The 144,179-nt window shown below is 34.8% G+C and overlaps 12 protein-coding genes across 19 annotated transcripts; 8 read left to right on the forward strand and 4 right to left on the reverse strand.

Moving 5' to 3' along the window:
• The first annotated feature begins 4,899 nt into the window (after positions 1 to 4,899).
• LOC25488848 (NAP1-related protein 1) lies at positions 4,900 to 9,668 on the forward strand. The gene is made up of 10 exons (XM_013604001.3): positions 4,900 to 5,116; positions 5,760 to 5,882; positions 6,017 to 6,067; positions 6,944 to 7,015; positions 7,143 to 7,256; positions 7,370 to 7,431; positions 7,853 to 7,913; positions 8,056 to 8,112; positions 8,238 to 8,285; positions 9,304 to 9,668. The coding sequence occupies exons 1-10, from the start codon at positions 4,994 to 4,996 to the stop codon at positions 9,373 to 9,375; spliced, it is 783 nt and encodes a 260-aa protein (XP_013459455.1). The 5' UTR covers positions 4,900 to 4,993; the 3' UTR covers positions 9,376 to 9,668.
• Positions 9,669 to 12,907: 3,239 nt separating this feature from the next.
• Positions 12,908 to 17,200, forward strand: LOC25488852 (flavonol synthase/flavanone 3-hydroxylase). Its single transcript, XM_024779144.2, has 3 exons — positions 12,908 to 13,350; positions 15,374 to 15,695; positions 16,747 to 17,200. Exons 1-3 carry the CDS (start codon positions 12,995 to 12,997, stop codon positions 17,014 to 17,016), a joined length of 948 nt encoding a protein of 315 aa, XP_024634912.2. The 5' UTR covers positions 12,908 to 12,994; the 3' UTR covers positions 17,017 to 17,200.
• A 460-nt stretch (positions 17,201 to 17,660) lies between these two features.
• LOC25488850 (uncharacterized) lies at positions 17,661 to 18,349 on the forward strand. The gene is made up of 2 exons (XM_013604003.3): positions 17,661 to 17,873; positions 18,010 to 18,349. Exons 1-2 carry the CDS (start codon positions 17,706 to 17,708, stop codon positions 18,163 to 18,165), a joined length of 324 nt encoding a protein of 107 aa, XP_013459457.1. The 5' UTR covers positions 17,661 to 17,705; the 3' UTR covers positions 18,166 to 18,349.
• Positions 18,350 to 21,336: 2,987 nt separating this feature from the next.
• On the forward strand, positions 21,337 to 24,841 carry LOC25488849 (flavonol synthase/flavanone 3-hydroxylase). The gene is made up of 3 exons (XM_013604002.3): positions 21,337 to 21,778; positions 23,354 to 23,675; positions 24,494 to 24,841. Exons 1-3 carry the CDS (start codon positions 21,423 to 21,425, stop codon positions 24,761 to 24,763), a joined length of 948 nt encoding a protein of 315 aa, XP_013459456.2. The 5' UTR covers positions 21,337 to 21,422; the 3' UTR covers positions 24,764 to 24,841.
• Positions 24,842 to 30,160: 5,319 nt separating this feature from the next.
• LOC25479881 (uncharacterized) lies at positions 30,161 to 39,110 on the forward strand. Of its 3 annotated transcripts, XM_039832291.1 has the most exons (10): positions 30,162 to 30,359; positions 30,909 to 31,075; positions 31,155 to 31,219; positions 35,652 to 35,692; positions 35,839 to 35,927; positions 36,009 to 36,122; positions 36,889 to 36,966; positions 37,190 to 37,255; positions 37,817 to 37,897; positions 38,682 to 39,110. In XM_039832291.1, exons 1-10 carry the CDS (start codon positions 30,215 to 30,217, stop codon positions 38,787 to 38,789), a joined length of 954 nt encoding a protein of 317 aa, XP_039688225.1. In that variant the 5' UTR covers positions 30,162 to 30,214; the 3' UTR covers positions 38,790 to 39,110. The 3 variants fall into 3 exon arrangements, with proteins under 3 accessions (XP_039688226.1, XP_039688225.1, XP_039688224.1); XM_039832292.1 differs by having other exon boundaries at positions 30,161 to 30,359; positions 35,839 to 35,906; positions 37,817 to 39,110; XM_039832290.1 differs by having other exon boundaries at positions 37,817 to 39,110.
• Positions 39,111 to 44,426: 5,316 nt separating this feature from the next.
• On the forward strand, positions 44,427 to 46,272 carry LOC120579662 (uncharacterized). Its single transcript, XM_039832298.1, has 3 exons — positions 44,427 to 44,926; positions 45,251 to 45,691; positions 45,779 to 46,272. The coding sequence occupies exons 2-3, from the start codon at positions 45,339 to 45,341 to the stop codon at positions 45,954 to 45,956; spliced, it is 531 nt and encodes a 176-aa protein (XP_039688232.1). The 5' UTR covers positions 44,427 to 44,926; positions 45,251 to 45,338; the 3' UTR covers positions 45,957 to 46,272.
• A 1,473-nt stretch (positions 46,273 to 47,745) lies between these two features.
• Positions 47,746 to 56,277, reverse strand: LOC25479876 (heat shock 22 kDa protein, mitochondrial). 5 transcript variants are annotated; one of them, XM_039832297.1, is made up of 5 exons: positions 55,900 to 56,277; positions 55,590 to 55,731; positions 53,394 to 53,994; positions 53,160 to 53,300; positions 52,453 to 52,618 (listed from the first exon to the last, which is right to left on the reverse strand). In XM_039832297.1, exons 3-5 carry the CDS (start codon positions 53,491 to 53,493, stop codon positions 52,521 to 52,523), a joined length of 339 nt encoding a protein of 112 aa, XP_039688231.1. In that variant the 5' UTR covers positions 53,494 to 53,994; positions 55,590 to 55,731; positions 55,900 to 56,277; the 3' UTR covers positions 52,453 to 52,520. The 5 variants fall into 5 exon arrangements, with proteins under 5 accessions (XP_039688229.1, XP_039688227.1, XP_039688228.1 ...); XM_039832295.1 differs by lacking the exons at positions 52,453 to 52,618; positions 53,160 to 53,300; positions 53,394 to 53,994 and adding exons at positions 47,746 to 51,220; positions 51,660 to 51,867 and having other exon boundaries at positions 55,590 to 55,728; XM_039832293.1 differs by lacking the exons at positions 52,453 to 52,618; positions 53,160 to 53,300; positions 53,394 to 53,994 and adding exons at positions 47,746 to 51,220; positions 51,660 to 51,867.
• On the reverse strand, positions 50,850 to 52,036 carry LOC25479879 (uncharacterized). Its single transcript, XM_039831911.1, has 5 exons — positions 52,011 to 52,036; positions 51,660 to 51,867; positions 51,338 to 51,401; positions 51,006 to 51,220; positions 50,850 to 50,867 (listed from the first exon to the last, which is right to left on the reverse strand). Exons 1-5 carry the CDS (start codon positions 52,034 to 52,036, stop codon positions 50,850 to 50,852), a joined length of 531 nt encoding a protein of 176 aa, XP_039687845.1.
• A 3,251-nt stretch (positions 56,278 to 59,528) lies between the features above and the next one.
• On the reverse strand, positions 59,529 to 62,716 carry LOC25479874 (7-deoxyloganetin glucosyltransferase). The gene is made up of 2 exons (XM_013587695.3): positions 62,127 to 62,716; positions 59,529 to 60,679 (listed from the first exon to the last, which is right to left on the reverse strand). The coding sequence occupies exons 1-2, from the start codon at positions 62,641 to 62,643 to the stop codon at positions 59,757 to 59,759; spliced, it is 1,440 nt and encodes a 479-aa protein (XP_013443149.1). The 5' UTR covers positions 62,644 to 62,716; the 3' UTR covers positions 59,529 to 59,756.
• Positions 62,717 to 66,146: 3,430 nt separating this feature from the next.
• LOC25479873 (microtubule-associated protein RP/EB family member 1B) lies at positions 66,147 to 71,271 on the reverse strand. Of its 2 annotated transcripts, none has more exons than XM_013587694.3 (8): positions 70,839 to 71,271; positions 69,694 to 69,762; positions 69,514 to 69,600; positions 68,140 to 68,246; positions 67,764 to 67,900; positions 67,608 to 67,684; positions 67,147 to 67,260; positions 66,147 to 66,517 (listed from the first exon to the last, which is right to left on the reverse strand). In XM_013587694.3, the coding sequence occupies exons 1-8, from the start codon at positions 70,944 to 70,946 to the stop codon at positions 66,392 to 66,394; spliced, it is 825 nt and encodes a 274-aa protein (XP_013443148.1). In that variant the 5' UTR covers positions 70,947 to 71,271; the 3' UTR covers positions 66,147 to 66,391. The 2 variants fall into 2 exon arrangements, with proteins under 2 accessions (XP_013443148.1, XP_024630449.1); XM_024774681.2 differs by lacking the exon at positions 70,839 to 71,271 and adding an exon at positions 70,601 to 70,706.
• A 14,277-nt stretch (positions 71,272 to 85,548) lies between these two features.
• LOC25479871 (NAC domain-containing protein 53) lies at positions 85,549 to 90,333 on the forward strand. Its single transcript, XM_013587692.3, has 4 exons — positions 85,549 to 85,816; positions 86,596 to 86,870; positions 88,402 to 88,683; positions 89,064 to 90,333. The coding sequence occupies exons 1-4, from the start codon at positions 85,660 to 85,662 to the stop codon at positions 89,967 to 89,969; spliced, it is 1,620 nt and encodes a 539-aa protein (XP_013443146.1). The 5' UTR covers positions 85,549 to 85,659; the 3' UTR covers positions 89,970 to 90,333.
• A 4,267-nt stretch (positions 90,334 to 94,600) lies between these two features.
• Positions 94,601 to 95,482, forward strand: LOC25479870 (pectinesterase 3). The gene has a single exon (XM_013587691.3). The coding sequence runs from the start codon at positions 94,655 to 94,657 to the stop codon at positions 95,342 to 95,344; it is 690 nt and encodes a 229-aa protein (XP_013443145.1). The 5' UTR covers positions 94,601 to 94,654; the 3' UTR covers positions 95,345 to 95,482.
• The last annotated feature ends 48,697 nt before the right edge of the window (positions 95,483 to 144,179 follow it).

Here is a 144,179-nt window from a genome sequence, read left to right on the forward strand (position 1 = left end):
TCCAAATTGAATACTATTGAGTAAATGAATTCACATAAAATTTGCAAACAGGCAAACATTTTCACTGTCTGAATAGATGACATCCAGAATGAAAAAAGAATAAATACTGAGATTGTTATAATTTTATTGATAATAATTGGAGGCTATTATAAACTAAGTGGTAAGAGGTTTTTTTAGCCCTCTTCAAAAAAAGTGGTAAGAGATTTATTTAAAGGGCAAAAATTCACTGAAATTGTTAAACGTTTGTCGGTTTGTCCCCAATGTTAGTCAATATAACGTGGTTGTTGGTTGTCTATGTGGCACGCAAATTATTGAGTTTCATATGATTTTCCCTTCTCCAATATTAAAAAATCTAGTCAAATAATTGTTTTTTATTCTATTTTTCAATATAAATCAAATCTAAATAAAGATTATTAAATTTTGAATGAAAAATAATAAAATAATGTAAATAAAATAAAGAAAAATCGGTAGTCTAGAATTCGGTTGGATATTGATAGGGTATGCAAAATTCATTCAAAATTTAAATTTATTTTAAAAAAAATTAATAAAAAAAATTGAGATAACATTGAATGATTGAAAAATAATAGGTATATGCATATCCAACCAAACTCCAATATACTAATGTGTTTACACGAGTTTAAGATAGGTATTCACCAGTTACTCCCTTGCTTTGATCTCTATATATAAAAGATTTTGCTTTGATCAAAGAATGTTACAGACCTAGAACACATACATACATTATTCTGCACTGTTTATTTCTTGTCTATATTATACCTTGTCTCATGAACATTCAAAAGAAATAAAAGAGATACACTAAGTGTACTATACTTAAATTTGTTTACTACTAAATACAATTAGTTTTGATCAATATCTAGTTTCTAATTTGAGATTTAAAAATCCTTTAGGGTAAGGTAAGAAAATTTAAGACTAGGTTGTGTTAGTGTTATTGTTGTAATCAAGTTTGATTATAGTAAAAAAAAAACTTTTGAAAATGCAAGGCAACTGGACGAAAATCCAATTTGTGAGGTGAACCAGGACAAACCTCGTCATTCTTCTTTCCCTTAACTCTTTATTATCCGCACTTTACTTTGAGTCTCAAAAGAGTTAATTGTTGCTAGGAAAAGTAAACACAATTCAACCCCTTTCTTTTGTTTTCTCACATTCAAATAATTGTGATGTTATGTAACTTTCTTACACCACTTTTGATTGTTTTCATTAGTTGTGGAAATTTACTTTGAACCCATAGTGCACTATCTTTAAACTTTATATAAAATGAAATGGAAATGCTAACAAGTACTTAAAACATTACTTCCACTCACAACCGTATTATCTTTTCCCCTCGAATCCAAAAACCACCATCCACCATGTAGATCTAGATGTGTCGTGGTGTGACGAGATTCTTCCACAGATTCTCCGCATCGCCGCCATACTGTGCAAATTTGCCGACGGCGGTTGCTCAGTGGTCATTTTTTCAGATCTTCGTATTTTGGTGCTGGTTGCTGACAGTGTTCACATGGTGGTTCTTATATATTATGTGACTTTCCTCTTGTTTGGTCCCTAATCTTGTGGAGTTGTTGTTGTGAGTATTTGTTGGTGTTGTTCACGGTCTCTTTTCTTTTGATCTTGGGGTTTGTTTTTTATTTACTTTTTTAATGTTGTTGCTGCAATTTCCATGGCCTAGTTGTTGTTTCGGAGACCTTCTTTGTAGACTTTGGGTTAGTGTGGGTTGTTCTCCTTGTATTTCTTAGGTGGTGTGTTTTCCCTCAATCATATATTTGCTTGGTTCCTGCCATTCAAACCTTTAGTCTTTCATGGGGTCATCTTGAGTTTACAATGCGCAGCTATTGGTGTTGGCACCATAAGAGGTGGTTGTTGTGGTTTTGATGGTGTACGGGTGGTGTGAGGCCTGCTGTGGTGGTGGATCTGTCACGGGATCCGTTTGGAGGTCTCTTATGAGGTGGTGGTGGTGGAGACATGGTGGTGGTGGGTGGTGGTCCGATTTCGCTACTGTTTTTCTGTTTTGTGTGGTGGTGTCGTGATGGTGATGGTGGTGGTGGTTCCAACAAGTGTGATTCGATTCATGCGGCTGCAAGTGTGGTGGTATCTCTTCCATTCACGATTAATCATACTTCAACGAGATCCCGGATCGTTTGTCGTCGTAAGGATCGTGGTGGTTGTGTTTGTTCGTGTTGGTGGTTGTGGTGCTTTGGATTTTGCTTGTTTGTGGACGGGAGCTATATAAAGGGGTGGTTGGTTTTGTTTAGGTGAGGAGACGGGTGTTTTGTGGGAGGTGATTCATTTGGGAGGTTGCCTTTGTTACTCGGGTCCTTATTCGTCGTCACTAGCTCTTGTTCGCGATTTTTGGGGTTGTTAAGGTGTTTAGGGTTTTTGGAGGAAGCGAGTCCCGTTGAGTTGTGCCTTTTCCTTTTGATTCGTTTCTTGTTTACACCACCGTATATCAAGTCGTTTGTCATTCTTTTTTGTGTGCTAGTTTCTGATGCGCCGACTACTTTTGCTTCGATATCGGGAGTCGGTGTCTAGCTACAATTCTGCTTGGCGTGATTTGGTGTGTTCTTTGGTGTACCGGGAGTGAGGGGTGCCCTTCTGATTTGGTCCTAAAGTCTGGCGGACCGATCACTTTTGATTCGAGATTGGGAGTCGGTTCTTTGGCTCAAGTTTTTGGTTTTGGGCTTTTTATGGTTTCTTTCGGAGGTCGAGAGGTGTGGAAGCTGAATTGTCTTTCGGTTAGGAGCTTTTCGGACGTGGCTCAGTTTTGGTTCTCAGGAAGTGGGGGTTATTTTTTAAGGGTGTTTTTATTTTGGGGTGAGTAGTGACGATGGATGGTTGGATATCGTTATTCAGTGGCGATTTCGTGATGGAGTCTGTTTTAGGTGGTGACGTGTATTTTGGTGGGTGTGGTCCTCATGAGTGTTTTTAGGATGTTTATTTTCGGATGTTCCGCCTATATAAGGCACCTTTTGTTTGTGTTCTCAGTTTCACTGGTCTCTGATCGAACAAGGATTAGGTTATTTAATAAAATTTGCTGATTCAAAAAAAAAAAAAAAAGTACTTAAAACATTCTTTAAGAACTTTCCTTAAACAATAAGTTTTTATGAAAATTGAAAAATTGATGTGTTTGATTTTTTTTTTTAAGAATTCTTAAAGAGTTTGTTCTTTCTTTTTAAAATAATTGTCTCTTTATTATTTGTCATTATTATACCTTTATTAATTGAATTTCATCCAACTTAATTACTCCACTAACACAATTCATAAAAGTATTTTAGTAAATGGTACTAATTTTATCATTGAAATCAACACAATTGATCATTTCTTTAAAAATCGTGCACAAACCTTAAACGACTGTTATTTTAAGATAAAGATACTCCAGCATTTGATTTTGTTAAAAGGTAAAATGTTGTTTATAATTGAGATCGGTTAAAAGGTTAAAAAAATGTCATGCTAACTTGGACTGATATAACAATAAATAAGTATATTGAAGGACTAAGTACTTATAGGGACTGATACGACAATAACTAAGTATATTAAATGACTGATATGACAATATTAATGAAGTATTTTAATATCAGAGACTATATTGACTTAAGAAGTGCATAATAATGGACTATTTTGAAATTTTGATACATTAAAGGACTATTGTGGCTACTAGGCACACATTCGGGATCAAAATGACTATTACCCCGGGAATAATTATAGATTAACCACCCTTTTTTGTACCTCTCATGTACGACCGCATATGGCAGAAGTATTTTAGTAATTTCGCAGCACATCATCACCTTTTTTCTTTAAATCAGTTTCATGTTTGCCATCAGTGGCGGAGTCAGACAAAAAAGTTTGGGGTGACTGCCATCAAAATAAACTAAAATATATAAATCATATTGCATACAACTCATTTAAGTTGTAATAAACTAAAAATCAATCATTTAAAATTTAAACTACATAATATATAAAGTCGATTTTTAAATACATAAATTGACACTTTACGCTTTAAAATGGCCTGAAATCATCAATAATTGACTCGGAACTAATACATGCACTAATTTTTCTTTAAATATAAACTAACATGTTATTTGCGAAAAATCCAGGTCCCATCTTAATTCTCAATTTAACAATGAGTCATGCTAATTTGTGCCCTTAAGGGCATATGTTAAGCAACCCATAAGTAGAATTTTTTTCATAAATTTCGTGCATTTAATTAATTAAGGCAAATGCTAACATGTTGGGGCATATGCTAAGGAATTTAAAATAGAAATAATTGTCTTAAAAGTTGTGCATTCAACTTTTTAAAGTCAAAATTTTGTTTTTTCTATAAAAAACTATAATTTTGGATTCCTTAATTTATGCTCTCAGGACACTAGATAACAAGACCCATTAATTAAAAACTAAAAATTAAATTCAAATGCATTAACTACAACGAAATTATTCTTCTTTTGACTCATTAAATTGTACTCTTAGCATTTCCCTTTAACAATATGTAATGAACATGAATGGTTGAAATTGACAAATAAAGCAAAGTTAAGTAAGTGAGTTTATGTGTCAAAAAAAAAAAAGTAAGTGAGTTTATTAAGGTATCATTTACAATTCTGCCAAATTAATTCTTCAAGGGTATAATATTTTTATTTTTAATTTGAAGATAGGGTGATCGTGGCTCCCCCTTGCCACTCTCTGGTTCCGTCACCATTTGCCATATGTCACATTTGTGTGTAAGTGTCAAAGTATATATTATATGCCACCTAAAGTCGTCCATGTATAAGGGCTCATTACACTTAAGTATAGATGAGACAGATGTCATGAGCTAATTAGTTTACTCTGTACACCCGCACGCGCGCACTGTTGTTAGACACACTCGCAGACTCGCTCACTCTTTTCCAATATAAACCCCCAAAACCCTAACACTTCCCTCATTCACGCTCGAAGAAAAGAACACCAATCTCTCCACTAGGGTTTGAACCCAACACCTTTTGTTTCTTCAACCATGGTGGCCGACAAGTCTAAGAAGTTGAAAGTTTCTGAAAAGGGTGAGAACGCTGAAGAGATCGACGGAGAACTTGTTCTCTCCATTGAAAAGTTGCAGGAAATTCAAGATGAGATTGAAAAGGTATCCAATTTTTCATTTTTTTTCCTTCTCAATTTTGTAATTTTTTAAGTTTTTTCTTGATTCCTCTGTTGTAGAATTCGATTTATCTCATTCGGTTTTATTAGTTAATTATATTTTATTAATTTGTATAAGCTTTTAAAATGTAATTAAACTTAGTGGAATCAAATTCTGTGATTGATGTTTAAACACCCAAAAAAAAAAAAAATTCTGGGATTGATGTTTAAACGTTTTCAGTGGATACTATGTGACATTGTTTATTTTGTCATTTACCCCAATTTTGGGTGAACCCTAGAAATAACATTGTTTAAAAGTTTTTAATTAAGTAAATTTTAGTTAAGTAAATGGTCATATGAACATCAGCATTTCGTTTAGTCTTACAAAAAAAAAAAATAGCACTTTTCGTATTTTCCGCCAGCACTTTTGGTATGTAAAATTTTTTTCTTCAACAGTTTTTAGCATTTTTTTTTTATATCAGCATTTTTGGTCTCAAGAAAATGTTATCGGAACTAATAAGTGGATTTTTTTTTGTCAACGGGAAAGGAAAGTTTGGATTTTTATAGGAATCATTTACTTAATCTGAATGAGTGTTTGCTTGTTACTTTATTAATGCAATTTAATTTGATTTTGGTGATTATGGTATCAGATCAATGAGGAGGCTAGCGATAAAGTTCTTGAAATAGAGCAGAAGTACAATGAAGTAAGGAAACCTGTGTATGACAAGCGCAATGATGTGATCAAGTCCATTCCCGATTTCTGGCTAACTGCGGTAAGCTATATGTTTTTTATTGTTGAAGTTTATGTTTTTATTTTGCTTTTGTTTTTTCATTGGTCATTAGTTATTGAGTTGTTAAATTGTTGCTGTGAATGATTTGTTTACTATATTTTACTATTCTTGTGCAGTTTTTGAGCCATCCTGTTCTTGGTGATCTCTTAAACGAAGAGGATCAGAAGGTTCGGTTTCTTTAGTTGCATTAAGTGTCATAACTTTACCATAGCTATTCAAGTGTTATTCCGTTTGCTTTACCATAACTTCATATGAATAAGAACTTGAGTTGTTTATTAGTGTCATAACTTCTCGCTTTTGGTTCTGTTTATTTGCCATTACTTAGAATATTGTTTGAAAGTGTACTCTCTTAATGTTATTCAGATATGTTTATCATGATCTTACAATACATGCATGCTGTTTCTCTTTCAATTTAAAAGTGAAATTTATCAATTCCCTATGTGTATCTATTTTGGATGTTACTCTCTATGGTCCTATTTATAAGATTTATAAGAATCAATTGACACTTTAGATTCATTGAAGAGTTGATGTATCTGGTATATATTACAGACTGGATACATCAATCAAGCAATGAATCTAAAAAGTCAATTGTTTCTTAAAATTAGGACTGGAGGGAGTATCATGATCTTCCGATACATGCATGTTGTATCTCTTTTCAGTTTAGAAGTGAACTTTATCAATTCCTATGTGTATCTATTTTGGACTTTAATCCTGATTTATTATGATGAATCTTGATTCGTTTTGAAGTATCTTGGTTTATTTCAATGATCAAAGTATGAACATAGTGTACCCAACAACTTTTCTTCTCATTTGATTTATGACTTCAGTTTATTTATATTTTTACTACTTGTTTTTACTTTGATAAATTTCATGATTGTGTGTCTTACAATTCATAACAAAATTCAATTCACAATTCGAAAATGACTCTTCCAATTTAAGATTTTAATCTTGATTTGCTAATCATGTTGTTCAATGTTGTTGTTCTTTAGTCACAGATATATGATGATTAATTCAATTATACTAATGACCATTTATTTTTTTAGATATTTAAGCATTTAATCTCTCTTGAGGTGGAAGATCATAAAGATGTTAAATCAGGCTATTCGATCACATTTGTGAGTTGCTTCTATTTCCCTTCAGTGCATAATTCATTAGTGTTTTGCAAATCTCGATTAGGTTTTGAGAATTTGTATTTTGCTTAAATTAATGGAATAATAACTTTTGAAAACATTTTGTGTCCAGAACTTCAACTCCAATCCCTATTTTGAGGATTCAAAACTTGTCAAGACTTTTACCTTCCTTGAAGAAGGAACCACAAAGCTTACCGCCACACCCATAAAATGGAAAGAGGGCAAGGTAAGACTTGGTATTTTTAGTTTGTTCCTCATCTATCCACTTTTTCTCTTTTTCATTTTTTTTATTTCTTAAAACGTGACCGTAAAAGTAGAACATTATCTTTAAACATGAAGGGCATTCCCAATGGAGTTAGTCATGAGAAGAAAGGGAACAAGCGAGCTGCTTCTGATATCAGGTTGGTGTTAAAAGTGTTTCTATGGAAGACATTGAAAAACAAAGGAAATTATTTTTGAACTTCTAGTGTTTAAATAGCAAGTAAAAGTAAAACAATTATAAATTGCACCTTTACTAGTCTTATATGTTAGATCACTTGTTGTTCATGTATAAGTTGGGTGAATTTCCAAAGTTTTGCATGGTTCGAACTATATTTGTGTCCCAAACAAACATGGTATGGTTAACATAATTTCTGGTTATTTATTTCACGAGTAAGGCTGTAATCAAGCTTATCAATCAGTGTATGATGAATGAGCTCATGATTAGTGATACCTAGTTGGGTTATTGAAATACATTTCTCTATTTTATTCAAATTATTGTCAAATCTTCTTGAAAATGCCAAATGGAACAAATAATTAATTATAATGTGCTAATGAATGCAGTTTCTTTACCTGGTTTTGTGACACTGAACAGAAAGATGAAATGGGTGACATTCATGATGAGGTATATATATATTTTCAAGTTTTTGTTAAATTTGTAAGAGTTTGCATTTGTTACATCTATTGATTACAACAATCGTTGATGTGCCTTAATTTGTTTTCTGTTGCATGAATTTTGTGTGTAATTTTTTCATTCCAAATTGTAGATTGCTGAAATGATCAAGGATGATTTATGGCCGAATCCACTTAATTATTTCAACAGTGTAAGTTGACTTTTGATTTAATAGTAACGTTTATTATTTTATTTTTCAAACAACTCATTTTACGCTCCAATACCTACCATTCTCTATACTTCTTTCTCTAATGGTAGTTGATTACAATGTAACAGGAGGACCCTGATGAAGCAGAGGAGGATGATGATGAAGCTGGTGATGCGGTAATTAATGTTCCATTAATTTTTTTCCTTTTTTTGAAAAACTTGTGATTAGCAAATGCCGTGGAGTATTACCTGCATATTTAGCCCATCAATTTTTTGTTGCATGTTGGTTATGCGTTCTAGAAAGTTCAGTTACTATGTAAGTTGTGTTTGCGCTTGATTTGGGTAAAATTTTGGGCAAGGTGGGTATTCAAAGAGGAAGAAAAATGGGGAAAAACTTAATGCTTTAGTAAAATAGTTTATTTGGGGTTGGCTAAATGACTTATGTCATTTGATTCTAAGATCTGGCATCAACTAGGTATATTATCAAAAGTAACTCTTATGAAGAATTGGGCAGTCCTAGTACCAGTGTTTTCAAATAGTCGTGCTATAGCTTAGTGTAATTTGAACAAACTGCTAATGTTCTGCGATATGCTATTTGGTACAAAGTGTTGTCGAACAGAGGCTATTGTTGTGCTACAGCAGAGCGGAATTTGAACATACAACTGTTTTCTATACAATTGACTATACTGCCTAATCCCTTAAACTTACTTTTTAGCTAAATTTATGACCATTCTATTCATAACTCTAACATAATATTATAAGCTATCTTTGACTTGATATAAAGCCCACCTGCATATCTAGTTTTATAAACTGTCTTAGATCCATTAATGTCTAAATATATGGTTGACATACTCCTTGATGTAAATGTTTGGGTTATGCTAGCTCTTGTGTGATTATTTAGACCCTATTCTCAATTCTATTAGACTTTATAAATTACAATGTAACTTAGTTTAGAATTTACTTCTCTTTACTCATCATCTAGGAGTTGGACTATGTCTGTTGAATCAGGAATATGAAGTGAGATCTAAATTTCATTTAATTATTCTACTTTATAGACACCAGAGCTATGTATTTGCTTCACTAAGAACCAATCTGTTTATTGAACTTTTGTGCCTTGCATTTATAATTAAATATACATGTATATATATTATGGTTCTATTTTGAAATAACAAGTTCCAACTGTTCTCATTGGCAGGGAAAGGATGATGATGACTCTGAAGATGATGATGATCAAGAGGATGATGACGATGACGAGGAAGAAGAATAGTGTAAAATGCTTTAAAATAGCAATACTTGGTTTTAATTTATTTATTTTAAGGTTATTATAGGAGTATCTTAGTGGTCTTTAGGGGACGATGAAAGACCAAGGTTGGCTATTGGTTTTCCCCCTTTGGGCGTAAACCTTATTTATTGTCCTTTGGAAGGTGATTTCTGGTTTTATCTTTAGTGCACTTCTTCAAAGATACCAATGATACATCGGATTTTATCTTGGTCCTATATTGAACCATATAGTAGTTAAAAATGCAGTATATTTAGTGTATAGCTGCGTAATCAATATCATTTTATTGCTATCACAATAGATGCCAATGCCGAAGAGTCAAATAAGAGTGAGAATTAGAACAAAGAGAAAGGTGGCTGGATTGAATCAATCTATCACTCCAGCTTTGGTGACTAGGTCATGAATAGCCAGACGTTTGAACCGTGTCCTGTATAGCTGCGTAATCAATATCATTTTATTGCTATCACAATCTATAATGCATACACAACTTTACAGTGCCAACTGGATGAAACTACATGCTATGCTGAAATCAGTTGTACGTTTGTACCTTTTAACGTTGATAAGATTGCGGGTTTCATGCATAATTTGGCCTCCTCAAATGTTCTTAAGACTGAGCTCTAGAGCCTTGTTTCAACTCTCAGGATTGTTTGGCAGCAAGGCTATAAGAAGTTTTGGTTTGGTGGAGTGTGATTCTCAAGTGGTAGTGCGTCTATTCTCAAGAGAAATGCTACCATCAAACCCACTCTTTTTAATTGGGCCACCTCATCCACGTTTTGAACAATTTACTTGGCTACCGGTTCATTATGACAAATGCAATTTTTTTTTTTTTTTTTTTTAACTTAAGGTTTTACTTTTTTCTTTCGTGCTGAAATCTTTGGGTTCTCATTCCACCGCCATCCATTGTTCTTCCTAATTAAAACCACCGTTAACACCAATTCAGATGAACCCACCTCTTTGTATAAAACAAACCACCATGTTCAACGCAACGCTTAGAGCCTGTTTGAAATAGTTTTTGTTTTCAGTTTTTGAAATATAAGTCCTCTTTTCACAATAGTTATTCTTTTACATGTTTTAGTTTGGCAAAATTACACTTTTAGTGCAACTTAATTTCAGGTAACAGTTTCGTCCTTTATCTTTTTTTCATTTCAATTTGGTCCTTTTTGTCCATTTTCATATACATTTTCAAGCTTCAAATCTAATATTTTTATGTAAACATAGACGATGATCATAGATTTGAAGACTGAAGGACCATAAGAAAATAAAATCATGAATTTTAAGCTTAAAAATTCATATGAAAATGGACAAAAAGGACTAAATTAAAATGAAAAAAAGATAAAGGATCAAACTGTTATCTGAAATTAAGTTAAGGGACTAAAAGTGTAATTTTGCCTTTTAGTTTTAGTCTCCAAAACTAAAAAATTTAAAACAGTTTCAAAAACTGTAATTTTAAAAAATAGTGTAGCAAAAGAATTTTTAATTTTTTAATTTTTAAAAACTAAAAAAATGTTTTTGAAAAGTGTTTCAAACCGGCTCTTAATCACTGTGACCCCACAACATAAAGGTAGCCGTTGAATCGATGAAGGAATCACAAAGAACAAACACTGCACTGTCATGGAGACCAATAATAATCATAATTAATATAAAATAAAATAGAGAAACAAAAAAAAAAAAGGTGACTGGTTACAACAGATTGGCTACGTGGCATTGCTATAGGAGCGTTTGTAATTTACTCTTGAATCTATACCGTTTGTAAGAGCATATGTTAATATCTTGGAACAATGAGCCAAGTTTTTTTTATATCAATAATATATACTTTTATACATACATTGTATCACCACAAATATCACTAGTGTAACATTTTGCTACACAAGCTTTAGTGAATTATGAGATTCTCCTGTTTTAAAAAAGAAATGGAATATATTAGAAGGGAAATAAACACAAATAATTTAAATGATATATTAGATTTTTTTTTATGATGATAATAATTTTGCAAAAAACAATTCTTAGTTGTATTTATCTCTCTGTCCTCTTTGAAAATAAAGGGAATCTGGGTTAGTTAGACCGACATTGGTCTTCACAAAGCATGTACATTGTACATAAACAACATTGAATGTTTGAACCTAGGCGTAACATTGATGGAGATAGATTTTACCTTCTTCGTTTCTATCTTTGATTCTTATATATTTATCTGTTATCCTACTTATATACAACCGATATGTGAAATTGAATTTCATCCTCGTTCCTAACAGATTTGAGTATTCCAGCCACATCCTTGTATTTGTAGTGAATCATTTTTTTTAATTAAAATAAATAAATTCAGTCTCGAGCACAATGTTGTAATACTTTATTCAACAATATGTTTATTTTAACATTTCCCTGACTGAATGATTTTGTTGCTCCTTTAAACATCAATGACATTTTTATAACATGACAATTCCAAATAACATAGTATATCAACATATAGCCAAAATATCAATGTTCTAAATTAACAAATAATCCAAATTATCAAAATAACATAACCTAGTCCAAATTACATCATTGTTTAATTGCTAAAACAAGTAGCTACATAAACGTTGTCTTATTTCTTTCTCTAAATGCTACCGATGTCTTCGGCTTCACTCTTCAAATCCAGCAACAACACAAGTCAATTGGCTATGGTGAGAGAGAAGAGAGAGACCAAGAGTGTGAGATGTGGAAAGAAAAGAGAGAAAACTCGAGTGATTGTCGATTGATAAACACGGATTACGTGAGTGAAATTGTTTAGGGTTTGAGTTTCTTTTTATATAAAAGGAGGAACAAAGGGGTAATAAATTAATTTTTAACAATCAAGGGTGTGTTTGAGTATGGGTTCAAGTGGGTACATATATTATATCACTGTCACCCGTCCCGTTCTCGGGTTTTGAAATCGGAAAAAATTCAAACTCATATCTAAACATAGTCAAAGCCGGAAAATTCCTTAATTGGGATTCCAACGGATACCCAATGATACAGGTATTGCTGTCATGCCTGTTTGAAACCCCACTAGTTCAAGAATACTTTTAAACTCTACGATTTTTTGCGCTTAAAAATGTGAACTTTGATATCCAGTGATTTTTTTTCTCTGTAGATTCAAATGGAGGCAATAAATCACATATTTTGTGCAACAAAAATAACCATTTTTAGGACTTAAAATAAGGGTTACGATCTATGAAGCACGGATGCGGACACAGACACGACACGGACACTGACACGTCGACACAACTAATAATTTTAAAATATCATATAATTCAGTGTAATTACAAGTGTCCGTGTCGTGTTAGTGTCGGACACGACACGTGTACGACACTGGGACACACCTAATCCGAGAAGTGTCCGTGCTTCATACGGACGAAGATATGTAAAAATAGAGGGACTAAAAAATCAATTTATTAAAAGATAACTATTTTTGAGAGATTGATAAAATAGAGGGACCAAAAGTACTATTAAGCCTAATAATTTTAAAAAATAATAATAAGAAGAAGGGGTGATCCAATGTGATTGTTTACCAACTTACCATACCATTCTTGTCTTCAATCTAAATCATACTATAGCAAAAGTTGACTTTGAGAAGCAATTAGAGAAGCAAGAGATGGTTGAGCCTATTATTCCCACAATTGATCTCTCTCCTTTCCTCAAAGAAAACAAGGATGACAATAAAAAGAAAGCCATGGAAACAATCACAAAAGCATGTTCTGAATATGGTTTCTTCCAAATTGTGAACCATGGTATTTCTTTAGATTTGATGAAACAAGCCATGGAGTTATCCAAAACATTTTTCAATTACTCAGATGAAGAAAAGAATAAGAGCAGTCCTTCTTCTAATGCTCCACTTCCTGCTGGCTATAGTAGACAGCCATCACACTCACCAGACAAAAATGAATACTTGCTTGTTTTTCCTCCAAGATCTAACTTCAATGTTTACCCTGAAAATCCTCCTCAGTTAAGGTAAATTCTATCACTCAATTTATCCATGATTTATTATCTATAAAGCACAGAAACTCCTCAGATTAGGCGTGTCCCATGTCGGACACGTGTCGGTGTCGGACACCGACACGACACTTATGAATACACTAAATTATATCGTTTTCTCAAATTATTATCTGTGTCGGCGTGTCGGTGTCTGTGTCGTGTCCGTGTCTGTGTTCGTGCTTCATAGTTTATTATTGTCATTTTTTTCTTTTCACATGTTAAATGAGTTTTTGATCCCTAACAAAAACACAAATTTCATTTTTTAGTCATTCTAAAAATTTTCAACAAATTTTGATCCTCAAATGTTTTCATCATAATTTTTTGTCCATGTTTTTTATTCAGAGATATTTAGAATATTATAACAATCTTTTAGACAAAAATTTATTTTCTTTTAAAACAAAATATGAAATTTTAAGCACTAAAAATTTAGAAATTCATTTTTAATTCATCCATTGTTAATAAAATTTAAACCTTTGCAAGAGAGATTTATATAATCTACTAAACATGACTGGAAAAAAATTCAAAATTTTGAAGAATATAGGAGTTTTTATGAAGGTAAATTAACCAAAAGTTGCGACAGAAAACATATGTTGAACCAAAACTTGCTGAAAATTTATAAAGGAACCAAAAACAAAATTTGATATTTTTATTTGGACAATAAACTTATTTAAATGTGGTTTTGAGCGTCAATTGTTTGAATTTGTAAAAGAATTTATAAAGAGATGTCTTTCACACTCTACAAGTTGGTTTTGTAGTCGATATAAAATTTATTAGAGCTATTATAAAATCTAGATTGTTATAAAATAACTATTAATGTTGTGTTAGTTAGTAAAGAAAATTCTCTGTAATTTAGGTCATGTTTGGTTTTCCCCCCTGTAAAATATTTTTTTTTGAATTTCATCCTTGTAATATGAAATTTTTTTGGTTTTGGACCTTCATGAAAAATTTCACCCCCTGTAATTTGAGAAAATTTAGGTTTACCCCCTTGTAATTTGAGCAAATTTCGATTTACCCCCTGTTAATTTTAGCAAATTTCAGTTTACCCCCTGCTATATCTTCGATTTTGTACAGTCAAAATTTATGAAGGTCCAAAACCAAAAATATTAAAATTACAAGGTCGACATCGAAAAAAAATATTTTACAGTAAATAAAACCGAAAATGACCTATATTACAGAGGGTAAAATACTATTAACCCTTTGTTTTAAAAACACTGCCACAGAAATAGAATAAATCCAAATATGAACTTTGAAGAGCCATGTATATGAAGAACCATGTGCGTGGGAAGACACATCCTGACATCATTTTTTTTTTCTGTGTCAAACCTAACATCATAGTTTATTACAAATATTAGCTATATTATATAATTTAGGCTTCATTAGATAAAATAATAGCTATTGAAAAACATAGTCTCACTTAGACTAAGTGGTGAGAAGTGAGGAATTGCGGGTTTAAACTCACGTCTGAATGTATCTTTACAGATTTTTATCATATGAGTTGTAGTTACAGAACAAATATCTTCAATTTAATGTTGTTAGTATAGGGTAATGTTGAACATAAAGAAAAACCATTTCACGATGATATCACGAACACATGTTTCAACGATGTTTTTGAAAAGTGTTTAAAAATTCAATCTACTACTTCCATGAATTTCGTCCATTCCCATGATTTAATTAGTTGACTGAAATTTCGTGAATTATTCGCGAAGACATTTGTCGTTATAAATAACATTACTAAATAGTATTTTCCTTACACAGGAATGTTGAACCTCGTGAAAAATCATTTTAGGATGATGTCACAAACACATGTTCCAACTACATTTTTTAAAAGTGTTTAATGATTTAATTGGTTAATTGAAATTTCGTGAATCATTCAGAAAGACATTTGTCGCTATAAATAATCCTACTATAGTTACTAATTAATCAACCATTCATTGAATATTAAAAATCTGTCACTAATAATACTCAAGTGCACATAAAATGTGTGCCTATTATGTGATAGGGAAGTAGTTGAAGAACTATTTGCACAAACGAGCAAGATTGGAGTGGTGATAGAGAACATTATAAATGAGTGTTTAGGCCTCCCTCCCAATTTCCTCAAAGAATTCAACAATGACAGAAGCTGGGATATCATGGTGGCATTTCGTTACATTCCAGCTTCAAACAACGAAAATGTCGGACTCAGGGAGCATCAAGATGTCAACTGTGTTACCTTAGTTCTTCAAGATGAAGTAGGAGGTTTGGAAGTCCTTAGCAATGAAGAATGGGTTCCTGTTGTTCCTGCAGAAGGCACCATAGTGGTTAATGTTGGTGATGTTATTCAGGTAATCCTATGTTTTTTTTTTGTTAAATATTTTTTTGAGGCAATGTTTGTGTTAATTTTGTCTTATCAAAATGGAAAAGCTTCTTTGAAATAAATTTGTTTCTAAAGTGAGCAAGTGATGGTTTATTTATATAAAGTAATTAACTTTAGAGGATTTGAACTTTTAATTGAAAAATCAATAGATTTTCATGTAATTAGATCACAATTCATTTTAGAGCAATGTTATTTGTCTAGAGGAATTTTTTTCCGAGCGTATCCGGATAAATCATTCAGCCAATACAGTTGTTTCTTGACCGGCAAAAAGGGGGGCGTGGGTGTAATTTAGGGCAGATATTTACTAAAATCAAGGTTTGTGAAATCCTCCTGATATTACCTTTCGCTGTAACCAACAATTTCCTTCATTTTAAATTAGACTAAATAGTCCTTTTGAAATTTAAGTATGTGATGTGCTCTCACAATAGTCTCGAAAAGTACCAAACCTAATGCATCCATAAATGCGTCTTTTGCTAGTCACTATGGTCTTCAAGTGTGTCTTTTTATTGTTAGTTTAGTGGTCAAAGTGTCTTTTAATAATCAATTTGGTCCCGATATTACTAACAAAAGACACACTTATAAATATTTTTCTGATTTTGATACATTCAAAAACTAATAAAATAAAACAGCCTTTTAACTCTTTATTTTATTTTTATGGAATGAAGACCGTTTTACTCTTTAAATTATTTCAAACTTTCAATATGAGTTAATTTAGCCTATGTTTGATATTATGGTGGGTATCGTCACGGTGATCGACCGTGATTTTTGAAAAACTACACTTTATAGCTTCAGTAAAATCATGGTGGATCACCATGATTCTGATATAGCCACCGTAATACCGAACACACACTTAATCACCTTAGAAACAAGTTCACTTTTAAATAGCAATTTCTTGTTAGATGGTGTAACTACATATGGAATGTTGGCATGCCCCTATTCAATTGTTTGTGTTAGATGTCCCCAAATACTTGGATGTATTTTTGTATCACACTCTCATTAGTGGTGTTGTCATTTTGAAGGTCTTGAGTAACAAAAAGTTCAAGAGTGCATCTCATAGAGTTGTAAGAAAAGGAGAAAAAAGCCGGTACTCATTTGCGTTCTTCCATAACTTAAATGGAGAGAAATGGGTTGAACCATTACCACAATTCACCAAAGAGATTGGGGAATCACCAAAGTATAGAGGATTCCTTTATAAGGAGTATCAAGAGCTAAGAATGAGGAACAAGACACATCCACCTTCTAGGCCAGAGGATATAATCAACCTTACTCATTATGCAATTGATGACTAGATTCTTGTCTCTAGACACTTGTGTTTTGTGTGGATTCAACTTAAAAATAAAGATGATATACTTCCACTGTTTCATTTCATGATTGTTTGTGATGTTTCAATTGTTTCTCAAATGGCACAAAAGACATGTAAGCTATGTTGAGTAATACAATCTTATCTAAAATTATAGTCTTTTTTTTGGTATAGCTGCGTAATCAATATCATTTTATTGCTATCACAATCTATAATGCGTACACAACTTTACAGTACCAACTGGATGAAACTACATGCTATGTACGTTTGTACCTTTTCATGTTAAATTTTAGGCTTAATTGTCCCTTAATTTATTTTCTGTTTTCAATTTGGTCCCCTAACTATCAAACGTTTTAAATTGGTCCTTTATCTTCCTTCCATCATTCAATTTGATTCTATTTTATTTATTTTAACACCAAAAAAAAAAAAGAAAAAAAAAAAGACCGTTGAATAAATGAAGTTTATTAGATATAACTGTCTATCACCAACACCCGATTTATTTTACATTTTTCATCTTCTTTTCTCATCTTCATACAACTTTAATCAATCTTCATCATCTTCAACTTTTTTTTCTTTTGAAAATTCATCATAAGAGATTGTTATTTTCATTTTTGCTCTTTTTTATAACGATGGTGGGTGATAAAACAAAATCTTTAAAAGCTTAATGTTCGGTCTCAAATGGCAGCTACAACGACAACACAATTGATCAATCTCACACGCTTTCCACGCTTCAATCTTCGCCACTTCTCAGTAAACAATGTTCACATTCTTCATCACCAACCCTTTCCTTCCAAACTCTACTACAACCATCGTTCAAATCTCAAAACCATCAATTGCAATAGCAAGGTATATAATTTTCACCTTCATCTTATTGTTTCAGCAAAAGGGTCACTCAAAATTTTGTTTTTAGAAAAAGGGTAACTCAAAATTTGTTGTTGATTTTTTTATTTTTTTATTTTACTCTTGTTTGTGATTTTTGTAGCTGAATAACTCAAGTGGGGGAGAACCATATGAGATTGATGAAGGTGTTTTTGGAGGATATAATGGGATTGAAGAGGAGAGTGATGAGGATCACGTAGAGAGTAGTGTTGATTTGTTGATAAAATTCTTGAATGGGTATGAAGGGTGTGAGAATTAAAGTTACGGGTTTGGATCCAATTGAAGAACTTGAGGGAAATAACCGTGTGGTTTTTAAGTTTTAAGAGGATGTGCTGGATTTTGAATGGGGCAAGAGTTTCTGATAAAAGAGTGAGTTTTTTCATTGAGAGTGGATTAAGTGATTGTGAAAAATGTTAATGAAATCTTGGTCTTGTCAATTTTGATTTTGGTGACAGAGAAGGGTAAGGTTATCTGATGGATTTAGATTTCAATTTTTTTATTTTTGAATTTTTGGGTTTAGATTATGAGGGTGTGATGAAGAAGAAAAAGGAAGAAGATGAAGAAATGAAAAAAAAAATTACTTGTTGATGGTTCACTTGATTATGTGATTTTTATTGAAGTTGAAATGATAAATTTTTTAAAGAACAAAAAAGTTGAAGATGATGAAGATTGATGAAGGTTGTATGAACATGAAGATGATGGAAGATGATGAAGAAAAGTAAAATAAATTAGATATTGGTGATACACAGTTAGATCTGATAGACCTCATTTATCCAACGTCTCATTTTTATGGATGTTAAAATGAATAAAATAGGACCAAATTGAATGATGGAAAGAAGATAAATGACCAATTTAAAACGTTTAATAGTTAGAGGACCAAATTAAAAACAGAAAATAAATTAAGGGACCAAATAATGTATTAAGCCTAAATTTCATATCCAGCCGTCTAAGATTGTGGGTTTCATGCATAATTTGGCCTCCTCAAATGTTCTTATGACTGAGCTCTAGAGCCTTTCAACTCTCAGGATTGTTTGGCAGCTAGGCTATAAGAAGGTTTTGGTTTGGTGGAGTGTGATTCTCAAGTGGTAGTGCGTCTATTCTCAAGAGAAATGCTACCATCAAACTCTCAAACACACTGTTTTTAATTGGGCCATAATCCACGTTTTGAACAATTTACTTGGCTACCGGTTCATTATGACAATGACAACTTGTGGGACAATCAAAATATACAAAGAAATGTAGGTCCGCACAAAAATCAAAGCAATAGAGAGAGAAAATGAAGACATAATGTGAGTATGAGAGAGAAAGTTGTCACAAAAGTTGTTACAAAATCGTTGTTCAAATATCATTTCTCAAAATAAAATAGAGAAAAAAAATAAGGTGACTGATTACATCGGTAATTAAATGATATTTGTACAACCACTTTGTGATAACCTTTTGACAACTTTCTCTCTCATACTCACATTATACTCTTATTCTCTCTCTTCTTTCATCTCTCTCCATTGTTTTTGACCAATAAAAAGAGAGAAAAAAGAAGTTGTCTAAGATGAGTTGATCAAATATCAATACTCTAACAGATTGGCTACGTGGCATTGCTATAAGAGCGTTTGTAATTTCCTCTTGAATCTATACCGTTGAATCAATGATGATCGGCGTAAGAGTTGAAGTTGACGTGGATCTTTACCGGCACAACATATGTTAATATCTTGGAACAATGAGCCAAGTTTTTTTTATATCAATAGTATATACTTTTATACATACATTGTATCACCACAAATATCACTAGTGTAACATTTTGCTACACAAGCTTTAGTGAATTATGAGATTCTCCTGTTTTAAAAAAGAAATGGAATATATTAGAAGGGAAATAAACACAAATAATTTAAATGATATATTAGATTTTTTTTTATGATGATAATAATTTTGCAAATAACAATTCTTAGTTGTATTTATCTCTCTGTCATCTTTCAAAATAGAAGGAATTTGGGTTAGTTAGACCGACATTGGTCTTCACAAAACATGTACATTGTACATAAACAACATTGAATGTTTGAACCTAGTCGTGACATTGGTGGAGACAGGTTTTACCTTCGTCGTTCCTACCTTTTATACTTATATATTTATCTGTTATAATACTCATATACAACTGATATGAGAAATTGAATTCATCCTCGTTTCTAACAGATTTGAGTATTCCAGCCACATCCTTGTATTCATAGTGAATCATTTTTTTTAAGTAAAATAAATAAATTCAGCCTCGAACACAATGTTGTAATGCTTTATTCAACAATATTTTCATTTTAACATTTCCTTGACTGAATGATTTTGTTGCTCCTTTAAATATCAATGACATTTTTATAACATGACAATTATCAAACCAAATAACATAGTATATCAACATATAGCCAAAATATCAATGTTCTAAATTAACAAATAATCCAAATTTTCAAAATAACATAACCAAGTCCAAACTACATTTAATTGCTAAAACAAGTAGCCACATAAACGTTGTCTTATTTCTTTCTCTAAATGCTACCGATGTTTTCAGCTTCACTCTTCAAGTCAATTGACTATGGTGAGGGAGAAGAGAGACCAAGAGTGTGAGATGTGGAAAGGAGAAGAGAGAAAACTCGAGTGATTGTCGTTCGATAAACACGGACTACGTGAGTGAAATTGTTTAAGGTTTGAGTTTCTTTTTATATAAAAGGAGCAACAAAGGGGTAATAAAGTAATTTTTAACAATCAAGGACGTGTTTGAGTATGGGTTCAAGTGGATACATATATTATATCACTGTCACCCGTCCCATTCTCGTGTTTTGAAATTGAAAAAAAATTCAAACTCATATCTAAACATAGTCAAAGCTGGGAAATTCCTTAATTGGGGTTCGGACGGATATCCAATGATACAGGTAGTGCTGTGATGCCTGTTTGAAACCCCACTAGTTCAAGAATACTTTTAAACTCTACGATTTTTTACGCTTAAAAATGTGAACTTCGATATCAAGTGATTTTTTTCCCTGTAGATTCAAATGGAGGCAATAAATCACATTTTTTGTGCAACAAAATAACCATTTTTAAGACTTAAAATAAGGGTTAGGACCTCTGAAGCACGGATGCGGACACAGACACGACACGCCGACACAACTAATAATTTTAAAAAATCACATAATTCAGTGTAATTACAAGTGTCAGTGTCGTGTCGGTGTCGGACACGACACGTGTACGACATCGGGATACACCTAATCCAAGAAGTGTCCGTGCTTCATAGGTTAGGATCAAGATATGTAAAACTAGAGGGACTAAAAAATCAATTTATTAAAAGATAACTATTTTTGAGAGATTGATAAAATAGAGGGATCAAAAGTACTATTAAACCTGATAATTTTAAAAAATAATAATAAGAAGAAGGGGTGATCCAATGTGATTGTTTACCAACTTACCATACCATTCTTGTCTTCAATCTAAATCATACTATAGCAAAAGTTTACATTTGAGAAGCAATTAGAGAAGTAAGAGATGGTTGAGCCTATTATTCCCACAATTGATCTCTTTCCTTTCCTCAAAGAAAACAAGGATGGCAACAAAAAGAAAGCCATGGAAACAATCACAAAAGCATGTTCTGAATATGGTTTCTTCCAAATTGTGAACCATGGTGTTTCTTTAGATTTGATGAAACAAGCCATGGAGTTATCCAAAACATTTTTCAATTACTCAGATGAAGAAAAGAACAAGAGCAGTCCTTCTTCTAATGCTCCACTTCCTGCTGGCTATAGTAGACAGCCATCACACTCACCAGACAAAAATGAATACTTGCTTGTTTTTCCTCCAAGATCTAACTTCAATGTTTACCCTCAAAATCCTCCTAAGTTAAGGTAAATTCTATCACTCATCTCATCAATATATTTATCTTATCTATTATTGTTATTTTTTACTTTTCATGGGGAAAAGATATTCGGCCTCTAGATGAGTTAAATGAGTTTTTGATCCTTTAAGAAAAACACAAATTTCATTTTTTAGTCATTCTAAAAATTTTCAACAAATTTTGATCCTCAAATGTTTTCATCATAATTTTTTGTCCATGTTTTTTTTTTCAGAGACATTTAGAATATTATAACAATTTAAACAAAATATGAATTTAAATGATATTATAACAATTAATTTTTTTTTAACTAAATATGAATTTTTAAGCGCTACAAACTTAGAAATTCATTTTTAATTCATCCATTGCTAACACAATTTAAACCTTTGCAGGAGAGATTTATATAATCTACTCAACATGACCGGAAAAAATTCAAAATTTTGAAGGATATATGAGTTTTCATGAAGGTAAATTAACCAAAAGTTGCGACAGAAAACATTTGTTGAATCAAAACTTGCTGAAAATTTATAAAGGAACCAAAAACAAAATTTGATATTTTTATTCGGACAATAAACTTATTTAAATGTGGTTTTGAGCGTCAATTGTCTGAATTTGTAAAAGAATTTGTAAAAGAATTTATAAAGAGATGTCGTTCACACTCTACAAGTTGGTTTTATAGTCGATATAAAATTTATTAGAGCTATTATAAAATCTAGATTGTTATAAAATAATTATTAATGTTGTGTTAGTTAGTAAAGAAAATTCTCTTCCCCAATTTTTTTTTAAAAACACTGCCACAGAAATAGAATAAATCCAAATATGAACTCTTCGAACTTTGAAGAGCCATGTATGTGAAGAACCATGTGCGTGGGAAGACACATCCTAACATCATTTTTTTTTCTGGGTCAAACCTAACATCATAGTTTATTACAAATATTAGCTATATTATATAATTGAGGCTTTATTAGATAAAATAATAGCTATTGAAAAACATAGTCTCACTTAGACTAAGTGGTGAGAAGTGAGGAATTGTGGGTTTAAACTCACGTCTGAATGTATCTTTACAGATTTTTATCATATGAGTTGTAGTTACAGAACAAATATTTTCAATTTAATGTTGTTAGTATAGGGTAATGTTGAACGTAAAGAAAAACCATTTCACGATGATATCACGAACACATGTGTTCCACGATGTTTTTGAAAAGTGTTTAAAAATTCAATCTACTACTTCCATGAATTTCGTCCATTCCCATGATTTAATTAGTTGACTGAAATTTCGTGAGTTATTCGCGAAGACATTTGTCGTTATAAATAAAATTACTAAATAGTATTTTCCTTACACAGTAATGTTGAACTTCGTGAAAAATCATTTTAGGATGATATCACAAACACATGTTCCAACTACATTTTTTAAAAGTGTTTAATGATTTAATTGTTTAATTGAAATTTCGTGAATCTTTCAGAAAGACATTTGTCGCTATAAATAATCCTACTATAGTTACTAATTAATCAACCATTCATTGAATATTAAAAATCTGTCACTAATAATACTCAAGTGCACATAAAATGTGTGCCTATTATGTGATAGGGAAGTAGTTGAAGAACTTTTTGCACAAATGAGCAAGATTGGAGTTGTGATAGAGAACATTATAAATGAGTGTTTAGGCCTCCCTCCCAATTTCCTCAAAGAATTCAACAATGACAGAAGCTGGGATTTCATGGTGGCCTTGCGTTACTTACCAGCTTCTAACAACGAAAATGTCGGAATCACAGAGCATGAAGATGGCAACTGTGTTACCTTTGTTCTTCAAGATGAAGTAGGAGGTTTGGAAGTCCTTAGTAATGAAGAATGGGTTCCTGTTGTTCCTGCAGAAGGCACTATAGTGGTTAATGTTGGTGATGTTATTCAGGTAAATTACACTCAAATTCTTAATCCTATGTTTTTTTTGTTAAATCTTTCTTTGAGGCAATGTTTGTGTTAATCTTGTTTTATCAAAAGGGAAAAGCTTCTTTGAAACAAATTTGACTCTAAAGTGAGCAAGTGATGGTTTATTTATACAAAGTAATTAACTTTAGAGGATTTGAACTTTTGATTGAAAATCAATATATATTAATGTATGATGTATTAAAATTACAATTCATTTTAAATTAGACTAAATAGTCATTTTGGAATTTAAATATGTGATGTGTTCCCACAATAGATTTTTAAAGCACCAAAACTCATGCATACATAAATGCATCTTTTCGCTAGTCACTATGGTCTTCAAGTGTGTATTTTATTAGTTAATTTAGTCATGAAAGTGTTTTTCGATTATCAATTTGGTCCCAATATTACTAACAAAAGACACACTTATAAATAATATAGGTAAGGTTCGGGGTTCAAACCCAGACCACCACAAAAAAAAAAAACATATTTATAAATATTTATCTGATTTTGATATATTCAAAAACTATAGTTAACTAGTGTCTCACACTTTTAAAAAATAAAACAACTGTTTACTATTTATTTTTTTATTTTGGAATGAAGTCCATTCACTCTTTAAATTATATCAAATAGTCAATATTACTTTATTTAATCTCTCAATATTACTTTATTTAATCTCCTTAGAAGCAAGTTCACTTTTAAATAGCACAATTTCTTCTTAGATGATGTAACTACATAGATGTCCTCAAACACTTGGATGTATTTTTGTATCACACTCTCATTAGTGGTGTTGTCATTTTGAAGGTCTTGAGTAACAAAAAGTTCAAGAGTGCAACTCATAGAGTTGTAAGAAAAGGAGAAAAAAGCCGGTACTCATTTGTGTTCTTCCATAACTTAAATGGAGAGAAATGGGTTGAACCATTACCACAATTCACCAAAGAGATTGGGGAATCACCAAAGTATAGAGGATTCCTTTATAAGGAGTATCAAGAGCTAAGAATGAGGAACAAGACACATCCACCTTCTAGGCCAGAGGATATAATCAACCTTACTCATTATGCAATTGATAACTAGATTCTTGTCTCTAGACACTTGTGTTTTGTGTGGATTCAACTTAAAATTAAAATTATATACTTCCACTGTTTCATTTCATGATTGTTTGTGATGTTTCAATTGTTTCTCAAATGTCACAAAAGACATGTAAGCTATGTTGAGTAATACAATCTTATCTAAAATTATATTGTCTGTCTTTTTTGTTTGAACCTCAAACTTTACATATATTATGTTTTGTTCATACTAACTGAGTTAAGTTTACAAGGATTAAAATTATATTATCTAAGCAAATAAAAATAAAACTTAAACTAAAATTTAGTAATTTTACTAAAATACTATCATTGACTTTAAAAGGTCCTATATTAAAAAAAATTGTTAGACCTCCATGTGTGTTTGGCCGACTCTGAAAGGAAATCGTGCTTAACATGAGAATATCGTCAAAACTAGTAGTCAAAGACTTCCATCTTAAGCACTAGTTCAATCTAAAAGGTCACGATACTTCAGGTTTCAAAATTCCTGCATATACTTTTGGATTTAGCTGAAGTATGGACTCCGACATTGACACCTTACACAATATTGATATAGACACTTCGGCACTGTTAGTGTAAAAGATATAGGACTCTGACACTGCTACATGTATATGTTAATTTATTTATATAAGATCTAAAATGAAAATCAAAATACATACATCACCATCTACCTTTATTTATTTATCTACTATAAAAAAAAACTAAAAATGTTATAATCAACTGTAATGTCTATTACCCCCTAATTGATCAACATTTATCAAAATATATGTGACTCTTGTGTCTACGGTATGTGGAAGCAAGAGAGAAAAAAATGTTTTAAATATATAATCAACTGTACTTGATTTTGATGAAATGAGTTAGCATAACATGAATGATTTAACTTGAAATGTTCTTGCATAAATGCGGGGGTTAAAATGGATATTGATTGTGATTTGATTATGAGCTAATGATAAAATTGATTGAGTTATTTTGAGACAGAATTTAATGAAACTTGAAGCATGAAAAGGGACTAGAACGAAGTAGGGTTTTTACCAAGTGAAATGATGTTGTTATGCTTGCACCATTGTGTTTATAAACATAGTGAAATGATGTTGTTATGCTTGCACTATTGCACCATTGTTAACTAACTCAATGGGCTTCACCTCTTTGACATCATTATCTTTACCATCCTCCTCATTACCCTCATCACCTTTTTAACAGCCCGATTTTTAGCTAGATTTATTTTAATTACCTTTATTGTGTGTTTGTTTGTGATTAATTGTAATTGTATGTATTTTATTGTCATCGGATGCATTTACGTGGTTTACCGTATTAGGAGGGTATTTTGGTCATTTGGCGGGTAAGGGTAAAATGGTAATTTTGGTGAGAATTATTTTAATAATTAGTGAGAACACTTATTTTACTAAGTTACTAGTGTAATGATTAGTTTTTACCGTTAGTGACCGTCGGTTATATTTTACCGCTGTTAGTAATTACCGTGGAGTGTATAGAAACTTTTGAATTCTATTAGGATGGGTTTAGGCCCATTAGAATTTTGAGTTAAGCCCATTAAGGGGGATAACACTAGGGTTATCTTAGAATGGTTATTCATTTCACAAAACAATTTTCATAGAGAGAAGGAGAGATAGAGAGAGAAGAGGTGAAGAGAAGAGCAAGAGGGTTGAAGGGAAGCTTTAGGAATCAAGTGGGTGACCTAGGAGCTGAATTGAAGCAAGGGTTTGAGATAATCAACTTCAAAGGTAAGGGGGTTAGTGATTATCATAATCATGTGTAATTTTGCATATTCTCATGTTGTATGAAAATGAGTTGATGAACAATTCATGCTAAATTCGTGCTCTTGTTGTGATGTTATGTTTGTATGCATGAATTGACGTTAGTTGTATGATTGTTGGTGAAATTACATGTTCATATATGCAAAAATGATAAGTTATGAATATTATGCTCAATTGGTGAATTTCTCCTAAAGTTGTTGTTGATTTGAGATGTGATTCATGTTCAATTGATGTTATGAATGTTATTTGATATTATGATTGATGAATAATTGCTTGGGTTTGCATATTCATGAATTGATGATGAGAATTTGAATTGTGTTGAATTGGAAGAAATGAATTGTTGTTGTTGTTGAAGACTTATTGTTTTGAGAAAATCATTTTTAACAATTTCATAACTTGTACAAATGCCACGAAACGAGCGAGTTCGATGTGTTAGAGCCTTGGGTTATGCCTCGGATCACTTTTGATGATTGAGGACTTTAAATATTCAATTTTTGGTTGAAATTGGCGAAAACCCGCGGCCGAAACACGCGAAAACGCACGTTTACGGAGCGCCGCGCCTGAGCAAGGGCGCTAGGCGCCCACAAGTCAGGAAGCCAGCGCTGGGCGCCCCACTGCTAGCACCAGGCGCCCCATACAGGGTAACATGCTTGTTGCTCCGTGTCCGGGTGCTTGGGGGTGGTCGTGTGAGGGTCCTAGGCGATCGTTTTGAAGTGTTCTTTTGCTGTTTTCACCTACTTTTCTACTGGAACACATTTGGCTTTGTCGGAACTTTAATTTTCTAAATGGTTTGAAACTTGAGTTTGTGTCGTTTCGGTTTTTCGGAAATTGTTGGAACTTTGTCTTTGTGAACAAAAGGAGTTGCAAGCTTAGTCTACAGTTCTTATGGGCTTAGGCAATGCTTGTAAGGTTGGTACAATGTCTTAATCATGTCAAACTTGATTTTCGGGTGGGAATGTGGAATGTATAAACTTGGGATTTTCTCATACGAACTTAGGCTAACCTTTGAACTAATGATCGATAGTTCGTAAGTGTCCTATGCTCATACTTATATGATTGATTAAGATTGAATTGTAGGATTTCAAACTTGAATAAGTTGCCTAGCTTTGAAAATTATCAATGTTGGCCGTTTGTCATATGAATTGGATTTTTGTCGGAAATGTTTCTTTAGCAAATTGTTTTGTGAGTTATTATGATTATTCTTGTATGACTAAGTGAAGTTGTATGAATGAGTGATTATATTTTGGATATGATGTTTATCATGAGATATGTATGCTATCTTACTTAGAATGTAAGGAATGCTTGAATAGTTAAACTATATGTGATAGTTGATGTTTAATGGTTATATGTTGAATATGATATTTATCATGAGATGTTGTTTTTCCCTATTACTTGGAATATGAGAATGCTTGAAATGGTGAAACTATATGATATAGTTGATGTTGCATGACATTGTTGATTATTGATAATTATGTTGAAGTGTGATGGTGAATACTATGATTTAATTGTGTATGAGCATGTTTTCTTGATAATGCAATATTGTGGAGATAATCAATATAATTGGGTGTTGTCCTATATATTGAGTTTGAAATTGTGATTGTTGTCGCATTATCGAGTCCTTACACATGTCCATGCATCATAGTCGTTGTTGCTGTAAAAGGGATGGCTCTTTTACTTCGAGATTATTGTAAGGCAGGTGTGAGCCCTTACATTCGATGTGCAAGTGGCATCGAAAGGTGACGACCTTGTTGAGATTTGGTACCACATGCATTTATGTATCCATAAGTGCATATCATAGCATGAGTCCTATGTAAAATATGTGATTGGTGATGAAATGAGATGAATGAATGTTGATAATGATTGTTCAATGATTGGTGTTGTGAATGAATATTTATGATTGGGTAATTATTCAAGTGATTGATGTATGTTGATATGAGATATCGAGTTGTGATGTAAGTATTTATGCATGACTAATATTATTCAAGTACATGATATTATTTGATTTAATTATTATCTGGATTATGATAATGTAATGCTTACCCCCAGTGGTTTTAACCGCCTACTTGCCTGTATGGGTGAGTAGACGTTGTGCAGGAGTAGTCTCGGTGAGTCTTTGCTTGGGATATCGGGAGCTTCCTCCGATATCGGTGTCGTGTCGGCTTTGATCTAGGCTTGTCGTGTCGGTCTAGATTAGGTTGTTTATATTTTTCTTTGGATTATTATTTTGTTGATGACTACCCGTATGTTTGGGTTTTGAGATTTATCTTTGGGATATGATTTATTTGCTCATGGCATGTATATATTTGATCACTCTGATTTATATTCCGCTGTAACTGTTGAGGTTTATATACATGTCTATCGGTTTTTGAATTTTGAATAAGACGTAATCTCTATTTCTTGAATAAATGTATTATTCGCATGTTTAATTGCTTTAATAGAAATAGGAGCGTTACAGTTTTTACCAAGTGAAATGATGTTGTTATGCTTGCACCATTGTGTTTATAAACATAGTGAAATGAGGTTGTTATGCTTGCACCATTGTTAACTAACTCAATGGGCTTCACCTCTTTGACATCATTATCTTTACCATCCTCCTCATTGCCCTCTACCTTCTGGAAATCTTCCCCTTTGACATTAACTACTTTGGCATTCTTATATTTGACTTTTTAATAAGTCTTGAATCTTGCTCTCATATTTTTGAATATATAAAACCAACACAGTAAATCAATAGACTTAGGGAAGACTTTAACAACAACATTAATGAGTGTTGGTGTAAGCTCTAGAGACCAATATTTTTATGTTAAATTTATGTTATGTATCATGACTTTTATTATTAAATAAGATAACGCGTTTTTTATTATATTAACTGTAAGATTAATAAAGTCCCTAAAATAGATAGTTCAAATGATGGAACAGTAAATAAATTGAATCGTGTTTAGATCCGTCCGAGAAAATTTTGTATGTTGAGTTTAAAGGAAGAAAAGAAACGAAATGAGAAGCAAAGCTGCAGCCATTGCTTGTCGGTGGATCAAAATCGACACAAATTAGACCCCAACTACATTTAACTACGACTGGCTAACACTGTTTTGTTGTTACTCATTGGACAACTTGTATTTTTAGTAGTCGCTTTGCACGCCTTGTGTTGAAGGGATTGTTGTGGTTTTGTTAATATAATTCACTTTACCTTGTTAAAAAAAAAAATTACAACTGGCTCAAACGATAGTTAACTACCGCTGGAAAATAAGCGAACGGTAGTTAACTACCGTCGAATATTTTTGCAATGGTAATTAACTACTCCCAGTGGTATTTTGAAGAAACTTTGTATGTGAGAAAAACAATTTTCAACCAATAGTGCTGGCGTGGGTTGAGTTTGTAAAAAGACAATGTTCACCTTATACTAAGACGAGTTGTGTTATTTGAACAATCAATTATGTAACAATTTTTAAGACAATCAAAATTTTACAAAGAAAATGAAATATTGACACAAAAACCAAAACAACAGAGAGGAAATAAAACACATAAGGTGAGTATGGAAAGAAGGTTGTCACAAAAGTTGTCAAAAATGGTTATCATTTCGCTGGTAAGAATTAGTTATGTCTCAATTTATAAAACCCCATGAACTATAACACGGGCTAAATTTTGCATCTGAATCACTTGTTCACTACGTGACTATGACGGGTAGAACTGGAACATTCATCTGTTCGAGTCATTCCAAAAAGGTAGCGTTGATTTGGCTTATCTCTGCCTTATGCTTCTTCATTTTGTTCCAAATGGCCCTTCGTAATTCCTCAAACACCCTACCATCACCTTCTTCGGGTAATTAATTTCTCTTTTTTCTCTCAATCTTACCATTCAATTTTAAATCCTTGTTTTGTCTCTTCCTTTGAATGTGCGTGTTTTAAGGTTAGTTTGTTTTGGAATTTGTAAAAATTAATGTTAGTATCTAGATTTAGATTTTGTTTCTTCGCTTTAGAAACAAGTTAATTCTCAGTTTTTTTTATTTTCTCCAAACAAATTGGAGTCTTTAGAGCTATAAAGCATCGACACAGACACCGGACACACGATAGTGACAGTTGGCACCAGTGATAATTCAAAAAAATGAGTTAATTGAATGTAATTACATGCGTATGTGTCATCTGTGTCATCTCGGTATCAGACACCGGACACCTCTCTAATCAGAGGTGTCATACTACAAGGCTTTATAGTGGTTTTGTTTTGGCCGAATGTAATAATAATAAGTAAAATGTTTTCTTCTGGTTAAAATAAAGGTAAAGATGTTTGCTTTGATGTGGGTATTATTAAAAATTTGATTTTGGGCTGAGATATACGCAGATTTGGTACTAAAATAAAAAGGGTTTATCTCAGATTCGCTAAATTTAAATACGGAGAGAAGATCCAAATTATATGATAAGATGGCAAGGGATCTCGATGAGCATGGAGCTGCTTTTCTGAAACATGGTGAAACCTCTCAGTCACTTTCGATTTCAGACATCTTTACCTTGAAAGATGGATCTGTAACACCTGTATTGAAGGTGACATATAATATTTTGAGCAGTTTTTGTTTCATCGGGTTGTTTTGGTAGCAGCTAATGATAATTTTTCTATATGCAGCCTGCAAGTCCTCCAATTCGAGCTAATGTGTTGTATTTGAGTACTGAATTCTCTTTCCCCATTGCGTAAGTTAATGAATTATTTCCTGGATTTTTATCATTGATTATTTGATGCATGTATGGTTAAATAAAGATTTAAGGGTCATTTAATTTGCGAAAACATTTCCCATTTTCATTTCCTAGAATTTATGTTAGTTTCACTAGTTAATAAGGATAAAAGAGACTCTTGAAATGAACAATTCTCTTGCATTTCCGGAAACAAAATGACAACAAAACTATTTTCATTATTTCAGGAAATGCATTATCCCTAACTAACATTTGATCTTCTCTCCATCATAATGATTCACTTCAAAAGTCTCTCATCTTAATAGCAAAAATAAAAGCATATTCCAAGAATGAAAACAAAAAATGTATCCGCAATAAACAACCCTAAGTTTTTGAATCCGGTTATGGTTTTGAATTGGATGTTCATATTTATATACTCATTTAAATATTTCCTTTTCCTTCAATAAAATTAAGTTGCATTGTTATTAGAATTTCGGTTGGGACTAACTCAACCGCCCTAAATCGGGCTTATAAGGCGAGTGATGCCTCATACTTATAAACACACATATTCAGGTCATATATAATCCAATTAGGGATCTCAACACACAACCCTCACACCCAAAACTGGATATCTAGGGCGTGATCCAAGTGGCTTGTATTTGGTGCCCCTCTCTATATACATCACAAAGAAAGGAGAAGAAAAATTGACCCAGGTGGTAATCGAACTGAATCAAAGGATGAAAATAATCTTTGTGTGGAACCTACTTGAAATGAACTAGCGTGGTTTCCTCTGCTGTGATGGTGTTGTTTTCCCATAGATTTTAGGGGAATATAGAGTCATAGGCTTTTAGGGGAAATCACCTCCCATAGATTTTGTTCGCTTAAGTTCTCTAATGGGAATGTTATCTACATAAAATATGATATGAAAATTTGTCCAGAGACTATTGTATTGAGGAAATCCTCTACAGGATCAGACTAGAGACCATATATTTCCTCTCTGCCAATGTTGGTGCTTCTATTGCCATAATCATTGATCTGAATCCTCTAGTTTTTGCCTCTTTTGTTTCCCAAGAACTCAAAGTCTATTCATAATGGTTCTTCTCTTATATGTCGCCATTTAACAAAAAAAGGCAACCCTAACTCCAACAGTGTAATTAGCAGGTAACTTAATGGAAGCACTATAATATCCATCAAGGTGATCAAGAGACACAAATCCAGAACCTGTTATAAACCGATTTACCATCGTTATGAACAAAGAGTTTATTTTCCCCAAACAAGGGTCTTGCTGAATTCGAAAATATTGTTAAAAATAAAATTTTATAATTTAGAAATGATAATAGAAGTTATAAATTTTAAATAAACATACAAATATGCAATATAACTAATAATATACTCACAAATATGCGATAGAATTATAAAAAATTCATTATATTAAAGTTAAATTATTCAAATCCGTCATCCATATAATTAAAATTATTCATATCCAACTATTATTATAGACAGCCAATTAATTTTTTTTTTTTGAACAAGGACAGCCAATCAATTAAAATGCAAGAATATAAAATCATGTCTCATTCACTAGCATCCTCATGCATATCATCATCAGCATCCTCTTTGAAAAAAGATTCATCATATGTTGAAGGAGCATTCCAAGCTGGTGGTTGTGCTTGGGAGTGCGCCGCAGCAGTCCACCTTGGTGAAGGATAATTTCAAGCCAGTGATTGTGTTGATGAGTGTTCTGCAGCAGTCCTACCAGTTATCTGTTGATTACAGTGCTACTGTTTGACTGGTTCGACACACTCCATAGCACAATCACTGTCTTGGAATGCTCCTTCACCAAGTACTATTGACTGGACTGCTCCAGCATATTCCTTAGCACAATCACTGCTTGGAATAATCCCTCACCAAGTGCTACTAGCTAGATTGCTCCGACACACTCCCCAACACAATCACCAGCTTGGAATTTTCCTTGCCAAGTGCTATTGGTTGGGCTGCTCTGGCACACTTCCCAACAAGCTCAACGGCTTAGAATGCTCCCTCACCAAGTGCTACTGGCTGAGCTGCTCTAACTCACCGCCCTACACAATCACTAGCTTGGAATGGTCCCTCAACATGTGCTACTGGCTGGACGGCACACTCCCTTGCACAATCACCTGCTTGGAATGCTCCTTCACCAAGCTGGACTGATGTGGCACACTCCCAAGCACAATCACCAACTTGGAATGCTCCTTCACTATATGATGAATCTTTTTTCCAAGAGGATGTTGATGATGATATGCATGAGGATGCTAGTGAATGAGACATGATTTTATATTCTTGCATTTTAATTAATTGTCTGTCTATAATAATAGTTGGATATGAATAATTTTAATTATGGGTGATGGATTTGAATGATTTAAGTTTAATATGATGGATTTGGATAATTTCATTTGTATGTTTATTTTAATTTTATTGCATATTTGTATCTTAATTTTAATTATATTGCATATACGTATGTTTATTTAAAATTTATATAACTTCTATTATCATTTCTAAATTATTAAATAATATTTTTGATAATGTTTTCGAATTCAACTTGGGATTATTACAATATCCCCTTATGATATCCCCGTACAAGGGTGTGTAACTTATTTTTTCATAGGGATGACAAATCGATGCATCTTTCATTAGATGAAATAACATGTACTTGATTTGTGTCTGATATTTACCTTCATGGGTATTTTAGTGCTTTGATTTAGTTACAGGGTACACTGCTGGAGTTGTTTGCCTTTTATTTTTCAAATGACGACATGTATGAGAAGAACCATGGTGAAATAGACTGAGTTCTTTGAAAACTTAAGAGGCAAAAACTGGAGGATTCAAACCAATGTTTATGGCAATGGAAGCACCAACATTGGCAGAGAGGAAAAATATGGTCTTTGGTCTGATCTTGGAGAGGATTTCCATCAATACAATATTGTCTCGACAAATTCTCATATCATATTTTATGTAGATAACATTCTTAATAGAGAAATTAAGCTAACAAAATATGTAGGAGGAGATTTTCCCTCTAAGCCTATGACTCTATATGCCACGATATGGGATGCATCAGATTGGGCTACCAATGGTGGAAAGTACAAAGTTACAAGTATGCACCGTACATCGCCAAATTCTCAAACCTTGTCCTACATGATTGTGCAGTCGGTTCGATTAAGCGTGTAGCCAACTGTGACACCAAATACAGCAAAGACTCTCACTAGTGGAAAGTACAAAATTCTGAAGTCATTCCTTCTGGTGTTACACCAGCACGAAGATCAAAATGGAGAATTTTAGAAAGAAGCACATGACATACTCTTACCATTACGAAAAGATCAGATACAAAGCCTTCCCTCCATCAGAGTGTGTGATCAATCCACAAACGGAAAAGGCTAAGAAAATTTGGTCCTGTCACATTCAGTAGTGGCCGACATCTCCATTGAAAATGACACCATCACACCCAAGGAAACCACACAGAAATTGTTTCATTTTAAGAAGGTTCCACACAGATTATATTTTCATCCTTTGATTCAGTTCGAATATCACTTGGGTTAGTTTTTATTTTCCTTTCTTTGTGGTGTATATAGAGACATGATGATTTTGATATGATTCCTGTATTTTGACCATATACACGAGGGTTTTGAATAATTTACATTTAGCATGAGTTATTTAATGAAGTTAGGTATGGCTTATTTCTTTTGGTAAAGTTGTACATTTTACCCCTTTCTTGTCAAAGATTTTTTTTCCTTTGAACATCCTTTAAGTTTTAGAATCAATAGCCACAAATACTTTAGTTAAAACTGAATCCGAGGTTATCTTCCATGCCTGCAATCATTTTCTTTCCCAAAAGTACTTCAAACGAGCACATTGCCTTTTCTGTTTTCTCATGTTCATGGACCAGGAGATGTAGTGTGTCTCCTACTTTTTTTCTCTCTTCAAATTCATCGCAGAACAAACAATTTCTTTTACTAGTCTAGCATGCTTAAACGAGAAAACTCAATGCATCTTGACGAATAAGGTTATTTTAGGGTGAAAAATGCTTCACCTGCAGTGTTTTCAGAGATTTAAAGGGATATAATGTATTCATTTTGAAACTTGATGAGAGTAAATTATTATATTTTACAGGGTAGCCACTTTAAAATTGATTTAGACAAAAAGTTACAAGGGGATGACATTTGATTATACCTATTTTCATTTTGTTTCCTGGTACATGGGGCATATCACACCATGTTTGTAAATTATAATATCATTATTATATCTCTACTTTCATGTATCCTTCTTTGCTGTTGTACCTCTTTAATATTATATGTTATTGCCTTATATTACGGATTCATTCATGTATCCTTCTTTGCTGGCGTACCTCTTTAATATGATATATTATTGCTTTATATTACTTATTCAATATTCACTTATGAGATGCATGGTTTCCATGATACAGGGAGGCTGTTAAAAATATTTTCGCTCCATACTTTGATAAAGGTAAGTCATAGTTGGATTCATCTACCTATACAGTCACAATGATAACAAAATTCATTATTTATCTTTGAAAATTTCCCATTTCGCTTCAATCTTTTCTTTATCTTTTTAATTTTTTTTATTCACTTCCTTACATGTGTGTCAATTAGCAATCTGGTTTCAGAACTCGAGTATGTACCATTTTAGCATGTTCCATGCCTCCCACCATATTGTACCTGTAAGTGCCACCAAAGTAGAGGTATACCTCAAGTATCGATGGCCTCAATTCATATTGGCAGTTTGCTCAAGTAATAACTCATGAGAATCATTGTTTTTTCAGGTAGAAGCTGAAGCATCTTCTGTGGAAACTGTTGCTTCAAAGCTATGCCCTTTGAAAATTGTTTTGGATAGAGTGGTTTTAACTTCAACAGGGGTGCTCCTTGGTTGCTGGCAGGTTTTACTTTCCCTCATAATCTAAATGATTCATCTCCTTGTCCTTCAAACATATATTATGGATTGATTTTCGCACATGCCTCCCCATCACCTTTTCTTTCTATCTCTCATACCCAACAAAATTACCGTGTCCTGTCAAATGATTTAGAATGGTGAATCGGTGATTGACATAAATTATTTATCTGTTTTCTTTTGATCTGCAAATCCTAGTGAATTAGTTTTTACATTACTATTTTCTCCTTCACCAGGGTTTGAACCTCGGTCTATTAATTCCCCCAACTTCTTCAACCCGTTAGCTGACTTAGCTCAAACCAATTGAGCTATGAAATCCTCCTTTTTAACTGTTGGCCTTAAGTTGCTTTGTTTCCTAATTTCTTCTATTTGGTAACAAAAGTTTAAGAAATCTGTATTCTTTTTACTTGTATGATTCTTTCAGTATGTTTTGGTTTACTGATTCTAGAAATTTTTCAGCATTATTATCATTTCAGTTAGAGGGAAGTACCAAAAATTCGCTGTTGTTCATGCCTTAAAATGAAACCTTTTTTCTTTGTCGTGGATTTCTTTGTTATTCAAAGCGTAGACAGTGTTGAAACTTTCAACCTTGACATTAGTCGAGGAATCAATTTATAATTTTTTTAAGCCCGTGACCAAACTAAAATAAAATAAAAACTATATAACTAAGACATTATTTTTACTTGTGCCACCAGTGTTAGGATTTCAGAAAGCACCGGCAAGCCTAGAATAATGATTTTATGTTTATTTTGTAGGTAATCTCGGGTAGTGATCCCATAACCATTCGTTCTAGGTTGAAGAATGCGCTCCCACGTGCACCAGAGAAGCAACTTGTAAGTTACCCAATTTTATTGTAATGTCACTGCAACAAAGATGAATCTCTTATACTATGGCTCGAAGCAGGACTACACTGTGAATTTCGAGATGCAATTAGAAAATTGGGAAACCTCGTAAATTTTAGATGTGCTATATTTTTCTAAAGTTATTAGGTGATTTTATATACTAAAATTGCATTGCATTGTGATGCTTGTTAATCTGTCATTGTTTCATCTGCAGTATGATGCTGCAATTCTTCACACTACATTCGCAAGGCTTTTGGGTCCACCAAGAACATCGTTTACGGTACTATTAATTTAACATTATTTCTTGGAATTTGTTGTTAGAGTTAGCATCATCACTCATATTAGAATTGCATTTGATCCTAACATGGACATTGGCATGATTGTCCATTACCTACAATGATGTAAATTGGATTATTTTTTAATTCTTACTCTGGGTTTTAATTTATTAATCAGGGTGTTCAAATTTGGGATTATTGTTTGTTTTTGAATATATTAGACTTTGGATTATCTTATCCATGCTAAGACCAGAAGGTTATCTTTAATTTGGCAAAGTGTCATTTGGTTTTTGCAAAAAATTAGACAAAATGGTTTTTTTTTTAAACTCATTTTACGAAATGAAGTTCACTTAGACAGTAGTTTGCAAGATTTAATCCAAACATTCACGAATAAGTTCAACATTGCAACTTTGAAATAGGTAGTGTTCACATGTTGGTTGTCTTTGTGATAATCGAATTTAGAATGGTCTCTGTTCCAAATGCTCGGTACATAGGTAGTTGTATCATATATAATCAAATTTCTCCTTTGTCGTATTGGTTACACTTTTGTTTCTTGTGATACGCAGGAACTGCTTAAAACATCAAATGAACTCCAATTTTTCCATGAGTTAGTGAATCAACTTAATAGTCAGTTCCAAGGATTCGAGGTTTGTGGTTATTTATTTGTTTGTTTTATAGATGGCAGAATCAAAATTGTAGTTGAAGACTTGAGTAGTTTAAATATTATAGGAAAGAGCCTTTTTCATTTAGGTTTTTTTAGTGAAACACCAATTTAATGGACAAAATATGTAGGGTTAAATTTATGGTATAAACCATCAATTAATAAATTTATATATAATAAATAGTTGCTAAAGCATATAAAATCTGTCAATTTAGTCAACGCTGTTTAGATGTTTGAGACTAACATGACAGATTTTCATATATTTTGGGAATTAAATTGACATATTTCATACTTTTAAGGATTACTTATTATTTTTATATACTTTCTGGACTAAATTGAAGAGAAAGTGACACTTAAAGAACTGAATTGATGGTATATTCTAAATTTATGTATCCTAAAGAACTAATCCCATGGAGGAATTTCACCTTTCGAGTTCATTTCAGAATTTCTTAATTTTAAGCAACAAATTTTCTAGTATATCTACATTTTTCCTTTTAGTAATAAACTGAAATAATTATTCACTGGTAGCGTTCAAAAATTTACCGACATTCAAACATATGATAGTTTTAAAATATCATCACAAATATATGTGGCAAAAGAGGAGTGTTAGCAATAGAGTGTGTTAGAGTGAGCGTGTGATCAACATTTCAAATATGATTGAATATCTGTCTGAAATTTACCCTTTTAATGATGTTTTGCTGTCTACATACTTTTTTATAAGCATACCTAACATTTATTTTACTTGCTGAGTTTTCTCCAAACATATCCAGGCAGTGGTGTCCGAACTGTGGTACGTTGAGGAATACAATGTGCTTGCTCTTGCATTAAATGGAAGAATGACCATTCGCAAATTCAAACTTGGTTGCTCAAGAGATTGATGTTTAGACACATATTCAGTTTATTGAATCAGAATGCAATGAATTGATTAATACACACATGTACAAGAACTGCATATTCTCTAAAGAAGAAACCATTTTGTTTTTAAAGTCGATTCAATGATATATATTTTACCTAGGTTGATGTATCAATATGTATGATTGTAGAATAATCCGTTATATGGTTAGTGAACTTCAATCCCTTAACCACGAAATTACGTCGTATGGGTTGTCTTCTTCTTTGGTCTTAAACCTCCGATGTACTAGAGACTTTGGTAATCTAGAGTTTGGTTGTGAGCTAAAGAAAGTATTTGTTTCAGTCTACTTTACAAACATCGGTATGTTAAATAAAGTTTGAATGGATGATTTTAAGACCAACAAAAAATTGGTCTTCTGAATGCAAATGAAGAAATAAAAATAATAATGGATGATTGATTGAAACATTGTCTTCATAAAAAAATCAATTTTATGACAATAGTTCTAGTAGGAATTAAGTTCTATGTTGTTTTATATTTTTTCAAGACTGAGAATTGGTTTTATTTTTCCAAAGATCAAATTGGATCTCCAATTACATCAAATCTTAAATTCAAATCCAAAAAATTAGGATCTAGCAGAGAGATAATTGTATATCTTTCTTTATATTTTCTTCATATGAAAGGTTAAATCTTTCTTTCTTTTATTATGTACTTTTAATTTTATTTTTGAACAATTTTATTTGCTTTGATGAAGTTTAACTCAGTTGTACCCGCCGTTTATGTAATTGTTCTTGAACTTGTTTATTACTGATGAATTATCTTGTTTTATTGACTCTTTTCAGTTTAGTAACAAATGTTTGTTCAAGTGGTATTCCAAAAGTTCAAAAGGAGGAGTGACTTGTGATTTCAAAGGCGAAGTGTACGGCAGTTAAAGATAGGTAGTCATAACTCCCAGATATGATAACTGTAAGGTTCATGGCCAAATTTTATTTTTCCAATTTACTTATATAGAGTGTTCCATGCATTTACATTTCTATAACTTGCAATTTTTCTCTACTGTCGATTGATCTTTGTCATTAGCACATTGAGGCAAAAGTGATTGGTCATGTGAGCCTTTTTGAAGCCTACCCTGTTTATATTTGAAATGTTATCCTCTTTTTAGCCAAATTGAGCCGATAGGTTTAGATCTTTTTGTTCGGTGACAAACTACATTACAAGCTTAAAGACTTTTAGGATTTATCTCATATTGTTTTTCTGAGTTAGGCTAGAATGTTGCTAAATAATAGTTTGGGGTTGCTATTGGAATTTGCAACAAATTAAGTTTGGGGTAGGGGTACTAGAGTGAAGGTGAGAAAAACACAAAAGAGGGAGGGGGGGTTGAATTGTGTTGGCTTTTTCTTCTTTCTTTCCTAAGCTGAAAACACTGATCAGAAGCAGATAGAGTTCTACTTTTGAAGTGATGTTCAAAACAATTTGAACAGGTTCCTTCCACAAACCGGTAGTCATCTTGTCCCTCTTGCACTTCCAAGGAGATTTCACTAAAAGGTAATATCTGATTACAATTCCTCACTGCTAAACTTAACAAGAGACTTCAAATGCTCAAACACAACTGCAAGAGACTTCCTATGCTCAAGAACAAAATCAAGAGACTTCTAATGCTCAAGCACAACTTGGAACAAGTGAATTTAGACAAGGATTGCGAAACATGAAAATAGGATTCTATTAGCAATCAACCATGAAAATAGGCGTGGGTGCTAGAAGAACACACTCACGGAGACCGAAAGAAGATGTGATAGGCTAAAGAGAAATTTGTCTTTAGAAATTAGGTCTAACATAAGGTTTTAGGTTTAAAGGTTTGGTTTGTGAAGGGTTTGTCACCATGATGGACCAATAATCTCAAGGCTCTCTTTGCAACTAAAACCCTTTTTAATCATCAACTAAGTTAATTGAATTGAACAACTCCCTATTGGAACGATACTCTCTTTTTACTACTTCGGTAGAACCGTGCACTTGCGGTTTTACTCATCACGCATCAAAGGACAAATTCAACCTTCATATTTATCAAACTTTTAACCATATAGACTACAATCTCATTTTTCATGACAAGGGTCATTTCAAGACTTTCATTTTACCGAATTTAAATCAAAATAGGCTTAAAGAGACAAGGTTCATTCCAATACTTTCTTACCGAATATGAAACTAAATAGAATCACATATCATGTTTCGCATCAAGGGAGATCGAGGGACTTAATCAACCTTCATATTTATCAAACTAGTAACCATATAAGCTAAAATCTCATTTTTGTGATAAGGATCATCCCATTACTTTCAGTTTACCGAATTTAAAACCAAATAGGTTCAAATATTATGTTACTCATCAAAGGACATCAAGAGACAAATTTGTAATGCCCCGTATTTTGATCCAAGACATTACGTCTAATTTAATTTTTTTCATTTTGGAGACAGCGCTACTATTTTTGTTTCAATTATCAATAATAAATTCTTAACAACAACCTGTACAAAAATTCTTAAAATTAATATCCTTCAAATTATTTTTATAATTATAATTCAATCAAAATCCAATTTCATCCCCGTACGCGCTCCAAGCAAAACACCAAAGCAAACATCATCTCTTTTTGGTACCTAAAATGTTGGTGTAAGGGGTCAGCTTCCTAAAACCACAATCCATACAAATAAGACCAAACATATGGCACAATATTATAAAATAAATCATACAAGACATAAGCGACTAAAAAGAACGAAATACTCAAAAATCATCATCCTTTCATTATTCTTATTATAGTTCTTAAGCAATGTTATGCATGCTACTAAAAGTTAAGCGATCCAGATATAACCCGCAATTAAGACGCAAAAATATTTAACCGCCAAACATAGGCAAACATAATTTATTTAACCGCCACATAGACAAACGTAATTTATTTAACCGCCATACAAGCAAACATAATTTATTTAACCGTCACACATGCAAACATAATTTATTTAATCCGCCACTAAGGCACACATAATTATTTAACCGCCACTAAGGCGAATATAGTTTATTTAATCCGCCACTAAGACATACATAATCATTAATATTTTTATTTATTTGTTATCCGCCGCTGAGGCAACCACAAAGGGAGACCCTCGCTATTTCGACACGGGTGTGGTTATCATGCATAAGCCATAACTTATGCACCATGCATAAGCCTGCATTAGTCCAGCCCATTATGCACCTAGCCCAATAGAATTGCATTGCTTCCTACACCCCAAAGGAATTGCTTCACCATGCAAGCAAACAAGACAAAACAACACGCATCATTCACGTTGGAAACGATTGAGGCAAACCGGAAACCAAACTTCCACCACCGCAAACCACATCGGAAACAAACTTCCACCACCGGAAACCGTTCAGAAACCACATTCACCATAACCGCATTCACGTCGGAAACGACATTCACCACCGGAAGCAAACCACGTCGGAAACGTTAACAATCACGTCGCAAACTTCCACCACTACAAATCACGTCGGAAACAAACTTCCATAATCGGAAATCGCATTCACCATAACCGCATTCATTCATCATCATCGCCGCAAAACATTTGGAAAAGATGAAAACAAAACAGTTTTGAACTTATCTTGTGCTTTCAAGTAATTACAATCAGTTTAATTTCATCTGTTAGTTGGAAATTGTTTATGGAAAGTAATTGCATATGTAACCCTAAATTCACAGTTTAATTTCGAATTGGTTTAATTTCTGGAAATGGTTTCATAGTGTTGATTTATAGTGTTGATTTGTTTAATTTCTGGAAATGGTTTCATACTCTTGACTTGTTTCTTATTATAGTATGTTTTGTTTAAAAATCATATAGAAAACCATTTTACTCTGAAAACCAATATGATGTGTAAATGGTTTTCACAAGTTTTACTCTGAAACCATTTTGATGTGGAAATGGTTTCAAAATGTTGATTTGCTTTGGAACTGTTTTTAACAATTTCTTTGTTTGATTTAGAATCTAAGTTATCAAAATTCATTACATATGGAATCTTCACTTAAGCTCATTACATCTTCATTTACATCTTCATTCACAGATGAATATTTCACATAAATCTCATCCCTTAAAACTTTCAGCCTAAATTTTAAAATACAAGAACAACTAATATCAAAACCATTGTGCTGTGGAGATGGTTTTGGTGAGTTGTACTCCAAAATCATTATATATTGTATTTGTTTTTTTTTAATAAAATAATACCAAAACCATTTTTCTGTGGAAATGGTTTCTATGTGTTGTACACTAAAACCATTTGGTGCTGGTAATTGTTTTCTTTGGATTAATGTCTCAACTATAGTATAATCATCTTATGCTGGTAATTGTTTTCTTTGATCCAGGTTAACAAATCTAACGACCTAGGGCCAATTCCAAACTTCAGTATTGGACTTATGCAATTAGAGCAGGAGCAAGCACCTGATGACGATAATGGAAAAAAGAATGGTAAATAGATGGAAAAGAAGCCGGATCAGATAAACCGTGGGAAAAGGAAACAACAATCTGATGAAGGAAGTTCATATGACAAAAATGCAAAGAAGTCGGATAAAAACAAACAACAATCTGCTGGAGAAGAATTTGATGAAAAGAAGAGTATTTTTGTATACATATTCTTACTTTTTTTATAGCTGCCATATGCTACAATACCATCTGCCATATTTTGATACTGTTAATTCTGTGTTTCAATGTCTTTGTTTGTTAATACTGTAAAATTAAAAACAATTGAAATTTGTTAATACTGCCCGAAACCATTTGGCACAAGGAATGGTTTCAGAAAGTTTTACACCAAAACCATTTGATGTTGGTAATTGTTTTCTTTGGATTAATGTCTCAAGTGTATTATTAATAAATTTTGGTTAATCTCTCAAGAATAATCATTTGATGCTGGTAATTGTTTTTTTTTATCCAGGTTAACAAATCTGATGAAGCAAGTTCTGATGACAAAATTGGAAAGAAAAACTTGGATGTCGATTAACGATTGAGGCACAAGCTTAGCATACCTAAGGTCTATGACCTAATGAAGTCAATAGATGGAAAAAGAAGAAAAGACCAGATAATTCAACTTTTGAATGAGAGTGGGTTTGGAGGAATGGTTCATATATGCAAATGGACAAAAATCCACACATTCTTTGTGGAATGGGTTGTCAGACACTTTGAAAAGGAGAATATGTGGATAAGACTGAGCAAGACGGATGTGCTCCCATTGAAAGAAGAAGATGTGCACAGAGTGTATCATCTCCCAATGGCGGGGGAGCAGATCAACATTAAACTTTGCTCAGAAGCAGCAATAAAGAGACTCAGGGTAGAGTTAGGATTGGATGGTGATTATTCTCCATTTGTCAAGGCGACAGAGTTGGAGATAAGACTGAAGATAATGGAGAAACCAAAGGCATGGGTAAAGGGTGCAATTTGTCTTATAATTCACAACATTTTGTGCCCCACTAACAGCAACTTAGTTTCTCTACATTATGCTCAAGTATTAGAAGAGACTTCATCTTATAACTGGTGCTCCCATGTTCTCCAATATATGAAAGACGGATTGCAAAATCCGAAAGTGGCAAATCCATTAGCGGACTTCCACTTCCTAATGGTAATCATTCTCTCTCTCTCTCTCTCTCTCTCTCTCTCTCTCTCTCTCCCATATTTGTATTTGTATGTTGGCTGCGGTAATATATTCCTATTTTTAGCTTCAAACCATTATATATATTCCTATTTTTATGTTGGCTGTTTGTATGTCTGAAACCATTTTGCACAAGGAATGGTTTCAGACAGTTGTCTTACAAAACCATTCGATGTACATAATTGTTTTCATTGGAACTGCATGCATACATAGACTATAGGATCATGATGAAGAAGATGATGCTAATTATGATGATACTAATTATTTTGCAGATTAATTATATGGAGAAAATGGGGAAGAGAAGCCCATTCCTTACAGGAAAATACAAGCAGCCATCGCTTCGTGATTGGGATGTCAAGTCGGCAAACCAAGACCTTCAGAAGGTGCATGAGCTTATGGGACTGGATAAAGGATTGACAGTTGAGGTCAAAAGACTGCAGAGCACCGATGATGGTCTGCTTGTAATGTGTTTTGATGCAGATACATGTCCACTATCTAAGGTGAGAGAAAATTAATGATATTCATGCAATGTTAATGTATAAACCATTAATTTATCTTAAATGGTTTTAAGATGTTATACAGTAAAACCATTAGTATTGTTAAATAATTTTACTTGCTAGTTTAAATGTTTTTCTTCATTTTTGTTTTAAACTGATACAAATTAGTAGTATATATAAAACAATTGTTAATAGTGAAAGACTATTCTCCTATGAATGAGTGAATGCTATTATTTTCTTTCATAATACATAAAACAATTGCACCATAATATTGTCTTTGTATGGTTTCAAAAATCCTAACAATACATGTACATAACCCGATTGCAGGCATAGGAGCATCTAAATTATTGTAGGGGTTGCATACGGGTCTACAATAGAACCGCAGAAACCTTGCAGAGGAGAATAGCTGAGGCAAATGCTTCTACTTCTGCAAAAAAATGACCTAGTTTCAGCAGAAACAAACACATCGAATGAACCTGAAACTGAGGAGAATAAGACTTCAAGTACTGAAAAGTCTACGAAAAATGATGCAGTTTCAGAAGAACCAAGCACAACCAAGGAAGCTGAAAAATCTGCGAAAAATGAAAAGTCTGCAAAAAATGATGCAGTTTCAGAAGAACCAAGCACAACCAAGGAAGCTGAAACTAAGGAGAATAAGAGTTCAGGTACTCAGAAGGGGGTGGAAGTACCTGAAACTGATGATGTGAGCTCTTTTAGTGATGGAACAGATCTAAAAGCATATAAGCATGAAAAAGTAGTTGAGATTATGTATAACTCTTATTTTCTCAAATTATTACTGAAGAATATAAATGAAAAAATTAGAACTACTATCTAACAAGGGATTAATGGTTTCAGGTTGAATAAAGATGATGATGCCAAAAGCAATGATGAAAATGTTGATGATGAAGAAGTTGAGATTGATGCGAAGATCATTGATGATTCAGTTAAGGCAGCATGCAATGTGGGAATGACATTGACACAGGACACTATCTTGAAGTTTCCAGAGTTTTTTGAAGCTTCGAATGCAGGGTAAAAAATGATTATATATGATGTGTTTTAATGGTTTTTTATTTATGATGTGTAAAACTATAATAACAAACTAATGGTTTAAAAAATCCATCTTAAACCATAACTTTTAAAGTGTTTATCAATGGTTTTGATATGTGATGTCTGAAAACTAAAATGTTTTTTAATGGTTTCAGGTTCAATACAAATGATTCAGAGAATCCAGCTTCAGCGACACAGGAAACAATCTTGAAGTTCCCTGAGATTTTTGATAATGATTCAACGAAGAAAGAATGCAATCAAAGTCTTGCACTTCTGTTGGTACCAGATGTGACGGATGGGGAGAAGCCTACAAAATATGACTCAAACGTTGTTATAGAGTACGAATCAAGCAATGTGATAATTGTACTTTAGAATTGATTAATTATATTCTGCACAATAACAATATTAATTAAAATCTGCAAAAATAAACACTCTTATGTAATATTATTTGATAGTGCAACTCCACTAAAGTCAGTGATGCTAGATGAAATAATTGACTTGGATAATGTACAAACAGTCACGACAAAGAAAAGAAAGAAGCATAATATGCTTTATTCTAATAGCACATACCCTGAGCGTCGACGTGCAGTGAAGAAATCGAAGTACCTTGACAGCCCGTATGATGACGCTGTCCACGAGTCTACTGCAACTGAGTTGCAGAAAAATTTATCAACATATGCATGGAGCTCGGCTACAGGCTCTATTACTGGTTTTGACGAGGTTGGAACCAAGAACCAGAGTGTTACAAACATGATGAATTCTTAGAACAAAGATTGCTAGATGAATACATGCGAGAAACTTAGAAAATATTTTGAATGTACCAGGTGGTGGAGGCATAGGAATCTAAATGGTATAAAGAATGTGTAAACTCATTTCCCTTGTGTTCTCACGTGTAGCTTTTCATTTATTCCATTTGCTTGTGGTCCCACATATGCATTCAAGGTAGATATTTCCTTCTTCTTCTCACGTGTGCCAAGCTAAGGCTTTACAGCCAATTATTTTCATGTGTGCTCCACGTGTAGCTTTTTGCATGGTTCATTCTTGATAAATATCCATTTTGTTAGGAACCTTCTTGTTTCCTTGTCTGAACTATTTTAGTTAAAAAGCAACCATTTGTTTGTACTTGCATGCCAATGTTTGATTGGATTGGAAGTGGTTTTAGAGACAATTAAAAATCCAAATTTATAATCTTGTATGTGCCAGCATGTTCCATAAGCTTGGACATGTTTGGTCCAATTTTATCCAATGCATTCTTATCCATTAATTTCTTGTTTTGTCCATTGTATGAGAAGCTCAAATAATTTTTAGGAACCAGTTATATCAATCCTTTGAACTTAAGTTCCTGCAACTAAAAATACTCATACAAAGATGTTAAATACAATAATATCAGAATTCATTTATAAAATATAATTTAAATATAATTTTTCATCTTTAAAACTTAAAATAGGAATTTGTGAATATTATCTCAACATTCTCCCCCTTTTTGACGATGACAAAATATATTTGAATTTGATTTTATAGATGTGTTCTGATTAGGCTCGCCCTCAATTTGATGCATATCTTTTGAGGGTTTAAGAAACAAAGATGACTTGTTTAAACTAGGCTGCCTCTTAATTTATCATCTCAGGTAAAAACATGAGTTTTCTTTTTCACAGATTATTTGAAGAGGATGATTTGAGACCTTTTTAAACATAGTCATACATTTCTTAATATAGATACTTGTGTTGATTAAAGAGGCAAAATAGTATTTAGAACAAAGTAGCTTTCATTTAACATAGATAAGAACATATATTCTTGCATTGATCATGAAAAACGGCTGAACTGCATATAGCATTGAAGTTCCATTTTTAGCAATAACTTGCTGAAGTACAAAAAGTCCATTTTTTAAGATTCTTAACTAGAAAAGGAAAGACACATAAATACTAAAAAACAGGACACCAAAGTGCTTGATAATCTACAAAAAAAAAAAAAAAAAAAAAAAAAAAAAAAAAAAAAGGCATATTTTTCAAATTCATTTCATGCAAAGTGTGCGCGCAAGACATTTGCTTTCTCCCCCTTTTTGTCATCCTCAAAAAGATAGCACAAGACACTATAAACAGAGCATACTACTGCTGATTAGGAGGTGGATTAGATGAAGAACCAGGATCCTTGCTAGGAGCAGGAGCCATCAGCCCAAAGTACTGGAACATGAAGGATCGAAGAGAAAAAATTTCAGAGAAAAGCATTTCATTTGTGATGTTTAAGCATGCTGGTTCGATTGGAGGATCATTTTTTGGAGAAGTTCCAATTGATTTGAAGCTGTCAAAAGAGCTGAAATGCGAAGGAATGGGTGGAATATCACTCAAAAGAGGATTGTCATTCTTTGGAGAATTAAGGAACCTGTTCAAACAAGAGGAACCAAACAGAGCAGAATTTTCGCAGTTAAACAGAGGAGCTGTAGGAATGGCAATTGGTTCAACATTGTCTTCAATTGACAACTTGAGATCAGTTGAGACGGCTGGATTAACAAAGTGATCGACAAATGTTTTCGGAGTATCTAGAGAAGCAGATTGTGAGGACAGGTGACTCTCAACAATAACATCATTTACCAGACTGAAAAGAGGATTTTCTTCTTCTTTGTTGAGAAAAGCTTCCTGAGGTAGTGGAATTTGATGCAAACCTAGAGTTCCAGTACCGTCTTGAACCTTGAGGTGAGAGATTTTCGTACAATTGAATGGCTTCAAATTTTCTGTGGCTTCTTCGCCGATGAAGGAAAGTTTGAATTCCTTGAAAATTTTGGTTAAGGCCAAAGAATAAGGCAAACCACCGTTTCCTGATGTATCCTTGAGTGCAGCTATCATGTGCCTAATGATTAAATATGGAAGGTTGAATCTTTGTCCATGAGTTAAGTGATGAAGGATCATGAGATCATTGTTATAAACTCGATACCTATTGCGGATGCGAGGCAACAGACTGTGAGTACATAGATTATGCAGAAGCTTGTACTCATTTTTAAAGGCTGTTACAGGAAAATCTTTAGCTGGTTTTACATTACCGAAAATTTTGTTTACCACAGAGTTTCGATCAACATTGACCTTCTCATACCATTTCTAACTATACAACTTTACACCTAAGTTTGGTATATTGAATACCTTTGCTAGAAAATCAGTGGTGATAATGACTTAAGTTTGATTCATAAGACAGAGTATCACATCATGTCCTTCAAGGACCTTAGTAGATGAGTAGAATTTTTGAACAAGATTTGGATAGATTACCTCATCTATTTCACAGAACTCTTTCCAACCGATGCTAGTCATAACATCATCAAGCACGATTCTCCTAGTTTTCATATCCTCAAAATCAAAGAATTTGCTTTCACAGAGAGGTCTTGACAAGATTTCAGGAGCTGGACTTGTTAAATCATCAACTCACTAACCATCACTCTTGTCCCATTCAAAACTTTTTCTTCCTCATTAAAAGAACCTCTCATCCATTTGTTATTCATCCCATTTTGCAGAAAACACAAAAATGGACAAACAAAATCAAACTTTCTCTCAACTCCTTCACGCCATTGATCCAAACACCACCTCTTCTCCTCAAGAATCACCACCACCTACTCCTCCTACTTCCTTCACTTACGTTCATGAAACACTCACCATTCCCTTAATCATCATTCCAGATTCACAAACTGGCCCTTACTCTTGTTCACCACCAAAAAGCTTCACCACTTCAGCACTAGTGAAAGCTGAAACGTTCGATGAACTTTTTAAACCAAATGATCAATCCAAACGGTCCTTCTCAAATGATCTTAGAAAATCCATCAGGCTAAGCTCAAAACCCTCTAAAACTTCATACAATAACCTTGATAATGAACCAGATTCCAACATGCAAGCTCAAAATCCTACCAAACGACTCAAAACATCCTCATCAGCTTTTTCACCATATGATCGCAAGGAGGCTCAGAAAGAAAAGATGATGGAAGATATTATCTCAAAACTTGTCAACATTAAAGAGAAGATAATCTTAAATCCATATCAAACAAGTCCAGCTCCTGAAATCTCGTCAAGACCTCTCTGTGAAAGCAAATCCTTTCATTTTGAGGATATGAAATCTAGGAGAATAATGCTTGATAATGTTATGACTAGCATCGGTTGGAAAGAGTTCTGTGAAATAGATGAGGTAATCTATTCAAATCTTGTTCAGAAATTCTACTCATCTACTAAGGTCCTTAAAGGACATGATGTGATACTCTGTCTTATGAATCAAACTCAAGTCATTATCACCACTGATGTTCTTGCAAAGGTATTTAATATACCAAACTCAGGTGTAAAGTTGTATGGTAAGAAATGGTATGACAAGGTCAATGTTGATCGAAACTCTGTGGTAAACAATTTTCGGTAATGTAAAACCAGCTAAAGATTTTCCTGTAACAGCCTTAAAAAATGAGTACAAGATTCTGCATAATCTTTGTACTCACGGTCTGTTGCCTCACAGCCGCAATAGGTATTGAGTACATGACAATGATCTCATGATCTTTCATCACTTAACTCATGGACAAAGAATCAACCTTCCATATTTAATCATTAGGCATATGATAGCTGCACTCAAGGATACATCAGGAAACAGTGGCTTGCCTTATTCTATGGCCTTAACCAAAATTTTCAAGGAATTCAAACTTTCCTTCATCGGCGAAGAAGCCACAGAAAATTTGAAGCCATTCAATTGTAAGAACATCTCTCACCTCAAGGTTCATGACGGTACTGGAACACTAGGTTTGCATCAAACAAAGAAGAAGAAGAAAATCCTCTTTCCAGTCTGGTAAATGTTGTCATTGTTGAGAGTCACTTGTCCTCACAATCTGCTTCTCTAGATACTCCGAAAACATTTGTCGATCACTTTGTTAATCCAGCCGTCTCAACTGATCTCAAGTTGTCAATTGAAGACAATGTTGATAATACAAACACAAAATTTAAACTTGACAAACCTCAGCTGTTTTAATGCTTTATAGTCTAGGAAAAAATTTAATGTTTGGTGGAAAACTGAACATATAACTTACCTCAGAAACTCCAAGAATAGATAAGAAACCACCAAATAGAGGCAGAACGTTAGCAAGATAATCATCAAGTGTAGCAACAGGTTTAAGGAAGAATCCACTCATCAAAGCAACCGTTCCAAAAGTAGTAACAGCAAATGCAACTGCACTTAAGTATTGCTCATATTTGTTGACTGAAATTGGAGATCCATTTCTGCTTTTGGTTGCACCATACAAACCTGAATGTACAAAGCACACAATTAACTGAAAGCCTTAATTGTATTTTTGTCCTTTAGCTTAAGTATTGTGTGATTTTGGTCTTCATAATCTTAATTTTTTAAATCAAATCCTCATACTTTTCAAATGAAACAGATTTGTTCTAACATTAACATTTCTTACAATTGCTAATAAAAAGTAGCCCTAAATAGAGAACAAACATAAACCTTATAATCTTATATAACTCTCCATTCTAGTTGTTAGATTTCTTTACAACTACCAAAGGATTTCCACAAAAAAAACTTGATTCAATCAAAATTAGAAAACCAATAAATAACAGAGAAAATTAAATCTCAGTTTTGCAATATCATAATACTACTCTATTGATTAGTAACTAATTGAATACACATTTGAGCAAAAAGTTTTTTACTGTTTCTATAAAGAGATTGCCGGAGAAATTACCCTGTCGGTGGTGATATCAAAGAGACTGGATCTACGGCGACAGCGATTGAGATTACTTCGGCAGAGAAAGTACTTCTGAGCATGACTTGCAACCTGCATAGGCGTTCTTGTTTTCACATAGTTCCTTGAGATTCCTCTCCAATCACCTTTATCAACTTTCTGCAATCCAACCGAAAACAACTTGTGCTCTTCATCCGTCCACGGAATCCTTGATCCATTCAAAGAAAATCAATAACAATAATCACTTTTCAATTTCAATCAATTCAAACAAAGAAAGAAACAAAAAAATTCTCAAGTTAATTTCAAGTTTTAGTTAATTTATAGAATCTCTATTAAACAATAGCCAAAAACCATGTAAATATGAGACATGTAGCCATTGTTTGCTCAGAGAGAATGCAGTCAAATAGCTACTTAAAATCCTGAGGTAAGCAACCTTTAATGCTCAACCTAAGTGAAAGTAGCTGCAACTTAAGATGTAGTTATTACAATTAAAGTTTGTGTTAACTCCAATGGCAGTCTCCTCATTCTCAGCCCCTAAATGAATAAAGCACACCAAAAATTGGACATCCTTGTAAGTAATAAACCTGCTGCCTTACAAACCAGAAGCAAATTCGCAAAAAACACACAGGACAGGGGGCACACAAAAAACAGCTCTCAAAAACTCAGCACCAAACATTTTTTGGTTTTGAATCTTCATAATAGACATTGCCTGCTACAGATGAAAGATTCAACTTATATAAAGAAAAGCCTGCATACATATATATGCTTTCACACAAATTTGCAATCGCTACAAAACCAACATGAACCTGTCAAGATAAAATTCTGCAGCAATGGCATTATCGGCACCAAAAACAATTTAAATCACCGTTGGTTATTTCTGTTCATACTAACACACATTACCTGATTTATATTAAATAATGACACTAATGAAAAATAAAAACCAACATCAACCATGAAACCTGAAAATATGAAGCAAATATATTCTAAAACATTTCAATTAACACAATTTAACTCAACTCCTCACAAACCAAATCCAAATCAAAATTGAAACAGTTATGTTAAATCAAAGCCAAACTTAAATTAGTGAATGCCTATTATAACAATCATATGTACACAGTGTCGTAGGGCATCAACTCCTCCGAATTCTCTAGTACCCACTTGCTTAATAATGGTATGATGTGGGATGTTTTGTATTTGTCGTGCTTTTAATTTCACTTGACTATCAAAAATTAGCAGCAAATCATCAAAATATTCAAGTTAACAATAAAAGGCATTTGAGAAATATTTGAAATGTGTTGTTCTTTTAAGATTTAAATCACAGAGTTAAACAACCAAAACAGAATTGAAGATAAAAGCAAAATTCCAGGAAAGAACTCATTTTCATGTTTCAGAAATCAATTTAGCATCCACCTTTGGAATATTATGTCTAGCAAAACAACCAAAAGCAAAACTAAAGATAAAGGGTATTCTGTTCAACAGATATGTTCACATCTTCCTTACCAAGTCCAGGCATATCCAAACGAAGAAGCAGAGAATCCTCTATCTCTTTCGCATCCCAACCACGTCGAACTCCACCGGATCCAATTCCATGGGAAGCAGAAAGGAATGGATTGTCCATTAATTGATCCACCATGTTAACATCTAAAAACACAACAATTCAGTATTTATTTAGTATTAGTTAATCAAAACAATTAAATGAAATAGTGAAAGTGAGTAAAGAGTGATAACAACCACCTGAGAGGAAATCGTCGTGGCGAGTGCAAGCGAAAGAGCAATAAGCGTGACGACGATCGGCAACATTGGACTTATCAGAGTGTTCGTCGTACTGGCGCATGGCGTTGGTGTTGAATGAACGGGAAGCGGAAGAGGCAACGGGACAGAGAGACCTAGAGAGGAGGCCAGAGGAGAAAATTCACTGCTGAATTCGCCGGCCTAGACGCTTTCGAATCAAAATTTCATGGTCACTCAACGACATAAAGGAGATGGTGAGATGGGGAAGGCTGTGGTTGATTTCTGATTCGTGAGATAGAGAGAGATGGGTGAAGAGAGAAAGCGAGAAAAAGAAAAACCTGTTGCAGAGAACAAAAGAAGAACTTTGGAGTTTAGAGAGAGAGAGAGAAAGGGGGTGAACATAGGAACATGTTTTTAAGTTTGTATTGAGCAGTGCGTATAATAATTGTTATGGTTTTTTAAAGTGGGATTCAAATTTCAAATTTCAAATTTTGGCTCCAATTTTTTAGGTTTACGGTTATGCAATTAGGGTTTGCATGTTTGTTAGGATTAGATATAAAGGATGCTGGAGTTTGTACTTCCTGTGTCTTTGACCAGTTGGCTGCTATAGAAATAGATTATACATAATTGATTATATGGTATAAGCAGCAAATAAGCTATTTATGGAAACAAGGCTTGAGTCTCTCTGAAAGAATTACTTATAAGAAAATTAGACATGGCACTCAACTACCAACATATAAGAAAAATTTAGACAATAGCACTCAACTACCAACAAAGTGTGTATTTTCTGTCACGGAAAAAAGTAACAACACTAATTTAACTTTTAGTAAAGTATAGATGTTTAATTGTTGTTAGCAAAAAGTGATCAAATCTAACATCTAAATCACATATTAGCCAGAAGTGATTAAAAGCTTTTGTATTAAGCTGCAAAATTTAGACTACATAACAAAAATAACACCAGTTCAAATTCAATACAGACCAAAGCAATTTTACAAAATCAAGTTTATTCTGAAACACATTTGCCAAACACTCACCCAAACATACACAAAGCATGCCAACTCATTAATCTCTATTTTCTTTCTGTTCAATTTACACACACCATTTTCCCATTTACCCTGCACGTGAATCAAGCATTGATTGACAGCAAGCAACTTCACTAACTACACCATGGATATTGACATATAGATAGAGAGAACCACAATGAAAGAAAGATCAGACACAGCACACATTTCTCCTTGACATTATAAGGATATTTAGGATGATCTAATTAAACTTTATATAAGAATTACTTAATCTTCTGAACCCTACAAATCTTCCCAATATTGGAGGAGAGTCTCAATTAAGTGAGAATGAAGTTAACTCCCCTCCAATCCCTTCATATTCCTATCCCTCCAAAACAATAAACCAAAGAACAAAATTTAAAATAATTCCTTTCATCTCCTCTCTCCCCCATCCTATCCCCCACATATCCCCTAAACAAATACTATGTAACCATCCATATTTGCTCATTGTGGATGATAACCTCGCATTTTCCATAATTCATTACCGAGTTATTCTTTAATCAGCCCCTACTTTCAATGATTGTCCCGTCTAAGTAAATGAAAAGCGACAACTATACAGCTAATATACATTAAGAGATCACATCCCAAAAAGCCTAATATTCTATTAGAACTTAGAATGTAGATCCCCGTTACCTAAACAAATTAATATAAATGTAGTGGTGACGGTGTCCTATGTTTTTTAACATTAGTAGTGTTGACCATTCATCATGTTTGCACAATGTAAGACATACCATTATAATCGGCGTACATGTAAAACAACAATAACAAGACGGTATGTTTTGAAATGAAGATATTTGATTGATCCTAAAGTAAGTAGTATCTATGATTAAAAACAGACAAAAAAGTTACAACAAGAACCTGATTACTAATCATTAATCATTGCGGTATCTTTCATAGACATCTTTGACCATTTTCAAGACGGTATCAGCCCTCTCAGCAATGTTAGGCAGTTTATAATTTTGAGCAACGTAAACTCCGGCAAATAAGCTATTTATGGAAACAAGGCCTAAGTCTCTTTGAGAGAATTACTACCAAATACAGTCATGTTATATGTTATAGCAATACATTAAAATACCCTGGTTTGAATTAACCATAACACACTAAATCAAAGTCAAAAACAAAAATCAAAGAAACATACTTGATTTCCAGTAGAATTCCGTGAAATGCCAAGGACTTCATACGCGTCTCACGGATGTCACATCTTTCTTCTCCGACTTCGACCATCCTAAAACGACGACGTAATACAAAACCCTAACTCGTGGGTCTTGACCATGTGGCTGCTATAGAAATAGATAATACATAAGTCAAAAACTAAAACGACACACTATCAAAATCAAAATTAACATTAATCATCATTAATCAAAATCAAAGTCAAAAACAATTTCAAAACTAATTTCAAAATCAAAATCACATTAATCAAAATCAAAGTAAAAAACAATAAATCGTACCAATTTCCGGTAGAATTCCGTGAAACGCCAGGGACTTCATACGGTTCTCGCTGGCACCACCGGCTTCGTCTCTGAACCACGCCGCTTACACCACCACCACGAAAAAACTCTCCGGCAAAAAAAAAACGCTCCTTCCTTCGTCCGTGACAGCGCATACTCCTTCTCCACCGCCACCGATTACACGTGCTCATGACGGCGTCACTTCGTTCTTCTCCGACTTCAACCTTCCGGAAACGACGTCGTGACGCAAAACTTTAATTCGTTTTCATCAAAAACAAGAATCGGAATCAAAACCGAAGAAAAAGTTTGTTGAAATTCACAGAAGAAAGAAAATTTCTGAATGTGAAATGGAAAATGAAGAGAGAGAGAGGAGAACGTTAAAACTCGAAGAAATAATTTGGATTTTGAATTTTCATTTTGTTTTTATAGGTAAAATAAACTATAGTTACTACTTACTAGGTTGGTTAATTAGGGAGTTAAACCCAATGTTATTTTTAACATTTTTTTTTTTTTATAGATAGACGAAATGGCAAAGTCATTATAAAACCCACACACATAAATGAAGGTATTGAGGTTCAAACCCCGACCATGGCATCCGGCCTAACAATTTCGGCATTTTGCCAGTTGAACTAGAACTTTTAGATATTTTTAACATTTCTTTCTTCACTTGAAAGAAGAACTTGGGTCAAATACTCTTTATAAAAAGGTCTAAAAAAATAAGGACCTTAAATTTATAGAATAAAATAGAACAAAAAGTAAATTTGAAGAAAGTTAATAACATCGAATTTCATCATTGGCTAAATCAATTATTTTTTAGCATTATCGAAACCTCTCATATATACATAGTTACACGAATGGATAGTATCATTAACTCATTTTTATTTTAAGTAATCATTAACTTTTTTTATAAAAATGGTGTGCTTGTATTGGTAAAAAGAGATTAGTGAATTTCACATGATTGATTATTTTGTAAAAATATAAATTTATATTCTAAAATCAAAATAGTAAAAGGCTTTTTTTTGATGAAAAAATCTTTGTAATGGAAATGACAGTTCGTTTAATTTGACATTTTTTGTTAAATATTTAACGACTTAATTTACTTATTTAGATAAATGAAAGTTTTTTTTTTTTAATAAAGGTGGATGGAAGTATTTTAAAAAATAATTTTGCATTAATGTGATTGTAGACATACAATATATAATAAGAAAAATTATTAATCATCACTCATCATTTGTCATTTTGTGTTGATTTTAAATTAAATTCTTTACAAAATTATTCTACAAAGTAGTTTTGCGTGTTTTAAGGAGCTTGTAATATAAAAAAATATAAAAAAGTAAATAATAAAAAAACTTTGCCAACAACTTTAGCTTCAATTATAAAGTTTTTATATCTAACCTTAAAGTAATTTTTTTTAGCAACATGTTAAAGTAGTTTTAAGTAAAAAAATAAGTTGGATCAAACCCTAATTTGGTTACTCGAAATTACTCTATAAATAAGCTACATCAATTTAATTCATTATACATAAATGTTTATGAGTATCTCCCTTGTGAATCTCTCTAAGTAGTTGATTATTCTATTTGTTAAATCTATAATGGATTTGTCTAACATATGCAACATTGCACATGTTAAATCAACTAAAAGTAGTAAGTTTTTATTGAAAACTAATAATTATTTATTAAAAAACTATATATTTAATACAAAATGTATAAGTTCCAATGTAAAGTTAGTATTTAAAACTTCTTAACATATGCAAATTTGCACATGATAGAAAAACTCATCTATAATAACACATAACATTGACTTTGTTAGGTTGAATATCTATTGTGGTGTTACAATTAAAAGAAGTGTGCTTCAGCTAGACGTAAAAAGGACATTATTGTGCGGGGGAGTTGAATGAGGAAATTTTTGTTGATCAACCACAAGGTTATGTGAAAAAATGGATGATAGGCTGAAGGTGTATAAATTACAAAGGGGTTTGTATGGCGTTAAACCAGCACCACAAGTACGGTACAACTATTAATCCTTAATAGGGACGTCAGATAATCCATAATTCTTAACCGCCAAACAAAAACCATTAATCAACCGGTTAGAATGGATTGTCCTATCATATTTCTCACTTTCATCCATGATGTCGTTGAAATCATCAAAAATGTACCAAGGGTGAGTGGACGATTGGGACAACCACCGAAGGAAGTCCCAAGCAGCATGTCTCCTACCCCATTAGGATAACCATAATAACTTGTCAGCCTTTAAATACCTTTTTCCATCATCTAATATATCAAAAGTAATATGATCGTTTGAATAATCTACAATCTGACGTTTAATAAAAGAGTCCCAATAAAGATCTAAACCACCACCTCTGCCAAAACGATCAACACAAAAACAAGAATCCAAACCAAAAATGTAGCGAAATTCCTTAATTTTATTCCAGTGAACAAATATCTCACTTAAGAAAAGGATATACATATTGTAGTACCAAGCGAGATATTTAAGATTAGGAACTACACTTGGGTTACCCAATCCGCAACATTCTAACTAATAACACTAATCCCCTGAAAGAAGAAAAACCATATTCCTAAAACGGAGAATCCAAGCAAAACCAGTGGTTGTCTTGCTTACTTTCCAAAACATAAGTAAGACCTTGTTATCATCTAACTTAACTTCCAATGGTATTTGTAGCAAATATGAAACCAGCAATCACTCAAGGTCTTTAAAACCGCGGTAATAACACAAAGGTATCAAAGTTTTATGAAACAATGGAATAAAGGTCGCGCATGGAATAACTCAAGAAAGAGTGATGGGCGAACATGAATTTACAATCACACGATAACACACTCATAAGGGAGGCAGCAACTCGTAACCTTAGGAGAGAAATCGCATCTGATCACGTATTTATTTATTTATTTATTTGTTTTCTTCATGTAAAAAAATCATAAGAATCTCTAGGTCAATGTTGTTATTGCTTTATATTTAAGATTTACTAAGATGTGTGATATTTTAATCAAGTAGATTTACTAAGGAGATGCATTTTAGAAATTTAGATCTCTTCTTAGCTTCGACCCATGACCTTCAAACAAAGATTATAAGCATAAAAATAAATACTAAATTTCTAGGTAGACTTGCATGCACATAGTGGCTCCTCCATGCTCAGCAGCCACTTATACACAATTCATACATTAAGGAGGCAAAACACAAAGGCATCCACAACTTATGGCAACACAAACAAAGAACTCTCTCTTAAAAGGCAACTAATTAACTTACTTGGCCACCAAATCAAATTATTAATAATGGTGAGAAATGATCATTTAGTGTCCGTTTGGAAACCAAATCAAATCTACAATAATTTCAAGAAGTTAATATTTCTAGTTTCACTATAAACTTGGATTGCCACGGTGATTTTAGCTAAACGTGGAATTTCCTCCGTCAAAGTAAACACATACGAAAAGTGTTCAAAGTCATATTTCATTGTCTAAATTTGATCTAAAATTTGTTTCCCGACATAAATATCTAAATATGTCTACCGTATCAAACACCGCCAATTGTGCTAAAATCAATTTTTTTTAGCATAAACAATTTCAAGAAAAATAATTTGCTAATAAATAAATTAAAATTAATTTATCAAAGTTAAATTCATCGAGAACCTCGTAATAGTATATACTTATTATTCTTCTTCAAAAAAAAGTATACTTATTATTCAATATTAATAAGCAGAAAAACCACAAGCACTAAAAATTTGGACTTTTCTCACAAGAAAACATCACCAAAGTTTTTACCAAACAACTTTAACTTTATTTCAAAAGTTTTTATTTTTTTATTTAATCTGAAAAAGCACAAACTATGAAAAATTTGAACCTTTCTCACAAAAGTACATCACGAAAGAGGTTCTCCAGATTCATAAAGGATGATCCATGTGGACCAGAAGCAGCATTGTGTGCCAATTTCTTCCATTGCAAAGCTTTTGCTTTCATCTCTTTACCCTTTTCACCATCCAACAACTCCTTCACAAGGCTCTCAATTTTGTCCCTCTTAGCATCTTCAATCTCCAAACCAATCTCCCACTCATTACAACAAAACCTACAATTAGTTTGTTGCTCCGCAAAGAACGGCCAACATATCATTGGAACACCGGCACACACACTCTCCAACGTCGAATTCCAACCACTATGTGTCAAGAATCCTCCTATAGCGGAATGAGCCAACACTTCCCCTTGTAGACACCAACTTGACAACAATCCTCTATCTTTCGTCTCTTCCAAAAACTCTAGAGGTAGAACAGCATTTTCACCGGCTACAAGATCCGGCCTTATGACCCACAAAAACGGTTTTTTACTGTTACTTAACCCCCAAGCAAACTCAATCATTTGTTCTTTTGTCATAACAGTGACGCTACCAAAATTGACATAAACAACAGTGTTTGGTTCTTTGTTGTTTAGCCATTTCAAACACTTTGAATCTTCTTTCCAAAGGTTGGACCCTATTGAGTTCAATTCTTCATTGGTCACATCTTTCAAGAGTAAATTTAAGGGGCCAATGGAATAGATAGGAGGAAAAATTGAAGAGAATGCTTCCAAAACATCATGCTCTAAAGCATCAAATGTGTTCAAAATTATAGCAGATGCTTTTTGAGCTCTTTGGCACTCTCTTGACATGAACTCAATCATTGGATCATTTGGGTCTGTGGTTCTTATGAAGCTTGGAAGATCTTTCAATCGAATTTCTTTTATGCCTGGCACCCAATCTATTGGAGTCTCTAGATACCCATTTGTCATGTCACTCCAGTCTGCATGTAACACAAAAATTACTTCATAATTAGTTGGTGAAAATCAAATCGAAAATTTTATAGGGGTAAAAACCGGAAATGGCATATATTATAGGGGTGAAAAACACTATTAACCCTTGTTTAAAAGATGCACCCCATGAAAATATTTGAAGTGTTGGTGATTGTTTTAGCTTATTAGTTTTAAAAAATGAGGTGTTAAATTGATTGTGACCATCCAATTTGATCAACTCATGATTTTGACCATTAATTTGATGACTAATTTGACATTAACAAACTTGATCTAAATTTTATTTTACAAACTCAGCAATTACACTTGAAAAGCAAGATCGTTGTGTTTTTGTTTTGTTTCGAAGATCCTAGCACAATACTTACACGCATCAAGTGGAGAAAGAATTACGCCTTCGAACCCGTGCTCTAACATATCAAATGTTGTTGTATCCTTTACCATAAAAATTGTACTTACGAGACAACAAAATCATTATTTGAAGTTTAACGTCCCTACAACCAACACCACAAATTAGTGTGATCGAGGATGTATATCATTTCAACGTTTTTTATCACATTAAAATGATTCAGCTAGCATTAAGGATTATAGTCTGATCAACTATGTAAAATGGTTAAATACTCCCTCCGTTTCTATATGTAAGCACCCTTTGCCTCTAATAATTTTAGTTCTTATAATTTTTTTTTTGAAGGAAGTTCTTATAAAATTTCAAACTTTAAATTTTAGCTTTTATATAAAAATTCTTCAACTTTAATTTCTAAAATACTTTTGTTAACACGATTTCAAGTCTCAACATATAGTAACAAAAGTCCATGTGGCACTTCCCATATTAACATTTTTAACGAAACAGTATTTCTTATTTATTAATAGATGTTTATACTATAATTTATTTATGGAGTATTTATAATTGAAACAACTTTTCTTTTTGACTCAATAAATGATATTTATTAAATATTGTGATTTAGTGTTTTTAAGATAAAAAAAAAATATTCATTTGGTCAAATAAGAAATAAAAAAGATTCCAAATTTCCTAAATCAAATGCAAGAATGTGGTGAACACTAAACAAATCCAATGCCTTCAAATTGTACACCCTCCGATCACTATTATAAAACAAAAATTTACATTTTAAATTTATTCAATTAATGATGTATATGATCTTTATTATAGATCACATACATCATTTAATGAAAGAATCTAAAATGTTGATTTTTGCTTATAATAATGATCGAAGAGTGTACATGATGGTCCATTAAGTGATGCAACTTGATCGCAATGAAATAAATTTTGGGTCCATTTAATGTATGGGCACTAGAATCAAAGATATTTTTTTATTTTTTTGACAAAAGTCAATGAATTTTTTTATGTAGAGGCTAAGAAATGAGACAAAATATTGTAGGAACAGAAAATGAGACAATTCATCTATCCAAACAAAAATAATTTACCTTTGAGTGGTGTTAAGCCCTTTTCCATAAGTTGGCGATATTGTGCATAGCACATGAAACCACATGCACTAGTTGTCCAAAAAAGGACTTGTGGGATGTTAAGTTCTTGAGCAGCATCCAAAGTAAAGCTCATAACACCATCAGAAACAATGCAAGTTACTGGAGGAGTGTCTAAAGCATCGTTGAGTTTTGAAAGAAGATTCTTAAAATGAGGTAAACAAGTTTTTCTTGTGGATTCACACAAGGAAGGAATATCTTGTGTCGAATCGACATTGGACTCCGGAAGACCATCAGGGATTGTTTCGAAGCGAAAAGTTGGTAGACCGTTGAGAGAATCAGGACCTCTAGCTTTGAGATGACGTTTGTGATTGTATTCTGTGTTAACAAAGGTGACATGAAAACCACCTTTGAAATGAAGAAGTTTTGCTATGTTCAGCATTGGGTTTATGTGACCTTGTGCTGGATATGGGACACACACAACATGAGGAACATTCTTTGTTGTGCCTAAAGAACACATTTTTTCAACCCCGAATTGATTTCTTCTTTCAAAGAATCTTGTGAAAGAAAGAACTCAAAGGTGATGTGAGTTTGTTTTCCACAACACTAGGTATTTTATAGGTGAAATTGGACATTGACCTTTCTTATTTTCTAATTTTTTTTAATTAAAATTACAAATAAATAATAAATTCTACATGTTTTTTCTTCATATTTTATCATGATAAACATTAATCCTTTTGACGAGGTTAAAAAGTTGTTGACCATACAATATAATAAAGTGTAAACTGTGTTCAAAATATGTTTTTATTATATCATTTTTTTTCAATAGTAATCATGTTTCTCGTTCATTTAATTATTAATAAAAAAAATTACTCCTTTACATTATACATTTTTTGTATAATCCATGAAAACACAACTCATTGATAAGAACTTTACTTTATAACCGCAATGGATATGGTCCAAATCAGATTTGGGCATTAGTGCATTTTAGATGAATGAGAATTATTGATGAATGATTAAAATAAAAATGTTAACGAGGCACTCTTTAAGTACCAAAAGTGGTAATATTTTATGAAAGTTTGTGCATTTATTATATTGGAAATTAAAGTTTTTATTTTTTTTTAAGAATAATTTCTTCATTAGGAATGCTTAAAGGGTACCTAGGGCACTCATTAACAAGACCCTAAAATAATTTATTTATAGGAGTGAAATTATTGATTAAGAGAGAGATAGAAACAATGTCATCAATGTCACAAAAAAGTTAGTGTCATCCAAGTGCAATCCAATTTCAATCTCATTTAAAAGAGTTATAAAAATGACAATTGATGTTATAATTATTAATTAATAATTAATTCCTCTTCTCAAATTTAAATAATACGTAGATTATATTACTTTTTGACCGTTTGTGATATCTTTGTCATTTGATATGGTTGACGATGAATTATTTCGTTCGAATGAGTCTTTATTGCTTGTTGTCGTTGGTTGCAGGAGGTTGATGGTAAGTAGCCAAATTGTTGTATTGACGGTAAGTTCATTTGTCAACCTTTAGACCTCTCTGGTTGGTGCTCGCAAATGTCCACACATCATCTTTTTTTACATTTTGGTTTTAAGCCCGTATATGGGTTCATTGGATTGTGCTCGTGATGGATGTTATTTGTTAGGATAGAGTTAGGTTGGTTTATATGTATGTATTGTATGTTAGGGTTCATTTGATTGTGTTAATTTATATGTATCTATTATCGGTTAGGACTGGCGTGCATTTTTCTGTGGCTTTATTGTGTGAGGTTTATGTCCTTGATTATTTTTTGTTTTTTAACGTATGCTTTTATCAATTTACTTTTTCCTTTGCTTAAAAAAACTATCAATTCAAGATGTATATTAAAAAAATTGTGGAAGAGATTTTTATTTTTTTTTTTACTGCCAAAGAAAATTATTATTAATTAATATGGTATTTTATAATTATTTGCGATTCATTGTTCCTTCAAGTTAAGAGGTCAAACTTGTAACTCATATCTCCTGGAAAGGAAATAGGTGTGCAGACAAATTGGCTTCAAAAGGTTTAGGTCTAATTAGTTGTATGTTTGGATATATGTCTAATTATATTAGTTGTATGTTTGTTCATGATAGGCTAGGGATGCCCAACTTTAGGGTGTCTAATGCCTAGGAGGTTTAAGTCTTTGTCCCCCTCCTTTTCTTTTGTTTGTTCTCTTTGGCTTTTATATATAATATTTTGAGGTAGTGCCACTTTGCTCCTCCTCCTTTTAGTTTAAAAATAAATAATAATAATTAAGAGGTCAAACTCTTTACCACTGAGTTGAAATATTAAAAAAAAATTGACTAAATTAAAAGTATGATTTTATAGATAATTTTATTTTTTCATTTATTTTTATATTTTTATTTCAAATTATTTTTTATATTACGTATTATATAATGAGTAAAAAAAAATTAGGAGTTTGGCTAGTTTGTATATGTTGATTGTTAATAAAATGAAATAAGTTAATAGCTATTTAAAAAATAAATAAAATTGGTCTTAATTAGTTTGTATAGTTGATTTTAAAATAAGTTAAGGCACAAATGGTTGTATATTTTTATAATTAGTTTGGTATTATAATAGCTATTAAAAAAATATTTTGGTCCCTTAATCTATTAATGATTAATTAGTTTCATTTTTGTTGTTATATTATATTTTTGTCCCTTCACTTATTAATAGCTATTTTAATAATTAATTCCACATTTATAATTATAGCTATTTTAATGTTTTGGTCCCTTAACCTATTTTAATATTTTTTGTCTTAATTAGTTTGTATATGTTGATTTTAAAGTTAAGAGACCAAAGCAATTAATTAAGAGTTTGACCAGTTTATATATTTTGGCCTTAATTTGGGCTTAAGTATCACTTTGATATTAATTATTAAAATCAATCAATTTAATCCCTTAGTTTATTTTCAAAGTTAAAGTTTAATCGTTTAACTTTAAAATATGTCAATTTGTTCTCTTAACCCAACTTGGTCCTTTTAACTTATATAAGTTAATGCGACTTGATCTCTCAATAGATAGATATGATAGTGTATTTTCACAAGTTAAGAGACAAATTGACTTGTTTTAAAGTTAAGGCGACTTTGTTTTAAAGTTAAACAATCAAAACTTTTAAAATAAATTAATAGATCAAGGTGGAGAATGTTGTATATTGGCTTCAAATTTTGTGGTTTGGAAGAATAGAGAAATCGTGACACGATTTCATCAACGTGTCACGATTTCCAGGCAGGGAGCATGGTTTGCAGGGTGCTCAATCATGCACGATTTTGGGAAAACGTGACACGATTTTGACAACTGAAGACTGCTATATAAGTGTTCTTGTGCAGATTTTGAAGGATAGCTTGAAGTGAGAGAAACTTGGATTACAAAGGAGGTAACTTTAGGGTTGAGTGTCTTTGTAGTGAGGATCTCTTGGGTTGGGAAACATTGTAAACACTTTGGGTAGTGAGATTTCACCATTGGAAGGATCAAAAACTTCCTTTTGTGTTTTTCTCTTAGAATTCATATTGTGGGAGTGGGAGACACAAAATGGGTAGAAATTAGGTCTTGCTCTTGTGTAAGCTTTTAAGCTAATTTCTTGTAACTCTTTGTAACACTTTCATCATGGTGGATTGGAGAGCCGCTCTCTCCCCCAGATTAGGTCATATTGGACTGAACTGGGTCAACAATCTAGATGTGTTTGTTCTTTTCTTTCATTGCTTATCTTTGTGCTTTGGTTATGCTTGTGATGTTGCTCTACACTTAGATCTAGGTCTGTTTTATTGTTGTTGCTTGGAGACACTTTACACATTGATTACCACTTCCTTTGCTCTACACATCTTTGTTTTTCATTGGTGTGATTTTTACCGGAATTCACAACATAAGCTTATAAGGTCAGGCTTAAGCCTTGTAATATCTAGTTCAGACTAGTCTATTTTCATCCCTATCTAACCAAACAGGACGTAATTATTTGAAAGTAACTTTTGATTTGAAACAACAAAGACAGACTGATACATCTAAAATACAATTAGCTATTTTCAAAAGCAATGTTCAAGAAAAAAGTTCTTCAAATATATCCATTGATTATCCATCCAAGCTTACAAGTAGAAAAACAGTTAAATCTATGTAATTAAATGACACTTTCTGGCCATTGGATGGGAACGATTTCCAGTCTCTCTCATCGCAGATGGCACTACGCTTGTTTAACAAAGACACTGGAAAATCTCTTATGAATACCAGTCAGGAATGAGAAATCATGCGTCAGTTTCTGGTTGATCTTCAACATCATCCAATGTTTGATTAATGTAAGCCTGAGCTTCCTCTAATGCTGACTCTTTTGCATCAGCAGCATACAAAATCTTCTTAATTGCTACCGATATCTGCAAAAAGTAACATGTTACACATGAATTGATTTATTCAATTTATTTTAAACAACACTTCTAAGAGTAATACATAACAGCCCCATATGTTCTAAATTAATATATGATCAACTACATGATTGAACCTATTGGATTATCAACACATGCATGGATTCTTCACACATTATCAAGCTGGATCGGACCAAAGCAAGCATATACAATTTCAAGAAACGCAGGGGATTACAATCTACATCATATTTAAAGAGAAACACCAAATTGTTGGATGTAGAGATAGAAAACACAGGTTAGTAGTATTCCAAACCATACAGAGAGTCATTTCTCCTTGACTAAAGAAATATAATAATTTACAACTCAAGGGTAAACCTAACTCGTGAATGATATAAAGCAACTAAGAATATACATGTCATTGCCAGAACAAAATATTTTTCAAATCAAACACTCCAGATGATTGCAAGTATTAGGGAATTTAGGTAAAAGAAAGTAATTAATTAAAGCATATGAAAGTAAAATATTATGTATTTGATGAAGCACATAGAAGTAGACATGATCACGGGCAAGGAAAGAAACCTCTCATTTTTTAAAAGTAAAAGTAAATTAACAACACTGCAAGCCTTTGCTGGAATTCTTACAGGTTCATTCTCCAGTTCTGATGTCTGGCATAGAATTTCTATATCCCGTAGTTTTGAAAAGTAAAAGTCTCTTTCTTTTTCCAAGAGATCCACCGAGATTTTGAGGTCAGTAACCTGTGAAACAAAAAGCAAAGTAACAATGAACAAAAAAAAGGTAAATAATTTTTTTATTAAATTATTAAGTGAAAACTTAAAACTGAGATATACAAGAACTAATAGATTGGTAGGAAATTGAGATTGAGACATTGAAAACACAGGCATGTATATGCCAGCAGGCTACCATCAGGAATATCATTGATGTCAACCTATTACATACATCTAACTATTTTATTACTTTCTGTCAATGTCCATGGGCTTCTTTGGCTATGTACTATATTTTCAGTTGGACTTCAATGCTGAAAGGAGGTTTATCTTTCATGCGATTTTGATAATAGTAGCAAACCTAATTTTTGAAGTTGTACCTGCTTGGACAAGGCCTGAATCTCTGCTGACGAATTAGTCCCATCCGATCCTCCACTTGACCTCGATATCTTAGGTCCTACACTCAAAAGTACATTAATTAAAAACAGAAAAAAGTAAAGGGAGAGAATAAGTAGAGTAAAATGAAATAAGCCAACCTGAGTTTCTATTTGGACTTAGTTCGCCTGAACCAGTATTATTCGTAGTGTTTGATTGAAGTGACTTTGAGCTCCTTAAACTCTTAACATTTCGATCCTTTCCACCCTTAATCCTACGCTCCACGGGATTATAGTTCCTAAAGGGAAAATAAAAAGGGTGTTATATCAAATATATGCATAACATGAGAACAAATATACATGGCATAGATTTGCATATTCAAGTATTAATGAAAATATGCATTGGATATAGATCGTTCAAGCAATTACATCAAAATAGCAATGATTTAATTAAGTATTCTTACAAAATTTCTTATAAAAAACAACAGTAATCAAAGTTGATTAAATGATAGGAAGGAACAGAGAGCAAGTAGCATACTCATTCATAATGCCACCATTAACAGAATCACAGTAACGTTTCAGCCATTGTAGGAACTCCAAGTTGTCCAAAGGTCGGCCCTTAACAAGCCTGTTGACTTCAATATGCTGCCGCATGGTAATCAAATTAGCTCAAGTACTCAACAAATGCAAACATCAACTATAGGTTGTACTAAAGCATTTTCATATACAAGTTTTTGTTCTCAAGTAAAGTTATAACCCGAAAATAAATTACTTTTAATTCAAGAAGAATTTTCACATCCTGGCATAAAAGACTTGCAATTGATGAAGGTAGGATAGCATGTCCCAAAAATAAAAATGAATCTAGTATTGAACATCAAATCAAGAACACACCACAACCTTGTAATCCATCAAATCTTTTACGCAGGGTTAACCACCCTTCCTAAGGGTCTGTTTGGGAATTTGGAGGGGAGGGGAGTGTTTTGGCAGTCGGAAATATAGGGGAAAAAAAAGGAGAATTTTGGGGAAAAAAGTAACAGATTGAATTTGAAGAGTTCATATAAACCCTCCAAAATCATCCTCCAATACAATTTTGGAGTTCCCTCAAATTAGGAGGATTTTGTATTATGAAGAAAAATAAACCCCCGAAAGCCCTTTTCTCTCAAAGTCATCTATTTCTTCCACTTGCTCCTTCCTTTTTTTCCAAAGCCCTCCCCTCCCTTACCCTCCAAACTCACAAAGAAAGCCTATAGAAATAACCCTAAAAAACTGCAGTCCACCAGTGACAAAAACATAAAGATATATAATTGGGGAAGAGTAAAAGGGCAAGGAAACATAAATAATCTCCTTAAATATTGAAATGTACATGAACAAAGGGGCTTTGGATAAACAACTTAAATGAATGTGTATTCCGTAAACGCTTAAAACACTTATCATACAATAAATTGTCCATAATCGAAGAGTTTATGGGTTAAGCGTTTATTCATCATACAAAAGCTTATGTATGAGTTGTTTCTACAATCAAATAGTTTATGGGGATAAACTCATAAGCTCTGTAAAAGCTGTTTCCATATGCTTCTACAATTACATGGTTTACGGCGATAAACTCTGCGTATGCTTTGTACAAGTTGTTTCCATATGCTATCTTAGGGAGCACAAGAAAATAAGCTCAAAACAACTTATTAGGAATATTATAGGCTATTTTTTAAGCTCTTCCAAACATCAATATAAGTGCATATGTCATAAGATAAGCCCAAATGCATGTATGGAACCAAGTTAACAAATTAACCATGATTAGCATTTCTAGATCCTGATAAAGATACTATTTCATATATGCTAAGATATCATTGTTTACATATGTTTACATCAACTCTCCAAGTGTCCTGCTTAAAATTTAGAGGGAAAAAACAAATACCTTTGCAATTTTCAGCTTGTTGAACACATCCTGTAGAACTTTATAGTTTTGAATCATATCATACTCTGACTTTGCATCAAAATTCACCTAAAATGAACACCAAATTTCCAAATTATTTGTAACGTAAATGAAATATCAGAAGAGGGAGAAACGAAAGTAAGAGCAAAGTTGTGTTGCTACCTTGTGCATCGGCACAACCCCTGGATACGTCATGTCCAACATCTGGCATTGCACAGCACCAGATGCAGCCTAGCAATGAATGAACACAGGGCATAAAAATGGTGAGAACAAGTATATACTTTCATTAACTGATAAGCTTTGAAATCATTATTGTGCCCTTTTAGAAAACAAATTAACCTACAAATTAATACAAAAACAATGGTAGCTTCACTCTGTGACTCTGTGTCGATGCTCAAACTTTAGCATATCATTAACAATAACAGCTGGAAATATAGTTATCTAACATCCTTAACTATCCAAATTGTCTCAAAAACGTGTTTATTCGAGATACTTTCTACCGCTAACGGAAAAAATAATGACTTCCAAGACAATTTTTACCGAAATAAGAGATGGCTTTCTTCCACAACAATCAATTTCGAGAGAATAGTCACAAGCATGCTAAGTATTGGATTCAACAAAAAATTGTACCTGAATCAGTCACAAGTACATATATGAATGTATTGATTTTACGTCTTAAGCTGAACTAAAACAGCGTGGATTTGTCTTAGTTGGGTTGTAAAAACGCGTTTTTAGCTGCCATATGCATACACTGCTTTGATTAATTAATTTAAAGACCAGATTGAATAAAATTCAAAATAATAACTTGAAAAATAATGCAAGTGCCAGAAACATATATAAGCTTTTTTCACATAAACCCTGAATCAGTATCATTGAATATTAATTTCTTCACATGTCCACAATGTGAACACCCAAAAATCAACATGCAGATCAAATGATTCACATTCAATCAACATTTCAACAATAAAACTTTTTTTCTTTGAAACTCGGTATCCAGCTCAAGGACCAGCTAGTGCAACAATCCCGCCCTCCAATAGCGGGCGGGCTTAATTGAAACTAGAGCAAATACCTCTATGGACCGGCCCAAAACATGAATTGTTAGCATCGAGAGGGTTCGAACCTGAGACCTGGAGAGGAGCAGACTCCGAGGTCACAAGCCTCCACCACGAAGTCAATAAAACATAATTAATCATTTAGAGTTTCAACAAAATCACAATGTCATCATGATTTTGCGTCAATTAAAACATGCACATTTTCTCATTGAACAAAAGAAATGAGGGGGAGGTGTGAAAAGCAATGTTGATTACCTCTTCAATGCGAGAGAGATTAAGTTGAAGACGTTTATTGATCCAACTCAGAATCTCATTTCTACCGACAAAATATGCGCTATCCATTATCCCTATACTCGTCGCCATTTTTCTCTTTCTCTTTCTCTTTCTCAGCACAAACCCAAAAACACAAACAACAATACAAGAGTTTTTTTTTATTCTCTCTTTCTTTTTGATGATTTTTAATAATAAAGAAAAAAAGGGGTGAAGGAAGATTTAAGGGGAGAAATTTCAGGGGAGGGGTTTGAGAAGTTTAAAACAAAACAAAAAATGGATATTGGTTTTTTGTTTTATTTTTATTTTAGGGAAAAATGTGTAACGGAAGGGAATTAAATGGATGGTGAAGAGAGGAAAGGTGAGAGAAAGGGAAACGGAAAATCCAAAAAGGACATAACAGCCCAAACGCAAACGAAACCGTACCTTTGATGCTAACAAGTAATAACCTTTGATGTATTACTCGAGGAAACAAAATAAATTAAATTTTGTATTAAAAAAGCATTTTTTTTTAAGTTTGATTACATAAATTTCTACATATTTGTATTATATTTGTCTCTTTACTAATGTCGTTGTATAGATATTTGTTAACATTTCTTTAATCCAACTAGGGTTGCAAAGATATTTGTTAACATTTCCGTCATCCCATAAAATTTGAAAAAGTAATCTCGACAATTTTATTTTATTTTATTACAAAGCTAAAAAAGAGAAAGAAGGAAAAGACAACAGGAAAATGAAAAAGCCTTGAGCTCTAGGGAAGATAACTCCCATGGCGTCGTTCTTTATCAACGGGAGAAGGTCGTTTGGAGAAGTATCATGAATAGAAAACTCTTCATTCGATGTGGCACCGAGCTTAGCTAGAAAATCAGCACATTGGTTCCCTTCTCTGAGCCAATGGAGGATGGATGAATTCCTTGTGGATAAGAGATCCTTGATATCTTGAATTAATACAGCATAGGCGTGATAGATGGAGGCATGCTCATTAAGGAGTTTAATGGAGAGCATGGAATCCGAGTAACAAACCATTTCGTCAATACCTGAATTTATGGCCAGAAGAAGACCACGGTGGATTGCTGCAAGCTCGGCTAACAAAATGTCAGAAGTTGTTGCAAGATAACCGGAGAAACATGTGATGAATAAACCTACAGAAATCCGGATGATTCCACCAAAACCAGCTCGAATAGGAGTTCCCAAGCAGCTACCATCCACATTGAGCACAAAACAGTTATAGTTAATGCTATTCCAGCGAACCATGCGGTCAAGATGGGGGATGGCTTCAGAATGCAGTGCGGTTTTGATCGTTGCTGTAACACCCCGTTTTCCCAACTTGAATTTTTTTGCATAAATCAGAGTAAAACAACTAAACAAGATGCTACACTTCTTTCAAATATGAATATAGTAAAATTACTATTTATTTCAATTATCATATGTCATCAAATTAAATCTCATTGCAGCGGAAAACAACTAAGTTCAACATCATGTTGGCACAACGACCTCAGCTTAAACAACTTAATTAAAATCCAATTTAAACAAAACTTCAACATAAAATCATGATAAATACGTAACACATGGAAAACAAGCAAATCTCCATCCCGTTACGTATCAGAGCGACCCTAAGACAACGACCCGTGAGAGAGTCATCTCACTTCAACACCTATTCTTGATTTCCTGCAAGTTACCCAATTGTAAAGGCAACATTTCCAAGCAGAAGGGGTGAGATTTCACATTCAATAATAATAAGCATATAATTCATCAAATGCATTTAACAACTTCAACTTCATCAATTAAAAACATTAACTCTTCATATAATACTTCATTAAATCATCGATCAACTTCTAGTCATCATTACTATTATATTCATCACCTCATATACATTCATCATATAACAACATAATCATCACATCATAACATCATCATGTAACAACATAATCATCACATCATAAACATCATCTAATAACATCATATACTTCACATCATAAACATCATCATATAACAACATAAACAACAACGATTAATAAATATTAATACTTCACGTAGTTCTTCATTAACAACTCATTGATAAATTACAACTTAACGACAACGACAATGCGACTTCAACAACTTAAACTCGACAAATGCAACTTCAACTTCTTAATCATGCATGTGGTACCAATCAGGGCATCAAGCCCCCAACGTATTGAGCGTAAATAGGCTCACAGGGCATCAAGCCCTCAACATAAAGACCGTAAATAGGCTCACAGGGCATCAAGCCCTCAACTTACAGGGCATCAAGCCCTCAACATAATATGTATAAATATACATTACAGGGCATCAAGCCCTCAACTTAAATGAGTATGCATGGACTCAACGTCTTACAACTTAAACAACTTCAAAACCTAATTTCCAAATTCCCATAACTACAACCTACAACATGCTAAACTCAATTTCAGAATTATACAACTTAGAATTAGAGAAAGTTAGTCCCACCCTTACCTTAAATTAGATGATCGAACTCTACAAGATTGCTCCTCTTCTCACAAGATTATTCTCTTATCTGACTTCTCTCTTCTTTTGGTTTTCTCCTTTTTTCTCCAAAAACAGGTTTCACATAATCCTTGTTTTCTAATTCTAACTCTCTCCTTTTATATAAATCCTTAACCTACTTATTTTCTCTTATTTTCAAATCTGCCCTCCAAGTCTCAATATTCTATTCTAATATATATATATATATATATAACATATAATATTTTTATAACAAATAACAAAATATCTCTATAACAAATATATTTCTATAATATATATATTTCTTCACCAAATAACATATATATTTCTACACCAAATAACAAATATATTTCTACACCACATAACATATATATATATATATATATATATTTCCAAACCAAATAACAAATATATTTCTACACTACATAACATATATATTTCTACACCAAATAACATATATATTTTTGATAAATACCAACATATAACATAACAAAATATCACTCATCAAAATAAATCGACTAATTTATAAAAAGACATCTAAACTCGATAAAATAAATAAATAATAAAATAGGGCGTTACAGTTGCCACCGTGTTTTGAACATGGAAATTGATCCGAATGAGGGACCAAGATTCAGCACTAAGACACGTCTGATTTTTGTGTCTCCACGTCCACCAAAGACCGGCCAGGAAGATGGTAGAGCAAGCACCGGTGGCATGGCTTTTAATCCAGGTAGATGCGGTATCTTCAATATAGAACTCCTGAGCCGTGAAACCAATTATGTGGCAGATATTTTTAGAATGATTACAGTCATGAAGGCAGTGTAGCAGCGTCTCTTCTTCATTCACGCATCTAGAACAGGTGGCAGAGGCAGCAATATGTCAGTGGTGCAGCGGAGAAAGTGTGGGGACTGCGTTGTGACAAGCGAGCCAAACTAGCAACTTGAACTTTTCAAGAATTTTTAACCTTCATATCCAAGACCAAGAAACCATAGTTAGGGGATTGGTGGTTGGAACCGAGTTGCCAAGGAGTCAAGAGTAACCACTCTTAGTGGTATAAGCACCATTAATGTTTTCGTTCCAAATGAAAGTATCTTCGACCATTTCGTTAAATTTGATGTGGGTGTTGTTTATGTATTCAACAATGTTATGGGGAAGAGTAGTGTAGAGAGCCTGAGTGGGTTGTCCGTCATAAGTGAAGACGTCTCGAACCGTAAGCTGGAGGTCATGAAAATCAATGTGGGGACAAGAGAGTCAATGAGCCCATGGGTGCTCCAGTGATTGAACCAAAAAGAGGAGGATCCTGAACCTGCACGCCAAACATAACCATTGCAAAGGATATCTTTAGCCTTAATAATGGAGGACCAAGTGGGGGAGCTGTTGCTATTGGCGATGGCATGGAGGGTGTTTGGCCCCGATGTGTATTTATTGGAGAGAATGTTAACCCACAATTTGTTTGTTGATTGCACCATATTCCAAACAAGTTTCCGTAGCAGACTTGTGTTGGCATCTCTTGCTGTTTTGATACTCAGGCCGCCAACACTCTTTGGACTAGTGACTTTTTTCCAATTCACCAAGTGGATTCCTTTGTTATTTGTGCCTTTCCAAAGGAAGTTCCTAGTTGTCTGATCAATGCTATCACAAATATTTTGGGAAAGCCAATTAATCTGCATATAGTAAGTAGGAATGGAGGAAAGAACAGATGATGCAAGAGTCAATCTACATGTTCTATTTAGAAGTCTACTTTTCTAAGAGGCCAACCGAGTTTGCATTTTTTCGATGATGAAGTTTAAATCACTTTTCTTAGGTCTTCCTTGAAGCATAGCAAAAACCAAATACTTTCCAAGTGCTTTGAATTCCTGATATGGAGGTGAGATTGGTGATTTTGCCATGAGGAGTACCTGAAGAATAGTAAGCTCTAGACTTTGAGATGTTGATTTTTAAACCAGATGCTCGGCTGAATCTTTCAAAAAGATTGTGGATGAAGTGAAACTCAGAGCTCTTCGTTTTGGTGAAAAGGAGGACATCATCTGCAAAGAAGAGGTGAGATACCTGGGGCCCCCTATTTGTGATTTGGATCACTTCCCATGTCCCTTGGTTGATAGCGAGATTGATAGCAACAGAGAGCTTTTCCATGCAAAGGATGAAAAGATAAGGGGACAACTGGTCACCTTGTCTGAGACCATGAGTAGGCTTGAAGGAAGGCAGCTTGTTCCATTCCATAAAATTGAGTAGCTAGATGAAGAAATACAATGCAAAATGAGCTTGATAGTGATGTCTAGGAAGCCGAAATCATGGAGGCAGATGCTAAGAAAATCCAAGTTGACGTTGTCAAAAGATTTCCATATCAAGTTTGAAAGCTACAAAGTCCTTCTTCCTTTTGGAACGCTTCATGAAGTGAATTATTTCCTGCAAAACAATAAAGTTATCTGAAGTGCCCCTACCAGGCAAACAACTACTTTGATAGGGGCCAATAATGTTAGTGAGAATAGGCCTTAACCGGTGAACCAAAAATTTGTGATAATTTTGTAAATAATGATGCAAAGGTTGATGGGTCTGAAATCTTTGTAAGTAGTAGGGGTTCAATTTTCGAAAAGAGCGCAATGAGAGTGTTTGAGATCTCCAGATCAAAGTAACCATTATGGGAAGCTGCTTGGACCATTTGGAAAATATCATCACCAACAATGTGCCAGTATTGTTTGAAGAAAATGCAATGGAAACTGTAACGCCCACTTTCGTTTAATTAATTATTTAATCGAGATTAGACGAGTTATATTATATTTATATAATATATGTTTGAATTTTGTTGATTTATGACGATTTAGATGATTTGGATGATTTTGATGTATTTTGATGAGATTATGACACTTATTTTATTGTTAAATAAAATAAGATTTGAAAATAAAATAAAATATTTAGTTGAGGGCTGTTTTGAGATTTTAGAGAGTTTTGGGGGAGAAAGTGAGATAAGATAAGATTTTAGGAGGAGATATAAAAAGAGAAAACCTAGTCTTAGAAAAATTAGTACGTACGATCAAACTTTGGAAAAAGGAGGAAAAAGCCATAGCAGGGAGAAGACCAAGAGGAGGGCTGCGATTTCTGCAAAATAAGGTAAGGGTGAGACTAATGATTCAGTAATGTTGATTAGTATAATTCTGATGATTAATTAGCAAGAATTAGGATTGAATTGGAGGAATCGAAAACTAGGTCAAATCCCTAAAATTGATGTCCAAACGGTAGAAATTGATTAGATTGTTGTAGAAACTGTCCCTTGACCTTAGAATATGTTTAGGATGAATTCTGGAATCGAAATTAGGCTTTAAACCATGAGTTTAGATTAATTTTTGAAGAAAACTGCATTCTGCCCGAGCCAACATTCATCGCTCGCCCTAGCGAACGATGATCCTCGCCTCGCGAGTGATGAAGTTCATCGCTCGCCACGCGAGCCAAGACCCCTCGCCTCGCGAGTTACATGTCGTAGCTCGCCACAACGAGCAACCCTACTCGCCATAGCGAGCATGACCAGAGAGCATGTTGATTTTCGTATTTTGGACTTTTGAGTTGAACTTTAGATGCTTTTGAGTACCCTTAGATGTTTACTAAAGATTAGAGGATGTTTTAGAACAAGATTGAACCTAGAACAACCTTAGTTGGAAATCTGGAAAGTACTCGCCATGGCGAGCAGATGCTCTCGCCTCGCGAGCACTTCCAGAACTAAGTGCTTTTGATAATGTCGTGACCTGAGTTGTTTGGATTGGTTAGGAATGAAACTTTAGGTAGTAATATGACCTATGTGAGATGTTAACTGAGATCTGTGAGGCTGTTATGAATTGTTAAGCTGTTGTAATGTGATTTAAAGATTAAATGCATTACTTGATTTATTCTTGAATAACTTTGATGTTGTTGAAAATGAATTGTTGTGATGAAATTATAATGCTGTTGTGATCTGATTATGCTGCTGCTGTTATTTAACTAAGTTGCATGAGTCATTATAAGATGAATAAGATGTCGTTGAGCTCCAAATTATTGGATGCATATTGAGATGTTGATTAAGATTGTTTTAGATTGATTGAGTCCATGCATTAGCATTCATATGTTGGGGGCTCATGCCCTGGAGCTTAGTCCTCACCACGATGGAGCATTTGCTCAAATAAATGTTGGGGGCTTATGCCCTGAAAGTATATTAATACTAAACTGTTGGGGGCTCATGCCCTGATTGGTACCACATGCATATAAGAGGTTTAGATTTGCATTGTCGCATTTGTCGAGTCAAAAGATATTATGTTATTGTTGATGATTGAAATGATGTGATTACTTGATAATTGTTTATTGAAGATGCAATGTTTAAGATACTTTGTTGAAAGTTAAATTGTTATTTAACTGATTTTGGATTATGTTTGAATGTGATATCCCGTTCATGGTGTTTACTCTGATAATTGTTTAGAAATTTTCATATTGGGAAAACGGGGTGTTACAGAAACCATTGGGGCCAGGGGCTTTGTTGGGCTTTATAGGGTTAAGGGCAGCGAACACTTCAGGTTTGGTGATTGGAGAAGTTAAAGAAATTTTCCCATCGGCATCAATGGAAGGGTGAGCGCCTTCATTGAAAGATCGATCATGGTTAGGTTGGTTGCCACTGAAGAAATTCTTGAAATAGTTTTGGGCCTCCTCTTGAAGAATGTCGCTATCAGAGGACCAAGTACCACAAGGGAGTTGAAGTCTATGGATTCTATTTCTTTTTCTTCTGATGATAGTTTGAGCATGGAAGAAAGCAGTGTTTTTATCTCCAAATTTGATCCACTTTTCAATAGATTTTTGGTACCAAAGCATTTCTTCTTGGAAGAGGATGTGGTTGTATTCTTGTTGTAATTCTTTTTCAGTGAGGGAATGCCAGACGGAATCAACTCTTCAAGATAGTTTTGGATACCTTTGAGACAGTTTTCCATATGCTTCTTTTCTTGGAAAATGTTGCCAAAAACTTCATGGTTGAAAGTGATAGAATTTTCCTTGACTTTATTCAGGGACGCGGTGATGTTGGGGAAGTGCCAAGAATTTTTTACCAGCTCCGCATAATCATGTTGATCGATCCAGGCAGCTTTGAAACAGAAAGATCTTGGACCTCTGGCTAAAGGAAGACCACCAAAACGAAGAAGAAGCGGATTATGATCAGAGTGGAGCCTACACAAAACCTCAACAAAAGCTTCAGGAAAAGGCATGCTCCAGTCTACATTTGCAATGCTTCTATCAAGGGCCATCAATGGTGTGGTTGATATTCATAAGGTGAGTCCAGAGGTTGGGCGAAGGGTAGGGTTAGGGCTAGCATAAATACAGGTGCAAATGATGTTGGCACTGCCTCGGCTGACAGAGAAGGTTAAAAAGTGGGGGTTGGAATCAATGACATTTGTAGTGATGTTAGTGGCAGAATGTTTTAGAAGCCAAATACCTCCGGAGTGGCCATTTGCTTCAATGATGTAAATGGGGGTGTAACCGGTGTTGGTCCAAAAGGAGGAGACTTTACTAAAAGGAACATGAACAAAAGAAATCTGATTTAGAAAAGAAAAAAATACAAATGTGTCTGGGTTCTCTCTTTTGACACATGTAACACCCCGTTTTCCCAATATAAAAATTTCAAACATATAATCAGAGTAAACAACAATTAACGGGATATCACATTCTTAAAATCTTCAAAACATAGATAAATAATAATTTATCCTTCATCAACCAAATAGCAGCGGAAATAAATTCTAATCATCATAAAGTCTTGGCACGCAGGCCTCATTAAAACATCTCATAATAATTCAGTCTAATATCATAAATGAACACGTAAAAGAATGAAGCATGCAAATCATATAAACCCCATCCCGTTACGTATCAAAGCGACCTAGACGACACAGTGAGGCAAGGCCACTCAGGACAGCAATCTGCACACTAAGCTCGATCACCTGCAAGTTACTCATACGAAGAGCAACATTTTCAAGCAGAAGGGGTGAGATTTCATAACACAATAATATTAATCAATATAATTCTAAATCATAATTAACATCATAAACAGTCTTAAACATCATTGCATCTTTGATAACAATTATCAAGTAATCACAGCATTCAATCATCATCAATAACATGACATCTTTAGACTCGGCAAATGCGACAATGCAACTTAGACCTCTTATATGCATGTGGTACCAATCGTCATCAAAGTATTAATATACTTATAGCATCGTGGGGAGGACAAAGCTCCAATCGTGGTGAGGACAAAGCTCAAATCGTGGTGAGGACAAAACTCAATGCATGCTAATGCATGGACTCTATCAACAAAACATCTTAATCATCAAATCTCTTATACATCCAATAATTTGGAGTTCATCATCATTTTAACTATCTTATTCAGACTCATGCAACTTAGTTAATTAACAATAACAGCATAATCAGATCACATCAACAGCTTAATATCAATTCATCTTCAACAACTTCTTGATCATTCAATAATAATTCAAGGAATGCAATCAATCAATAAATCACATTATAATCACTTAGCATTTCATAATAGCTTCACAGTTCTCAGTTAATATCTTAATTAGGTCTCATTAGTACCTAAAGTTCCTTTCCTAATCAATCCAAGCAACTCAGGTCTCAAAATCCTCAAATGCACTCAGTTCTGGAAGTGCTCGCGAGACGAGAGCATCTGTTCGCCATGGCGAGTACAAGCCAGATTCCCAACTAAGGTTGTTCCAGGTTCAATCTTGTTCTAAATCATCCTCTAATCTATATTAGACACCTAAAGGTACTCAAAGGCATCTAAGGTTCAACTCAAAAGTCAAAAACTTAGAATTCGACATGCTCTCTGGTCATGCTCGCTATGGCGAGTAGGGTTGCTCGTTGTGGCGAGCTACGACATGTAACTCGTGAGGCGAGGGGAAATGGCTCGCGTGGCGAGCGATGAACTTCATCTCTCGCGAGGCGAGGATCATCGTTCGCCAGGGCGAGCGATGAATGTTAGCTCGGGCAGAATGCAGTTTTCTTCAAAAATTCATCTAAACTCATGGTTTAAAGCCTAATTTCTGTTCCATAATTCATCCTAAACATATTTTAAAGTCAAACGACGTTTTCTACAACAATCTAATCAATTTCTACCGTTTGATCATCAATTTTAGGGATTTGACCTAATTTCAAAACTTTCTAATTTCAATCCTAACTTTGTCAATTAATCATCAGAATCATAGAAACTAACATTACTGAATTATTAGTCTCACCCTTACCTTGTATGAAGAAATCGCAGCTCTCTATGGTGATTCTCCCTTCTCTTGGCTTTTTTCTCCTTTTTCCAAAGTTTGATCGTACGTGCAATTGTTTTCTAAAAACTAGGTTCTCTCTTTTTATATCTCCACCTAAAATCTTATCTTATCTCACTTTCTCCCCCAAAATTCTCTAAAATCTCAAAACAGCCCTCAACTAAATATTTTATTTTATTTTCAAATCTTATTTTATTTAACAATAAAAGAAGTCTCATAATCTCATCAAATCATCAAAACACATCAAAATCATCCAAATCATCAAAATCAACAAAACTCACACATATATTATATAAATATAATATAATCGTCTAAAATCGATTAAATAATTAACTAAACGAAAGTGGGCCTTACAACACACTTATACAAATACGTAAACGCGGGCTTCTCGGGTGCCAATTGGAGGTGGGAATCAATTTTTAAGTTTTTTTTTTTTTTAATTCGTTGTTTATATTTGGTTTTTTAAGCCGTTATTCTATCATTTTCTTTTTGTTGGTAAATGGTATACCAAGCACCAAACTCACACACAACAACAATCAAGTTCGAAATCAGATGAGGTATTCAAATTAACAATAGAGATAGATAGGTCTTGGGTTTTTGATTTGTTTAGGTGGAGGATTTTAGATCTATTGGTGATGTGTAGGGTGTTATGGTGTCTTTTACAGTGTTTTAGGGTTGTTATGGTGGCTCAAAAGAGCGTGGTGGTGATTTTATGTGTTTACTTTGCAACCTTTGGCGATTTTAAACTCTTAGCTCTTAATGGGTTTTAAGGGTGGAAATTTTTGTTTTTTGAGACTGTGGTGTTATTCATAAAGGATTGAGGAAGTTGATGAGTGAAGGCATAACCATATGTAAATTGGTGGTGGTGTAATTGTTGGGTGCTAGTTGTTGGTAACTAAAATCTCGTTTGATTTTGGTTATCAATTGGATTATGTGGCGACCTCAGATTTGGGTTCGTCTCTGTCGCGGCTTACTCATGTTTGTTTTGGATTGTTTTTGTGTTGGCTGGTGACTTTATTTGGGTGGTTTGTTTTTGGGTTGTTTTTTTTTATCTGGTTCTGTTTGTGCTACTGTTCCACGTGTTAACTACCATGAGATTTGTCTTCTGGATATTGGTGGGTCGATCGCTTTTGCTTTGAGATCGGAAGTTGACGTCTAGTTTCATGTTTTTTGGATGGTTAAGGTGTCTTTTCCAAGTTCCAGGAGTTGAAGGGTGCCTAGTGATTTGTTTCTGGAGTCTGATGTGCTGATCACTTTTGATTTGAGATCGAGATTCAGTTTCTATACTCAAGTTTTTTTTTTTTTTTTTTTTTGCGTATTTTGGCGTCTTCTCCGACAGACTGAGGATTGATCGGTGGTGGAATCTGAATTAGTTCGGAAATTCGGCTATGTTGTGGTGATGAGGTGAGGTGTCTGTTTGTGGTGATGAGAAGGGGAGGTGTTGTTGTTTGGGATTTTCAGTTGATTTTTTGGAGTGGCTTTGATGTGAGTAGCCGCGCGATAGGCGTTTGGATTTTGTTTCTGTGGTCATTCGCGATGGAGTGTGTGCTTGACTCAACTTTTGGTTTATGTTGGTTTATAGGGTTTAGCTTGGTTTTGGAGGTTTATTTTATTGGTGTTTAAGATGTACAGTGTATGCTCTTCATTTTGGGTATTCCGTCTATATACGACGATCTTTACTTTGTGGTTTCTGTCTTACCGATCCATATATGTTCGTTTGTGCAGGGACTTGGTTATTAATAAATTTTGCCGTTAGAAAAAAAAAAGATAGATAGGTCTTGTTTTATGATAGTTGAGATGGGTTTTAAGAACAACATATTTTAATTATATATCATTTATTAATTATAAGAGAATCAACGATGGATATACCTATTTTTTGGTACTTAAATAGGTCTCACGTGTACATGTCACTAATTTATAATTTTTTAATAGTAGTACCTAATAAGGACTCAATCTCTCTAACCCATCATCTCACACATATTTCTTAAATTGGACTCACTAATCAATTGTCAAAGCAGCCTACAGGGCCTGCGACCAAGCCACACCAAACTTTTTTGATACATAGAAGGCCAATACTTTTTTACAAGTCTATTTAGCCAAGGGACTACTCTCTAAGCATCTAGCAATTGCTCACAAGCACCTCAAACTAATGAAATTACCTCCATCAATAATTAACTATTGTTCACATTACTTTCTAAATTGATTAAACCGAATTTAAAAAGGGATGAACAGTAGTTAACTACTGTTCGACAATGAACGATAGTTAATACTATTCAGGTTGTTTTTTTAGGTGTTTGTGAGTAATTGCTAGGTAAAGAACACTCTCATATAACTAAAAAGCTAGTCCAAAAGTGATAAACAAAATAATTTATCCTCTAAAGTTGGGCTGTTGTATTTGATTCTCTATTATTTCATTATTATTATTATTATTATTATTATTATTATTATTATTATTATTATTATTATTATTATTATTATTATTATTATTCAATTACCATATTTAAAGGGAATATGAGATGTTGGGTTGATTTTTCACTATCGCAATCATACTCTTAAACTATTTTTCTTATAATAATATTTATTGTTGATGTCAGTAAAATATATAAGAATTTATATTATATTTGCTATATTGTTGTGTTATTGAAATAGATAAACATGTTTGTTGGGTTTATTATAATTTGAAAGTCACATGCACGCACATAGACACTTTTAATCAAAATTCCATTAAAAACTTAGTTTATAATTTTCAAACTTTAACGCAATAAAAAAGGAAAATTAATGCCTGTCTTTCCGCTTGTATGAATAATGACATTATTATTATAGTACTTTGGATTATATTACGTTTGTTTTTTTTTTTTCATATCTAAATATACTTTGATAAGTTATAAATTAAACATGAATCATATATAACCAAATTCTTTTGTAAAAAAATATGGGTCTTGTTAACGAGTGTCTCCAGGGTACTCTTTAAGCATCTCATATTTAGTAATTATTCTTTTAAAAAGTCAACTATTACGATTTTCAATGCATTCAATACATAATTTTTTATTAAAAACTTACTATTTAAAGTGCTTAAAGAGTACCCCGGAGACACTCGTTAACATTTCTTAAAAAATATAACCAAATTCTTTAAAATGTAATATTAAATATCAAATTAGAGTTTAATCTGGTATACTATTTTCTCAGTTTATTTAAATACATACAATATTACTTATTTAAATATGTTCATATGCCATAAAATTTTAAGCATATTAACACATCATATAAATATTTGTAAAAAAATAAATATCATATCAAATAATTGAGCTCAAATGATTAATCAACTTTTTCAATGACGAATTATTCAGGAGAACCTGAGTTGGATTTATAGTAAAACAAATCTTGACCATAATCATATCTCACTTTTGAAATGTCAGACTCAAGCCTACCTACGAAACAAGTATATAGCAGGACAAATTTAGACTATGTAAAGCTTAACTCGACTCGACTTGTTTGCACCCTTAATTTGAATGATAATATTTGTTAATGTTAAAAATGTTTTTGGTCTCTATAAATATATTAACTTTTCATTTTAGTCCCCCTAAAATTTTCCTTCAACTTTTAGTCTCTATAAAATTTTTAATCACTACTTTTGATCATTATTTTTAAGTAAATTTTTATATTTTTCAATGAAACTTTGCAGAAATGTATAAAATATCGTAAAAATCACTCAAAAAAAAAAAGATTTTTTTTAACAAAATATGAATTAAATATGAATTTTTTTATCGTAAAAAATTCTATTTTTTTGGGACAGATCCTTATAATAATTATACATTTTTATGAAATTTTTTATTTAAAAATATGAATTCTACATAGTTTTCTTTAAAGGAGAGACCAAAAGTGAAGATGAAAATTTTTTGGAGGACGAAAAGTTCAAGAAATTTTTTAGTGGGACTAAAATGATGAAGAGATCTTTTGTTCCATTCCATTATGTTCCACTAGCGAAAAGACGGGCACTTAAGACCCCCCGTCTTTACGCTTTTTTAATTGCGTTAACATTTGAAAATTATGAACGATGTTTTTTTTTATATAAAATTTTGATTATGATTAAAATTAAAAATATAAATGTTTGTTGCTTTCAAGCTATAACAAAACAAACTAACTATGATTATCTATTTTAAAGACACCAACAATATAACAAAAAAATATAATCTAAATTCTTTTTTTATGAGACAAACAACAATCTTTATTATATAAAAAGTTGTTTAAGAGTGTAATTGGTATAATGAAAAAGTAATTGTAAATATAATCATCTAGTTTGTTTTACTTTTTAAATGATAAATGAAAAGAAAAAAAAAATCAGACATAGACATATGCTTAGCTCAATTGATTTAGACAATCCATAAAATATGCAAGGTGCGAGGTTCAAACCTATTACATTTTTTAAATAGGCTTAATTAGTCCCCAGGTCCCTTAACTTAATTGTTTGTACCAAATTGGTCCCTTAAATTTAATTTGTACCAAATTCGTCCTCTAAGTTTTGCTCCGTTATCAGTTTAGGTCCTTTCTGTTAGTTTTGGGCAAAAAACGTTAAGTTTCTGTAGTGGGACCCAATGAGGAAGAGGAAGAAATTGTTGTGGAGGAGGCAGGAGAAGATGTTGTAGGGCCCACAACAGAAGAGAATATTTCTTGTCACAAGTCAGCGTGGACATAACTTAACGTTTTTTGACCAAAACTAACAGAAAGGACCTAAACTATTAATGGAGCAAAACTTTGAGGACTCATTTGGTACAAATTAAATTTAAGGGACCAATTTAATACAAATAATTAAGTTAAGGGACCTCGGGACTAATTAAGCCTTTTAAATATTTAAATTTATTTGTAACAAAAAAAAACGGAAACCACTCCTAATTTTTTTACGGACCCTTTTTACTCCTAAAAAGCCCAAAAGCCACACAGTCCAATTGACAAACCCTAACTTTCTTCTCTTCAAAAACCCTAATCCACATTTTTCTGATCAATTTCACTTTTTCTCTCTTTTTTTCATTCCTCAGCGATCAATGTCTCTCTACCAAGCTCCTGGATTCCGATTCCACCCTACTGATGAAGAGATCGTTTGTTTTTATCTGAAGCGGAAACTCACCGGAAAGTTACCACCCTGTTTTGATCATCTTGCTTTCATCGATATCTACAAGTTTGAACCATGGGATCTTCCTAGTATGTGATCATGATTTTGTTTTTGTGTACTGTTTTTGTTTATTAGGGATTTTCGATGATGATTTTATGTCTGATGCTGTTTTGATCAATTTAGGTTTTTGAATGTTGTTTTGTTTGTTTAAGGTTTTTATTTATGTTTTTATACGGTGATTTGATGATTGTTGTTGTTGTTTTGATTTTTTAGGGTTTTTATTTAGGGTTTTTTCAATGGTGATTTGATGATTGGCGTTGTTTTGATTTTTTCGGGTTTTCCAATGATATTGTTTTTGTTTAGGGTTTTTCAATGGTTGTTTGATGTTATTTTAGGATTTTGGTTTGATTGATTGAGAGTGTAGTGAGGTGAATAGTTGGATGAAGGAAAATGGGTTCGATTGTTGTCATTAGGCGGATGAATGTTGTATTGGTTGGAAGGGAATTGAGGAACGTTAAGTGTTCGTGGTGGACGAGTTTGTTTCTGAGTACGTAGTTGAATCAGACCATGCTGCCATGGTGAGTGAGTGTGGTTGCTAAAAGTGAAAATGTTTTCGGTTTTAGGTTAGTGTTGAACAAGGAGTGGAAAATGACGTTTAAATGTATTGTAGTAGAAGATGAAGAGTGTGTGTGTTAATAGTGACTGATCGAAAGCCTGATGATTAATGTTGTTTTGATTATTCATGGTTTTTCAATGGTGATTTGATGGTTGATGTTGTTTTGATTTTCTAGGGTTTTCTATGTTATTGTTTTCGTTTAGAGTTTTTTAATGGGGATTTGATGATTGGTGTTGTTTTGATATTTTTTAGATATGTCCAAGCTGAAAACTAAGGATTTGGAATGGTACTTCTTCAGTGCGCTGGACAAGAAGTATGGCACTGGATGCAGGACGAATCGTGCTACTGATCGAGGTTATTGGAAGACTACTGGAAAGGATCGGGTTATCAAAAACGGGGAGGAGACAGTTGGAATGAAGAAGACCCTTGTTTATCACCTGGGTCGGGCCCCACATGGTAACCGAAGCAATTGGGTCATGCATGAGTATAGGATGATTGATGAAGAATTGGCCAAAACTGGAGGGCAGGTATTATAGTAGTGATAGACATAGACATTGAATGTTTGTTTTTTCAATTTTTATTTATGCTCTTTCAAAATAGATAGTGAATAAATGAATTTCCTCCTTATTCAAAACTTGTTACATTTACTGTCAACGTTATACCTGACCGGTGCACGTACACAACTTGTTTGGTACTTCATTTTTTCTCATCATTTTGTCCATTTTTCTTTTCACGGAAAAAAGTTTCCGCGATTGCCTCACTACTTATTGCCAACCTACCGTAATTATGATCTTTGACCCACAGTAGGCATCTCAAAGTATCTTCATGGCTCAGGCCCTTTGGGCTTGTTATGGAACTAATCTTTGAGTCTGCAGCCAGATGGATATCTGATTTTTTTACGAGGTTGGACTACTTTAATCGACGACCCAGGGATTGAACCTGGGTTCTTTTCCTGGGGGAGTCATATTTGCCTCACTTTTTATCTGTGAGTTTCTGTGATTTATATCTCAATGTTTCATTACAGTTTACATTATTTCTTTCATGGGTTTAATTATTCTCTGCTCAAGTTCAGTTTGTATGTTTACCAAAGGATTTTTTTTCATATTCTCTTTCTTAGATAGTCAAAGGTTGTTGAGTTCTAAATATATTGTTTTTTTTCATATATAGCTTGTATCTTGAATAAGGAAAATCAGTATATTTCATGAGATATGAGATATGAGATATGAGATAATGAGATATGAGATATTTCTTTTAAAAATATATGTCCATCATGACTATAAGTTGGAAAACCGTATGCATTTGAAGTTTGAACTCTAATAGATGCTAATTCATAGTGTTTGGTTGCGCATATCCACAATTTCATTTGTTATTCCCACTGCTTGTAATTTAAATCTTGAATAATCTCATACCTGGCTTGCTGAGATTTCTGTCAATTACTACCAAAATTTCATCTGTCTCCTGAAGATTTGTTTTAATGATTTTGATATTGCATTTCGTCTCTTATATATTAGCCTTAAGATGTTTATAGCCTGGTGAATACATAGGAATTATTATTCAAGTACTAGTTTTATATTGGGTGGTTCCAAAATATATGTAGCCCTTTTGGAAATTGGAAGACTGAGTTTTCAGCTGTAGATTTTTAAGCTTATGCTGCCAACCAAATTTGGGATTTTTCTTTCTTTTGCCAATTAATGTATCATTGTTTACTCTAATAGTAGGTAGTTACTCAATTACACTGCTCATTTATTGTAGATAGCAAATTACAAATGAAAATAATTAACAATTGAAAAAAAAAATTCACTCAAAGTTGATACATTCCGGTACTCCATTTTTTGTTGTGAATTGAACAAATTAGCTTTCTCATGTTTTATATGATATGAAAGCTCATGATTTTTATTGACATGCCTTTACCTTATTTTTTAATTAAACTGCCTTCCCTCATATTTGTTCCCATATCTATGCATATTGCATCCTATTATTTATGCTTTGACTTTATGGAATTGAGTTTTGATTTGATTCTTACTTGGTTGGACGTTTGTGTTGGTTTTGGTGGAGAAGGATGCTTATGTGCTGTGTAGGATCTTCGAGAAGAGTGGTTCAGGGCCTAAGAATGGGGAGAAGTATGGGGCTCCCTTTGTAGAGGCAGAGTGGCAGAATGTTGATGAACCAGTCAATCCCTTGCCACCGGTTGATAATCAGCTTTTGGAACAAGTGGCTGCTCCTGCTCCTGATTACGCTGAATTTTTGCAATCTTTGGTGGCTTTTGATAACGATCTTTTGAATGAAAGTGTGCCTACTGCTACTGATGATAATTATCTTGAAATCCTTGACCTTGACCAGGTTTGTATTGTATCCTAAATGATGTTCGATCTTTCGTTGGGGTTGGAATTTTGGTTTTCTTTTTGTTCGATTAATCTTTCCTGGGGTATAGATTATATGCATGTTTGCAATATTGTAGCTTTGCTTGATTTTTTAATTGAAACCTTTCCTGGGGTGGAGATTTATTTATTGGTGTCTATCATTCTAGATACGTTATTCCTCAGCGTTGGCCTTTTCTTCTTCTGATGATGAGCATCTACAGTTTTACTTTATCATTTTTGTCTTTGCGATTTCTTCTTCAAGCAATTTGTTTATTTTTTATTTTTTTATATTTTCTGCTTTCTTTGATGTTCCTGGCATATTTAATATTCTAATTTAAAAGAAATGTCTTCAATTACCAGGAGCTTGATACCAGTGTTACAGTTGGAAATGCTGATTTGCCACCAAACTTCTATTATGGGGAGTGTAGTAGCTTTCCTCAGCATTCCCAATCGGAAGCTGCTTTTGGTATTTATGATCATCAGGTTGGTGGTCTATATGGTGTGGATTCAGTGCAAGATGGTTACAATGGCGAGACAAACCATAACGAAAATCCTCTGAACTTCGATTTTGCCTCTGAGGATCCAGATCTGTATTTTGATGCGGCTGAATATCTTAGGGGTTTGAACGAAGAATATGTTGAAACCAATGATCTTAAGAATCTTGATGGGGTTGATTCCACCGTGATAGATCCTTCTGTTTCTGAATTGCTAGATGAGTACCTTGAATGCCCTGATGAAGAAGATATTACCAAATATATATGCTTTGATTCTGAAAGCCCCATTGCTAATCATGTTTTTGAAGCACAGTATAGTAATGGAGTTTTACCTAAGGAGGATCAAGGAGCTGCATCAAATTGGGTCTCAGGAGGTGAAAATGCTTTTGTAAAGCAAGCCAATAAATTGTTGGCCGGCATACCAGCTCCTCCTGCATTTGCTTCTGAGTTTCCTTCTAAGGAGTTTGCTGTTGGGATGCATTCCGCAGCTGAGTTTTCCAATTCAGCTCATATAACTACCGGTATTATTAGCATTACAGACATTACTTACAGTGGCAATATGATGGATTGGATGGCCGGCAAGAATGGAGGTTTTGACACCATAATGTCTAATGAATTTTCCCAAACTGCTGCTATTAACTCTGCTACTGGCTTGGTCTGTAGGAAAACTGCATGTATGTTATCACATGGTTGGGTTTACTTGATGGGTTTCTCAGTTGTGATTCTTTCAATGAGTTTGAAGATTGGAAGCTTCATGTATATGGGTAAATGAGAAATGCAAGGTTGGCTATGATACAATAATCCAGTCAGTTAATTATTGTTCGGTTGACAGGACTAAGATTCCATGACTTTTGTAGATTTTTTTTATGGTAATTTAGTCATACCGATCATGACATTATTTATCGTAACTTACACGCCTGCATTTCAGTTTGTTGGTTGCAAACAGAGTTCTACTTGATACAATTAGTTATACATTTCAGTAACTATATGCCTTTGATAGTTTTTAGATAAATATTTGCACTATTTTACTACTACTTGTAGTTATTGAGTTGTTGGACAAGTATTCCCTATTGTTTCACAATTGTAACCCTTGACATGTATTGTTTCAACAATTCAATATATTAAGAATTCAGGGAGCCCCAACAAACACAATATTCACAAAGCTATTCCATGGTGAAAATTTACAATATAAAATAACAGAACCCCCAAATTTTCAATCGTTGATTTTCATGTGGAATTTGGTCATGACAATTTAGCTTTGGGTTGATTGATTTTCTTCTTATTCCATTTGTGAAAAAATGAATAATAATATTCTAGATTTGGGGATGGAGATGGAGCCTATTAAGATGTGAAATTGAAGAGGAGAGTAGTATGGTGTTTGTATGTTTTTTTGTGAATGAAGAATGTGAATATTAATGATTGTAGGTCTTGAGAGAAAAAGGAGTAATTTAGACGAGGATAAAAATGAAATGTAGGAGAAGAGTTCTCAATTCTTATTTTTGTTGTTTGATTATTTAGATCCAAAGGAGAGAGTGAGATGGCCCAGTCTCCATGGTTGTATTTGGGTACCAGATGGTGGTTCTTAGGAGGAGATGTCAACAAGATGGTGGAGATGTCTCGGCGCGTGATTGACTACACCACTTGTGATTTATGTGCTCCTTTTAAAATGTCAGATTCAATCTCTCCAATATCAATTTCGGTGGATTAGTTTGACTATTTACAATTTTGTTTTTGTTTATTTGAAAAATACCTTTTCCAAATCAAGTTTAAACAATTCAATACAGGGGAAAAGATAAAAGGACTAAGCAGAGAAAATCAAACAATTTTTTTTATACTAGTTCCCTATCTTAACGTGTAGCTACATCCGGTCCTTTCACACAAAAAATGATTTCTACACTATAACCATACTATTTATAACATCTTCTGAGATATATACTTTTGTTAAACTAATTATACTACTAGCCTCTCAATACTACTCCATCCGTTCCTATATTTAAGCACCTATTTGATTTTATTTTTATCTCTAAATGTAAACCCCTTTTCAAAATTGATCCTTCTAGACAATTTTCTTTGGCACTAATAAATATCGTACCATAAATGATACTCCCTTGAGCGAGATGCATTAATGATACTAGATGGAGGATTCAACACATCATCAGATGATAATTTGCATTAAGTGGCATTATCATCTGATGCCTTTCGTGCTTCATGTAAGTCAATAGACTATGAACACTAGATAGGGTAAACTCGAGGTGGAATCACTACATCAACCTTATTTTGGTTTGAACAAATAACAAAGAGAAATGATATTTGTATAATCAATTTAGTACAACTTTATCTTTCATATTTACATTATGTTTTTATTATCTCTCTTCCTTTTTCTTTCTTTATTGTTTTTGACCAATAAAAAGAGAGAACAACAAAGTTGTCTCAAAGATTGTACCAAAATAGTTGTCAAAATATCACTATTCAATAACAAAAATATGAAATATAAGGTTGATTTGATAGCCGATACCAAAAAGTTAGCGAATAGAATGATCAGTATAGTCTCGAGCTCGATTCTTGCCACCAATCAATACTAACAAATTAACATTCTAATATTAACCGTGTTAAAAACAAAATTAACATAAGGGAATGACCTGATTTATTTTGGTGAGGTTAATATTGCCTTCGGAAAATCATAATCAATCAAAACAACCTCATGTATTCCACTATGTCAAACATAACATTCCAAAAAAATAATTAGTGGATATACATGACGTTTTAATTGGTTGTGAAATTTTTTAAAGGTAAATTAGTTGACTTTTTATTTTATTTTATTTTAATTTACCTTTTATATGAAGAGGGTTACGAACAGGGTTAAACAAATCATATATAATTCCTCTATGAACCTCCTGAGTTTTAATTCTTGCACCTTACTTCTGCACCTCGGTTTTTTCCTTCTTACGGATATGCACCAGCACCAAATACACCTACCTTTTATCTACTTATTATTACTAGTTTTGTTTTATCTAGTTATTATTACCTTTTTTTAAGAGGATTATAAGATTATTACTTGAAGAATCTTAAAACAAGTAAACAAGTGAACCAACTTATAATTTTGAATTGCAATTTATACATTGTATTTATAAAACCATATGACATATGTTGTAATGAATGTTTATACATATTTATTTTTTTAAAAAAGTAATTTATAATTTTTCATTAATAATCAAAGTCGAAATATAAAGAGGTACAACATTAAAAATACGGGGACTAGCTAAGAATGTTTATGTTTTTTGTGTGTGACAATTACTAAATTATCTTTTATTTATAGATATGTTTATGTTGATTTTTCATCTTCAAAAATAAATTGATATTATTATAATGGATATATCTAATTAATAAAGGAGTAATAAATGTATCTAGAAATTTGCATTAGGTCTTATTTAGAGAGAAACAAAATCTCCGAAAAAGTCATAAGGACAAAAAGAGAGTATATATATTGTTAATTTAGGCTTTTGTATTAAACATTAATCCAGGTTAAAAATATCTGCACTCGGTCCCTATGATACACAATATAGAGAAGTCTAGTTCAAACTTGGTATTCCTCGTTTATTCATCTTAAGGGTGAAATTACGACCACTAGAATAATTGACGAATAATTTTTCTTTTATCTTGTGATCCGGGGTCCTCAATTTGCCAATGGTTCAAAAGTTTGAGCCCCCTGATCTAGGATCCTGGCTACGCCACTGGTTACGAATAGGGATGATAATAGGCTAGGCCGAGCTAGGCTTTGCAAGGCCTGAGCCTGACCTGCCAATTTTTTTGAAAGTCTAAACCTTATCTTATGAAAGCCTGATAAGACCTGCTAACATGTTTAAAAGCCTATTTCATATGAACATCTTTAAATAAACAATTAGATCTAAGTTTAAATAGATTAACGAACTAATATATCGATTAAATTAAACTCTCTTTTGATAATCAACAGAAGTTTTTAGGAAATTTGACTACATATTGTATCATATTTCAATTCTAATTTATAATATTACATTTAAATATGCAAATTGATGAAAAAATTAACAAATTTTTATTTTAATTTAAAGTACAAAATATAATATAATAACAAATGATATTATTCATATTTATTTAAATAGGTCGGCCTAATAGGCCTAAGATGCTTTTTAGATGGCTTGTGATCTGATCTTTTAAGAAAAAAAATCTAACTTGGTCTCTCATAGGCTAGGCTATAGGCCGGTCTGAACTATTCCAATCATAGTTTTAAAAACCGGATCGGACCGACCGGTTGAACCGGTCCGACCGTGAACCGATGGGGTGGTCGGTTCGGTCATGCAATTGAACCGGTGTAAACCGGCGTGACTCGGCGGAAACCGGTAAAAACCGGTGAATCGGCCGGTTTTCAGAACCGGAGCGGTTCAATACTCAGATTTAAAAAAAAAAAAAAAAAACTGAAAACAAGAAATATAAGAGAAGAAATCAAAGCAGAAGATGCAAAGATTAAGCCGGTAAATGAAATGGAAATATGGTCATTTGATTAAGCTGCATTGAATATGCAAAGAAGAAGCAGATAAATCGAAGAAAAAAAAATCAATAGCACTGTTGACTGTTGTTGTGTGAGGCGGCTGGTGTGCTGTGGAAGAAGCATAATTTCTTTAACAATTTTTTTTTTTTTTTTTTTTTTACAAATACCAACAATTTTTTTTTTATTAAGAATACCATTATTTTTTTTTAATCTTGATACTTTATGACTTTTTTTATTTGAGTGGTTGATATTGTCTGACTTATAAAATGAAAATTAAATTTAGTATGATATTGTTTGTTTTTAAGTATGTAATTTATTTTGAGACAAAAGCATCTGATTCAATTCGGTTTAATACTTACACAAGGGATCATTATTATGGTTTCTAAAGTGACCGAGTCACCGATTCAATCCGAGTTAATCCGGTTAAATATCAATACAAATTTAATCTAAGGACCGAATTATCTAACCGAGTCATCCGAGTGGTTCCGGTTCAGTCATGCGGTTTGACCAATGACTCTGTGGTTCGACCATTGACTCATTGACCCAGTACCCCCGCCGAGTCGATGACCGAGCCGAGTTTTAAAACTATGATTTCAATCCCTCGTTAACACCGTTTTTCTAATTAACGTGGGTTCAAGTTCAACCGTATAAAAATAGATTTAATTAGAAAAATGTATTTTCGTAGGCTTAAGTGGATTCTTTATTTTCGAAGATCCAAAATAAATGTTCCTATTTCTCTCTATTTTTTTTAGATAGATGAAATAACAAAACCATTATAAACTCATAAACATACGTGCAGGTATCGGAGTTCGAACCTCGATCATAACATCCGGTATAACAATTTCGACACTTTTGCCGATTGACATTTTGTTCAAATAAGTAAGAAGAAACAACTCCTCCCTTTAACTAACAATCCCCAAAAACCAAAGCAAGAAATGGATTCTCTCAAAATTTTCAAAGGTTATGACAAAGTAGAAGAAAATCTCGAAGATCCTCAAAAACAACAAAACTACAACAACAATCGTAACAAAATCTCCAAACCCCTCATCGCCACAATCTCCATCATCATAACCATCCTCTTCCTTACCCTCACTTTATCATTCACCCTTTTCTTCCACCACAACACAAACACCGAGTCACAAAAACCCTTCAACTCACCCAACTCAATCCGATCCATTTGCAACATAACTCGCTTCCGTAACTCATGCTTCACCGCTCTATCCTCCTCCTCACAAAACCTCACCAACCCAAAAACAATCCTCAAAATCTCAATCCTCGCCTCCATCAACCAACTCACAGAACTTGCTTCATCGCTCAAAGCAAACTCCAAGGGAAACGCGTTCGGTGATTGCAATGAACAGATCGGGGATGCGGTGAGTCGACTCAACGATTCGATGTCGGTGGTTACTAACGGTGCCGTAACGTTGACAGATGGTGAAGTTAATGATATTCAGACGTGGGTTAGTGCTGCGTTGACGGATCAACAAACGTGTGTTGATGGGTTGGAAGAGGTTGGTGTTTCTTTGGAAAGTGCTGGAAAGGTAAAGAATTTGATGGAAAAGTCTAATGAGTATGTTAGTAATAGTTTGGCTATTGTTGCTAATATACGCCATTTGTTACATTGAAATTTTCTCTTAGTTGTTTATTTAATTTACATGATAAAAAAATAATTGAAGAAGGTTTCATTATGTAAATTGTAAATGTTTGTATGAATGTATGGGATGAATTTATTTGGTAGAGAAAACTCATTTGTTTGATATTAGTTTCATTTCATGCTTGCGAACATCTTTTTAATTTTTGTCAAATAATGTCAATTTTTTTACCCAAAAAAGTATCATCTATTCAATTTTGATCGATTGAAATCTATTGGTTTTAGGATGGACACCCGTGTCAAGCACCGGTTAGAATTTTGTCATCCTTAAACGAGATTAAGCGAGATGATATTATGATGTATTAAGTGTGAGTTAAATCTCCACATTGGATAAAATATTGGAGGTTAGAGAATAAATAAGTGAAAAAAAACTCATAGTCTTAAAATTTTGGATGAAGATGTAACATCTTTTTCAGTAATGTGTTGATTCACACAAGTGTTGGCTCTCGAAAAGTCCTAATAATGATATCATATCCGCTTCAACGTTTTTTGGGAGCAGAAGTGGTTCGTAGTGGTGGATCGCGGACATAGAGAGTCTCGTACTTAATGGAGAGAATTTAATATGTCAAGTGTCAGTTAAAATAACACGTTGAATGCAATAGTAGATGTAGAACAACATATAACCGAGATAACTCAAATATCAAATGTCTCAAGAATTTGGGTGAAGTTGTGATGTCAATCTCACTTGTGTGCTTGCTCTTAGCCTAATGTTATGATACAACTCAATACAGGTTTTCACGAAAGTCCCAACATTATGATGATTTGTTTTGTTAGTTTTTTTTGTGTCATGTGTTTAATTTTGTATCTTAAATTTTAGTTTTGGGATGTCATTCACTTTCAAGCAATTTTTGATTCAACCTCAATTATTTTAAATTCCTTCACTTTTGGTCTTTTGTCCGATTTGACAATGAAAAAATGTAGATGTGTTCTGCTACGTTTGCAAAATACATGCTTATTAATTATTTTAAATTGATGTGTCATTTTTTTAATGAATCTATTGTTTTGGTAGCATAATTACCCAACAATTTCCAACTCATTCAACAAATTCATAAAATTACCAGCAACTCATTCTATTCCCTATACTTTCACGAATAAAGCACGCACTCCTTAGTTTTTCCCGTATCGTTTGCCTCGTGTTCAAATTCCTTTTTCATCTTCTTTCCTTTTCTAATTTACTTTCTCTTTCCTCTTGGAAGAAATAAACAAAGACATCTATCTATGAAACTGCCACCAACCATATTTTTTACCTTGTTGTGCCTTTGAGCTTATTCGATTATCTCATCATATCACAAATACATCCAGTCTCACACTTGAGGGAGAGACATTAATGTGTCTGGTGTGATTTAAACTTCTACATTATGTGTAATAGTAAATATTGAGCAACATATAAGTGAGATGACTAATATACTCAATGTCTTAATGTTTTGGGTTTAGATGTGGTGATAATTTCACGTGTGAGGTTTCTCTTAGTCAAATATGATAATCAAACCCATTGTAGGCACTCTAAGAACCCCGAGCATCATGATGAATTGTTTTGTAAGTTTTTGGATTTTGTTAAGCTTAATTTTTATATATTAAATATACGTTTTTGGATGTCATTCACTTTCATGCAAATATTTTTACCCAAACTCTATTATTTAAAATACATTCACTTTTGCTTTTTGGTGGAATCTAACAATGAAAAAGTGCATGTGTTTTGCTGAGTTGACATAGCGACATTTTAAAATTATGTGATATTTTTTTATTGAGTTTATTTATTTTTGGGTAGAATAACTACTCATAAATCTCCAACTCCTTCAAATAAACCAAAAAAAATACCAATAATTCACTCTATTTTCAATACTTCCACATACAAAACACTCACTACTTTCCCCCCCTATAATTTCCCTCATTTTCAAATTACTTTTTCATATTCTTTCTTTTTCTAATTTTCTTTCTCTCTTTTTAATGAAAGTTAGAATCATAAACCTCTCTCCATGAAATCACCATCAATCCATCTATTTAACCATGTTATGCCTCCGACTTACCTTATTTGATTATGCCACCAAATCACAAACGCAGAGAGTCTCACATTTAAGAAAAATATGTTTATGTGTCAATTGTGATCTTAAGTTCCACTTTAGATGCAAGAGTAGATGTTGAGACATATAAATGAGATGACCAGTATAAGAGTAGATATTTAATTTTTATATTAAATTTAAATTTTTGGTTGTTGTTCGCTTTTATCCAATTTCTTTTAAGCAATCCCTATTATTTTAAATTTCTTCACGTTTTGTCTTTGGTGGAATTTAACCATAGAAAAACTTCAATTTTAATGGTAATTTTAGTCCTCCATAAAATTGTAGTTTATAAGAACAGTCCCTCTTTTGAAAACTTTTTACAAAAAAAATGGATACTTTTAGTCATCCAAAATAGTCTCTATAAAATGAAAATATGGACTAAAAGTGGATAATTTTTCTTTATAGTGACTAAACTTGAAAACTTGTAATTTTGTAGGGACTAAATACATATTTAACTCCAAAAACTATAACTAACATATACAATGCTCTTTAAAACATATATATATTTTTTAAAATTATATCAAACCTTGAAGCTAGTATAAAAAAGATTTTGACATTCAATAATTTAGAGATTCTTTTTAGAGATTTTATAAATAAATTAGAATATACTTTGTGTTTGTTTATTGTAATAAAATCATTTTATAAAAAAGTAATTTAGGTTGTTTAGATACAACCATGTAAAAATAATTTTTTGTTACAAAATCATATCAATCTTTTGAAAGCTAATTTCTCTTTCATCTAAATATGTATTTCTGTTACAAAATACATAAAATGATAAATATATTCTGAGGTGTCAAAAAATTATGATGAGGTAAAATTATATTTTTGCTTGTTATTAACTTTCATATACGCTGCTATATTCTATTAATCTGAATGTTGTGAATAAGTCTGTAAATTCATCTTTTTTGGTTTTACTGATATTTTTGTGTGCAACCGTCCAATTCACAGAAAAAAGAGATATTGCTAATTTGAGTTCGACCAAGAAGGAGGAGGAGGAGGAGGAGGAGGAGGAGAAGAAGAAGAAGAAGTTGTGCTCTCATGTTTCCTTTAATAATGTTATTTTTATCTCATTTGATTTTTACTTTATTCATCAACAATAGAAACAAGGAAAAATGATATAGATAAACGCCGCTGCAATTGAGATGGGGCGAGGAAAATTGAAGCTAAAAGTAGAGTACAGAGGTTGTCACAGAAACAGTGCATTAGTCGGCGGCTATGAATAAATGTAATGTTGGAGTGCGGCTTCCATATACCACCAATCGGCAGGAAGCGCTCTCTATTCTTTTTTAAATTTTATTTCCTTCTTTTACTCTCCTTTTGTTCGTTTCAAAGTGGATGGTATTTTTCTCGCGTCACTGCCGAAAGATAGAGGAAATGGAAGGATATTTGCGAGAGAAATTAAGAAAAAGTGATGACCAAATGGGCTACAATGGCCACGGTAAGATCAAGGCGTTAAGACATAGTTGCGGGGAAGAAAGCAGGCAACGCAGCAACGATAGTGACACTAATGTAGATAAAGAGATAGACATACCAGAAGATAAGAAGGCGATGATGATGGTTATTAACTGCACGTGCAAAAAAAAAATGTAGACAATGAGATTGTGGTGCTGATTGAGATGATGAATGTGTACTACATTTTGATTTGAAATAATGTAAATTTGGAGAACACAATGCTGAACATGGAAAGAGAACTGCATTAATTGAGTAACTTTTTACCACGTACATCTATTTTGTTATTTACTAATGAAAGGCATCAACTATGTAGCTTAGCTCTTAACTACTGAAGTGCATCAAATATTTGCTTCATTATAAGTTACGAGATTATCATATTCATTCTTCTTCGGTTCTCTTGCTTAGATATATTAATATAATATTGTATGCAAAGTAATAAAATTAAACAATTGTTTCTTGATTAAATACGTTTGTTAGATCAAATAAAAAGTACAAGTATATAAACCACTTTGAGAAAAGAGGCATTGTGTAGTTTAAATTACCAAAACAATGTCCAAACAGCATGAAAATGAAGCACACAGTGGGTAAAAGAATGTCATGTAGTTACGGGATGATACATGTTTGCACAAATATTATGACACACAATCTGAAATAGAGTATCAAAAGTATGATTACAATTTTTTTACACTAAACATATATTTTCATTTTCGTTGTTTCTATATGTTTTTAACAGGGTAGAACTTGCTTTATGGTTTGTGAAATATTTAAATAGTAGATAAATATTAATTAACTTACCTGTTGGTGCAACAACAAAACAAAAAAGGGCAGACAGATGGATACAAGAGTGTCCATCTGCATGCGAGAACCAAAAAAAGAAGAACTAGAGAATATAGACATAAGAGAGACGAACCAGCGACACTGCATGAGAGTTAAAAAAGGTACATATTCCTTCTTCATTTTGAATCAAATTATACAATAATGTTGTCTATTTTTTTAGGGGATCTCATTTCTTCTATATTCCTATTATTTGTTTATTTAATGTCTTATTTTTTTTAGTAAATTCATCTCTTACTTTAACTCTTCCCATATGTGTTACATTAAAAATAATTTATACAAAGAAACATCAAAAATATATATATATATATATATATATATATATATATATATATATATATATATATATATATATATATATATATATATACATACGTTAGTGCAGTAGAGAGAGCGGACAGACGGACATGGGAGTGCCCGTCTGGACGCTAATAAATGTAATTTAAATATATGATTCGTTTTTTATAGAATAAAAAAATGATTTTAATATTGAAAAATTTCGAGATTATTTTCTAGATATTTTATGAAAAAATGTAATCAATTTTCTAGATATTGAAAGTTTAGTCCTCTCTAAATCATTTCCCCAAAGACCCCACAAATTAGGGATGCGAAGCGGACGATCATTTGAACAAAACTTAGTGACATTAATATTCCATAAAAATAAATGGGGGACATTCTCAAAAGGAATCATAGGCTCAGCAATAAAAATAATATTAGGCTTGTGAGAGTCACAGAGGTTTTTAAGAGTAATGCGAGATTCCGGATTACGTATACCTCTAATATTCCAATATAACATCTTCAGCGGACCCCCTAGAGCGCGCGGGTTTCAAGTTAACAGTCCCCATAGCGAGGGATGTGCGCAAGTCGTCCATATTTTTGAAATCCTTGATGTTATTTCCTTGGTGGAATACAGCTCATAGCCCTTGTTCAAAAACAACAGACAGTGCATGTTGTGTCTGTATTTTTCCAAACCCTTGATGTAAACATCCTTAATGATGCGTATTGAGAGATTGTCCCCTCGGATCGTCGGGAGAGACAACGAAACATTATCTGCTGTAACACCCCGTTTTCCCAACATAAAAATTCTTAAAAACATTTATCAGAGTAAGCATCATAATCAACGGGATATCACATAAAACATAATCCAAAACAGTTAAATAATAATTTTAACCAATATCTTAAACATTGCAGCGGAAATTATATCATAGTCATAATTCATAAAACGTTTTGGCACGCAGGCCCCATCAAACAGTTCATATCGTAATCCATAACATTATAAAAATAACATAATAGTCACGTAAGAGAATGAAGCATGCATAAACATAAACCCCATCCCGTTACGTATCAGAGCGACCTAGACGACACAGTGAGGCAAGGCCACTCACAGAAGCAACTGCACACTAAGCACGATCACCTGCAAGTTACCCATACGAAGGGCAACATTTTCAAGCAGAAGGGGTGAGATTTCATAATAAAATAACATTAATCAATGAACACTTATCACGTAATCACATATTCATTCATCATCAACAAGGCATCTTAATCATGACAATGTGACAATGCTCCTAGACTCCTTATATGCATGTGGTACCAATCGTCATCATAAGTATTAATATACTTTAATCGTGCGGAGGACAAAGCTCCTATAAAACGTGCGGAGGACAAAGCTCCTAATATTCGTGGTGAGGACTAAGCTCAATGATATGCTATGCATGGACACATATGAACAAAACATCGTAATCACTTATCAACATGCATCCAATAATTTGGAGCTAAACTTCATCATATAATTATGCACTTAGTTAAATAACGGAAGCAGCATAAACAGGTCACATAACAAGATGATATCGTTATATCAAGCACATAATTTGTATCATTATCACATCTTCTTATCTTGCATGAATATACAATGCAATAGTTCATATTCAATTAATATTAATATAACTTAGACAACTCTACAGTCTGCATTAAACGACATCACTAGGTCTCATTACCAGTTAGGGGTTCACTCTTGATCAACAAGTGCGACACATATCGCATAAACACATAAACGAGTTCATCCTGGTTGTACTCGCGAGGCGAGAGTACTTACTCGCCATGGCGAGTACCACTCAACTCCCAAACTAAGGTTGTTCTGGGTTCCCTCTGATCCTACATTCATTCCTAATCAATACTAGGTATGTTCAGGTACTCAAAGGCATACAAGATTCAACTAAAAAGGTCGAAACACGAAATATGACATGCACTCTGCCTAAGCTCGCGAGGCGAGGAAGGGTTGCTCGCCATGGCGAGTTGCACCAAACAACTCGCGAGGCGAAGGAAAGGGGCTCGCGTGGCGAGCGATGAAGTTCATCACTCGCGAGGCGAGGATCATCACTCGCCGTGGCGAGCGATGAACAGAAGCACGGGCAGACTAGGGTTTTTCTCAAAAATCCATCACACAACATGGTTCAAAGCCTAATTTTGATTCCAGAATTCATCCTAAACATATTCTAAGGTTAAAGGACGGTTCTTTCATCAATCTAACAAGTTTTACCGTTTGATCATCAATTTTTTTAGGGTTTTGACCTAATTCCAAAACTTTTCTAAATCAATCCTAACTTTGTCAACTAATCATCAGAATTACAGTAATTAACATTATTGAATTATTAGTCTCACCCTTACCTGGTTATGAAGAAATCGCAGCCCTCTCTATGCTCTTCTCCCTTCTAAGCTTTTCTCCCTTTTTCAAAAGTTTTCACGTACAATGAGTTTCTAAAATATTAGGTCTTCTCCTATTTATATCTCTTCCTAATTACTTATCTTATCTCACTTTCACCCCCAAAACTATCTAAAATATCAAAACAGCCCTCAACTAAATATTTTATATTATTTTCAAATCTTTATTTTATTTAACAATAAAATAAATCTCATATCATAATCAAATCCTCCAAAACTCATAACTTATCACGTCATCAATCAAATCATCATAAATCATCAAAACATACCAAAATCATGCATATACTATATAATTATAATATAATTGCCTAAACTCAATTAAATAAACGATTAAACGAAAGTGGGCGTTACAACTCTCCCCCACTTAAAAGATTTTCGTCCTCGAAAATTTACCTTAAGTAAACAACTCTGGATAAGACTCCAGCATCTTACTCTCAAGCTCCCACGTCAAGCTTTCACCAGTCGCTCCCGACCAAACGACTCTCACGAGAGGTATCTCCTTGCCTCTCAACGTCTTCACTTTACGATCATCAATCCTCAACGGTAAAGTTTCTACCGTAAGGTTGTCTCTAACTTGCACATCGTCACTCTGAATTACATGAGATGGATCCGGAACATACTTTCGAAGTTGCGACGCATGGAAAACGTTGTGCAAATTCGCAAGATGCGGCGGTAAACCCACTCGGTAAGCCACCGTTCCAACTCTTTCCAATATCTGATACGGACCAATGAACTTCGGGGTCAACTTCTTTGACTTCAAAGCACGTCCTACACCAGTCATAGGAGTGACTCTCAAAAACACGTGGTCTCCTTCCTGAAATTCAAGATCTTTTCTACGCTTATCATGATAACTCTTTTGTCGACTCTGCGACGCCTTCATTTTCTCTTGGATCATCTGAACTTTCTCAGTAGTTTGCTGAACAATCTCTGGTCCTAAGACCACTCTTTCTCCTGATTCAAACCAACACAACGGAGTTCTGCATCTCCGACCATACAAAGCCTCGAACGGTGCCATTCCAATACTAGAATGATAGCTATTATTATAAGTGAACTCGATCAACGGAAGATGACTATCCCAAGTTCCTCCTTGCTCAAGAACACAAATTCTCAACAAATCCTCTAGCGACTGAATTGTCCTCTCCGACTGACCATCTGTCTGTGGATGATACGCCGAACTCAATCTCAACTTCGAACCCAAAGCCTCTTGCAAACTTTTCCAAAATCTAGAAGTAAATCTTGGATCTCTATCTGATACAATGCTCGAAGGAACACCATGCAGCTTCACAATCTCTTTGATGTAAATCTCTGCCAACTGGGCAACAGGGAAACTAATATTAATAGGTAGGAAATGAGCTGACTTCGTCAATCTATCAACAATAACCCAAATTGCGTTGCTCCCTCTCGGAGTATTCGGCAAACTCGTCACAAAATCTATCGATATACTATCCCATTTCCATTTTGGCACATCTAAAGGTACCATCATCCCAGCGGGTTTCTGATGCTCGACTTTCGACTTCTGACAAACTAAACAGGAATACACAAACTGTGCCACATCTCGTTTCAAACCAGACCACCAGAAAATCTTCTTTAAATCATGATACATCTTCGTAGCTCCCGGATGAATACTCAAGCTACTTCTATGACTCTCTTCAAGAATCATCTTCTTAATCTCTTCATTGTCTGGGATACAAATTCTTCCTCGGAATCTCAACACACCTTGATCATCGATTTTAAAATCACTGTCTTCAGTCTGATCTCTAGCAATCAACAAGTCCACAAACTTTACATCAACTTTCTGTGCTTCCTTGATATTTTTCAGAAATTCACTATCAATCTTCAGCATACCCAATTTCACACTCTGAGGTGACCATTCGCAAACCAAACTCATATCTCTAAACTGTTCAAGCAATTCGAACTCTTTGACCATCATAGCGGACATATGCAATGTCTTCCTACTTAAGGCATCCGCAACAACATTAGCTTTACCTGGATGATAATTCAAACCAAAGTCATAATCTTTCAACAATTCGAGCCATCTTCGCTGCCTCATATTCAATTCCTTCTGATCGAACAAATACTTCAAACTCTTGTGATCACTAAACACCTCGAATCTCGAACCATACAAGTAATGTCTCCATATCTTCAATACAAAGACTACGGCCGCTAACTCGAGATCATGCGTAGGATAATTCTTCTCATGGATTCTCAACTGTCTTGAAGCATAAGCTACCACTTTACCTTCTTGCATAAGTACACCTCCTAAACCCAACTTGGACGCATCACAATAAACCACAAAAGGTTCATCTGACTTCGGCAAAATTAACACTGGAGCAGTCGTCAAACGCTTCTTCAATTCACCGAAACTTTTCTCACAATGGACGTCCCACACAAAAGTTTTACCTTTACAAGTCAACTGCGTTAGCGGAAGAGCTAACTTAGAAAATCCTTCAATAAACCTTCTATAGTAACCAGCCAAACCCAAGAAACTTCTAATCTCTGTAACGGACTTAGGAGTATCCCATTGCGATACAGCTTCGACTGTAGACGGATCCACAGCAATACCATCTCCGGAAATAACATGGCCAAGGAAACTCACTTCATTCAACCAGAATTCACACTTAGACAATTTAGCATAAAGTTTCTTCTCTTTCAACACTTGTAAGACAATCTTCAGATGCTCAGCATGTTCTTCTTCAGTCTTGGAGTAGATCAAAATATCGTCGATAAACACAACCACAAACCGATCCAGAAATGCATGGAAGATGCGATTCATATACTCCATAAACACTCCAGGTGCATTGGTAACACCAAAAGGCATAACTTTATATTCATAGTGACCATAACGCGTTCTGAAAGCTGTCTTCTGCATATCTTCATCTTTTACTTTAATCTGGTGATAACCTGATCTCAAATCAATCTTGCTGAAAACTCGTGCACCCACTAGCTGATCCATCAAATCATCAATTCTCGGAAGTGGATACCTATTCTTGATTGTTACCTTGTTCAACTGCCGATAATCAATACACAACCGCATACTACCATCTTTCTTCTTTACTAGCAAAACCGGCGCTCCCCAAGGTGAAACACTTGGTCTAACAAACTTCTTCTCAAGCAAGTCTTCCAACTGTTTCTTCAACTCAGATAACTCAGAAGCAGACATACGATAAGGTGCCATCGAGACCGGCTTCGTTCCAGGAACAAGATCAATAGAAAACTCAACTTCTCTCTCTGGAGGCACATCAGGAATCTCATCTGGAAAAACTTCAGGAAATTCACACACCACCGGTAGCTTATCAATCACTGCTTGATTCTCAGTAGATAAAGTAGCCATTAACGAAAACATCAAGATACCGTCGCGTTCCAGTTGCTTCAGCTGCTTAGTAGATAAAAACTCTGCACCACTTTCCTCTTCGACGGAAGAGAAATGCACTGACTTGCTAAAACAATTAATAAGAACGTGGTTGTACTCTAACCAGTTCATACCCAGAATCACATCCATACCGCTCAAAGGTAGACAAACTAAATCCAATTCAAAATCACGACCAAACATAGACAAAGGACATTTCAAACATACGAGAGAAGTAGTCACCGAACCCTTAGCCGGAGTTTCGACAACCATCTCTCCATTCATATCAGACAAATCAAGACCCAAAGCAGAAACACAATCGAAAGCAATGAAACAATGCGTAGCACCAGTATCAATAATAGCAACTAAAGGAGTATTATTAATATAGCAAGTACCTCTGATCAAACGATCCTCATTCTCTGTCTGAGTCCCAGTCAAAGCAAAGACTCTACCAGTAGTCGGCGCCCTCTTAGGCTGAGTACACTGTGAACTAATATGACCCTCTCCATTGCAATTAAAGCACACAATGTCTGTACGATTGCAATCAGCTACAACATGACCTTTCTTACCACACCAGACACACTTCTTGATTTCCTCAGGACAGGCGTTGCTCTTGTGGCCTTTCTCACCACAATTGAAGCACACAATCTCTGCAGCATCCTTCTTCTTAGGCCGCCTAACATCGACCATCTTCTGTTTCCCTTTGTCAGCGGGGGCACTGTACGGCTTAGGACGACTCTGCTGTCCCCTGCCCTTCCTCTCATTCACTACCTTGTAGTGAGCCTTGGTATCCTCCTCATAGATCCTGCAGCTGTTAACCAAATCTGGAAAAACTCTCAGCTGTTGATACCCAATCGCCCTCTTGATGTCGGGCCTCAGACCATTCTCGAACTTGATACATCTCGAGAACTCAGCATTCTCAGCAGTATAGTGCGGATAGAACTTAGACAGCTCCACGAACTTGGCAGCATACTCTGTCACGGACATATTTCCTTGCTTCAGCTCAAGGAACTCGATCTCCTTCTTCCCGCGAACATCTTTCGGAAAGTATCTTCTCAGGAACTCTCTCCTGAAAACAGCCCAAGTCACAACAGCTCCTCCTGCCCAAGGGTAGGCAGAAGAGCAACCCACCAGTCATCAGCTTCCTCGGCCAGCTGATGAGTACCAAACCGAACTTTCTGATCCTCCGTGCACTGCATAACCCGGAAAATCCTCTCAATCTCCTTAAGCCACGTCTGGGCTCCATCAGGGTCATAACGTCCTTTGAATGTCGGAGGGTTCTTCTTCATGAACGTCTCCAACATCCTAGCTTCAGCATTCGCACCGGCATTCACGTTAGGTTGTTGTCCCACAGCTTGGGCAACAGCTTGTAGAGCAGCAGCTAACGCAACATCGTTTCTTCCAGCCATTTCCGAGATTCTACAAAAGTAGCAACAACAACATAAGATAGTAATATAAATATTACTAAGACTCGACACGACTCTCTAATTGACCGGACGGACCGACCTGCTCTGATACCAATTGTAACACCCCGTTTTCCCAACATAAAAATTCTTAAAAACATTTCTCAGAGTAAGCATTATAATCAACGGGATATCACATAAAACATAATCCAAAACAGTTAAATAATAATTTTAACCAATATCTTAAACATTGCAGTGGAAATTATATCATAGTCATAATTCATAAAACGTTTTGGCATGCAGGCCCATCAAACAGTTCATATCGTAATCCATAACATTATAAAAATAACATAATAGTCACGTAAGAGAATGAAGCATGCATAAACATAAACCCCATCCCGTTACGTATCAGAGCGACCTAGACGACACAGTGAGGCAAGGCCACTCACAGAAGCAACTGCACACTAAGCACGATCACCTGCAAGTTACCCATACGAAGGGCAACATTTTCAAGCAGAAGGGGTGAGATTTCATAATAAAATAACATTAATCAATGAACACTTATCACGTAATCACATATTCATTCATCATCAACAAGGCATCTTAATCATGACAATGTGACAATGCTCCTAGACTCCTTATATGCATGTGGTACCAATCGTCATCATAAGTATTAATATACTTTAATCGTGCGGAGGACAAAGCTCCTATAAAACGTGCGGAGGACAAAGCTCCTAATATTCGTGGTGAGGACTAAGCTCAATGATATGCTATGCATGGACACATATGAACAAAACATCGTAATCACTTATCAACATGCATCCAATAATTTGGAGCTAAACTTCATCATATAATTATGCACTTAGTTAAATAACGGAAGCAGCATAAACAGGTCACATAACAAGATGATATCGTTATATCAAGCACATAATTTGTATCATTATCACATCTTCTTATCTTGCATGAATATACAATGCAATAGTTCATATTCAATTAATATTAATATAACTTAGACAACTCTACAGTCTGCATTAAACGACATCACTAGGTCTCATTACCAGTTAGGGGTTCACTCTTGATCAACAAGTGCGACACATATCGCATAAACACATAAACGAGTTCATCCTGGTTGTACTCGCGAGGCGAGAGTACTTACTCGCCATGGCGAGTACCACTCAACTCCCAAACTAAGGTTGTTCTGGGTTCCCTCTGATCCTACATTCATTCCTAATCAATACTAGGTATGTTCAGGTACTCAAAGGCATACAAGATTCAACTAAAAAGGTCGAAACACGAAATATGACATGCACTCTGCCTAAGCTCGCGAGGCGAGGAAGGTTGCTCGCCATGGCGAGTTGCACCAAACAACTCGCGAGGCGAAGGAAAGGGGCTCGCGTGGCGAGCGATGAAGTTCATCACTCGCGAGGCGAGGATCATCACTCGCCGTGGCGAGCGATGAACAGAAGCACGGGCAGACTAGGGTTTTTCTCAAAAATCCATCACACAACATGGTTCAAAGCCTAATTTTGATTCCAGAATTCATCCTAAACATATTCTAAGGTTAAAGGACGGTTCTTTCATCAATCTAACAAGTTTTACCGTTTGATCATCAATTTTTTAGGGTTTTGACCTAATTCCAAAACTTTTCTAAATCAATCCTAACTTTGTCAACTAATCATCAGAATTACAGTAATTAACATTATTGAATTATTAGTCTCACCCTTACCTGGTTATGAAGAAATCGCAGCCCTCTCTATGCTCTTCTCCCTTCTAAGCTTTTCTCCCTTTTTCAAAAGTTTTCACGTACAATGAGTTTCTAAAATATTAGGTCTTCTCCTATTTATATCTCTTCCTAATTACTTATCTTATCTCACTTTCACCCCCAAAACTATCTAAAATATCAAAACAGCCCTCAACTAAATATTTTATATTATTTCAAATCTTTATTTTATTTAACAATAAAATAAATCTCATATCATAATCAAATCCTCCAAAACTCATAACTTATCACGTCATCAATCAATCATCATAAATCATCAAAACATACCAAAATCATGCATATACTATATAATTATAATATAATTGCCTAAACTCAATTAAATAAACGATTAAACGAAAGTGGGCGTTACAACTCTCCCCCACTTAAAGATTTTCGTCCTCGAAAATTTACCTTAAGTAAACAACTCTGGATAAGACTCCAGCATCTTACTCTCAAGCTCCCACGTCAAGCTTTCACCAGTCGCTCCCGACCAAACGACTCTCACGAGAGGTATCTCCTTGCCTCTCAACGTCTTCACTTTACGATCATCAATCCTCAACGGTAAAGTTTCTACCGTAAGGTTGTCTCTAACTTGCACATCGTCACTCTGATTACATGAGATGGATCCGGAACATACTTTCGAAGTTGCGACGCATGGAAAACGTTGTGCAAATTCGCAAGATGCGGCGGTAAACCCACTCGGTAAGCCACCGTTCCAACTCTTTCCAATATCTGATACGGACCAATGAACTTCGGGGTCAACTTCTTTGACTTCAAAGCACGTCCTACACCAGTCATAGGAGTGACTCTCAAAAACACGTGGTCTCCTTCCTGAAATTCAAGATCTTTTCTACGCTTATCATGATAACTCTTTTGTCGACTCTGCGACGCCTTCATTTTCTCTTGGATCATCTGAACTTTCTCAGTAGTTTGCTGAACAATCTCTGGTCCTAAGACCACTCTTTCTCCTGATTCAAACCAACACAACGGAGTTCTGCATCTCCGACCATACAAAGCCTCGAACGGTGCCATTCCAATACTAGAATGATAGCTATTATTATAAGTGAACTCGATCAACGGAAGATGACTATCCCAAGTTCCTCCTTGCTCAAGAACACAAATTCTCAACAAATCCTCTAGCGACTGAATTGTCCTCTCCGACTGACCATCTGTCTGTGGATGATACGCCGAACTCAATCTCAACTTCGAACCCAAAGCCTCTTGCAAACTTTTCCAAAATCTAGAAGTAAATCTTGGATCTCTATCTGATACAATGCTCGAAGGAACACCATGCAGCTTCACAATCTCTTTGATGTAAATCTCTGCCAACTGGGCAACAGGGAAACTAATATTAATAGGTAGGAAATGAGCTGACTTCGTCAATCTATCAACAATAACCCAAATTGCGTTGCTCCCTCTCGGAGTATTCGGCAAACTCGTCACAAAATCCATCGATATACTATCCCATTTCCATTTGGCACATCTAAAGGTACCATCATCCCAGCGGGTTTCTGATGCTCGACTTTCGACTTCTGACAAACTAAACAGGAATACACAAACTGTGCCACATCTCGTTTCAAACCAGACCACCAGAAAATCTTCTTTAATCATGATACATCTTCGTAGCTCCCGGATGAATACTCAAGCTACTTCTATGACTCTCTTCAAGAATCATCTTCTTAATCTCTTCATTGTCTGGGATACAAATTCTTCCTCGGAATCTCAACACACCTTGATCATCGATTTTAAAATCACTGTCTTCAGTCTGATCTCTAGCAATCAACAAGTCCACAAACTTTACATCAACTTTCTGTGCTTCCTTGATATTTTCAGAAATTCACTATCAATCTTCAGCATACCCAATTTCACACTCTGAGGTGACCATTCGCAAACCAAACTCATATCTCTAAACTGTTCAAGCAATTCGAACTCTTGACCATCATAGCGGACATATGCAATGTCTTCCTACTTAAGGCATCCGCAACAACATTAGCTTTACCTGGATGATAATTCAAACCAAAGTCATAATCTTTCAACAATTCGAGCCATCTTCGCTGCTCATATTCAATTCCTTCTGATCGAACAAATACTTCAAACTCTTGTGATCATTAAACACCTCGAATCTCGAACCATACAAGTAATGTCTCCATATCTTCAATACAAAGACTACGGCCGCTAACTCGAGATCATGCGTAGGATAATTCTTCTCATGATTCTCAACTGTCTTGAAGCATAAGCTACCACTTTACCTTCTTGCATAAGTACACCTCCTAAACCCAACTTGGACGCATCACAATAAACCACAAAAGGTTCATCTGACTTCGGCAAAATTAACACTGGAGCAGTCGTCAAACGCTTCTTCAATTCACCGAAACTTTTCTCACAATGGACGTCCCACACAAAAGTTTTACCTTTACAAGTCAACTGCGTTAGCGGAAGAGCTAACTTAGAAAATCCTTCAATAAACCTTCTATAGTAACCAGCAAACCCAAGAAACTTCTAATCTCTGTAACGGACTTAGGAGTATCCCATTGCGATACAGCTTCGACTTTAGACGGATCCACAGCAATACCATCTCCGAAATAACATGGCCAAGGAAACTCACTTCATTCAACCAGAATTCACACTTAGACAATTTAGCATAAAGTTTCTTCTCTTTCAACACTTGTAAGACAATCTTCAGATGCTCAGCATGTTCTTCTTCAGTCTTGGAGTAGATCAAAATATCGTCGATAAACACAACCACAAACCGATCCAAAAATGCATGGAAGATGCGATTCATATACTCCATAAACACTCCAGGTGCATTGGTAACACCAAAAGGCATAACTTTATATTCATAGTGACCATAACGCGTTCTGAAAGCTGTCTTCTGCATATCTTCATCTTTTACTTTAATCTGGTGATAACCTGATCTCAAATCAATCTTGCTGAAAACTCGTGCACCCACTAGCTGATCCATCAAATCATCAATTCTCGGAAGTGGATACCTATTCTTGATAGTTACCTTGTTCAACTGCCGATAATCAATACACAACCGCATACTACCATCTTTCTTCTTTACTAGCAAAACCGGCGCTCCCCAAGGTGAAACACTTGGTCTAACAAACTTCTTCTCAAGCAAGTCTTCAACTGTTTCTTCAACTCAGATAACTCAGAAGCAGACATACGATAAGGTGCCATCGAGACCGGCTTCGTTCCAGGAACAAGATCAATAGAAAACTCAACTTCTCTCTCTGGAGGCACATCAGGAATCTCATCTGGAAAAACTTCAGGAAATTCACACACCACCGGTAACTATCAATCACTGCTTGATTCTCATAGATAAAGTAGCCATTAACGAAAACATCAAGATACCGTCGCGTTCCAGTTGCTTCAGCTGCTTAGTAGATAAAAACTCTGCACCACTTTCCTCTTCGACGGAAGAGAAATGCACTGACTTGCTAAAACAATTAATAAGAACGTGGTTGTACTCTAACCAGTTCATACCCAGAATCACATCCATACCACTCAAAGGTAGACAAACTAAATCCATTTCAAAATCACGACCAAACATAGACAAAGGACATTTCAAACATACGAGAGAAGTAGTCACCGAACCCTTAGCTGGAGTTTCGACAACCATCTCTCCATTCATATCAGACAAATCAAGACCCAAAGCAGAAACACAATCGAAAGCAATAAACAATGCGTAGCACCAGTATCAATAATAGCAACTAAAGGAGTATTATTAATATAGCAAGTACCTCTGATCAAACGATCCTCATTCTCTGTCTGAGTCCCAGTCAAAGCAAAGACCCTACCAGTAGTCGGCGCCCTCTTAGGCTGAGTACACTGTGAACTAATGTGACCCTCTCCATTGCAATTAAAGCAACAATGTCTGTACGGTTGCAATCAGCTACAACATGACCTTCTTACCACACCGACACACTTCTTGATTTCCTCAGGACAGGCGTTGCTCTTGTGGCCTTTCTCACCACAATTGAAGCACACAATCTCTGCAGCATCCTTCTTCTTAGGCCGCCTAACATCGACCATCTTCTGTTTCCCTTTGTCAGCGGGGGCACTGTACGGCTTAGGACGACTCTGCTGTCCCTGCCCTTCCTTCATTCACTACCTTGTAGTGAGCCTTGGTATCCTCCTCATAGATCCTGCAGCTGTTAACCAAATCCTGAAAAACTCTCAGCTGCTGGTATCCAATCGCCCTCTTGATGTCGGGCCTCAACCATTCTCGAACTTGATCATCTCGAGAACTCAGCATTCTCAGCAGTATAGTGCGGATAGAACTTAGACAGCTCCACGAACTTGGCAGCATACTCTGTCACGGACATATTTCCTTGCTTCAGCTCAAGGAATCGATCTCTTCTTCCCGCGAACATCTTCGGAAAGTATCTTCTCAGGAACTCTCTCCTGAAAACAGCCCAAGTCACAACAGCTCCTTCCTGCTCAAGGGTAGGCAGAATAGCAACCCACCAGTCATCAGCTTCATCGGCCAGCTGATGAGTACCAAACCGAACTTCTGATCTCCGTGCACTGCATAACCCGGAAAATCCTCTCAATCTCCTTAAGCCACGTCTGGGCTCCATCAGGGTCATAACGTCCTTTGAATGTCGGAGGGTTCTTCTTCATGAACGTCTCCAACATCCTAGCTTCAGCATTCGCACCAGCATTCACGTTAGGTTGTTGTCCCACAGCTTGGGCAACAGCTTGTAGAGCAGCAGCTAACGCAACATCATTCCTTCCAGCCATTTCGAGATTCTACAAAAGTAGCAACAACACATAAGATAGTAATATAAATATTACTAAGACTCGACACGACTCTCTAATTGACCGGACGGACCGACCTGCTCTGATACCAATTGTAACACCCCGTTTTCCCAATATAAAATTCTTAAAACATTATCAGAGTAACATATAATCAACGGGATATCACATAAAACTAATCCAAAACAGTTAAATAATAATTTAACCCAATATCTTAAACATGCAGTGGAAATTATATCATATCATAATTCATAAAACGTTTTGGCATGCAGGCCCCATCAAACAGATATCGTAATCATAACATTATAAAAACATAATAGTCACGTAAGAGAATGAAGCATGCATAACATAAACCCCATCCCGTTACGTATCAGAGCGACCTAGACGACACAGTGAGGCAAGGCCACTCACGAAGCAACTGCACACTAAGCACGATCACCTGCAAGTTACCCATACGAAGGGCAACATTTTCAAGCAGAAGGGGTGAGATTTCATAATAAAATAACATTAATCAATGAACACTTATCACGTAATCACATATTCATTCATCATCAACAAGGCATCTTAATCATGACAATGTGACAATGCTCCTAGACTCCTTATATGCATGTGGTACCAATCGTCATCATAAGTATTAATATACTTTAATCGTGCGGAGGACAAAGCTCCTATAAAACGTGCGGAGGACAAAGCTCCTAATATTCGTGGTGAGGACTAAGCTCAATGATATGCTATGCATGGACACATATGAACAAAACATCGTAATCACTTATCAACATGCATCCAATAATTTGGAGCTAAACTTCATCATATAATTATGCACTTAGTTAAATAACGGAAGCAGCATAAACAGGTCACATAACAAGATGATATCGTTATATCAAGCACATAATTTGTATCATTATCACATCTTCTTATCTTGCATGAATATACAATGCAATAGTTCATATTCAATTAATATTAATATAACTTAACAACTCTACAGCTGCATTAAACGACATCACTAGGTCTCATTACCATTAGGGGTTCACTCTTGATCAACAAGTGCGACACATATCGCAAAACACATAACAGTTCATCCTGGTTGTACTCGCGAGGCGAGAGTACTTACTCGCCATGGCGAGTACCACTCAACTCCCAAACTAAGTTGTTCTGGGTTCCCTCTGATCCTACATTCATTCCTAATCAATACTAGGTATGTTCAGGTACTCAAAGGCATACAAGATTCAACTAAAAAGGTCGAAACACGAAATATGACATGCACTCTGCCTAAGCTCGCGAGGCGAGGAAGGTTGCTCGCCATGGCGAGTTGCACCAAACAACTCGCGAGGCGAAGGAAAGGGCTCGCGTGGCGAGCGATGAAGTTCATCACTCGCGAGGCGAGGATCATCACTCGCCGTGGCGAGCGATGAACAGAAGCACGGGCAGACTAGGGTTTTTCTCAAAAATCCATCACACAACATGGTTCAAAGCCTAATTTGATTCCAGAATTCATCCTAAACATATTCTAAGGTTAAAGGACGGTTCTTCATCAATCTAACAAGTTTTACCGTTTGATCATCAATTTTTTAGGGTTTTGACCTAATTCCAAAACTTTTCTAAATCAATCCTAACTTTGTCAACTAATCATCAGAATTACAGAATTAATGCTATTGAATTATTAGTCTCACCCTTACCTGGTTATGAAGAAATCGCAGCCCTCTCTATGCTCTTCTCCCTTCTAAGCTTTTCTCCCTTTTCCAAAAGTTTTCACGTACAATGAGTTTCTAAAATATTAGGTCTTCTCCTATTTATATCTCTTCCTAATTACTTATCTTATCTCACTTTCCCCCCAAAACTATCTAAAATATCAAAACAGCCCTCAACTAAATATTTATATTATTTTCAAATCTTTATTTTATTTAACAATAAAATAAATCTCATATCATAATCAAATCCTCAAACTCATAACTTAACACGTCATCATCATCATAATCATCAAAACATACCAAAATCATGCATATACTATATAATTATAATATAATGCCTAAACTCGATTAAATAAACGATTAAACGAAAGTGGGCGTTACAACTCTCCCCCACTTAAAAGATTTTCGTCCTCGAAAATTTACCTCAAGCAAACAACTCTGGATAAGACTCCAGCATCTTACTCTCAAGCTCCCACGTCAAGCTTTCACCAGTCGCTCCCGACCAAACGACTCTCACGAGAGGTATCTCCTTGCCTCTCAACGTCTTCACTTTACGATCATCAATCCTCAACGGTAAAGTCTCTACCGTAAGGTTGTCTCTAATTGCACATCGTCGCTTTGGATTACATGAGATGGATCCGGAACATACTTTCGAAGTTGCGACACATGGAAAACGTTGTGCAAATTCGCAAGATGCGGCGGTAAACCCACTCGGTAAGCCACCGTTCCAACTCTTTCCAATATCTGATACGGACCAATGAACTTCGGGGTCAACTTCTTTGACTTCAAAGCACGTCCTACACCAGTCATAGGAGTGACTCTCAAAAACACGTGGTCTCCTTCCTGAAATTCAAGATCTTTTCTACGCTTATCATGATAACTCTTTTGTCGACTCTGCGACGCCTTCATTTTCTCTTGGATCATCTGAACTTTCTCAGTAGTTTGCTGAACAATCTCTGGTCCTAAGACCACTCTTTCTCCTGATTCAAACCAACACAACGGAGTTCTGCATCTCCGACCATACAAAGCCTCGAACGGTGCCATTCCAATACTAGAATGATAACTATTATTATAAGTGAACTCGATCAACGGAAGATGACTATCCCAAGTTCCTCCTTGCTCAAGAACACAAATTCTCAACAAATCCTCTAGCGACTGAATTGTCCTCTCCGACTGACCATCTGTCTGTGGATGATACGCCGAACTCAATCTCAACTTCGAACCCAAGCCTCTTGCAAACTTTTCCAAAATCTAGAAGTAAATCTTGGATCTCTATCTGATACAATGCTCGAAGGAACACCATGCAGCTTCACAATCTCTTTGATGTAAATCTCTGCCAACTGGGCAACAGGGAAACTAATATTAATAGGTAGGAAATGAGCTGACTTCGTCAACCTATCAACAATAACCCAAATTGCGTGCTCCCTCTCGGAGTATTCGGCAAACTCGTCACAAAATCCATCGATATACTATCCCATTTCCATTCTGGCACGTCTAAAGGTACCATCATCCCAGCGGGTTTCTGATGCTCGACTTTCGACTTCTGACAAACTAAACAGGAATACACAAACTGTGCCACATCTCGTTTCAAACCAGACCACCAGAAAATCTTCTTTAATCATGATACATCTTCGTAGCTCCCGGATGAATACTCAAGCTACTTCTATGACTCTCTTCAAGAATCATCTTCTTAATCTCTTCATTGTCTGGGATACAAATTCTTCCTCGGAATCTCAACACACCTTGATCATCGATTTTAAAATCACTGTCTTCAGTCTGATCTCTAGCAATCAACAAGTCCACAAACTTTACATCAACTTTCTGTGCTTCCTTGATACTTTCAGAAATTCACTATCAATCTTCAGCATACCCAGTTTCACACTCTGAGGTGACCATTCGCAAACCAAACTCATATCTCTAAACTGTTCAAGCAATTCGAACTCTCTGACCATCATGGCGGACATATGCAATGTCTTCCTACTCAAGGCATCTGCAACAACATTAGCTTTACCTGGATGATAATTCAAACCAAAGTCATAATCTTCAACAATTCGAGCCATCTTCGCTGTCTCATATTCAATTCCTTCTGATCGAACAAATACTTCAAACTCTTGTGATCATAAACACCTCAATCTCGAACCATACAAGTAATGTCTCCATATCTTCAATACAAAGACTACGGCCGCCAACTCGAGATCATGCGTAGGATAATTCTTCTCATGAATTCTCAACTGTCTTGAAGCATAAGCTACCACTTTACCTTCTTGCATAAGTACACCTCCTAAACCCAACTTGGACGCATCACAATAAACCACAAAAGGTTCATCTGACTTCGGCAAAATTAACACTGGAGCAGTCGTCAAACGCTTCTTCAATTCACCGAAACTTTTCTCACAATGGACGTCCCACACAAAAGTTTTACCTTTACAAGTCAACTGCGTTAGCGGAAGAGCTAACTTAGAAAATCCTTCAATAAACCTTCTATAGTAACCAGCCAAACCCAAGAAACTTCTAATCTCAGTAACGACTTAGGAGTCTCCCACTGTGATACCGCTTCGACTTTAGACGGATCCACAGCAATACCATCTCCGGAAATAACATGGCCAGAAAACTCACTTCATTCAACCAGAATTCACACTTAGACAATTTAGCATAAAGTTTCTTCTCTTTCAACACTTGTAAACAATCTTCAGATGCTCAGCATGTTCTTCTTCAGTCTTGGAGTAGATCAAAATATCGTCGATAAACACAACCACAAACCGATCCAAAATGCATGGAAGATGCGATTCATATACTCCATAAACACTCCAGGTGCATTGGTAACACCAAAAGGCATAACTTTATATTCATAGTGACCATAACGCGTTCTGAAAGCGTCTTCTGCATATCTTCATCTTTTACTTTAATCTGGTGATAACCTGACTCAAATCAATCTTGCTGAAAACTCGTGCACCCACTAGCTGATCCATCAAATCATCAATTCTCGGAAGTGGATACCTATTCTTGATGTTACCTTGTTCAACTGCCGATAATCAATACACAACCGCATACTACCATCTTTCTTCTTTACTAGCAAAACCGGCGCTCCCCAAGGTGAAACACTTGGTCTAACAAACTTCTTCTCAAGCAAGTCTTCTAACTGTTTCTTCAACTCAGATAACTCAGAAGCAGACATACGATAAGGTGCCATCGAGACCGGCTTCGTTCCAGGAACAAGATCAATAGAAAACTCAACTTCTCTCTCTGGAGGCACATCAGGAATCTCATCTGGAAAAACTTCAGGAAATTCACACACCACCGGTAGCTATCAATCACTGCTTGATTCTCAATAGATAAAGTAGCCATTAACGAAAACATCAAGATACCGTCGCGTTCCAGTTGCTTCAGCTGCTTAGTAGATAAAAACTCTGCACCACTTTCCTCTTCGACGGAAGAGAAATGCACTGACTTGCTAAAACAATTAATAAGAACGTGGTTGTACTCTAACCAGTTCATACCCAGAATCACATCCATACCGCTCAAAGGTAGACAAACTAAATCCATTCAAAATCACGACCAAACATAGACAAAGGACATTTCAAACATACGAGAGAAGTAGTCACCGAACCCTTAGCTGGAGTTTCGACAACCATCTCTCCATTCATATCAGACAAATCAAGACCCAAAGCAGAAACACAATCGAAAGCAATAAACAATGCGTAGCACCAGTATCAATAATAGCAACTAAAGGAGTATTATTAATATAGCAAGTACCTCTGATCAAACGATCCTCATTCTCTGTCTGAGTCCCAGTCAAAGCAAAGACCTACCAGTAGTCGGCGCCCTCTTAGGCTGAGTACACTGTGAACTAATATGACCCTCTCCATTGCAATTAAAGCAACAATGTCTGTACGTTGCAATCAGCTACAACATGACCTTCTTACCACACCGACACACTTCTTGATTTCCTCAGGACAGGCGTTGCTCTTGTGGCCTTTCTCACCACAATTGAAGCACACAATCTCTGCAGCATCCTTCTTCTTAGGCCGCCTAACATCGACCATCTTCTGTTTCCCTTTGTCAGCGGGGGCACTGTACGGCTTAGGACGACTCTGCTGTCCCTTGCCCTTCCTTCATTCACTACCTTGTAGTGAGCCTTGGTATCCTCCTCATAGATCCTGCAGCTGTTAACCAAATCCTGAAAAACTCTCAGCTGTTGATACCCAATCGCCCTCTTGATGTCGGGCCTCAAACCGTTCTCGAACTTGATGCATCTCGAGAACTCAGCATTCTCAGCAGTATAGTGCGGATAGAACTTAGACAGCTCCACGAACTTGGCAGCATACTCTGTCACGGACATATTTCCTTGCTTCAGCTCAAGGAACTCGATCTCTTCTTCCCGCGAACATCTTCGGAAAGTATCTTCTCAGGAACTCTCTCCTGAAAACAGCCCAAGTCACACAGCTCCTCCTGCCGAGGGTAGGCAGAAGAGCAACCCACCAGTCATCAGCTTCCTCGGCCAGCTGATGAGTACCAAACCGAACTTTCTGATCTCCGTGCACTGCATAACTCGGAAAATCCTCTCAATCTCCTTAAGCCACGTCTGGGCTCCATCAGGGTCATAACGTCCTTTGAATGTCGGAGGGTTCTTCTTCATGAACGTCTCCAACATCCTAGCTTCAGCATTCGCACCGCATTCACGTTAGGTTGTTGTCCCACAGCTTGGGCAACAGCTTGTAGAGCAGCAGCTAACGCAACATCTTCTTCCAGCCATTTCCGAGATTCTACAAAAGTAGCAACAACACATAAGATAGTAATATAAATATTACTAAGACTCGACACGACTCTCTAATTGACCGGACGGACCGACCTGCTCTGATACCAATTGTAACACCCCGTTTTCCCAACATAAAAATTCTTAAAACATTTCAGAGTAACATATAATCAACGGGATATCACATAAAACTAATCCAAAACAGTTAAATAATAATTTAACCAATATCTTAACATAGCAGCGGAAATTATATCATATCATAATTCATAAAACGTTTTGGCACGCAGGCCCCATCAAAAGTATACGTTCATAACATTATAAATAACATAATAGTCACGTAAGAGAATGAAGCATGATAAGCATAAACCCCATCCCGTTACGTATCAGAGCGACCTAGACGACACAGTGAGGCAAGGCCACTCACGAAGCAACTGCACACTAAGCACGATCACCTGCAAGTTACCCATACGAAGGGCAACATTTTCAAGCAGAAGGGGTGAGATTTCATAATAAAATAACATTAATCAATGAACACTTATCACGTAATCACATATTCATTCATCATCAACAAGGCATCTTAATCATGACAATGTGACAATGCTCCTAGACTCCTTATATGCATGTGGTACCAATCGTCATCATAAGTATTAATATACTTTAATCGTGCGGAGGACAAAGCTCCTATAAAACGTGCGGAGGACAAAGCTCCTAATATTCGTGGTGAGGACTAAGCTCAATGATATGCTATGCATGGACACATATGAACAAAACATCGTAATCATTATCAACATGCATCCAATAATTTGGAGCTAAACTTCATCATATAATTATGCACTTAGTTAAATAACGAAGCAGCATAAACAGTCACATAACAAGATGATATCGTTATATCAAGCACATAATTTGTATCATTATCAATCTTCTTATCTTGCATGAATATACAATGCAATAGTTCATATTCAATTAATATTAATATAACTTAGACAACTCTACAGTCTGCATTAAACGACATCACTAGGTCTCATTACCAGTTAGGGGTTCACTCTTGATCAACAAGTGCGACACATATCGCATAAACACATAAACGAGTTCATCCTGGTTGTACTCGCGAGGCGAGAGTACTTACTCGCCATGGCGAGTACCACTCAACTCCCAAACTAAGGTTGTTCTGGGTTCCCTCTGATCCTACATTCATTCCTAATCAATACTAGGTATGTTCAGGTACTCAAAGGCATACAAGATTCAACTAAAAAGGTCGAAACACGAAATATGACATGCACTCTGCCTAAGCTCGCGAGGCGAGGAAGGGTTGCTCGCCATGGCGAGTTGCACCAAACAACTCGCGAGGCGAAGGAAAGGGGCTCGCGTGGCGAGCGATGAAGTTCATCACTCGCGAGGCGAGGATCATCACTCGCCGTGGCGAGCGATGAACAGAAGCACGGGCAGACTAGGGTTTTTCTCAAAAATCCATCACACAACATGGTTCAAAGCCTAATTTGATTCCAGAATTCATCCTAAACATATTCTAAGGTTAAAGGACGGTTCTTTCATCAATCTAACAAGTTTTACCGTTTGATCATCAATTTTTTAGGGTTTTGACCTAATTCCAAAACTTTTCTAAATCAATCCTAACTTTGTCAACTAATCATCAGAATTACAGTAATTAACATTATTGAATTATTAGTCTCACCCTTACCTGGTTATGAAGAAATCGCAGCCCTCTCTATGCTCTTCTCCCTTCTAAGCTTTTCTCCCTTTTTCAAAAGTTTTCACGTACAATGAGTTTCTAAAATATTAGGTCTTCTCCTATTTATATCTCTTCCTAATTACTTATCTTATCTCACTTTCACCCCCAAAACTATCTAAAATATCAAAACAGCCCTCAACTAAATATTTTATATTATTTTCAAATCTTTATTTTATTTAACAATAAAATAAATCTCATATCATAATCAAATCCTCCAAAACTCATAACTTATCACGTCATCAATCAAATCATCATAAATCATCAAAACATACCAAAATCATGCATATACTATATAATTATAATATAATTGCCTAAACTCAATTAAATAAACGATTAAACGAAAGTGGGCGTTACAACTCTCCCCCACTTAAAAGATTTTCGTCCTCGAAAATTTACCTTAAGTAAACAACTCTGGATAAGACTCCAGCATCTTACTCTCAAGCTCCCACGTCAAGCTTTCACCAGTCGCTCCCGACCAAACGACTCTCACGAGAGGTATCTCCTTGCCTCTCAACGTCTTCACTTTACGATCATCAATCCTCAACGGTAAAGTTTCTACCGTAAGGTTGTCTCTAACTTGCACATCGTCACTCTGAATTACATGAGATGGATCCGGAACATACTTTCGAAGTTGCGACGCATGGAAAACGTTGTGCAAATTCGCAAGATGCGGCGGTAAACCCACTCGGTAAGCCACCGTTCCAACTCTTTCCAATATCTGATACGGACCAATGAACTTCGGGGTCAACTTCTTTGACTTCAAAGCACGTCCTACACCAGTCATAGGAGTGACTCTCAAAAACACGTGGTCTCCTTCCTGAAATTCAAGATCTTTTCTACGCTTATCATGATAACTCTTTTGTCGACTCTGCGACGCCTTCATTTTCTCTTGGATCATCTGAACTTTCTCAGTAGTTTGCTGAACAATCTCTGGTCCTAAGACCACTCTTTCTCCTGATTCAAACCAACACAACGGAGTTCTGCATCTCCGACCATACAAAGCCTCGAACGGTGCCATTCCAATACTAGAATGATAGCTATTATTATAAGTGAACTCGATCAACGGAAGATGACTATCCCAAGTTCCTCCTTGCTCAAGAACACAAATTCTCAACAAATCCTCTAGCGACTGAATTGTCCTCTCCGACTGACCATCTGTCTGTGGATGATACGCCGAACTCAATCTCAACTTCGAACCCAAAGCCTCTTGCAAACTTTTCCAAAATCTAGAAGTAAATCTTGGATCTCTATCTGATACAATGCTCGAAGGAACACCATGCAGCTTCACAATCTCTTTGATGTAAATCTCTGCCAACTGGGCAACAGGGAAACTAATATTAATAGGTAGGAAATGAGCTGACTTCGTCAATCTATCAACAATAACCCAAATTGCGTTGCTCCCTCTCGGAGTATTCGGCAAACTCGTCACAAAATCCATCGATATACTATCCCATTTCCATTTTGGCACATCTAAAGGTACCATCATCCCAGCGGGTTTCTGATGCTCGACTTTCGACTTCTGACAAACTAAACAGGAATACACAAACTGTGCCACATCTCGTTTCAAACCAGACCACCAGAAAATCTTCTTTAAATCATGATACATCTTCGTAGCTCCCGGATGAATACTCAAGCTACTTCTATGACTCTCTTCAAGAATCATCTTCTTAATCTCTTCATTGTCTGGGATACAAATTCTTCCTCGGAATCTCAACACACCTTGATCATCGATTTTAAAATCACTGTCTTCAGTCTGATCTCTAGCAATCAACAAGTCCACAAACTTTACATCAACTTTCTGTGCTTCCTTGATATTTTTCAGAAATTCACTATCAATCTTCAGCATACCCAATTTCACACTCTGAGGTGACCATTCGCAAACCAAACTCATATCTCTAAACTGTTCAAGCAATTCGAACTCTTTGACCATCATAGCGGACATATGCAATGTCTTCCTACTTAAGGCATCCGCAACAACATTAGCTTTACCTGGATGATAATTCAAACCAAAGTCATAATCTTTCAACAATTCGAGCCATCTTCGCTGCCTCATATTCAATTCCTTCTGATCGAACAAATACTTCAAACTCTTGTGATCATTAAACACCTCGAATCTCGAACCATACAAGTAATGTCTCCATATCTTCAATACAAAGACTACGGCCGCTAACTCGAGATCATGCGTAGGATAATTCTTCTCATGGATTCTCAACTGTCTTGAAGCATAAGCTACCACTTTACCTTCTTGCATAAGTACACCTCCTAAACCCAACTTGGACGCATCACAATAAACCACAAAAGGTTCATCTGACTTCGGCAAAATTAACACTGGAGCAGTCGTCAAACGCTTCTTCAATTCACCGAAACTTTTCTCACAATGGACGTCCCACACAAAAGTTTTACCTTTACAAGTCAACTGCGTTAGCGGAAGAGCTAACTTAGAAAATCCTTCAATAAACCTTCTATAGTAACCAGCCAAACCCAAGAAACTTCTAATCTCTGTAACGGACTTAGGAGTATCCCATTGCGATACAGCTTCGACTTTAGACGGATCCACAGCAATACCATCTCCGGAAATAACATGGCCAAGGAAACTCACTTCATTCAACCAGAATTCACACTTAGACAATTTAGCATAAAGTTTCTTCTCTTTCAACACTTGTAAGACAATCTTCAGATGCTCAGCATGTTCTTCTTCAGTCTTGGAGTAGATCAAAATATCGTCGATAAACACAACCACAAACCGATCCAGAAATGCATGGAAGATGCGATTCATATACTCCATAAACACTCCAGGTGCATTGGTAACACCAAAAGGCATAACTTTATATTCATAGTGACCATAACGCGTTCTGAAAGCTGTCTTCTGCATATCTTCATCTTTTACTTTAATCTGGTGATAACCTGATCTCAAATCAATCTTGCTGAAAACTCGTGCACCCACTAGCTGATCCATCAAATCATCAATTCTCGGAAGTGGATACCTATTCTTGATTGTTACCTTGTTCAACTGCCGATAATCAATACACAACCGCATACTACCATCTTTCTTCTTTACTAGCAAAACCGGCGCTCCCCAAGGTGAAACACTTGGTCTAACAAACTTCTTCTCAAGCAAGTCTTCCAACTGTTTCTTCAACTCAGATAACTCAGAAGCAGACATACGATAAGGTGCCATCGAGACCGGCTTCGTTCCAGGAACAAGATCAATAGAAAACTCAACTTCTCTCTCTGGAGGCACATCAGGAATCTCATCTGGAAAAACTTCAGGAAATTCACACACCACCGGTAGCTTATCAATCACTGCTTGATTCTCAGTAGATAAAGTAGCCATTAACGAAAACATCAAGATACCGTCGCGTTCCAGTTGCTTCAGCTGCTTAGTAGATAAAAACTCTGCACCACTTTCCTCTTCGACGGAAGAGAAATGCACTGACTTGCTAAAACAATTAATAAGAACGTGGTTGTACTCTAACCAGTTCATACCCAGAATCACATCCATACCGCTCAAAGGTAGACAAACTAAATCCATTCAAAATCACGACCAAACATAGACAAAGGACATTTCAAACATACGAGAGAAGTAGTCACCGAACCCTTAGCCGGAGTTTCGACAACCATCTCTCCATTCATATCAGACAAATCAAGACCCAAAGCAGAAACACAATCGAAAGCAATGAAACAATGCGTAGCACCAGTATCAATAATAGCAACTAAAGGAGTATTATTAATATAGCAAGTACCTCTGATCAAACGATCCTCATTCTCTGTCTGAGTCCCAGTCAAAGCAAAGACTCTACCAGTAGTCGGCGCCCTCTTAGGCTGAGTACACTGTGAACTAATATGACCCTCTCCATTGCAATTAAAGCACACAATGTCTGTACGATTGCAATCAGCTACAACATGACCTTTCTTACCACACCAGACACACTTCTTGATTTCCTCAGGACAGGCGTTGCTCTTGTGGCCTTTCTCACCACAATTGAAGCACACAATCTCTGCAGCATCCTTCTTCTTAGGCCGCCTAACATCGACCATCTTCTGTTTCCCTTTGTCAGCGGGGGCACTGTACGGCTTAGGACGACTCTGCTGTCCCCTGCCCTTCCTCTCATTCACTACCTTGTAGTGAGCCTTGGTATCCTCCTCATAGATCCTGCAGCTGTTAACCAAATCTGGAAAAACTCTCAGCTGTTGATACCCAATCGCCCTCTTGATGTCGGGCCTCAGACCATTCTCGAACTTGATACATCTCGAGAACTCAGCATTCTCAGCAGTATAGTGCGGATAGAACTTAGACAGCTCCACGAACTTGGCAGCATACTCTGTCACGGACATATTTCCTTGCTTCAGCTCAAGGAACTCGATCTCCTTCTTCCCGCGAACATCTTTCGGAAAGTATCTTCTCAGGAACTCTCTCCTGAAAACAGCCCAAGTCACAACAGCTCCCTCCTGCCCAAGGGTAGGCAGAAGAGCAACCCACCAGTCATCAGCTTCCTCGGCCAGCTGATGAGTACCAAACCGAACTTTCTGATCCTCCGTGCACTGCATAACCCGGAAAATCCTCTCAATCTCCTTAAGCCACGTCTGGGCTCCATCAGGGTCATAACGTCCTTTGAATGTCGGAGGGTTCTTCTTCATGAACGTCTCCAACATCCTAGCTTCAGCATTCGCACCGGCATTCACGTTAGGTTGTTGTCCCACAGCTTGGGCAACAGCTTGTAGAGCAGCAGCTAACGCAACATCGTTTCTTCCAGCCATTTCCGAGATTCTACAAAAGTAGCAACAACGACATAAGATAGTAATATAAATATTACTAAGACTCGACACGACTCTCTAATTGACCGGACGGACCGACCTGCTCTGATACCAATTGTAACACCCCGTTTTCCCAACATAAAAATTCTTAAAAACATTTCTCAGAGTAAGCATTATAATCAACGGGATATCACATAAAACATAATCCAAAACAGTTAAATAATAATTTTAACCAATATCTTAAACATTGCAGTGGAAATTATATCATAGTCATAATTCATAAAACGTTTTGGCATGCAGGCCCCATCAAACAGTTCATATCGTAATCCATAACATTATAAAAATAACATAATAGTCACGTAAGAGAATGAAGCATGCATAAACATAAACCCCATCCCGTTACGTATCAGAGCGACCTAGACGACACAGTGAGGCAAGGCCACTCACAGAAGCAACTGCACACTAAGCACGATCACCTGCAAGTTACCCATACGAAGGGCAACATTTTCAAGCAGAAGGGGTGAGATTTCATAATAAAATAACATTAATCAATGAACACTTATCACGTAATCACATATTCATTCATCATCAACAAGGCATCTTAATCATGACAATGTGACAATGCTCCTAGACTCCTTATATGCATGTGGTACCAATCGTCATCATAAGTATTAATATACTTTAATCGTGCGGAGGACAAAGCTCCTATAAAACGTGCGGAGGACAAAGCTCCTAATATTCGTGGTGAGGACTAAGCTCAATGATATGCTATGCATGGACACATATGAACAAAACATCGTAATCACTTATCAACATGCATCCAATAATTTGGAGCTAAACTTCATCATATAATTATGCACTTAGTTAAATAACGGAAGCAGCATAAACAGGTCACATAACAAGATGATATCGTTATATCAAGCACATAATTTGTATCATTATCACATCTTCTTATCTTGCATGAATATACAATGCAATAGTTCATATTCAATTAATATTAATATAACTTAGACAACTCTACAGTCTGCATTAAACGACATCACTAGGTCTCATTACCAGTTAGGGGTTCACTCTTGATCAACAAGTGCGACACATATCGCATAAACACATAAACGAGTTCATCCTGGTTGTACTCGCGAGGCGAGAGTACTTACTCGCCATGGCGAGTACCACTCAACTCCCAAACTAAGGTTGTTCTGGGTTCCCTCTGATCCTACATTCATTCCTAATCAATACTAGGTATGTTCAGGTACTCAAAGGCATACAAGATTCAACTAAAAAGGTCGAAACACGAAATATGACATGCACTCTGCCTAAGCTCGCGAGGCGAGGAAGGGTTGCTCGCCATGGCGAGTTGCACCAAACAACTCGCGAGGCGAAGGAAAGGGGCTCGCGTGGCGAGCGATGAAGTTCATCACTCGCGAGGCGAGGATCATCACTCGCCGTGGCGAGCGATGAACAGAAGCACGGGCAGACTAGGGTTTTTCTCAAAAATCCATCACACAACATGGTTCAAAGCCTAATTTGATTCCAGAATTCATCCTAAACATATTCTAAGGTTAAAGGACGGTTCTTTCATCAATCTAACAAGTTTTACCGTTTGATCATCAATTTTTTAGGGTTTTGACCTAATTCCAAAACTTTTCTAAATCAATCCTAACTTTGTCAACTAATCATCAGAATTACAGTAATTAACATTATTGAATTATTAGTCTCACCCTTACCTGGTTATGAAGAAATCGCAGCCCTCTCTATGCTCTTCTCCCTTCTAAGCTTTTCTCCCTTTTTCAAAAGTTTTCACGTACAATGAGTTTCTAAAATATTAGGTCTTCTCCTATTTATATCTCTTCCTAATTACTTATCTTATCTCACTTTCACCCCCAAAACTATCTAAAATATCAAAACAGCCCTCAACTAAATATTTTATATTATTTTCAAATCTTTATTTTATTTAACAATAAAATAAATCTCATATCATAATCAAATCCTCCAAAACTCATAACTTATCACGTCATCAATCAAATCATCATAAATCATCAAAACATACCAAAATCATGCATATACTATATAATTATAATATAATTGCCTAAACTCAATTAAATAAACGATTAAACGAAAGTGGGCGTTACAACTCTCCCCCACTTAAAAGATTTTCGTCCTCGAAAATTTACCTTAAGTAAACAACTCTGGATAAGACTCCAGCATCTTACTCTCAAGCTCCCACGTCAAGCTTTCACCAGTCGCTCCCGACCAAACGACTCTCACGAGAGGTATCTCCTTGCCTCTCAACGTCTTCACTTTACGATCATCAATCCTCAACGGTAAAGTTTCTACCGTAAGGTTGTCTCTAACTTGCACATCGTCACTCTGAATTACATGAGATGGATCCGGAACATACTTTCGAAGTTGCGACGCATGGAAAACGTTGTGCAAATTCGCAAGATGCGGCGGTAAACCCACTCGGTAAGCCACCGTTCCAACTCTTTCCAATATCTGATACGGACCAATGAACTTCGGGGTCAACTTCTTTGACTTCAAAGCACGTCCTACACCAGTCATAGGAGTGACTCTCAAAAACACGTGGTCTCCTTCCTGAAATTCAAGATCTTTTCTACGCTTATCATGATAACTCTTTTGTCGACTCTGCGACGCCTTCATTTTCTCTTGGATCATCTGAACTTTCTCAGTAGTTTGCTGAACAATCTCTGGTCCTAAGACCACTCTTTCTCCTGATTCAAACCAACACAACGGAGTTCTGCATCTCCGACCATACAAAGCCTCGAACGGTGCCATTCCAATACTAGAATGATAGCTATTATTATAAGTGAACTCGATCAACGGAAGATGACTATCCCAAGTTCCTCCTTGCTCAAGAACACAAATTCTCAACAAATCCTCTAGCGACTGAATTGTCCTCTCCGACTGACCATCTGTCTGTGGATGATACGCCGAACTCAATCTCAACTTCGAACCCAAAGCCTCTTGCAAACTTTTCCAAAATCTAGAAGTAAATCTTGGATCTCTATCTGATACAATGCTCGAAGGAACACCATGCAGCTTCACAATCTCTTTGATGTAAATCTCTGCCAACTGGGCAACAGGGAAACTAATATTAATAGGTAGGAAATGAGCTGACTTCGTCAATCTATCAACAATAACCCAAATTGCGTTGCTCCCTCTCGGAGTATTCGGCAAACTCGTCACAAAATCCATCGATATACTATCCCATTTCCATTTTGGCACATCTAAAGGTACCATCATCCCAGCGGGTTTCTGATGCTCGACTTTCGACTTCTGACAAACTAAACAGGAATACACAAACTGTGCCACATCTCGTTTCAAACCAGACCACCAGAAAATCTTCTTTAAATCATGATACATCTTCGTAGCTCCCGGATGAATACTCAAGCTACTTCTATGACTCTCTTCAAGAATCATCTTCTTAATCTCTTCATTGTCTGGGATACAAATTCTTCCTCGGAATCTCAACACACCTTGATCATCGATTTTAAAATCACTGTCTTCAGTCTGATCTCTAGCAATCAACAAGTCCACAAACTTTACATCAACTTTCTGTGCTTCCTTGATATTTTTCAGAAATTCACTATCAATCTTCAGCATACCCAATTTCACACTCTGAGGTGACCATTCGCAAACCAAACTCATATCTCTAAACTGTTCAAGCAATTCGAACTCTTTGACCATCATAGCGGACATATGCAATGTCTTCCTACTTAAGGCATCCGCAACAACATTAGCTTTACCTGGATGATAATTCAAACCAAAGTCATAATCTTTCAACAATTCGAGCCATCTTCGCTGCCTCATATTCAATTCCTTCTGATCGAACAAATACTTCAAACTCTTGTGATCACTAAACACCTCGAATCTCGAACCATACAAGTAATGTCTCCATATCTTCAATACAAAGACTACGGCCGCTAACTCGAGATCATGCGTAGGATAATTCTTCTCATGGATTCTCAACTGTCTTGAAGCATAAGCTACCACTTTACCTTCTTGCATAAGTACACCTCCTAAACCCAACTTGGACGCATCACAATAAACCACAAAAGGTTCATCTGACTTCGGCAAAATTAACACTGGAGCAGTCGTCAAACGCTTCTTCAATTCACCGAAACTTTTCTCACAATGGACGTCCCACACAAAAGTTTTACCTTTACAAGTCAACTGCGTTAGCGGAAGAGCTAACTTAGAAAATCCTTCAATAAACCTTCTATAGTAACCAGCCAAACCCAAGAAACTTCTAATCTCTGTAACGGACTTAGGAGTATCCCATTGCGATACAGCTTCGACTTTAGACGGATCCACAGCAATACCATCTCCGGAAATAACATGGCCAAGGAAACTCACTTCATTCAACCAGAATTCACACTTAGACAATTTAGCATAAAGTTTCTTCTCTTTCAACACTTGTAAGACAATCTTCAGATGCTCAGCATGTTCTTCTTCAGTCTTGGAGTAGATCAAAATATCGTCGATAAACACAACCACAAACCGATCCAGAAATGCATGGAAGATGCGATTCATATACTCCATAAACACTCCAGGTGCATTGGTAACACCAAAAGGCATAACTTTATATTCATAGTGACCATAACGCGTTCTGAAAGCTGTCTTCTGCATATCTTCATCTTTTACTTTAATCTGGTGATAACCTGATCTCAAATCAATCTTGCTGAAAACTCGTGCACCCACTAGCTGATCCATCAAATCATCAATTCTCGGAAGTGGATACCTATTCTTGATTGTTACCTTGTTCAACTGCCGATAATCAATACACAACCGCATACTACCATCTTTCTTCTTTACTAGCAAAACCGGCGCTCCCCAAGGTGAAACACTTGGTCTAACAAACTTCTTCTCAAGCAAGTCTTCCAACTGTTTCTTCAACTCAGATAACTCAGAAGCAGACATACGATAAGGTGCCATCGAGACCGGCTTCGTTCCAGGAACAAGATCAATAGAAAACTCAACTTCTCTCTCTGGAGGCACATCAGGAATCTCATCTGGAAAAACTTCAGGAAATTCACACACCACCGGTAGCTTATCAATCACTGCTTGATTCTCAGTAGATAAAGTAGCCATTAACGAAAACATCAAGATACCGTCGCGTTCCAGTTGCTTCAGCTGCTTAGTAGATAAAAACTCTGCACCACTTTCCTCTTCGACGGAAGAGAAATGCACTGACTTGCTAAAACAATTAATAAGAACGTGGTTGTACTCTAACCAGTTCATACCCAGAATCACATCCATACCGCTCAAAGGTAGACAAACTAAATCCAATTCAAAATCACGACCAAACATAGACAAAGGACATTTCAAACATACGAGAGAAGTAGTCACCGAACCCTTAGCCGGAGTTTCGACAACCATCTCTCCATTCATATCAGACAAATCAAGACCCAAAGCAGAAACACAATCGAAAGCAATGAAACAATGCGTAGCACCAGTATCAATAATAGCAACTAAAGGAGTATTATTAATATAGCAAGTACCTCTGATCAAACGATCCTCATTCTCTGTCTGAGTCCCAGTCAAAGCAAAGACTCTACCAGTAGTCGGCGCCCTCTTAGGCTGAGTACACTGTGAACTAATATGACCCTCTCCATTGCAATTAAAGCACACAATGTCTGTACGATTGCAATCAGCTACAACATGACCTTTCTTACCACACCAGACACACTTCTTGATTTCCTCAGGACAGGCGTTGCTCTTGTGGCCTTTCTCACCACAATTGAAGCACACAATCTCTGCAGCATCCTTCTTCTTAGGCCGCCTAACATCGACCATCTTCTGTTTCCCTTTGTCAGCGGGGGCACTGTACGGCTTAGGACGACTCTGCTGTCCCCTGCCCTTCCTCTCATTCACTACCTTGTAGTGAGCCTTGGTATCCTCCTCATAGATCCTGCAGCTGTTAACCAAATCTGGAAAAACTCTCAGCTGTTGATACCCAATCGCCCTCTTGATGTCGGGCCTCAGACCATTCTCGAACTTGATACATCTCGAGAACTCAGCATTCTCAGCAGTATAGTGCGGATAGAACTTAGACAGCTCCACGAACTTGGCAGCATACTCTGTCACGGACATATTTCCTTGCTTCAGCTCAAGGAACTCGATCTCCTTCTTCCCGCGAACATCTTTCGGAAAGTATCTTCTCAGGAACTCTCTCCTGAAAACAGCCCAAGTCACAACAGCTCCCTCCTGCCCAAGGGTAGGCAGAAGAGCAACCCACCAGTCATCAGCTTCCTCGGCCAGCTGATGAGTACCAAACCGAACTTTCTGATCCTCCGTGCACTGCATAACCCGGAAAATCCTCTCAATCTCCTTAAGCCACGTCTGGGCTCCATCAGGGTCATAACGTCCTTTGAATGTCGGAGGGTTCTTCTTCATGAACGTCTCCAACATCCTAGCTTCAGCATTCGCACCGGCATTCACGTTAGGTTGTTGTCCCACAGCTTGGGCAACAGCTTGTAGAGCAGCAGCTAACGCAACATCGTTTCTTCCAGCCATTTCCGAGATTCTACAAAAGTAGCAACAACAACATAAGATAGTAATATAAATATTACTAAGACTCGACACGACTCTCTAATTGACCGGACGGACCGACCTGCTCTGATACCAATTGTAACACCCCGTTTTCCCAACATAAAAATTCTTAAAAACATTTCTCAGAGTAAGCATTATAATCAACGGGATATCACATAAAACATAATCCAAAACAGTTAAATAATAATTTTAACCAATATCTTAAACATTGCAGTGGAAATTATATCATAGTCATAATTCATAAAACGTTTTGGCATGCAGGCCCCATCAAACAGTTCATATCGTAATCCATAACATTATAAAAATAACATAATAGTCACGTAAGAGAATGAAGCATGCATAAACATAAACCCCATCCCGTTACGTATCAGAGCGACCTAGACGACACAGTGAGGCAAGGCCACTCACAGAAGCAACTGCACACTAAGCACGATCACCTGCAAGTTACCCATACGAAGGGCAACATTTTCAAGCAGAAGGGGTGAGATTTCATAATAAAATAACATTAATCAATGAACACTTATCACGTAATCACATATTCATTCATCATCAACAAGGCATCTTAATCATGACAATGTGACAATGCTCCTAGACTCCTTATATGCATGTGGTACCAATCGTCATCATAAGTATTAATATACTTTAATCGTGCGGAGGACAAAGCTCCTATAAAACGTGCGGAGGACAAAGCTCCTAATATTCGTGGTGAGGACTAAGCTCAATGATATGCTATGCATGGACACATATGAACAAAACATCGTAATCACTTATCAACATGCATCCAATAATTTGGAGCTAAACTTCATCATATAATTATGCACTTAGTTAAATAACGGAAGCAGCATAAACAGGTCACATAACAAGATGATATCGTTATATCAAGCACATAATTTGTATCATTATCACATCTTCTTATCTTGCATGAATATACAATGCAATAGTTCATATTCAATTAATATTAATATAACTTAGACAACTCTACAGTCTGCATTAAACGACATCACTAGGTCTCATTACCAGTTAGGGGTTCACTCTTGATCAACAAGTGCGACACATATCGCATAAACACATAAACGAGTTCATCCTGGTTGTACTCGCGAGGCGAGAGTACTTACTCGCCATGGCGAGTACCACTCAACTCCCAAACTAAGGTTGTTCTGGGTTCCCTCTGATCCTACATTCATTCCTAATCAATACTAGGTATGTTCAGGTACTCAAAGGCATACAAGATTCAACTAAAAAGGTCGAAACACGAAATATGACATGCACTCTGCCTAAGCTCGCGAGGCGAGGAAGGGTTGCTCGCCATGGCGAGCTGCACCAAACAACTCGCGAGGCGAAGGAAAGGGGCTCGCGTGGCGAGCGATGAAGTTCATCACTCGCGAGGCGAGGATCATCACTCGCCGTGGCGAGCGATGAACAGAAGCACGGGCAGACTAGGGTTTTTCTCAAAAATCCATCACACAACATGGTTCAAAGCCTAATTTTGATTCCAGAATTCATCCTAAACATATTCTAAGGTTAAAGGACGGTTCTTTCATCAATCTAACAAGTTTTACCGTTTGATCATCAATTTTTTTAGGGTTTTGACCTAATTCCAAAACTTCTCTAAATCAATCCTAACTTTGTCAACTAATCATCAGAATTACAGTAATTAACATTATTGAATTATTAGTCTCACCCTTACCTGGTTATGAAGAAATCGCAGCCCTCTCTATGCTCTTCTCCCTTCTAAGCTTTTCTCCCTTTTTCAAAAGTTTTCACGTACAATGAGTTTCTAAAATATTAGGTCTTCTCCTATTTATATCTCTTCCTAATTACTTATCTTATCTCACTTTCACCCCCAAAACTATCTAAAATATCAAAACAGCCCTCAACTAAATATTTTATATTATTTTCAAATCTTTATTTTATTTAACAATAAAATAAATCTCATATCATAATCAAATCCTCCAAAACTCATAACTTATCACGTCATCAATCAAATCATCATAAATCATCAAAACATACCAAAATCATGCATATACTATATAATTATAATATAATTGCCTAAACTCAATTAAATAAACGATTAAACGAAAGTGGGCGTTACATCTGCCGCGGTGACAGGAGATAACACCTGTGCAAATGATCGTTGCTATTGCTGAGTAGAGGGAGGAACCATAACATTTGAAACATAAGGCCATGGGCTGGTAAACACCATGGCCGCAAAACAACTGCCTATAGACCCCAAATAGAATTCTGCAGTAGAAATCGTGTTTGTCTCCACGAGCGGGAGAAGGAGGAAAACGTGAACCAACCTTTGTAACACCACGAAAGAAGTGTAATCACGGTTGCAATTTCCCCCAATTACCCAAACTCAATCGTATAACAAGCAGTTGAGGAAACTGATATAGAATCGTGAAGAAGAAATCCAAAATCACAAAGGAAACAGTGCGAATCAGCTGATTAGGCCAGGAACCCTAGGAAGGGAAACCCTAGAAACGTCAAAAATAATTGACACCATAGGGATTTTTTCAAAAACCACAGGGATAAATATGTTTTTAGTCCCTACAAAATCACGAGTTTTCGAGTTTAGTCCCTATAAAATTTTAATGGTAATTTTAGTCGTCCATAGAATTGTAATTTATAAGAACAGTCCCTATTTTGAAAACTTTTTACAAAAAAATGGATACTTTTAGTCCTCCAAAATAGTCCTTATAAAATGAAAATAGAGACTAAAAGTGAATAAATTTTTTATAGGGGCTAAACTTAAAAACTTGTAATTTTGTAGGGACTAAATTCATATTAAACTCCAAAAACTATAACTATACAATGCTCTTTAAAATGTTTTTTTATTTTATTTTTGATAATTATAACTAACCTTGTAGGCTCTGTTCGTTACGGATTAGAATAAAAAAGATTTTGCCATTCAATAATTTAGAGATTCTTTTTTTTATAGATTTTATAAATAAATCAGAAAATATCTTGTGTTTGTGTATTGTAATAAAATCATTTTATAAAAAAGTACTTTTGGTTGTTTAGATACAACCATATAAAAGAATATTTTGATACAAAATCACATCAATCTTTTGAAAGCTAATTTGTCTTTCATCTAAATATGATTCTTGTAACACCCTAAACTCTTAAAGCGATAAATTATGCAAATAATATAAATCATGCAAAGAATTTAGATGCTACTTCTTCTATAAGTTCAAAACATGCATAAATAATTTTTCTCAAAACATCGCAGCGGAAATGATGTCATAACATCTCAACAACAACTGCATAAAGTCTCCAAGGTAGTCATGTCAATAATCATAATACATCACCATAATAAATCTAACATCTCAACATACCGAGTGATAAAAATCTCAACAAGTCATAAAATGTAAATGACAAACAAACACCCCTAATTAGAGACGACATACTAAGACTCTGAAAGCAAAAGACGAGGTAGCTCCGAAGCTAACCTCCAACAACTCACCAAGGAAGCAACAATTACTACTACACGCCGTCTACCCATTCATAAGAATAAGGCAGACGGTCAACTAAATGTTAGATAACAATTCACAATTAAAGCATAATCAAATGGAAGTAAACGACATAATTAATTTCAAATGATTAAACAACACTCAATTAAATCATTCACCACAACTCAATATCATTAAAAAAGATCACCAAGCATACAAGTAAATTAATAGTACAAGTATATTTCCACATCTTGACACGTTCGTCGAAATTACACCAATATACAATGTTCACCAAAACACATAATTCACATAACTTATGTGTATGTAATTTTCTAGACACGACTCTACATGCATCTGGTACCATTGGATGTCGGAGGTAATTTTTATTGATTGATCCCGCTACATATTTCTACATATCTCTTCATATGGACTTATGAATGCATGGATGCTAAGTATTGACTCGATAATGCATAACAATAATTCACTCTACAAATTCTCCACATATTGTATTAACAAAACAATACATCCACACATCGACATTTTATCAAGTAGTAATTCATCTCCACATATCCATCATCAAACATTTAACTCCACATATTCATAATCAACAATCATAAACAATTGTCAAGTATACACCACTATAAAGAAACAACGTTGCCCACATATAGCATAGTTCACATAATAGGCGAAACATTAATCACATCATGATACTCAACTTGACAAACCACCAACAAGCCTTAGTTCACACTTATTTTAACATATAATCATGTCCAGAAGGTTATTTACAAGCTATTCGATCATTAAACCTCATTTAAACAAAGTTTGTCTATTTTCACAACCATTTTTAAAAATCAACATAGCAGTAGATAACTCTAACCCTACCATTTTCCTTTGAGAAAAACGAGTTCCGGAAAATTGTGCGTTCTTAAACATTTTTCAAAAAGTTTGATTTGATTCACAAAACTAAGTTTAATCCAATCATTTGATGTTTCCAAAGGTTTAGAAAGCATAACAACAATTAAATAAATCAAAAGAATCAGTTTGGATAGTGATGATGTTGCATCAACACTAGTTTTTAGTTATGTTTATGTCGTTTTTATGACATTTAGAGAGACAACTATTTATAAATCATGGTGAAATCAGACCAAAATAGGAACAAGAGCTCAAAGAGACGAAACTGAGAAAAAGATGAAAAATTCCTAAGAGTTAAGCATGGTGCCACGATGAAGCTTGTTCGTGGCACGATAAGTTAACGTGGGACAAAGGTTCAGCACTGGAAATTTCGTGGCACGAAGCAAAATGCAACGTGCCACGATGCTAGGTTTTGTCTGCTGCCATGTGGGATTAATGAAGCTATCGTGCCACGTTTGGATCATATCGTGGCACGATGATGGGCTTTCTGAAACTCTAAAAATCTTTCTATATAAGGCCAGCTGCGGCCAAGGATTATGGTTCGATTGGGAAGTGCGATTTTGAGCATAGAAGACATCAGAAGACCGAAGAACAAGCCCTGAATCTCATACCAACTCATAGTGGGTCCGGATTTATGTATGTTGACTCTTATTTATGTTTATAATCGTAAAAACATGAGTAGCTAAACTCTTGGTATGATTGAGCCATGATGAACCTTTGTAATATATGATTTAGTAGTTGATACTCTCTTATTTAATAATATTATTAAGTCTTTATTCAGAATCACTTGTGTTTATTGCTTTCATATAATTGCTTGTATGACTATTAACCATAGCTTCTTGAATTATATGAATTGATATTAGGAATTGAATGACTATTAACCCTAGCTTTTAATCCTGAATTAGTAATTCTGTTTGATTCAACATAGGAACCTAGAGATAGGAAATTGAGAATCTTGACTTATGAATTAACGTTCTTTTATCGCTTCCGCAATTATTCAATCGGTTTAAGAGATTAAAAGGTTATAACTTAGGACAGAGTTTTGATTCAAGAGATTGATTAAAACCAATTTGTTAATTTGTCGTAAAGAATGAATAGTTATTAGTAAATAAGGGAGGTAATTACTCATATAGAACAATAGGGGATTCATCGGCTTAATCATTCTTCTTTAATCATCTTTTCAAACAACCTTTACTTACTTTTGTTATACAAAAATCATCTGCCTAGGGAAATCAAAATAACTTTTACATATCCTAAAATAATAACGTACTTGCTATAATTAGAATTAATACAGTCTTTGTGGAACGATATTTATTACTACTTCGATAGTTATTGGTACACTTGCCAAATATCTATCAGATAGTTCGGATCGTTCCCTGAGTGCCCAGAACACCCAACACATGGGGTTCTGTACTGGGTAACTCGTTGCGGCGAGCTAGAACTCGCCCATCGAGTTACACCATAACATGTCCCCTATTCTTGGGCTTTCCCTCTCGGGAACCCACCACTTTTCACCCAAAAATCCTGTTTTTGATCCCCTTTGACCCAATTTGTCCCCTAAACTTGTTCATTAGTTAATATATATATATATCAAAAGGCAATCGAAACAACAACAAATATGGAATCATATCATCAATTGACATCAAAATAATCACTATGTTCATTTTTCACCAAAACTCACATTTTCCTCATTTTTCATTCAAACCTCATAAACAACCACACCAATTCAAACCTCATCCACATACAAACATATGTAAACATTTATTAAGTGAATTCAAATGTTTCAACAACAATCACTCACCAATTCATGATTTACACTCTAGTAAGCAAAAATCATCATAACAACTTATCAACAACAACTATGAAGTTTAAACACATAACACAACAATTTCATGAAGTTTATCATATCCACAAATTCACATGAATTAGGAGCACGAAACTCATCATCGAAAATCACAAAAGTCACAATTAACATAAAAGCACTTAAAACCCATAATTGAAAAGATGAAGATTATGACTTAATTGATGAAAAAGATCTACCCCCTTACCTTTAGCTTCAAGGATCCTAGCTATGACTTCAATTTAACTCCTAGCTCTTCAAACCCCCAAACTCTCCCTCTTGCTTCCTCTTCTTTCCTCTTGTGCTATACTTTGTCTCTCTACCTCTTATGTTTTTGTGAAATGAAATAATGAAATGCTTAACCTAATTTCTTACAAGAGTTATATTTATATACCACTTTTTAATTGGGTTAGGTTTCTAATTGTCATAATGGGCTTAACATTCTTACCACCTAATTCTCAAAAATTGTTACTCTCTTAAACCGTCAAAATAACGAATAATTATCATCTCTAAATAATTACCCCAACTCACAGTAACTTAGTAAATATAACTATTCTTATCAAAACACCAAAAATAACCTTCTTAATAAAATGACTAATTGATGCTTACTTTCCAAATGACGAAAATACCCCTTAGTCTAAAAATGACTAAAATACCCTTCTATGTCAAAAATTCATCAATCCCAAATAAAATAGACACAGAGACAAATAATCACACACAAGCGCATAACACATATTGTAAATAACTAAATAATTCTAGCGAAAAACGAGTTGTTACAATTTTTTGTGACAAAATACACAAAATGATAAATATGTGAAAAGGTATAAAAAAAATAAGATGGGGTAAAATTGTATTTTTACTAGTTAACCTGGATGTTGTAAATAAATTTGTAAATTCATCATTTTTGGTTTTATTAATTTTTCTTTTGTGCAACCCTCCAATTCACAGGAAAAAGAGACTTTGATAATTTGAGTTTGACCAAGATACAAGTAAAATCTGACCAAAAATTGAGTTATGTTTTTATGATTTTGAATTTGGGTTGTTAGATGTATTCGATTGAATGTTGTTTTTATAGTTTTTTTTTTTGACAAGGTTGTTTTTTAGTTAATAGGTAAAAATAATGTCATTATTCACAAGCCTTGCCTTTTCAGTTATAAGACGAAAACACGCCGAAAAGAGATTATATAAACATTGTCAAACACCATCAAGCAGCTCAATTATTGTACGGGAAGTGAATATTTAAAATTTGATGAAAGGGAATGAAACAATTTTAATTTCATGAGGATACCACAAAATTGTTAACTATCAATTTAATAAGGGAGCTATAGTGTCAGTTAGTATATGGACCTCTCTATAAATTATTAAATATAGACATTTCACTTTTCCTAATAATTAACGTAGGGAGCTATGCCAGCTAGTATATGCACCTCTCTATAAATTGTTGCAACACTAAGCTAAGTTCATCACAAATAATTTTAGCTTATTCTTTATTTTGATCAAAGAATGACTTATGTTAAGCTCGCTACTTTGGCTGTCTTCATGCTCACCACATTCTGTATGTATATTTTTTTTAACATTGTGTTCATCTTTCCCACCGATATAATTAGAATCTATACTTTTAATCAATGAAAAATTAATATACTACATGCTCAATTTAATACCAAACTTTCCTAAATATATGCTTTATATGCATGGATGTGTATTTGGTTCCAATTTTAATTTCCTTTGTCATTTGCAGTAATCGTCCAGACGAAGAACGTTGAAGCTGGGGAATGTCCATCCGTCGGTAGGGGTTGTACACAATTATTGTTGAATCCATGCGGCAACATCTTAGAGTGTATTTGTGTCTCTCGTTGGATTTATGGTGGAAGTATATGCCAGTCACTCTGAAAATATTTTCGGACACTATTGAAAAAGACTACTTGAAACGCAGTTATCCTCCTTCAGAAGACGGCTTTGGAAATTGTCACTTAAGAATGATATGTCTCAAAAACTAAAAACCAACCATGCATGTTATTATCCTCCTTCAAAAAAAGAAAACCATGCATGTTATCATGCATCTACTTTAAATAAAGCAACCTTTGTTTCCAATCGATCAATTGTAAATTTCATTTTTATATGTAACGAAACATAAAAACAATCCGTGTAACAAATCATGATAGAGGGCTGCCGTAAAAGGATAAATACTAATGATATAAAATGTTTTTGAATGAAATTTTTAAGAGAAAAAGAATAACCAGCAATTAATGTCAACACATACCGATACTCCCTTCGTCCTAAGATATAAGCAAAAATATGACAATATAAGCTGATGGATTTGATACAAATTTTTAATCAAATACATTAACTTTTGTTAACCAATTTTTATCTATATTTTAAGATGGAGAAAATAGTTTACAAAATCCTTTGAAATATAATATAAATTCTAAAAACCCTTTTCAATATATATATATATATATATATATATATATATATATATATATATATATTATATATGGGTTTTGCTAGAAACTAGTCATGAAGGTGTGTTTTAGCAACCTACACCTCAAGGTTTGATTTTCACTTTTAGTTATAACTTTGCTAAAAGACACCTTCATAAAAATTAGTTGGTGTCTTTTAACAAATGCTCATATATTTAAATTTTTATTTTATGCTTTGTTTTTACTAACTGAGATAAGCTTCCGATCACACTCATTATATATTTCTAAAGTGAAGGAAGGCATTTTCATCGAAAAGACATTTTAAATGAAAATCCATTATTTTAATGGGAACGTTGTTGATAAGTTTGATTTTGTGGGCTTGTTTAAAAAAATAAGAAGTTCCATTTTTTGGCCTAGAAATACGCACATGACTTTATGATCTATATTTTATTTATTTAATTTTTTTATATAAACAGAGTTAACTTTTATTAATTAAAACCAGTTATTACAAACTATATGACAACAAGAACACGACATCAAAGAAATAAGGACTAAGCTCGTACAAAACTAAGAAAAGGCTACACCTCACAATCTTAACATTAGACTCTTCATCTGATTAGTTTTCAAACCTATAATGCATACAATCTCTTAGATTTGGTGGAGGAGCTCTTGAGATGACTAATGATGTTTTTGAAATATTCTGGCATTTCTTTCTATCCAAATCACATACTGAGTTACACTGAACGTCATTCTTCTCAAGTGATGGGTACCGTTGTTCCTATTACATTGACTTTGAATATACTGCACCACAACCTGTTGCATATTTTGATTCAAATCATTTTGACCTTCGGGTTTTTCTTTTCAAGTATTTGATTCGAATCAACTCAGTTTAAAAGAAAAAATGATTCAAATAATTACTCCTTTCTGGAAGTATGATTCGAATCAAAATCTTTTTGATTCGTATCACCCTTCATCTAGAAACTTTGATTTGAATTAATCACTGTTCATGAATATCAAATCAATCTTCATCATATCTCAGATTTCAAAATTACACTATTTAATTCAAATCACACATTCTTTGATTCGAATCAAGCAATGCTTTTCAGTTAAATTTGTAGTCAGATTTGCTCCTACCTTGATTATCTATATAATGTTGCCTTCACTCATTCCACTATTTATTGAATTAGTTTGCAAACACTCTCTTAAGTATTCCCTTCCTCATTTTCTCTAACTTCTTTACATTAAATACTTTTTCTAAGAACCCTTTTAGGACTTGAGATCTAGATGAATAAGGTGGTATAAGATATTTGTAATTTTGGTTTCAATCAAGTATCGTGGTGGAGAATCAAAGAAAAAGGTGGTACTCTTCACCTCCAAAGTTAACTGTGGGGGTTGTTTCTTAAACAATCAAGATTGATGGGGATCGAAGCAGAGTCACAATAAAGAAGATTTCTTGAGAGAAGATCAAAAGATTGCATACTAGTTTGATCCGAAAACCTTGGGATTCATCCAATTTAAAGGAGCTTGAAGATTGGAGGCATTTTAGTAGTTACATAGCGTAGAAGATGTATTTATTTTTGAACTGAATGCTTTTCTAGCATGCAATCCAAAATTCATCTTTTGGTTTATGAAGTACTAGACATAAAACTCTTATTCAAGGTACATAGGTAAAGAAATTTGTAGATGCTTGTTGTGAGACATCAGATTAGATTTACAATCACACTTTTTTTGGACAAATTATTACTTAGAGTTTAAGAGAAGAAAACTTGACTTTTCTACTTAGAGTTTAAGGGTGAGACTAACATTCAATTCTCTTAAGTCTGTAATTCTGATGATTAAATTTAACAAGTTGTAGGTTTAGTTTTGAGAATTGGAAAATTAGGGTTAAGAGTGAGAATTGATGGATAGATGATGTAGAATTGCTGAATTGATGTAGAAAGTGTATACAGACCTTAGATAATCCATAGGGTGATGTTTATAATCAGTTTTAAGCTTTGAACCATGTGATTAGGTGAATTTTAATAGAAAACTGCATTCTGCCCGAGCCTGAATTCATCGCTCGTCCTTGCGAGTGATGAACTTCATCGCTCGCCTCGCGAGCATTTCCATTCGCCTCGCGTGTTGCATGTTGCAGCTCGCCATAGCAAGCAGATCACTCGCCATAACGAGTTGACCAGTGAGGAAACCTGATTTTGAGAATTAACTCCTTTAGTCGAACTTTAGATGATTTTGAGTGCCTGAACATGTATAAGAATGATTAGGCAAGTTTTTAGATTGAAATTGAACTTTGGGAAGTTAAAAATGGGATTTTGGAGTGAAAAATGTCAACTTTCCGA

This window comes from Medicago truncatula, chromosome 3 (assembly GCF_003473485.1).
Source record: "Medicago truncatula cultivar Jemalong A17 chromosome 3, MtrunA17r5.0-ANR, whole genome shotgun sequence".
Classification (NCBI taxonomy): Eukaryota; Viridiplantae; Streptophyta; class Magnoliopsida; order Fabales; family Fabaceae; genus Medicago; species Medicago truncatula.

Excerpts from the sequence above, each read along its gene's own strand:
- LOC25479879 (XM_039831911.1), bottom strand. The coding sequence starts at position 52,036 with ATGGCTACATGTCTCATATTTACATG. Across the intron at positions 51,402-51,659 it reads TTGATATCACCACCGACAGG|GGCTACTTTTTATTAGCAAT; the intron begins GTAATTTCTCCG and ends TTCTCTATTTAG. Across the intron at positions 51,221-51,337 it reads AAATCTGTTTCATTTGAAAA|GTTTGTATGGTGCAACCAAA; the intron begins GTATGAGGATTT and ends TTGTACATTCAG.
- LOC25479873 (XM_013587694.3), bottom strand. The coding sequence starts at position 70,946 with ATGGCGACGAGTATAGGGATAATGGATAGCGCATATTTTGTCGGTAGA. Across the intron at positions 69,763-70,838 it reads ATCTCTCTCGCATTGAAGAG|GCTGCATCTGGTGCTGTGCA; the intron begins GTAATCAACATT and ends ATTCATTGCTAG. Across the intron at positions 66,518-67,146 it reads CAGAACTGGAGAATGAACCT|ATATCGGTAGCAATTAAGAA; the intron begins GTAAGAATTCCA and ends TACTTTTTGCAG.
- LOC25488848 (XM_013604001.3), top strand. The coding sequence starts at position 4,994 with ATGGTGGCCGACAAGTCTAAGAAGTTGAAAGTTTCTGAAAAGGGTGAG. Across the intron at positions 6,068-6,943 it reads TAAACGAAGAGGATCAGAAG|ATATTTAAGCATTTAATCTC; the intron begins GTTCGGTTTCTT and ends TTATTTTTTTAG. Across the intron at positions 7,914-8,055 it reads TGGGTGACATTCATGATGAG|ATTGCTGAAATGATCAAGGA; the intron begins GTATATATATAT and ends TCCAAATTGTAG.
- LOC25488849 (XM_013604002.3), top strand. The coding sequence starts at position 21,423 with ATGGTTGAGCCTATTATTCCCACAATTGATCTCTTTCCTTTCCTCAAA. Across the intron at positions 21,779-23,353 it reads CAAAATCCTCCTAAGTTAAG|GGAAGTAGTTGAAGAACTTT; the intron begins GTAAATTCTATC and ends ATTATGTGATAG. Across the intron at positions 23,676-24,493 it reads ATGTTGGTGATGTTATTCAG|GTCTTGAGTAACAAAAAGTT; the intron begins GTAAATTACACT and ends GTCATTTTGAAG.
- LOC25479871 (XM_013587692.3), top strand. The coding sequence starts at position 85,660 with ATGTCTCTCTACCAAGCTCCTGGATTCCGATTCCACCCTACTGATGAA. Across the intron at positions 85,817-86,595 it reads TGAACCATGGGATCTTCCTA|ATATGTCCAAGCTGAAAACT; the intron begins GTATGTGATCAT and ends GATATTTTTTAG. Across the intron at positions 88,684-89,063 it reads AAATCCTTGACCTTGACCAG|GAGCTTGATACCAGTGTTAC; the intron begins GTTTGTATTGTA and ends TTCAATTACCAG.
- LOC25479876 (XM_039832295.1), bottom strand. The coding sequence starts at position 48,873 with ATGATCCTTCATCACTTAACTCATGGACAAAGATTCAACCTTCCATAT.
- LOC25479870 (XM_013587691.3), top strand. The coding sequence starts at position 94,655 with ATGGATTCTCTCAAAATTTTCAAAGGTTATGACAAAGTAGAAGAAAAT.
- LOC25479874 (XM_013587695.3), bottom strand. The coding sequence starts at position 62,643 with ATGTGTTCTTTAGGCACAACAAAGAATGTTCCTCATGTTGTGTGTGTC. Across the intron at positions 60,680-62,126 it reads GGGCTTAACACCACTCAAAG|ACTGGAGTGACATGACAAAT; the intron begins GTAAATTATTTT and ends TGTTACATGCAG.
- LOC25488850 (XM_013604003.3), top strand. The coding sequence starts at position 17,706 with ATGGCAGCTACAACGACAACACAATTGATCAATCTCACACGCTTTCCA. Across the intron at positions 17,874-18,009 it reads CCATCAATTGCAATAGCAAG|CTGAATAACTCAAGTGGGGG; the intron begins GTATATAATTTT and ends TGATTTTTGTAG.
- LOC120579662 (XM_039832298.1), top strand. The coding sequence starts at position 45,339 with ATGCTTCTACTTCTGCAAAAAAATGACCTAGTTTCAGCAGAAACAAAC. Across the intron at positions 45,692-45,778 it reads GAAAAAGTAGTTGAGATTAT|GTTGAATAAAGATGATGATG; the intron begins GTATAACTCTTA and ends TAATGGTTTCAG.
- LOC25479881 (XM_039832290.1), top strand. The coding sequence starts at position 30,215 with ATGACGGGTAGAACTGGAACATTCATCTGTTCGAGTCATTCCAAAAAG. Across the intron at positions 31,076-31,154 it reads CTGTAACACCTGTATTGAAG|CCTGCAAGTCCTCCAATTCG; the intron begins GTGACATATAAT and ends TTCTATATGCAG. Across the intron at positions 35,693-35,838 it reads CGCTCCATACTTTGATAAAG|CAATCTGGTTTCAGAACTCG; the intron begins GTAAGTCATAGT and ends TGTGTCAATTAG.
- LOC25488852 (XM_024779144.2), top strand. The coding sequence starts at position 12,995 with ATGGTTGAGCCTATTATTCCCACAATTGATCTCTCTCCTTTCCTCAAA. Across the intron at positions 13,351-15,373 it reads GAAAATCCTCCTCAGTTAAG|GGAAGTAGTTGAAGAACTAT; the intron begins GTAAATTCTATC and ends ATTATGTGATAG. Across the intron at positions 15,696-16,746 it reads ATGTTGGTGATGTTATTCAG|GTCTTGAGTAACAAAAAGTT; the intron begins GTAATCCTATGT and ends GTCATTTTGAAG.